The following is a 144,179-nucleotide window of genomic DNA, read 5'->3' as shown; positions in this document are numbered from 1 at the left end:
GACCCTTTCTATGGCCCTTGCAGTCAAATAGTGGAATGGTTAAAACAACATTACGAAACCCAGATATCCATCCCCATCATATTTGCTGCATTACTACCACATACCTACCCTTCCAGTTAAGCTTAGAAATTTGGTTACAGAATAAACCTAATTTAAACCTAACTAAAACTTTTTCTTGTTGTTGTCAATGTAATACAGTATCTGAAAGGATACTCTCTGACTTACGAAAATCCATTATCTGTAACGTGTGCAGCAGAAATTTCACATTTGTGCTCATGGTAGCATTAAGGGCCTGAGAAAAATCTATTCAATTCAGTGACCTATTATCCATGCTATTTGATTAGATGCAGCCAACGCTTTTTTATTTGGATAAAACTCAGCTTTAAACATTTCTAAGATTTCTTTATCCCTATAAGGAAAATACAGAAGATATATTGTACCAGACTTGTTTATCATCCTAAAATGGTGTTGTGTGAACCATTCAAGATGCATTGCAAAACAGAAAAAAAGTCTGTTCACCAAACATCAAGGGAATCAGTACTTAAGAATTAGAGTTGTGAAGTAATGGAACTTGCAAAGTACTTTAAAACCTGAAAAGGAAAGATTAAGGTCCACAGTTTTGAAACGCAGCAGCACCCACAGATACAGAAAGACACCTTTTGGAATTTCAAAAGTCCCCACAGGCACTTGCAACCCACATTTCTGTCTAGTATGAACGTTATGCTGGACAGACACACCTGTCTGCACCTTTAAGTTTTGGTCCCCCTATTCCTTTGTTTCTGACATAATACATCTACATTGAAGCAGCTCAGATAGAAAACAGGGCCATTTCTCACACCCTCTTACTCCAGCCTTTTTTTCGTTGTGTCAGTGGTGTGCCTGGCTGTGAGCAGCTCAGCTGTGGGCTGCTCTGAAGGAGCAGAGGGCAGCCCTGAAAAGCACTCCCAGTTTGGCAACGTTACTTGCTCAGCTGTGTACAGCAGCAACCTGTCCTGACAGACAGCAGCTCTGTGGGTTTTGTTGACTGTGACTACAGGGAAAAAAAATCCCAAACAGTGACAGTTTTGGCTGCAACCATGTTGGGAAGAATCCAGTTATTCCTCTGCTCTCTCTACTGAGACTGGCAACGTGGAGCTCAGGCAGGTACTGCCCCCATACAATGGGCACAGGTTTAGCAGGAGTTATTTGGCAGAATTTAGAATACAACTTTGTTGGCACTGTGATGTATAGAATATGGATGAACTTCAATGTTATCAGTGAAGTTGCCCTCACTACTGACTGTTTTGCATTGCATAAGACCATTCACAGGTAAGAGCTGTTTCTTTATCTGTCTCGGGGGCCAGATTTATGGAGGTACTTATGCACCCACTAAAATCAAACTGGAATTATGCCTAAAAATTTTTCACAGTCAGGTTGTCCAGTGATCGCAAGAAGTCTATTTCTTTTTTATTTAGTACTTTATGACAGTATATAACAATAAGGTAAGATTTGCACCACTCCATTTAGACTTTCAGCTTTTAAGGCACAGTGTTCAAACCATACAATCCATGGTTGTGTTTGTCAGTGGGTGGGAGCCTGCTCAAGGAGAGATTAAGAGGAGAAGAAAGAAAAACAGATTGCAAAAGGATTTAAGGGTGAAGAATCTCAGCAGGGATACAGAACCATAGAAACTCTCTTAAAATTTCCTTTTAAAATATTAATAAAGCATATTAAGTACAGAAGTGCTCTAAGGGAACAAGGCACATGCAAATATTAAGAACAAAGTAGTAGCTAACCTTCAGGTTTTGGATTAACGTGTGTTACAAATCAAGAAAGTTCAGGAAAGCCCATCAACTCCAGTCTCTACCCCTTTCGTTTCTCTAGATCCACAGTCCAAAAGACAATTTAATACTCAGGCTAAGAGGCTTAATTATTGGCTTTTACACAATTTACTGCTTTTCTGTCACTGGGGCTACAGCCATGACTATTGCTACTACTGGTAAAGAAATAACAGTTCAGCTTTTGCTGAGTGCTTTGAAGTATTTAGGCAGACAATAAAGACAATTAAACCAAAAAAATAATCATTACTTTCTCCCATGGAATGTAACAGAGAAATCTAACACAATTTAAGGGCAAAATTTTATAAACAGATTATATAATATTTGTTGGACATGACAGAAGAATGGAATGATAAAGCAGAAAGTCAGAAATTACTACTATAAGATATCTTTGTTCAGTTAAAAAGCAGTTTCTGATTGGAACATAGGACAGTAATAGAACAGAATTATTCTTAATTTTCCCCAAAGAGAAGGGAAAAAAAAGTAAGTTCAGGCAAGAAAAGCTGCAAAATTATTTCTTTAATGATGGTATTTAATGCTTTTTGTAAATTTCAAAGCAATGTATTGAGAGAAGTTCATCACTATCATCTTCATTTTATAGGCGTGGAAATTGAGATGATCAGAACAAGTAGATTACAAAATGTATCTATCCAAGAAATTGCCAACACTGAAGAACAGATTGTGGAACCAGCAGTCAAATGGATATAAAGAAGAGAGAGAGTGCACAGGTGAGCCATACTAAGCAGCCCATGTGGTTGCTATTCGTCTCTTATCCTCCAAACATATAATGATCTCTCTTAGAGCTAAAAGTTAGCCATACAAATCTCTATCTGTTTCTTATTGCACATAATTCTTTTCCTTTATTTGATAAACAGATTTAAATTACTGCTGCATTGTCAGATTATGTTTCTGCAGCCTATTTTATCAAATGCATTCGCTAAATCTGTGTCAGGCGACAATTTTGCTTGGTTGGATTTAATGTAACTGTCACACATATAGGCCATTTCACCAGAGCATCCAAAAGTATATAGCACCATTTCAAATTCCCAAATAGCTGTCAAGTGCACAAAAGATATATTTTCAGTTCAGCAAACTTGCTATCATCACTTCTGCTTTTTGTTTATTATGCAAACCCAACAGCATTCAGTATTTTTGTACAGTTGATAATTGCTAATTATGGTAGGAAAAGTTATCTGATTGTCAACCGTGGAATCAAATGAATTGAAAATATTCCATCAAGCATTTAACGAAAATGTAGGAAAAAGATCAACTAAAAATAACAATGAACATGGTCTTTGTGTTGAAAGATCATTGGTAGAAGGAAATCACACAAAATTCACATCCTTATTGCTTAATCATCTCACATTTCATTAGCCACATCTGCCAATTGTCTTGTGCAATGTGAATTGCTTTTCATTTAAGAAAAATATATAAAAAAATTCATAGGCTGGGAATCAGTTTCACTAAGATGCAGTGTTGGAATGCAAATATTCATTTCTGAATTAATTCATGACAGAGGGCTTGACCAACCTGAGCTAATCACCCCCCTGGGGTCCTCTAATCCTCTAAAGCTGATTATCTCATGATTGTCACACCCACTGGGAGTTCCCTTTGTCATTAGCAAATTCAAACTGTAGTTTAAAAAAAACCCAAAAACAACAGAAATTGTTTTGATGCTAAGGTTGGGTAGTGAGTAGCAGCTGTAGCTCTAATCCTTTGGCTGGCTGACAGGAGGAAATGTACTCGAGTATGTCTCATTGCTCCCTCAGAATTATTAGGATTGAGAAAGAACCAACAGCTATCAAGTCAGATGGCAAGATTATTATACTGATAAGACAGATTTGTACCTCCTAACTTAAAGTATATACCAGTAATAAATACATGTAATTATGTTTTTTTCTCTTTTCATTATTTACTGTGTCTGTTTTGATGGCAAATAAACATCAAGTCACGCAGAAGTTTGTGCAACAAAAATTGTAAATATATTGTACAACACAAGTTTCATGACGTCCTCTACAAAATCTGTCTTCTACCAAGACTGTACAAGTTGCAGGTGGAGCAGACAAATTCACAGGATGATATAAAACAATAGGAAGTGGACAGGTGGCACCTATCTCCAGCAGGTACTTCTTAATGCTATTTACTAGATTACCTCAGTAGAGAAATAGTCAAAGTTTAAAGCCCACTGCTGGGACTATTACACAAGCAAGCTCTGCAAAACAGTTTCCACATTCAGACACATTGTGCAGTAATTCACCACATGAGATAATTTTACTTTTGTTCTGTGAAGCTTGTGTTGTACAAACAGTATAAAATTTGAATCTGTGTCAAGCCAGAAAATTGTGCAGGAAAGCTTGCACTGAGGGTGTGATTTCAATTATTCATCACAGTTGTTCAATTTGTGGGTTTTTTTGCCTGCATTTCCAAGCTGCTGGAATTTGCCTGATACATTTACTGTCTAACCACTGTATTTTTGTGTAGCATAGTGGCTTTCCACTTCCGAATCCAAACACTACTTGTCTCTCATCTGAACTGTTTACATTTCTCATAATGACTTTGCATTTGTGGGACTTTTTCTCTCTGTTTGTTTTAAATTAAAAAACAATAATTGCAGGTTGGCAGATGTGTGCCTGCACTTGTAGGTATGAGATGGACTAGAATGTAATATCTATTAACTTTTGCAGCTGGTACGTGAGAAAACTGTTGCTACTTGTTTGAAGTTCTTAGAAATACTAGTATGACATAGTCTCATGTAATTTATTTTGAATCCATCCATACATTTAAGGTTTTACTCAGCTGTAGTGTGTCCAGTCTATATTGCAATATGCAGCTACTTTTGCTCAGTGAAATTCATACTGATCTCCTGAAGTTTGCATATGAGATTTAACACTCCTTCTGCATGAAATTTTTGAAGGTACAATAAAATGTGTATTTTGTGAAAATGTGTATTTTTTGAAAATGTGTAAAATGATGTGAAATGAGCACTATGTGGCTCTTGATGTTCCAGCAATGCAAAGAGGTGTGAGGTCTGCTGTAAAAGTTTATCATGTGTGCTTTGCAATTAATTTTGCATGCTACATGAAACTTAGGCTACGTAATTTGTGTTCTTTCTTGAAAGAGCTGAGTAATTTTTATCAGGCAAGTTAAAATCTATTCCATCTCACATATTGAAAATCTGTTCTCTGTCTATTGTGAAGTTGGTACTGCAAGCATGCTGCTATACATGTGAACATTTGTACTTCCCTCAGGTGTGCTGTAGGGACTGTATTAAATGTTCCAAATTATATATGCATGCTGAGAAATCCAAGCTACACAATGAGAAATTTGCACTGAGTTTCCCACGAAGGCACCACTTATCTCTCCCACAAGATACTCACAACTACATAAAACTTATTTCTTTAAATTTTTACAGTGACAGAAAAGCTTCTACAGTGGAAGTGATGAAGAAATATGAAATACTTAAATCACTGAGTTAAAAGGCATATATCTCAGTAAAGTTACTGGTCTATTCAAAACGATGTTAAGAGGCTGCTTTTCCCATGGAATTTATAGGGTAACCTAAAAAAAATATTAAATTTCTAGGATCATGTAAGAAACTGGCATCAGAGTATGTTAATAACCAGAATTTAAAATAATGTGCATTTTTCTTTAAGTAGCAGGTTTGGGTTTTATTTTTTAAGTTACACATCTCAAGCAAACTATTTTAACTGTATCTTTTAATACACTGTGAAATTCCCATGGGGAATGAGGATATCTAAATTAGTGTCATATGACGGTGAAAACAATTCAGTTGTTAGAACTGAATTTACAATTGTATTGGTGAACCCAAGTCTTCCTTTGTACTTGCTAGTGATTTAATTCTTCAGCTTTTATTGTAAAAATTATTATTTTCCTGATTGCTTTAGAGTCTAAATATTCAGACTGTTATGATCATTAAAGCTTGTAAATCTCTTGAGAACTTTTCAAAACATTCTGATGCAAGCTTATTCTAGAGAGTGTAGAGTGCGTGTGTGTGAACGTATCTTCCTCAGTGTGTCACCAACAAAATGAACTGTTTGTCTTTTGAAGTATGACTGAGCTTTTTACAATGTAACTATAGAGTAGAAAAGAGAAATGGGATTTTAAAAAACCCTCTCACTTCTTTTGAAAGCTATGTATAAACCAATAATTTAGCATGGAGGGAGGAAAGAATTTTGATAGATAGGACAGGTTTGGGCAAAACATTTTTTTTACAGATCTCCTGGGAAAACTTTGCTCAGCATCATTGCAGCACTCAGTGTCACCTGTTTTGTATCCAAGACAACTGATCTGAAACATCTCTAACAGTTCATGGGTGAGCATGAAGAGATGGATACGATGTTCAGCTGTGACATGTTGCATTTCCTCACAACATGCCTCATGTAGAGAATAGTCTTGTGATGAAATTGAAACATGTCAAAACTGTAGCAGACTGCATGAGTCAAATGGAAATCAGGTGGTAAAAACATCTTTTAAACCTGTGAATGCACTACTTGTATTTACTTACATTTATTGTGGTAAAACAGAGGCCTTGCCAAAACCCAGGCTTACTCTGTGTAAGAAACACGTTTTCTTGACACGAAAGGAGAGGGAGAACTTGATAGCTTGTATTGCTTATTCTATAGACAGTAACGAGGACCCTATTGGCTTCTATAATATTTTGAAAATACATTTACAATAATATTCTATTTCCATGCTAGTAATGTCAGTGGGAGTCCTGGTAGTATGCTATTTAGGCACACTGAGAAAATAATAGGATTTACAATAGCTGGCAATTTGTTTTCCGCTGCTACAATGCCTGCTTTTGTTACAGTCTTTGTAGCTGTTTGAAACTTCTTTCTGGCTATTCTGTTCATCTTTTCCACAGAAACATTTCTTCGGTGTGAATCACTTCAGTATGAATTGGAGTGGCTTTGCTGCCATAAGTTTTCATTGCTAGGACTAATACAAATAGTGTGAATGCTTTTCCAGAAATAGTCATTCACATTTTTAATGTTTACTAGTTCTGTCTGCGGGCTTGAGGGATGGTCTTAGCAGCAGCAGTAGCACGCTATTTCGGAAGGCAGAGAATATTGCCAAATACTTGTAGCATGCTTATTGGTTGTCTTTTCTTCCTTAATCACTTCCAATTATTGGAGGGAGCCAAGCCTTCCTTTACTGATTGCCAGACCATTTTGGGGAGCTTTGTTTTTCATATATGATAAAATGAGAGGTGCAAAAAGAAATGGTACTTGCTTGTCACATCTTAAATAAAGAACTTTAGTCCTAAATTTCTTTTTCAAAGTCCAATCCAATCTGGAGTGTGGCTCTGGTCACCTACCACAGAAGGATAGTAATTAACTTTTTAATTGCTAACCACTTTTTTCAATTTAATCAGTCAGAGCTGTCTTCCTACATAAGTGCCCAGCAGAATTCTATCCAATGCTTGGGCCCACAGACATAGCTAGTCTCAAACTCAGACCTGTCCAACTTCATCTACTGACCAAAAAGTACTTGCAGCCAGTGCCTGACTGCAAGCTCCTAAAGGGGTGTTTCCTTCTGTGGCATCATTGTCTGACTCAGCAGCCAATTTTTTCAGAGGAACGAGTCCAGAAGAACTCAAACAACTCTGTAAGGCTGGATTCAGGGCCAGTCTAGTTAAGTGAAGTTTAGGAGGCTCCTCACTGAGCTAACACCATGGGACACAGCGCTTGGTCACAAGGCTGAGGTCCAGGCAGTGGTCTCAGTGGCACAGTCACAGAATTACCCTCTGTGGACTAGGGCTAAGGCATTTAAATATTCTCTTTCCATAGTCAAGAAGATACAAACATATTTAGTAAAAGATGATTATTATTGGTTAATTTGCTGTATTTTTTTCTGCCAAATTACCAATTAATGTAGCTGAAAAGAAATATTTTGCAGATGTATAATCAAGCCCAGAAAGGAACTAGAGCTTCAATTGGAGTCTCTAACTATTAATGTATTAAATTATCCTGATGTATTTTCAGCTGATTATATCAAGCACTCTTCTAGAATTTGTGAAAGTAGCAATAAATTAAATTATAAATGACTATTGATTATTTTTAACTTATTATCCTCTAGATTTTGATATGAATATTGCTGAGACAGTGAACATAGGCAGTGGTTTCAAACAGATACCTAACATCTACATAATAACTGTGTATAAGGGTTGTGTTTTTCTGATGATGTATTATGGCTATTCCTTCCAGGCATGTATGTGTGCATCTGAACATAATAGCAGTTCTCTTAAGATGCAGAAAGACAGCTAATGAAAATGTTTTCATTCTTCTGTTAAGGACGTTCTGTGGGAGAATGAGAAGTACAAACACAGTTTTTGACATCTCATTGCCACACCATGCCCCTTTTAAGCACCAGACAATATGTAGCCATTGCCAGAAAAACTCCTTTAATTTTTAATATAATTAATATTTAAATTGAATTGTTTTAAGGGATTATTTCTCACCTTTTCTTCCTTCCTTTTTGCCTTCTGGCACCCACAGAACAAACATGTCTAAGAAGCAGCAAGTATGTTCTTTCCCTTGGGTGAGATGCACTTGCTTCAAAGGGTAATGTAGTTTCTGGGTTTGCCTATTTCATTAAAAAAAAAAAAATCTCCCACATGGAATAAACATACTGTTCAGTCAACATACATTTCAACACAGCACATACACAGATATATATACACCACAAAACAATTCCAAGAGTCAATGTTTAAAGATCTGGAAGTCAGAAATGCCATTGCCAGCACTTTTTGTAAAGTATGTTTACAGAAAAGTTCTGAAAATGCTACTATTGGCACACAAGTCATGGTGGTCGCATCATCCTACACAGAGAAATATCATTCTAATCAGCAATTTTCTAGATACCAAGTTCTTTTGTTTCAAAAGCATTTCATTAATCTATACAAAACTGCTATCAACAGTAGGTTTTGTTTAATGCAGAAAATTACTAGCATAGATGATATCTTCTATGATACCTAAAAAGTAATATTCATATTACTACAGTAATTCTAATAAATATATAATTTCTTATTAATTTTGGCGTAATAAATGCAGTCATTTTAAAGCACATAAGGGCATCTTGTTGGTCATTAAAAAATTCCATATCCTTCCAGATACCTCCCTGACGTTTTGTCTCCCAATTACAGAAATATTCTTGAATGCATTTTTAGAGAGCCAAACTACCTAAAAAGACGACTGTAGGCCAGCTGAAAACTGACTTCGGAAAGTGGCCAGCTACTTGATTCAGTTTTCCTTAGCAAATTTTGCCTGGAAATGCAATCACAAATTAAGGTCTTACAGGTTGGAGAGAAAACATCTTTGCATCCCACTTGTCCCAGGCTGTCCACATAAGCAGCTTTCAATAGGGAAGGAGAAGCAGGTGCAGAAAATTACCCTCCCTTGAGAGAGGGTCCTATATGAGACCAGGTGGCTACGTGGCATCAGAACACTTTTGTGCCACAGTAGACAATAACTCCAGTTGTGACACCAACAGCAAACGAATACAGAGCCCTTCTACACAGGCTTCACACTTTTCCACTGTCCTTGGCATGGTCCAAGCATACAATTTTGGCTGTGTTAGGTCCTTCCATGTAATCAGCTGGAGGACTTAGATATGTGATGACTGGAAATAAAAATGTAGAGGGTTCTGAAATAACACTGAAGGAGTCAATTACATTAAATGATAGGAATTACATCCACTGTAAGTGAAGTACTGGTAGGATATAGATGGATAGAACAGTCATCCAGTTAAAATGGAAACAATTTCTGAAGGTTAAGCTTTAAACTAAAATCCATTTTGCTGTCATTACAGGAAGCTGTAAAGTTAAACCTAACAGGCTAAGCAACATCAGCTGAAATTTGATTTCATGTATATCAGGTCAAATTACACATTGTACACTTTTACTACAAGTTTAGCATTCAGGAATCATTTGTGAACATCTTTTTTGTATTTGCAGGCATACACCAAATTGCTTCTACAAAAGCATGCCACAATCTTCTGCAGTGTTTGCAAATCATTCATATTGACTATTCATAGCATGTTATTGATCATTTTGCTCACAGGCCAAAATTTCCATTCTTGAAGGATGACTTAGAATGTCCAAACAAAACAGAGATGAAAATAACAAAGAAAAATATGCTTTTGATATGTATGTCCTGATGAATACTTGTATCTGCTGAAATTTTAGTAAATATTCAGAAACTGCATATAAGAAGACTAGTCAAAAAAGTGGAAGTAAATACACTATAGTGGTCATTGCTTAAGTCAATAATTAGGGACTGATTTTAAGCTATAATCCTGCAAATTTCTCAGAAAAATCATGTAGAAGTATTAAAATTTCCCAAAAGCAAGGAAAAATAGTGTTGAATATAGTAAGTAGTCTTTGGATTTTTAAAAAACCCTGAAATATTACTTAATTCCATGGAGAAAGAAGCACAATAAAAAAGTTTCATGAAATATAGAAAATATACAAGGCAGCAGATCCCAACTGAAAAACTTAGGTAACTTAAGAAAAAATTAACTTTACTGCAAGCTAAAATAATTTAGGCTCCATAGCCTAAATGATATACTTCATATAAATGAACATATAACCAGCACCTTTTATGAAAAAAGAAAACAGCCTGCTAAAGAGAAACTTTGGAGATTACAGGCAGAGGTTGCACAAAAACAATTGAACAATGATATAAGAAAAATAAAAGCAATTCCCTGAGAATGAGAAACTTTATATGAACCAGAATCTACCAATAATCCAGGAATGCTTAATTTGTAGAAAATGTTTAAGGCAAATCTGAAGAGTAAGTGTCAAAAATCACCAGAAATCCTTCCTTCATCACAAAGATACATCACCTTGATGTTCTTAATCATCAATCAACCTTAATCACCAGCTATAATAATTAACTGGGATTTCAACTTAAAAGCCATGAAAATGAAAACAGTTATTCTACAAACCAGCACTGCTTTTTTTGTAACGTGTGATCACCACCTTCAGAATCATGTGAAAGTGTTCTGGCCATGAGGGAAAAAAATAAAGCTAAATGACAGTTTGTTAAAAAAAGGCTTGAGAAAAGTAGCAGAGTGACTGTACTATAAAATTAAAAATATGGGAAAGTTCAAAAAGTCTGATAAGTCAGAAGGACATTCCTGAAAAGGTGTGCTATTTTACAGAAGACATTTAAATATCTTCTGGCTGAAGTGTAAAATCTTGCGAGGCAAAATTAAACACATTTATCTTATTCGGTACTTATTGACTTTCAAAATAATAAGTAGACTCAATGATTCTATCATCAACACCATAATCTGACACCCTATTTTCAGTATAGAAAGAGCGAAGATTATTTCCCTCTACCAAAGAGCTTTATGAATTTGGGTAAATCAGTGAGTCATGACATAACAGTTCTTTGTCATTTTTTCTTACTTTTTTTTGTGTTTGCTTTGCTCTTTTACAGGTGAAGTGCTGACTGTGAAACAGTGGAAGCAATAAAGATCTTGAAAGAGTAGCCTGGCTCACAAAATATTATATTCTAATGTCCACATCAGTAAAAATCAAGATTGCATTTATTCATAGTTCCTATGAATAAAAGCCTTGTAGATGGTGGAATTAACTCTTTCTAAGGGCTCAGTACAAACTGTTTTTCTGGCCACAGTGGCCTTATTACCTTCCTGAACAACATAACCTAAAAGCAATGGTAAGACAATCACAAGGCTTTTGTGGAGAGCGTGAAAAATGTATTAACTTCTCATGCAGTGTGACATCTTACCTGCTGTTATTCATTAACAGGAATAGGAAATGCTACAATTACACCCCCCACCCCCGCAACAGATCCTTCACCCAAAGTTAGTGGGATGCTGTTGTGTTCTATGGTTTGTTTCAATTCAGCTGCAGGGGGTTATATACCCAGTTGCACCAGCAGGGTAAGAATCAAAAGAAGTAAAAAAGAGCATACCCCCTAGAAGATAATTTTGCAGCTGACATTCAACAGGGGGATGACATAGCCATGCACCATTTAAAGCAACAAAAGCAACTGTTTAGGAAACTGTGCACAGAAAAGGAGCTGGGTATGTATATACAGTTGGTGCATGTAAATAGAAACTGACCATAGAACACCAGGGTTTTCTGTTATCTACAAAACTTAGGTAACAGAGATATCTGATATGGCTGAGATAAAGCAAATCAGATAAAATTAGGATGCTCCATCCTGGCATAAAGCAACCCAAAACAAAGGGGCTAATGCCTTCAAATTCTTTAGCTTGTTACCACACTGACATTAAAAAATTATTACACAAATTTGCACAGATTTTTTTAAGGCATATTTAGGTAGTTTTCTATTAATAAGTCACTATTATAACATTGCTATAGCAACATAAGAGTGATGGTTGAAAAGACATTTTCTAAGCCTTTCTACCCAGGTGCTTCTAACTTTTAAAGCTTTTGAAAATGCTTTAAAATGCTCACTGGTTTAGCCTAAATATTTCAAGTCTCTTGTTAATAGCAAACACTTATGAAAAGTTTTTTTGGAGAGGAACATCACACTTGATGCTACACCTTGCATTAAGAGGTATGTCCAGAAGATGAGGCAGTATTCAATGAAAAGGAAGTGAAATGCAGAAGTTGTTGATGTGATGAGTAAGGCTGTAAGTTTATAAAAAAAAATAAGTCAATAAATTAAAAACTGTGATATCCTCAACACCTGGAACGCCATCCTGAGCAGAGAGATTAACATACTAAGCAGTGCACCATCAAATGACTAAAGTAAGCAGCATACACAGCAATACAAAACACTGTGTAAGCACAAGTCGAGGTTATTTTGGGAAACAATTTCTCCACTTGTGTGTACAAACCCTTATGCTGACATCGGATCCAATTTACTCTGGCAGAAATGCAGCAGAGATGAGAAGAAAGCCCATACTCCTATCATTGGGAAGTTTTCCTTTCAACAGACTGTTTCCACTCAAAAGTAACAACAGTTTTCACCTACAGACCTATGTGCAGGCTCAACAGATCAGCTCTGTGGTGCTTCCTGGCTACCAGGTGAAGCAGATCTGCACCTGGACTGCTCTTGGAGAAAGCTAGATCTATGTGGGTCTTTCTTCTATTCCTCCATGAAAGGACCCATAGGTAAGGTGGAGCACTCTAGGAAGCCCATTATTTTTCTTTTCTGCAAGCGTTGCCTGAAGACTGTGAAACAAATTGGACATTCTCACAGCTGACATGTTTTCATTTCTGGTTAAAAGAAAAAAATCAGATTTTCTCACAGAAGTCAAACGCTTTAATTTTTTCAATTTTTGAGACAGTGCTGAATCATGCTGTTTTGATCAAGAGGAGACAATCATGACTGGAATCACAGGAATATACCTCCCTACTCCAGAACAGGATTAAACTATTTCTAACAGATATTTTCCTCTAGCACCTTCTCAGAAATCCTCCATAATTTCACAATCTCACAAGACCTGATGAATTTTTTGCACTGTACCTAAGACGGTGTGGTAATCTTAGGTCTAGGAAGTTTTTCCTCATGTCAAACATAAATCTCTTTTCCTGAATTATGCTGAATTTACCTCTTGAAGATAAAGTACTATGATCAGCAGGAGATGATGTGTAAATGATGATGTGGTGACTTGAGAAGTTATATCATCACTCCTATTCTTATAGGACAGGTGGTTTATATTTTCACTAGAGATTATTTAGTTGAAAAGAAACATTTAACTGAGGGCAATAATCCAGATTTTAATGAAATCTAACTTGCTATTACTATTTTTATTCAATTTTATCCAGGATACGATATACAATATTCTAGACACTATAATACAGATATACAGTCTTGTGAAGGGTATTTTTTCATGGAATGTTTTCTGTTTGCTTATAATATAAATCTGATCTTGAAGGAAAAATTGCAAATTTTATTTATGCCTTTTTTACATATGTGCTGAACAGTCTACGAAAATAGTCCATTATAAGTAGCAGATACATACTAATCGACAATAAAGACCAGAATGTTTTCAAAGGTCTGAAAAATTTATAGGGCACAAGTTCCTTGATTCCTGTGGAATATCCCTTGAAAAGGGATATCCTGCTTTCATAGCATTTGTTGACAGAAAACGATGATTTCCTATTTTAGGTAAATTAATTTTACATTTCCTAAGGTTAAGGGTTTCTAAACACAGCTGTTTCTGGCATAATGAGAGAATAAATACGTATGAGAAAGACACCAACTGATGTGTTTCTTACTGCTGAGTAATTTATCAGAACATCTGACATTTTTCTTCAAGAAGAGATGACCACATTTCATTCATTAAATGCTTTTTGTACATCTTGTACTTGCCATAATTTATACCTCTTGATACTAATTAAACATCACAAACAATGGAGAAGAAATGTAGATGAGAATATATGGGCAAGTACTGCTCATCTGTGGACCAGAAAAGATTTCAGACTTAGGGGACAGAAGATGACTCGAACCAAATCAAGCTTTTACATCAGAAACGGTGAGCTCAATTTGCACATGAGTCCTCAGAAGAAAGAGTAACAGGGGTTGAGCTGGGATAAACAGGATGTGATCAAAGACATCAATGTAGGATGAATGTAGAATGTAGTTATCACAATCTCATTTTTAATAAGGGTACTGAAGTTGCTGTTGTTGAAGGTCTAAATTCAGTCATTGTCTCAGCAGTCCGAAGGAATGACAACAGCATGCAACACTGTGAATATAGTTAAGAAAAATAAAGAAACTAGTACACGCCAGAATTAGAGCTACATTTCTGCACTGAGACTGTTTGGTGATTTAGTGACACCAAAAGCTGACAAAGGCAGAGGAGACAACTGACACACACTGATGCAAAGAACACCTTGGCAGTATAAGAGCTCCTGGCAGGGAATGTGTATCCAGATCCAGACCTGCTGCACTGTAATTGCAACTCCATGGAAATCAAACAATTAACCTGTGTAAACTGTGTCTGAATTAAATATTTCAGGTTCTATAACAGTTTCAAATGAGCCTGATAACAGTGATAACAACATGATAAAAATATTTGGTCTAAGTACAAGCAACAGCATAGAAAGATGAGAGTAACAGTCACTTTGGGATTCTTAACGGCTCTTCTGTGCTGCTCATGGAGATGCTGATTTATAGAATTATAGAATCTTTTGGGTTGGAAGTGACCTTAAAGATCATCTAGTTCCAACCTGCCTTGGGGGATCCACTGGACCAGATTGCTCAGAGCCCCATCCAACCTAGCCTTGGACACTTCCAGGGATGGGGTATCCACAGCTTCTCTGGACAACCTGTTCCAGTGCCCCACCACTCTCATAGTGAAAAATTTCTTCCTTATATCTTATCTAAATCTACCCTCTTTCAATTTGAAGCCATTACCCCTTGTCCTGTCATTCTATGCCCTTGTAAAAAGTCCCTCTCCAGCTCTCCTCTTGGCTTTTTAGGCACTGGAAGGTGCTCTAAGGTCTTCCTGGAGCTTTCTCTTCTCCAGGCTGAACAATCCCAGCTCTCTCAGCTTGTCTTCATAGGAGAGGTGCTTCAGCCCTTGGATCATCAGCTGGTGACTGTATCATCATTACTTTTGTGTCCTGGCTAAAATGAAAAGCCCTAGGGTTTCAGCTCTCACTGTTGTCTATCAGGAGCTCCATAAAACAGCAATGTGCTGTGGATTAATTTTCCACATGGAACATTTCACACAGCCCCTTACATAGAAAATGAATCTTCAAAAGAAAAGCAAACCAATGACTAAAGATGTGGGCTGACAAGTGGGCAGGTTTGTAAAAATAAACTGGTTATATTTGAAAATGTTTATATGAATCAATTAGTTAACACGACCTCAGAATGCACCATTTCCCTCCTCTTAGGATCTAGTCAAGCCTGTTTGCCCTGCAAACCTTTCCATCAAATTTTATGGTGTTCAAGAATTTTTGCAAAGTAAGAGAATAGTTAGCCATTAAATTTGATAACTAGTCACTCATTATGAAGAAGGTTATACAGAAATATGTTTGCTCTCAAAAGTGTTAATATATGATTTATATGACACCTGGGGAACACAAGTATGCTGAGGTATGAAAACAGTGCACTCGAGTTAACACATTTTTGTTTCTTCTTTTTCTTTACATCATCAACTAAGATATATGATGTTGCTACTGAAAATCTCTTCATTTTTGGAACCAGGTCATGTCTGAAACTTGTTTAACATATTCTAGGTGAGGAAAAAGATAATAAGTAAATAAGAAAAGTAATTTGTTTATCAAACCCCTGCAGCTGCAGTATAACTTAACCCAGTGCAAAATGTTACCAAAAAAGAATTATGACATTCCACACAGGTGTAAACGAGTAATTACACACAGGACACAGAATGTACAGCAGACTGCACAGGATGCAAAAAATGTTTCCATTTTTACTCAGATAATTTTTAACTGTCACTAAATCCACCATTTTTTTCATATCCTTGGTTTTGGTTTATTTTATGTGTGTATATGTTTGAAAATACCTCACATGTATTCATTACTCCTATATAAATCAGACAAAATAGGGTGAGTTACACAGGTGCATCACGAGTCCTCCAGGAATAATTGTGAAAAATTATCTTCACAAAAACCAGATTTTTTTTCTTTAACATTTTTTTTAGTGTTGTCTGAGTACATATCTCTAGCCAGGAGTGATTCCCTGCCATTTTTGTAGGACCTGGGCTCACTCACTGCAAGATTCTACTGTAGATCACAGTCATTTCTCATCATTACACACTGCACTGAACAACAGCTACTTTGCTGTAATTCATGTCTTTTCAAATGATTTAGGTATTTTCTGCTTTGATTTCAACTGGGATATTACTTATCTTTGCTCATTATTTCTTATAACATGTTTCACACTCGTAATTTCTATATTCCCGAGAAATGCCTGTATTAAGAATTTCATAGTATTAAGTTAAGAGTGAAATATTCCAAGCAGGTGTTAAGGAATCTTCAACTTAATACTGTCAAAAGGCAGTGCAACCGGAAGCATGTGTTTCTTTAATCTTCCTAAAATATAAGTAACATATAGAAATGTTTAAAAACTATGGGAACCATTTTTCTAACTATAATCATTGCTTACAATTCCAATACAATATAGTGAACAAAACAAAACAAAACAAAACAAAACACCACAGAGCTGATCCCTTATCCTAAATATTTATGATCTAAACAATACAGTAGACTAAGAGACAAGTGCCAGAAAGTAGTAATTCTGTGGATATCAGAGTTTGTGAAGTCTTCTTTCTGTTGGAGTTGCACATCATGACTGAATGGTTTTGCTACTCCATAATATTAGCAATATACATTGAGTTCACTTGTTATTGGACAGCAAAGAATACACACAGGAATAAAAATAATTTCAAGGCTGCACCTGTGGGAAAACCTAAAATCAGACTGCATCTGAAGAGTTTGCAGAGGAGATAAACCACACTAACAATATAATCCCTAATACTGTAATACCTAATACAGTGAGAATCTCCCAGTCCTCTGCATGGATTTTCTACTGTCTAGTAAAAATGAGACCAAACTGCATTCTTTCTTTTCAGAGAAATATGAAATAAACTCCTTTTCTTCTGTGTGGCCATCTTCTTTGATAAAAGTTAAACACACTTTAAATCCCTCTACTTCTCTTCCAAGTTTTGACAAAGGCTTAAATTGCATTTACACAGTATAATCAGAGATATTTTATTTCCTCAAAAGCACAGGCCTAAAACCAGATGAAGGGAGCACTAACAAGGAGAAGTTGGTTTATTATGGTGAGAAGTGACAGAGCTGGGCAAGCAGGCACTCAAATGGGAAGAGCAGATCTGGAATGAAAGGTGAAATGAGGCAGTGAAGTGGGTGGCCAACCCGACAAATGAAAACTTAAGGGGGTGAAAGCAGACATGTAACGAGAAAGAAAGATGAGAAAAAATCAGAGAAGAAAAAGAGGAATAAATAGAGGAGAAGAGGAGAATAGATCGGAATATGGAGATTAAAAACTGGCTTTTTGGGGAGTAAAGATTGGCATTGCTTAACAACTAGTCCCTCTGGAGGATACCGTCTCAAATTATTTGCAAGAACAAATTTATGCAAATTATAAGAGGAAAAAAAGGATGGTATCTCAGAGGAGATGTTATCCACTCAGTCCTTCCACTTGTCTGAGGAAACAGCATCTGCTCAGCACTTCCAAGGCAAGGAAGTGAAAACTAGCTTTATATAATAGCTGCAGATGTAGACTGCCAGGAAGTCAAAGTAGTTCATTGCTCCTTAAAGAGTCTAAAAATTCACAGCTCCTATGATCCACTGGAAACTTTCGGGGCCTTAACAAACAGTTTGAGGAACTCTCCTGTGGAGAATATCAACTGTGGGACCACAGAGGAGTGATGCAAGCAATGGAACCTACAAAAGGAAAAAATCTATATATTTCAGGTGACATAAGAGATAGCAGTGATCAGAGGCTCTGAATGTCATTGATATTCTTCAAGATGGAGCAGAGAGAAAAAAAAAAAGAATGTTGCATATTGCAGTTGCAGGAATGAGAAGCTGTTCAGCACAGATATTTGAATGATGTTGGAAAATAAACTTCAATAAAAGAAGGCTCATGCTCCTGGATTGCCTTGGGAAAGAGGTCATGATGAGAGAAGTTACAGAGCTCTGTGACAGCTAAAGAGTAACTAATAGTCAATGAATGTATGTAGCCACTGACACTATAACTGGTGTGGAAATGTTACAAAAATGGGAATAATTATAAAGATTAAAATTAACCTGATTTGACAATTAAAAGATCTTTGGTTTTATTTTGTAATTTATTGTGAGTTTAATGTTAATTTAAAATGCAAAAATGCAGCTGAGTGATTTTAATCCTTTCATGACATTGGCTTAATGAGGGTCAGACTGTGATCAGCTCTTGTACTCCCCTTGCTATTAGGAGTGTTGTGATGAGTAGTGCTGAACATGATTTTAAAGGCAATGCCCTCCATAACCGTCCATGCCCACCATGCTTTTCACAACCATGTCACTGGTGCAAAACACATCCTGCATAACTGTGGAAAGGCAGACATCAAGAGAAGAGTACAAGGGCTACAGTACTATTTGCATCACTTACCTCTAGAGAGATGAGACCTCTCTATTTCTCTATTGCACCTTATCCAGAAGAAATGCCAGTTTGAGCTTCCCTATCACAGCAACTGCTGAACAATCCTCTTTTGGTGGCAAGAAAAGTGCATGGCATGGGAGAAGAGGAAGATTGGCATATTATTTTCAGCTCTTATAAGGAAATGAACTCTTTCCTTCAAAAGAAAATGTCAATTTTATTTTCAGAGAACAGCCTCACAAGGAGCCCAAGCAGTCTCTGAGGCTTGACTGTGCTCAACAGAAATGGGGAGGAGGGACAAGCACCACAGCAGAAAGGAGCATGCATTAGCACTGCTCCTCTGCTTTAAAATTAGATGTGTTCCACAACAAGCCTTCCTTCTTTTAATTTTTAAAGCTGATTATTTTCCAAGAAACTCTGAACTGACAGTACCTGTTTTTAAATTAATTTGGTTGAAATATCTAGAAGTGGAAAAGACAGCTCAGAAGGCACAGGTTATTCTGTATTTCCAATTGGTGGCCTCAGTAAGCTTTAACAATATGCACTGATTAATGCTCAAGGATCCTGAAATGTAAATAGGAACAATTCTCCTTTTATAGATGAGGGAACTCAGAGACAGAATGGTTCTGTGACTGCTGGGGTCAGAGTGTAGTAATACTATCTATCTCATCTGTCAATCTCTGCTGCCCTTTCCCACACTACATGATCTTCTCTCACAAATTAATAACCAATATTATGACAGGCCAAAAGTCTAAATTTGCTTTTTCCTTTCCTCAAGCAGGGTTTATCTAACATTTCCTCACTCTCCATTCCGACCTTTTCTGCCTTCGTCTTTTCTTCATTGATGTTTTAAGCTGTGGGGATTGTGGGGCTAAAATAACATGTTATACTTTACCCTGAAGGCTGTGAATGTTGTGATTATTCTTATCTGTTTCAGCAAGGGATTCAAAAGTCTTCTATGTCTTCTATTGTCATGAGACTTACTCTTGAAGTTAGTAGAAACACTCGTCATAGTGTGAAGTAGACAGCAGAAGAGAACATTGTCTGAAAATAAGCTGTTCTAGGTAGTGACTACAAAATAAAGCTTTTAAACTGAATAATGATATTCTGAAACTGACCCAAATTCTGTGGAGGGCCAGCCTACAGAGAGAGAAAACCTCTTTGATTCCAGGCAGTATGGTAACTATTAGTGAACAGGTACACCTGAAGACAGACTAGAAATCTTCCCTTTCTAATACTTGGCAGAAAAAGGCTATTTATTTGTTATTTGGAAGTTCTGTTGCATATGAAAATTGGTCTAACTTGAGCACAGTTCTGAACATAATACAAGTTTGTTTCTTCAGAGATGATCCTGACAATCTTGCAGCTCCTTTGCCAGGTACTGAAGCGTCCTGCAGCAAAGGTGGACAGGCATCATCCCAAATCACAAGACATATTGTACATTTCTAGGGAGTGCCTTTTCCCAGAAGCCTGTCAACTTCTTTGAAGGACTTTAAGTCCTGTGACAGCTGCACCATTACTGCCCACCAAGAAAGGCTGATCAAATCTGGTAAATGTGCTCAGGTCTCCTTACAGTACAGTCCTGTATTTGTAATTGAGTTAGTGATGTGACCAACATATGCTGAAGTGGTTACCTGAATGACAATCATGTGACTGACCAGACAGACAATTTGGGAATGTCTGAGTACAGTCTGTGTGAATACCAAAGTGCCTTTGGAAATGAGCTTCACCAGCATGTAAAACCTACAAGCATCAATTTTGGGAACCCTTTCTCGTGGTGAGATCTGAGCTTGAAGGTAGATATATTTAAATGATACTACTTTCATGTTAGCTCTTGTGGCTGAACAGCATAGTTTACCTTCTCTCCTTGCTGTTTTGAACAGCCCAGTGAACTGACTGGCACCATCTGATCTGCTTTTCTTAATGAAGGTCACAGTGGAGCTGTAGATCAGCTCTGAGATGGAAACTCTACAGTTCTGTATCTTGCACTCACCAGCATGAGTTTTCTGTTGATAAAATACAAAACCAACAGACATAATTAATTCACTTACCCTCTGTAGGGTTTTTTTCTCTCAAAGTATAGTAAAGAACAATGCTAATGGAGATCCAGATATCTGGAAACTGTCAGGTGGTCAACAGCTTTCTCCTACTTGTCTCCCATTTTTATTTTTTTACTGGAGGCAGAACCACAGACTAAGTCTGCTAGCAGTGAGCCGCAGCTCAGAAGGTTTTCCTATTCTTGCATGAACTCTGCTTTTTGACAGTCCCATCAATAGCATAGTAACTGCTAAGAAACAATGCAAAGAAAAGACGTTGATTTGCACTTTTAAAACTCTTTTTCCCTGTACATGTCTACTTGTTGCTTAGAATTCTGTGAAATAAATTTGTGAATGCAAAGACTGACTTGACTGTTTCTTTGGTATAAGAAACCAATGAAAAACAATGTATAATTAAAAAGAATTTTGTTTCCTTCAGGATTTCACACATTTTGAGCCACTATCCATGTCAACAAAGTTTAATAGCTATTAATTTGATAAAATGAATCTTAAGGTCATTGTATTTTTTCATTGAAAGAGGTATCAAACAAGTGCTTTAGCCAGAGTTATATTAGCACCATACCACTTCAATGTTAAGTTTGAGAAAGACAACTAATTAGAAAAAAATATATTTTTTTCTAGAGACTTAAAATGCACATTGCAAAATTTCCATTATTAAAAAGATATGCTAATAATTCTCATTAATGGAGCCATTTTTGTTCTACATCTCCTTTATCCTTGATCTGATGCTGAGACAGTAAAGTCCCACATCAATACATCAGGTATCTACACAGGGTATTAGGAGAGATCATATAAAACATTGATGGGAGTTACTAGATTTTTCAAAACAACCTGGTCATCTGTTTATATGCTGACATTTAAATACCTGTGTCCCAGTTCAACACTAAATTAAATTAACTTGATTCCACTGACCAAGATGTCCCCTATCCTATAATTTCAACTCATAGGATTAATACAGTCTACTAGTAAGAACATTACTATTTAAAATCATGATCAGCCTGACAGCAAAGGCCAGAAGTTCATTCTCACACATAGCTGAAAGAGGGACAAAAACAAGCAGACCTTAGGAATAATGATCTCCATTTACCTAATTAATTAAAGCAACGTAAGGTAACTTAGGAATAAGAATATCCCTGAGAGAATTTTTTGTGGCTTTCAAGATCATGGATACAGTACAAAGTAAAGTCATCTTTTGATGTTAGATGAGTGGAAGCAGCTTCATTGACATATTTTTTCTGCTGTTTTGAAGTTAGCACCATGTTTTTATTTATTCTGTCATAGTACAGTCCCCTCTATTTTTATTTAACCAAAAAGTACTCTTAAGACCACAGTATGTTAATATTCCTATTAAATACTACTGAGAACACAGTAAAATGGTAATAAACGATAACTGTTAGAAATTCAAGTATGAATAGGCCATACTATAGTTAGTCCAATCCAAGCAGAGCTGGCATGAATTAAGCTTGCACTTACTAGATTTTCTCACCAGTGTTGCTCAGAACACAGGAGCATCATTTCAGCTCAACTCTGGTTGGAAATTAAAGTTTTAACTGATACTTTCATTGTGTTAATTATACTTCAAACTTCCACCTCAAGCTCCTGCCCCACTGTGGCATCCCCATGAAAAGCATATTCAGTGATATACAAGTGCAGTCATACAACCACCCTACCTGAAGAGATGGAGTAGGTCAGTTTACATATTTATCAAATATTGTAAGGAAAAGCACGCACTGCAATAGCACACTGGGATTACTACACTGCAAAACACACAACAATCAGTCTGTTGACATATATGTGAATAAAGGTAGGGAAATGACCCAGTGGGTATTTAAAACAAAATATTAGAAAAATAACTTCATTCCGTAGTGCAGCTGTGCTCTGCAGGGGTATGAAGAATATCATTGATCTCTCATTCTCTGCTGGGAGTGCGTAGAGGCAGCACATGTGGCTGGCCAGGAAGGACACTCATCCATCAGCTGCTCCCCAGCCAGCCTAGAAGTAATTAGGGACTCCAGAGAGAGCCTGGTTCAGTTCTCCCTCAGAGAGAGGATGCTGCTCCAAAGTGTAAAACGGAAATTCTCATTATAAAAAGAAACAAAAGCTGAAGGAAGAGTTTGTTGTTGAAACCATGGGACAATACTAAAATCAGGTTGGTCTCACACCTGCTAATCATAACTTCTTTCCTGGGCAAAGATTTCTGGCTAGTGATACTAAAATAGCTGTGTGAAGATAGTCACATCTTGACATCACACAGATGGGGGTAATAAAAATGACTGTAACACTAAAAGCAGCTCATTTCTAAGTCTGCACCACTTCACTACTCAAAATACTTCAGAGAAACAGTTCAGCATGCTGAACGACAAACAAAAACCCTCTGCCTACCCTGATGATCCAATCTTTTCTCGCCCTTGAGTTTTGCCAGTGTATCTCCAGGGCCTGACTTCCCATCTCATGTGGCTTCAGCTGCAGTTATTTCAGACATCACCACCCAGGCTCTCCACTTGGATGTGACTGCTCCAGCACAGGAGGTAACAGATCAAATATATGGAGAGTCTTCAGCTAGGGCTGTCCTCCCATTCCAGCCCTCACCACCACCGTGGGCGGAGATCAGTTCTGACACACATTTGCTCCTGCTGCAACTGCTGTGGGAACAACTCCCATTGACCAGGACACGAAAGACACTGGTAGGAGTTGCAACACCTACTTCCGTTGCAGAAACTGCCCAGCACACTCAGGAGTCTGTGGAAGATCAGCCCTGCTCAGTTATTTCCAGGGGTGATTTATCATGATAGGGCCCTGACTTGTCTTTCCTGTCCCTTTGTGGGAGGTTAGGGCTCCTGAAGCAGGAAGGGAGTGGATAAATGCAGAAATAATGTTCCTAGTCAAAAAGCAAGATGCCACAAAGCTACTCCACAGGAGTCTTTGGTAATCCTGATCTTTATAGCTAAAAAAAGTATTGCTTCTTTACTGTAGAAAAGGCATCAGCCAAGCTGGCCTTTTATCCAGTGCAGACATGATAATGGGAAGTATGTATAGGCCTTTCCCTATAATTAAGGTGCATTCAGAAATGTCACTGGCTTTCCAGGCAGGCAAATGTAAAGCGCCGTGACTCATCACTAAAAGGTGTGACTGCTCTCAGGGAATTTGTAAGATTTGCTTTAAATGCTGATCGGTTCCTTCTTCTTCCATAGGATGTCAGAATTTGAAGAGCCTGATAGGGACTGAAGTGTCAAACTGCTGATAAGCCAGATAAAGCTATTTGTGCCAATTGTCACCAGCCCTAAAGGCAATGAAGGAAATCTCTTACCCACTTAGCCTCAGGGAAATAAATAGGTTAGTCAGACTGAAGCAGTAAGGATCTGTCCAGGATGATCCTTTTTCTTAATAACACACTCAGGATGGGCCAATTTAGTCATGTAAATTTTAATTATTACTTTTTTATAAAAACATCCATCAGCTTATGAATAATGCCTCCCTCATGTGTATGTTTCTTTCTGACCTCATCTCAGTCTGGTGAGTTTGACTTTCTAATCCTTTTGCCTTCCTTCAGCTGGCATAAATGAGGATATTGGCTCTATTACTATCAGCGTATTAACTTTCTGCTTTCACTCAAACCTCGATCTTTTGGAGCCAAAGCATTTACTGAGCCAAAGGTTTCCAATCTAAGCAGTCTGTAGATAGCACTGAGATATATGCTTGTGTATATACTTACAGATAATTCAGCCTGAGATGCTTTAGGGGTGGAATATCTCTGTTTGTAACAGAGAAATGAGAATTTTACTAGGCCTTCAACATTATTCATTACAACAGCTTTCTTAGCAGATTATCACACACATCAAGAATGACAATACTGTTTTACTGCATCCAGTGTGAGAAAAGGGGCAGATTTCATACTGAAAGTTTTGCAGAAATGCTGATCTGCCAGGGCTGTATATGTAGAGCCAAGTTCTTTCTCCCTAACTTATGATTTACACACTGTACCATTGAATATATATGACAAAATCATTTCCCAGAATTTATGAAGTTGCTTACAGACCTATTGTTCTCACACTTTGGTACTGGTAAAGGTCTGCCAGTATTTACATTTTACTCTACTATAGTCAACATTCATGATACTGCACTAAAAATTAAATGTGTTAAAGCAAACTGAAATTACCCATATCTATACATCAAAGATAATTTTTCAATTAAAATGTCAGGGGAAAATTCTGTTTGTGACATTGCTTGCAGATGAACTAACAATTATTTATTGAGAGAAATATCCTTATGACATGTGAATTACTATGGTCCAGTTGATGGACCAATCCCACCTGAATTTTCCGTATTTAATTTTTCTCCTTTTTCCTACAGCTTTTCAAGTAAAATGAAAATTACAGAGGTTAAAAGCTTGTGAATACAAGCTGCCTTCAACAAAAAATAAAGTATGGATTTTTTTAAAGCACTGATACTCATTTGACATGCACAGACACTTGATTTGTATGAATGACTAGGGGAACTCCAAAGAAGCCAGTATGTTTTTTTCTTGCATCAACAATCCACACACAAGGAAGCAATTTACACAATAGAATACAAGAAATCCCTGGGAACACTGAAATACAAACATTTCCACATGACTTTGTGCTTCAAAAACATGCATTTACCTGTCATGCTTTTAAGTGCTTAATACTAATCTGCCCATTAAAAACCAGTACCCAACTGACCATTTAGTCTTTTAGTGTGTAAAATGCAATTGTCAAATACCAGGTATAACAAACAGTAGGACTTACTGTCTACTTCATAGCATTATGATGAAGATTAATTAATATCTGTAGTGCTTTATTGCCCGCTAAATATTTTTCTATGGATTTAGATACAGCAGTTATTCACCATTATAAAGAACCCTGGCTAAACAGCTAACTCCTGTGTTAAAAAACAGTTGGTAAAATTCTCCTCCTGGCTTTATTCAAGAACATAAGGATTCAGAGAAAGTAAAGATATCCTGAAAACTCCTCTAAGCATCCCAAGTTCCAGGCATTGTGACAGGCTGCATTAGAGCAGTCTCAAGACTATTGCTGAGCTACAGCAGCATCCAAAAAGTCGTTCTTCAAAAAAGAACAACTGAAGCACAGCAGTGTTCTGGCTTTTGCCTTCATCTCTTCCCCCCCCAGCCCCCTCCCCGTCCTTTCTCCATCATATTCCCATGCCAGGATTTGTAAGGTGGCAACACAAAACCAACAGATGGGCTAAACATCAGCTGACAAAGGGACTGGGAGGTGGTTTCCTAATGGTTGGTGTCTACTGCCACACTGACTTAATTTCTCAGTTCGAGGACAAAAAACTTACCTCCGCTCTTCTTGTAAATTCTTGACGACACAAATTAATTGAAACATAGTAGAGACATTGTTCTTCAGGGGCTTGTTTTTAATTCATGAATTCAAATGAATCCACAGCATCACAATGTAAGAATGAGCCCATTTATGGTGATGATTTTAAGTTTAAGGCATGATAGGATGAGCTGCAGCTACTGACTACATAGCAGGCTTCCTGTACTCATTTCTCTAAGTCACTACATCTCTTTCTGGCCCAAGGTTTTTTGACTAATCTACTTTCCCAGCACTCTGTTAAAATTTTTAATTATCTTGGGGAAAGACATGCTGGATATTTGTACAAGATCTACTTTACAAGGACCATTAGCTGCTACTGTGACTTGCTACTATAACACTACTTACTAATAAAAACACACTCTAAATTTTAACCAATCTACTTTTAAAAAAAAAAAAGTATTTCCTGGTTCTGCAGCCTGTGCTCATCTGTCTATGGAGCTGCAGTAGAGCTCCAATGGGGGCTTTAACACAACCTGGAATGGGAACACAGATAGAACAGAGAGATGCATTGCTAGGTGGAGATGTATTTACTGTCATAAGACAATGATTTTGTGAAAAAGAAGATGAAGGACACAACTGCAAACATTAATTAGTATTTTCAGTTGAGCTGCTCTTAATCATGAAAAGTGTATGCTGGTCTTATTTTACCATCTGTACACCCTTGAAAGGGTTGGGGCAAGGAGATCAAACAATGACTTTTCCATCCCTTGCAGTTGTCTTCTGAGAAGCAGAAAATTCCTTTCAGCCTAGTTCTAGTCCCAGGCATTGCATTGTTTGCTATCTAAGAACTTCACGTCAGATGGAGGAGACTGAACTGTGAATTCCTAAACCTAGAAAAATATTTTCAGATGTCTGTGCAGCCCAAGGCAGCTGTTAAACTACCAGAAACTGTGCTCTGAGAGAGCGGGGATGGAGACAGACTCAAAAAAAAAGAATTGAGCTTCTGACCACCTTTGCAAGCAGGGCTTGTTAAAAAAAACAAACCCAAAGAACACAACATCAACAAAACAAAAACAAGGAAGGCAAGTGACTGGGGAAAAAAAGCAGACCTCACTCTGAGTGCCCAGGACTTCCTCAGGAAGGCCCTGCAGTTTACAATGCCAGCAGCACTTCCAAACTTGAGCATCCAATAAACTGACAGAGAAAAGCATTCATGATGGGTACATCAGTTAAAATTACACTTAAGACAGATCTTGCAGGATATAAAAAGATAGAGAGAGCAGATTTGTAACTATAGCTATTACAATTGGCATTTCTCCCTCTCCTTCAAACTGTACTGTACCTCTCAGGGCAGCATTTTTTCTGTGGTTGACAACACAACAAACATACCCAAGGAAAGTAAGATGAAAGTGTCATCCTCTAGACCCAATGTCAAATGAATGACTATTCAATCCAAAAAATATCTGTATATCCATGTTGCTGTAGTAAATCTGCTCTAATACAGTACAAAAGGGTGGGGAAAAAAGTAAAGTCTCGACTGGCTTTTCTATTAGTCTTTGTTAAATGGGTTTTCTTAATTTTCCCTTTGTATCCTGAAAGCCACAGAACCACACAACGGGTAGTAGCTGATTTGGTGTGCAACCCTTGACCAACCTACTTACTTTCATTCTGTAGATGCACATTCTTCTAGTACTTTTTTTTGGATGACCGCAAATTTTCACCTGAAATAAAATAAATTGTAAATAATCCTGACTTTCAAAGCTCAGCAAGCCTCATCTTGAGCATCATCAACAGAATAGGGGGTGGTGGTGGGGTGGTGGAATATTGCCATGTTTCCCTTTTACTAATTATGCCCAGATTGCTCATCATGCCAGATACTGTTTATGCTAGGAATTTTCTACAGCATACCTCAGGGGCAAATTGCCTGTAGTGGTGATCTGGGAATTCTCTATAGCCTACTTTAACAAACAAACCTCCAGTATTCCTCCACATCACATCATTCAATTCTCTTGCCAAATCTTCAGCATAGTTTTCAACTGAGCTAACTTCAGCTACCCAGAGAAGGGTATTCCCTGACACACCAGTTGTTTATTCCTCTAGAGCACAATATATGCTCCCTGACCCCTTGATCCTGCACAAGCTAAGAAAACACAGTAGTTTTAAGTCATTAGGCTTTTGCTAATGAAAGCCCTTGAGGTAAAAGCCATCAAGGTGAAAGCCCTTGTACTGGACAGCAATGTTAGCCTTGAGATTTTGTGTAAATTGCACAAATATTTACAGTAATTGTTAACCCTTTCTGGTTATCCACAACCTCATCTACTTTTCACAGACAGAATAATCTTCTTTTACAAAACTAGATTTTCTTGCAGTGTTTGGAATATTTATATTCCCTCAGCTGGTGGGTTGCTCTGGGCACATGGTGTGCCCGGGCATAGGGCATGAGAAGCTGTTCCAGTGCACACCAGCACCACGCATTCGTGACGGGACGGAAAACAAGCAACATCTCTATCCTGCACCACCTTCCTGTGACACCTACTGCAACCGCTATCGATTATCCCCTTTCCTCTTTAAAACATGTATGATTTGGCACACTGGCTGCTCATGGAACAACCAGCTCTGGTTTTGATGCTGAATACTCCTGTTCGGAGTGGTGAGGCACCCCAGCAGGGTGGCTGGTATTTCTTTAGCTCCCACGTGTGATAGTGTGCCCAGGGCAGGGATTTTTTGGTGGTGGGGTGAGAAACCATCAACTGTCCCATTCTTGAGTGTCCCTGCGCTGGCACCGGGCGCAGAGCACGAGGCGAGGTGTGAGGCGTGAGGTGCGAGGTGGGGCGGCCGACAAGGACAAGGGCTGCGGAGACCCCGCGGCCCCCGGGCTTTGCCGTGGCTGGGCACTGGCCAGGGCAAAGCTCGCGGCCATTCCCGCGGGAGGGCGCGGCGGGCTGGAGGCCGGAGTCCGTCGGGCCCGAGGCTGTGCGGGAGGCGCCGGGCTCGGACCGTCGAGGGACGGACACCCCCGGCCGCCGCTTTGTCCTTGCCCGGCCCGGAGCACGCGCGCCCCCGGCCGCGGCGGGAGCGCGCCTGCGCGCACCCCGTGGGCCGCCGGGCGGGAGCGAGCGCCCCCTCTCCTCTGCTCTCCCCTCCCCCGCCCGCCGGGAGCTCCGCCGGCGGCCGCGGGCGGGCGGGGGGGCCGGGCGGGGGCGGGGGGATCCCGGGAGCGGCCGGAGCCCCCTCCCCGCCCCCGCTCCGCCGCGCGCTCCCGTCGCCCCCCGCCCCGGCCCCCCGGCCCGCCGCGGGAGCCCGCGCCGCAGAGCGGGGCCCGCCAGCGCCACCCGCCGGCCGCGGGGCCGCACCGCGCCTCCCCCCGTCCCCCCCTGCTCCGGCTCTCAATGTTCCACACTGCCCGGCCACAGAGCCGCCGCCGCCGCCGTAGAGCCCCCCGGCCGCCTCCGTCCCCTCCTCGGGCGCCGCGGGCCCGGCCCGGCCCCCCGCCATCCCGCCCCTCCGACCCAGCAGCGGGACAGGACGCCGGCGAAGGTAAGGGAGCGGCGGGCGAGGCGGCCGCCGCGGCGGCTGGGCGAGCGCGGTGGGGGGAGGCGGGGAGGAGGCGGGGGGGCTGGTAGAGGAGCTTTGTTCTTGTTTTCGGCGCTCGCTGCCTGGCGGCGGCCGGGGGCGCGGGGCCGGCCCGAGTTCACGCCTCACTTGGTGCACACGCACGGTGCGAAGCGGGGCCGGGCGAGCCGCCGCCGCCGCCCGCCGAGCTGAGCCGAACCCAGCCGGGCTGGCGCTCCCCACAAAGCGCGGCCGGGCGGCCGCCTGGATCCAGCCCTGCCGCAGCTCCCGCCGCTCCTCCTCGGCCCCCCCGGCCGCCGGGGCAGCCCCCTCCTCCCCCCACACACACAACCCCCGCCTTTCCCGATCGGCGGAAAAATGTCGGTCTGCCTGGCGGAGCTGCGCGGGGAGCGGCGGCGGGGAGAGCTGTGCAGAAGGTGCAGTTTGAATTATGCTTCTTCCCCCTCCGGCAGCTCTGTGGTGGCCAAATGCAGTTCTCGCTGCTGGCCATGTAAATAACCGGGGCTGCTGCTGCCCCAGTGGCTTTAAATGCATCGCGGGGTTTGTCCCCTTACTAAAAAAAACACCACCAACAACAAAAAAACAAACCCCGTTCCTCCCCCCCAGCCCCCCCGCGCCAGCCCTTTAAATGCACAGAGCAAGTGTACATTTCCATCTGAAATCAACCGAAGTGTTGCTGGCAATGTATTTTCTCGGAGAGAGGGGGAGAGGGGGGATCTGGCGTTTGGACCCAATAAAATGCTCTGCTCCAGTGTAAATATTTACAGGGTATTAGTGACTTTTTAAAAAACATTTTCAGTGAGGTCTGTTATTTACAATGTGTCATAAGTTATTAATGTTCATTGCCTAAGTACCCTGCTGAATGTGTCTCATGCCTTAGAACAAAGTCGACAATTGGCATATTGTTTAAAGTATGAAAAAAATGCGAGTGGGTTTAAAAATTGGAAATATCTGTATTTTCCGAAGTGTAAATATTGCTTTGTAGCTGTCAAACTGCAGCAGTTGGGGATGAGACAAAGACGTATATTTTGATTAATTTTTCACTGAAACTGATTTGACACCTATTCAAATTGTTCTCTGGAATTTAGGGTATGGCCAAATGACTGTTGTATGAACTCTGGCTCTTTTCTTCCCAGAAGAAGTTCCCTATGATGTGTGGTGATAGGCAGTGGTCAGTGGAACTTGGGGAGTGACGGGAGAGAGTCCTGCCTGTTGTATTAACTATGCCTCTTTTCTTTTCCTTCCCCCAAAAAGTTCCTCACGATGTCCAGTGATAGGCAAAGGTCAGACGATGAAAGTCCAAGTACCAGCAGTGGTAGTTCAGATGCTGATCAGAGGGATCCACCTGCACCTGAACCTGAAGAGCAAGAAGAACGAAAACCCTCTGCCACCCAGCAGAAGAAGAACACCAAACTATCCAGCAAAACTACTGCTAAGCTATCTACAAGTGCAAAGAGGTAAAGGGAGAGTGAAACATTCTGTAGTATTTCTGCACAGTATTTGGAGTCACAGTACTCGCATTGCACTTTTCAGGGCAGAGGGGTTGTTCTTGTAAAGTTACGTGAAGGAGAGTGAAGCCTGCCAAGCAGTGTCTTCGTTAGTCCAAGCTTTGCTGGGGTAACAATTACACAGACTTGTTGTATGTCTTTTGAAGCGTTGTTACAGAACTTGGTAACTTACAGGCTTACTGGGAGGGGGGACACTTAAATACATTTTGTATTTGCCGAAATGAGAGACAGAGCATCAGCTTTGGCTGCCTTTCTCTGAGTTAGGTTTCCATACCTGACTGGTATAGGGAGGAGTCCTCGTAGTTGTATTTTATTATGGTCTGTAGACTGATGACAGGGGTTGCTCTCTAATTAAAGAAGTCGCAAAACCCCAGTGGCTGCTGTGGGCCTCATGACTTGCTTTTCATGTTGATCTGCTGGAGTGTCTTACACACCTTGAAGTAATGGATTCATCCTGCAGTTCTTTCATGAGAAACATAGCTGAGTTTTCTCCCTTAGGATCTGTGGGTTTAAACAATGAGGTTGTACAGGTAGCCTCTGCCTTTAAATATGAGAATCTTCAGAGACCTTGTTTGGTTCCGTTAGTTGCACTTTTATTGGCATATAAGGTTACTGGTAGTCTGGCTCTCATGATGTGTACTCTGGTAATTTTTCCATAAGATCAGCTGTGTGAAATATGCAAACTTTAAATCCCTCAATTCCAGTGATCTTTGGAGATGAAACAACTTTTCAGTGCTTTCCCTGGAGCTGCTCTTCTTTACAAACATTTATAAGAATCCTGTAGCAAGAAAAGTTGTAAAATAGCTGTAGTACCTTCAAATTTTGCTTATTCAGCATGAATGCTATAGTTCAGACTTTTAGGAACACTTTAGCAATTTTGTATTTGACTTAAATTTAGTAAATACTTTTTGAAATGTGTCAAAATTGTGGCAGGGAATGACTAAGTGGCTTTAATGACTTTTGAGCTTGTTGAAGAAACCCTTTGAAATAGGACTGGTTAAAGAAAGAAAAGTTCTGGAACTACTATGTAGGCTTTGTAATTTGTTGTTACTTATCTTTATTGGAAAAGCCTGAGGTGCAGACTTCTGACACTGAGTTTTCCTGTCTTGCCTTTATTTCTCTTAATTGTTGCAAGTCTAATTCCATACATCTCAGATAGTTCAGTAGGGTTATTGAACTTATTGGTACTAGTGCAAGGACATCTGGAGCAGTTTCTGTTAGCTCATATTTTGACACCTGTTATTTGCATGAAACTCACAGCATTGTTCATATGGGTCCTTTTGGGAAGATAAGTCTTACTTGGTATTTTTAGGAGGAGTTTAACATGTGTCTTTTGAAATTGCACCCCTTATGTACCTGACTAAAATGTTAAATTGACAAGATGTTTTCGATGTTCATTTTCTAGATCTTAACTCCTTAGGAATGGTTGTAATAGAGTAAAGCTAAGCACAGATTATTTCAAGTTATTATATCACTTTTTATCATGTAAATACAGCTACTGTATAAGGTTGGGGGAGGAAAGGCAGCAGGAGGTGAGGAGACAAGCAAAGTTGATCCGGAGAGATTATTCCAGTAACAGAGACAGCCTGGCAGATCTGCAAATCCACTTTTTAAACACACTGCAAAGTAGTAGGTAAAATATCGTGAAAAGAGTGTGTCTGCTGCCAGCGCGGTTCACTCGAGCCTCAGTCACAGGTCTGTAGCGCTGGTTTAAAGTCATTGTCAAATCTGCCTGTGCAGGCTCCCCCCCCCACCTCATTTGCATATTAGCTTGAAAAGAAAATCTCTCTGGTAAAAAGTGCTCGGATGTGAAAAAGAGTTACTTTTCTGAATACTTGTGGGACATTTCTACCCAACTCAGTTGTAAGTGTTCTGTTTACATACAGCGTGGAGCAGGAAAAAAGCTGCAAAGTTTCTCAGCTGTGGGATTTGGGTTATGCCTCTGAGAACAAAGAGGAAGCAGCCATGTTAGCATTACTGAAGGCAAAGCCAATCTTGCATTTAACTGCATGGTGGTAGAGGGCAGTGTAATTCCCTGATTTATTCTATAGACTATCTCAAATGCTTTGTGTCTGTTCTCATTTCACCAACAGAATCCAGAAGGAGCTAGCTGAAATAACCCTTGATCCTCCTCCTAACTGCAGGTATGTAATGGCTTCTTAAATTGTGAACGGTGGTAGGAGATTAATGTGCTCAGGTTAAAAAATGGGAAAGTTAATGTTTATGACTGTGACTGTTAGACAAAAAATGTGTACAGCAGATTGAATAAGCATAGGAAACGTTTGAAACTGAAGTTTGCTATTTTGTCTGCATGTTGGAGGTGTAGTCATTAGCGATTGATGTACATAGTAAAGTGTATTCAGTTTGTTGTTCTTACCTGGTCACTGCCTTCGTGAAACAATTATATGAACTTCAAAATATGCTGAAGCTTTCAACTTAGTGTCTCTGTGTACTTTGAACTGGCTTTTTGAGTGCCAAGTTTATAGAGTTACCGTTTCATTCTGAAACACAGAACTGTGTGTGATTTTTATATGCTTTCTCTTAGTATGTTGTGTAACAGTTAGATTGCCTTGAAGTATTGCCTTTAAATTTATCTGTCTGTTGGTCAAAGTTGTAGTCTCTTGATAGAGAATATTTTTAAGGAAGTTCCCAACTTGGGAGACACTTGTGTTAGGTTTTAGAAAATGAAATTGTAAGCATGGAAGACTGAGTGATTTAGTCTTAGATAAAGTGACGGTTGGGAACCAGAGCACTTGATCTGTAGGAAAGTTAAATAGTAGCATAGTTAGCTAATTTTTTTAAATCTTTGTATGTTTTACTTTTGTTTAAAGGCATAAAAATTCTCTTTAGCTGTGAGCATCCAGTGTTCAGATTTGCAGTAAAGCTACATTTAAATAATGTTACTTTCATTTGATGCATCTCAGTAAGATTTTTGACTGCAAGGTATCTTAATAGCTAATGTGTAACAGTGAGCCTTGTATAAGTTTTTAAAAAATACTGGAAATGCTTTCTGATTTTATGTTGGAAATATTTGGCTTTTGGAGTTGGACAGGTTTGGTACACATTTTGCAAATATGATAAAATGAGAGCTGCTGTTCTGTCTCACCAAGCCATGAGCGCAGGGACTAACCAGAGCAGTGTGTTTTACTGAGTTTGTGGTAAAGGTGTCTTATCCTGAGAACTGTGCTGTAGAGTGCCTATGGCAGTCTGATGTATTTGCATGAAGGGTCATTGGCTCTCCTTCTTCAATAAAGGGAGAGAGCAAGTGTCTGTTGCCTTTGGGTTTGGTGTTTTGCTTCTTTGTTTTTGCGGGTTTTTTTGGGAAGTGTTTTTTGTTTGGTTTTAAATAACTGCTTTAGATAACTTAACAAATTACTGGGATCTAGTTCTCTGTTGGTCATGCATTTTGTACTTGGATCTGCACGGTAGGAGAGAAAGTATTTAAATGAAATAGAACACTGACACTTTGCCTTAGAGTTGCCAAAAAGATAATTGTAGCAGTTTCTGGTACAGCAAGTTACAGCTTTTAGAAAGAGAAGCTTCCACCTTCGCATTCTCCAATACCATCTGATACTTAGCTCCTTGGAAAAGCATGTTCCTCTTGTATTAGCACAAGAATATTGCAGAGCATTTTGCTTGTGAGCTGGTACAGCCAGATGCCCAGGAATGCTGTTGAGAATGATGAAAACCCCCCAATGTGTCTAAAATTATTCAAGTTTCTCTCCTACGGAGCGTAGGGGAAAATATTATTTTTTTGCCAGTGAGGAAGTCAATGCTTCTGTTCCCGTAGGTATTTTTAAAGAGAAATTTAGCAGATTTGCACAATAGCAACTTTATGATGAGTGCATTTTTACCTTTTGCAAAATTAAAAATATTATATGAGAAATAGGCTTCTGTAACAGAACATGGGTTTTTCATAATTTGAACAGTATTTCAGTGCCCAGAGGATTAGTGTTACATTGAAATGGATTTGTTAGAAGGAACCTTTCTGGTATCAAGAGGTAAATGCAGCCATGTGTTTTGTGCAGAGCAGTTGACACTTGTAACATAGTTTCTTATAGGGTGTAGTAGTGCAGATTAGGCTACAGACTGACACAGCAGGCATATGACACCTCTTCATTGCTCTCATGCAATAAGCAGCAGAATGCTACTTATTACATTTCTTGTAAAAGAAAAAGAATTTGTAAAAAAAAAAAAAACAACCACAAACATTTTAAAGCCTGGGCATATTCACGTGTGCTGTTAAAATAAAAACCTTGCGTCATAAGCTCTCCCAAAGACTGTTTTTCATGCTCAGTTGTTTGTCCTGTAGTTACAGAGCACACCCTTATCATTTGCAGTCCCCATGTTTCAAACTTCACAAGAATACAACTGCCAGCTGGTGCTCTTGATAGTCCTTCTGGTTACTCAGTGACATAAGTAATAAAAAGTTTAGCAATTTTAAAAATAAAATAATATATTTTAATACATATAAAACATTAAATGTTACTTTAACAGGATACAGTACAAATACTGAAGATTATGTTGAGCTCTCACATATCACGTTAAACATGATGTCTGTTGCCATTTCTTACCTGCCAATGCAACTGCCCATGGAGTCACCCCATCTGAGTGACGTGAGGGTGATTTAGCTACTTAAAAATGACACTGATTGGTTGCACTGTGATTCTCATGCAGAAGAGGTGTAGGTTTCCCCAGAAGTTAAGTTTCCCACAGTCACAGCTATTGCTGTAACATATGTTTTATAAAAATACCAGGGCCCCCAGAAAGCCCCGTTCCTGGGTGTGCTGAGCAGGCCTGGGCTGCACATTAACTTCTGGTTTAGGCACTGGGAGAGCAGAATAACAGGCACAGTAAAAGTGACTAAATAGTAGTTTTTTGCTTGCCTATCTCAACAGGAGAGATTGATTTCTGATTCTGTTAATTGGACAATGAACTGTTGAAAAAATCACGTTGTCATGCATCGTGCTGTCGTGTTTGTGAGCAGTGAATATGAACTGCATCTCGGAGGTACCAAGTATAAAACTTAATATCTTTATGCTGATAGCTTTACTCTTTTAGATGCAGTAATACTAAATTCTTATGTTTTCAGTGGGATTTTCAAGAAAGATAACACATCCAAAACAGTAAAATTTGGTCTTAGGCCACTAACAATGTTGGAGGAAAATTAAGTGCTGCTTTCTACTCATGTTTTCTTCTGTCCAAAAGAAGAGCCTGAAACAAGGCAGTTACTGTCCAACATACACCATAGCACTAGGACACGTAGTTAAACTTAGGGCACAGGTATCTGATTCCATTTTTTCTTGCTTTTACTGGCTTAACTCAAAGCTGTGCTACTTGGTGCAGTGTGCTGTATTTAATTTCTTTTGTGCTTTTAATAGCATAAAGCAAAGCTAAAAAGATCTTGGCCCTATTGCTCCTAGGCAGCTCAGTTTCAAACCATGGCCAAGCACTTATACATACTTCAAGGTGTGGAAGTGTGCCAAACCCCACCGCTACACATTCCCAGGAAAATGCTGCAAAGATCTTGCGCGTAGTGCATGGTAAATCTGGGCTGCGGAGGTGCTCTTAAATAGGTTTGACATATCTGGAATAACTATTTTCAGCTCATAGCATAAAACTGTTTAGATCAGAGGTCACTGCTCTGTAGTTAAGGTTATATCTGAGACTGCTGTTCTCACCTGCCCAACTTGGAGGCTGCAGCTCAGGTTGAGCAGGACACTGCTGGCTCCAACACCCATTACACTTCCTGGATTTTAGGGCTTGCACAAGTGGGGCCATTCCCAGGGGTGCTGTGATTGATTGCAGCTTCTTTTAGCTGTTCCTGGCTGCCCTGCTGATCCACAATAGCAAAAAATGTGTACTCCCAGTCTTCTTTACTCACTCTTCCTCATTTCCATTCCAAAATTATTCATTGTTCATCTTCGTGGAAAAGTTTTTGAAGTTGAACTTATTAACACTCATGTCAGCTTAGTTTATAGTTTACAACCCATTTTACAACAAATCCACTCAAGTGTAAACTTTGTCAGAAATTAATGCAAACACCAAATGCAGTGTATCCACTCAGGGCTTAATTCATGTGGTTTAAAAAGAGTTGAGTTGAAATGCTGCATCTTTCCCAGGCAAGTGGAAGAATTTAAGTATTTTATATCCTGTTCTGTCAGTTGGCTTTAATCTTGTATGCCAATATATACTAATGTGATTTCTTTAGCAATACTACCAACGGTACCAGTTGAGGATTTTGCTGTTTGTAGGCTCTCCTAGACTTGCAAGTAGGTTGATGATTTATGAGTAGTTCATTTTAAAATTACTTATTTTAAAATAACACTCCAAAGTATGTGGACTAAGCACAATTGGCAGCAAGACATGTAGGGGTTTTGTTTTAATACAGGATTCTTCTGCTTCCTAAGGACTGCATTTGTCCCTTTCATTACTGCCACATCTTGGGCTAATTCTACACTGCAGAGCGTTGCCAACCCCACGGTCTGGAGTTTGACACAAAGAAGAATGCCTGCAAAACCCTGGCAGACGAATGCTATTACTGGTTTAGTTATGGACCCATGAATCCAGATGTTTGTAACTGTCTCACTGTGGTTGTTATTCCATCAGTGTGGAAGCACTGCAGTGTGTATTTAAAGCGGTATTGTGAAGGTATTCTTCAGACCAGCAATTTCGTCTCTTTCAGTTGAGCTGTTTGAAACAGGTGGATCAGTGAACTGTCGTGCTGGTGGTGCACTTCTTCCACGTGCAGAGGTAGTGCTGGATTTGAGCAAATGCAGCCTTGTGTTTGCAAGGAAGGTGCCTCAGCTAAGCTGGTAGAAGCCTTCCTTTTGTTAACATATTCTGTCTACAGTAAGGGTATAGGCAAATGTTTACCCTGCAAACAGTTGTGCCTGTTGAAGATGTTACTGCACAGCTGTGGTTTGCTCCAGTTTTGTCATGGAGGTGACTAGTCCAGTCAGAAAGTGAAGCAGATTCATGTGATTACTCTGTAAGGCTCCCCAGGGAGAGGAAATAGGAAAAAAAAATTGTCCAAGTTTGCTTAAACAGTTTAAATAGGTGATTCAAATGAACTCTGCTGGATTTTTCCTCCATCCCCTCAGAGTAGGCATTGTCCACACAAAGCATTTTGCCACACACACCAGGATATGAATAAGTCAATTTATTCCTTTGTCTCTCAAATGTAATAAGTTTCCATCTCTCCTTTCAAAGCCAGGCATTCTGTTGCTTTTGTGAAATCAGGAGAAATATTCTACATGCAGTCAAGTAGCAGGCCCCTACACAGTAGCACAAGTGTGTGCCCAAATCTTCACATGTACTATTTTGTTTTCCTCTCAAGCTGTTGACTGTTCAGATGAATGACAGCCCCCCCAGTTTTGTCTTTATTCAGTTAATTTCTTGTTGGGCAAATGTCTTCATATTGTTAAATACTGAATCTCACAGAGAAAAAAATAATCAGTTTTTCTTGGTTTCACTTCTGCAGTGAAAACCCCAACTTTGAACACTTAATGGTTCCCTATAGAAGAAGTTTATTAAGTTATGTAAGAGAGAGTTATGTTAGTAGTATTTGCAAAAATGCCTGTGCTGAAGCTGAATGAGCAAAATTTAAATAACATCACCCAAACTCTATGTGATAATGTATTTTCTGTCACATGATGTTTTTTATTGTCTCTCTATGCCCAGCACTTTCTCACCACTGAGTGCAATAAATGCATGCTGCAAGAAAAGAAAGCTGAAGGTTGCAGAATGGTTCTGAGAACACAAACCCACACGATTTTTCTAACACTTCCTTGCCTATACAGACGTTTGCAGTTAAAAATACAATGAAGAGTGTTCACAGCTCCCATAAGAACATGTTTGAAGTAACTCTCAAATGAATATTGAAATTCTATTTTATAGTATTGTCCATCTCTGAACATAGTCCTGTGGTTCCTTCTAAAGCAATTCTTTCATTGTTACTTGCTGAATGTAAGTCAGTGGCTCACAGTGATTTAAAGTTATGTTTATCAGGTGATAGCCCTGATTTGTCTAGAATTATCCTCCTAAGAATTTTCTTCCATTCTCACTCTTTCCTCTCTCTTTCTTAGCAGAAGGCTGTAGTTCAGGTCAGAGTGGGAGAGTGGTATAATTTAGCACAGCAATCAGAAGTCTGGTATTTTTGTATTTCTATCCAGTTGTAGTAACAACCTTCTTTATGTGTGCAGAGTGGCTTTTGCTGTATTTGTCCATAGTCAGTGAAACCACTTCAGGAGCAGGGATGATGCAAATTTAGAACAGCGTTTCAGTAAAATGTGTAAGTGTTAAGTAGAGCTAGTGTGTACTGTTATTTAACATGCTTTTATTAAAAAAATGCAAGAGTGGGAGATTGTGTAACTCCTGAACGTTTTAAATTATGAGAATATTTTAAATAATTTCTTTTCAACTGAGGAGCTATGACAGATCAACTAACTCAAAATGCCTCAGATTTGGGTTTTTTTTTCCTCTGTGCTAGTATCGACCTCTTGCAAGCTATAAACCAAGGGTTTTTTACCAGCCCCCACAGAGTGAATTTCTCATGCAAGTATTCTCAGTGGCATAATTAAGACAGGGTTATGCAACACAAATCAACATATCTACTCATGGGAGTAAGTTTTCATGCCTGCAGATTTGCAGGTTTGACACTTGTGTGAGCGGTGTCCACAGCGCAGTCCTACATGCTCCTGAGTGTCTGTGTGTTAGTCAAAAGGTCATACAGATATTTCACTAGTTTTCATTAGCACTTCTGTCAAAATGAAAAAAAAAAAAATCCACAGTTGTCTATTTACTCTAGAGTTGTGGAAATAGTTCAAACAGTTTTCATTTAGCTTCTGTGTTAAAGAAATGATGCTCATTATGTCTCAGTTTTATCTGGAAACAATAGAAAAGCCTGACAGACCAGTTTTTAGACCATTCTTTAAGCATTATTGTGCAAAAATTTGTAAAAAAATGCCAAGTAATGTGTCCTTAGATTTAAAGACAAATCTGCTTTTTGAATATCCATTTTTATAATTGTACAAAGGCTCTTCAGGCTCTGTGATAAAACTGAAATATACTGTGTGTATATATATATATATATATATATATTTAGTTAGTTAGTTTGTGATAAGCAGTATGTGTGGCAAGGTCCTAGCACTGCATTCTTCCCTCGCAGACTGACTTGTCTCTGTGTATCAGTTTCTTTACAATTACAGGCTTGGGACACCTACTTTTAACTGAAATCAACAAAGTGCAAATACGGGAGAATCAGCTAAACTACATTAAAACTTTAATTTAAAATTGCTTGATTACTTCCTGTAAAACTGATATCTGGATATTTCCTGGGTTTGCTTAGATGTGGAACATTTCGAGACAGGTAATGCAGACGTCATGAAAAATACCTTGAGCATGTTTTCTGAGTTCAGGGCTAAGTAGGCAGGAGCAAGGATATCCAGCTGCCATCTCAGACAGAAGCACCTATACCATTAAGGTAGCCAAGAATGATGCTGTTACTTTAAAATGATGCCTTACTTTGAGCCGGTACCTGCTGGTGATAAACGAGTCCTAGCCTGCTTGCATTAATTTGGGTTAATTTTCCCTGTGCAGAGAGTGCACTATGCTGTTAGCTAGTTCAGAACTGTGGCTGAAGCGGTTGTTAGTTTTATAGTGCTTACTGCAAAAACAGATTGGCCAGATCTTGTAGAAACTCAGATACAGATTTAGTTGACAGCGTTGAAACTACCATTGAAAGCATCATTTTCGGAAACAAATCAGGGCAGAGGTTTCATTGATGAAACACCACGATGACCTGTAGTTACCAGTGAGTCACTTTCAGGTTGAAAGAATCTGTAGAGGACAATCCTGCAGTCCTTAGCAATTGGTGTCTTCATTATTGACAAGAATATGGGACTAGAGCGTATAAATACTGCATTAGCAGTTGACAGTGGGGAGGAAGGAGTTGTAGGCATATGGGAGGACAGGACTAGAATGCAAAGTGATGTGGGCAAATATAGGAAGTGACCTCAAAAATACTAGGTAATGTAATAATGAGAACTGGAAGGCACAGCACTTTAGTAGGCATAATCAGCTGCAAAAATCCATGGGGAAAGAAAGGCTAGATGAGGAGCAGCTCTTCAAAAAAAGATGTAGCCACTCTAGGATAATGCACTTTGAAGAAAGGAAGAAAGAAAAAGATCTTTGGATATAGAAGAAAGTTATTGCAAAGGAAATAATGGAACTCTGTTGCTAATTGAAGTTGGTGGATTACAGAGAGCAAGTTACGTTGCCATAACAGAGGCCTAATTTAGATGTGGCAAGTACCTGGCTATAAAGATAGCATGCAAAAGGTGGGGCTGCATCTACATCAGCAGAGGTTTTAAGAACAAAGTTTAGACAGATGACTGACAGAAGCAGTTTACATACAGTTGATTCTACCTTTAAGCAGGAAGTGGACTAAGTGACCTCTTAAAACCTCTTTGATCAAAGTATCGCTGATACGAGATTTAAATGATAATGTTAAAGGAAAGCTCACTGGGAAGTGGTTTTTCCCCTCATTTAAAAAAATGTATTTTAGTCAGTGTTTTGTAGTATAATCATCCTGGAAAATATATATTTTCTTTGATTCTGAGCAGCACAGCAATTATTAAAAAAGTCACTGGAAGCACACAGATTTTGTCATGTTTTCAGTTAAAGGAAATATCTTGTGATTTTTCCGCTGAGTTATTATTCTCTCCCTCTCTCCCCCAGTCTTGACTTTGTTTTAATTTTGGGTCCAGTCCTACTTTCATTGTACAAAGTTGTCACATTCTGCTAACTAGAAATCAACTAGACACATGTCATTGGTTCTCCAGAGGTGTATCACCTTTTGAGAAATAAATAGCACTGGTTGTGCAGTAGGTCTTGATTTTTTGTACTTCGTGTGCTCTGTGCTTGGATTGTCTGCTTCTGTTCCACAGACACATAAGTACCTCAAACACTGAGCTAAACAAGAGCAAGGGACATTTTTTCCCCTCCCTAGAGGCAGTTTGCAGTACATATATAAGCCCTAATGTGTCTGTGCACAGCACCCCAAATGGATCCAAGCACATCAGGAAAACTGTCATATGGCTTACTGCCTCTGACCATGGATCCTGTCTCAAAGCACCCTCTGGAATCAGGGCTCAGACGATTGTAGTGAAAACGTAAGCAGCCTGGCAGGTTTCCAGCTAATGAGTTAATGCTGCTATAAACTTCAGTAGTTCCTCTTTGAGGCATGCAGAAGGGTGCAGGCGCTGGGAAGGTGGCCAGCAAAGTCAAAGAACAGACGGCAAAGCTAAAGGCCAGCCTCAGGGATTCACAACACAATTGTCTTGGAGGTGAGTTCCTCCCTTGCCAGAAACCCTTCAGTGGCAGGGCTGGAAATCGGTAATCAAATCAAGTGCACATTCAGTGCAAGGCCAGCCTGCCTTTGGGAAGCTCGATTAACACAGCTGGAGCAAAGGTAGCTCAGCACTGCAGCCACCCTGTGACAGGATTAGCAGTACAGGGTGCTGAAAGCCAGAGGTTCTCAAGTCGTGCCAGGTCAGTTCACTGAGCTTGAGTGAGATGGTTTTGGTTTGAACTCAGGTTATCATTCACTCTGAAGCCTAGACATGGAAGTCACCAAAATGTTGAAGACAGGGTAAATCAGTATAGCAGCATCAGCAGGTCAGATTCCATTGGACAAATGAAAAACGAACAGCAAAGAGAAACATGGCTGTTTTCCTTTCTGTAAGGGAAGGTTAGCAGCAGCAAGCTATTTTTGTTTTAGATTTCAGTAAAGCATTTGTACTGGAAATGCTTTGAGCAGAGTGAGTTTTGGGGGGCGGGAAAAGCGTAAGAACAGATCAGTAGCTGTGAGATAGGAGATACGTTCAGCTGATGGAGATTCTTGCTGTGAAGCCACAGCTGTTGTAGCAGACAAAGGTCAGATTCGTCCCTGATACACCTTTCCTGACAAACAAAGGATTTGTCTACTGTGCAGTCAGTGCCTGGGGTTTGCTCATACTTTAGCTAGTGTTCATCCTTCCTCCTGGTATCTTAACATCAGAGACTTCATCCAGGCTGGAGGATCTGAGGGATAAGTGAAGTGGTGCAGGGATGATCAGTTGACACACAGCTCTCTGTTGTCCTTGTGCATGGGTGCTCATCCCAACTTCTTGATAGATACCCAAGGCTTATCTGTAGCTGCTTCAATAATATCAATGGCAGAAGCTGTTAGTGGGACGTTACAGATTTAGCAACATCTCCCTCTACAGACTCCTTGAGAGCCCATTAAACCAGAACCCTTATGCAAATGCCAGATTTTCTGTTTGAAGTTTTTGACTTAAGAAACTTGGGTGAGGGGGTAGAAATGCATTTTGGTTTAATTTTTATAAAGGTAAAGGAAATGGAGGCCTTCAGAGACTAAGTCAACTTGCATTGAACACTGTAAGGACTGTATTCCCTTGGAAGCAAATCTAAATTTTCTAAGTTATGCAGCACAATCTACTGCAAATTAAGCATAGTTTGAGTGATGTAACAAAATTCTGCAAAAGGTAGAAATACTATAACAAGTACAATTCTAGAAGCGTAATTAAACATTACTCAAATCTGAGAGGGTGATCTTCTTGTGATAAACCTTTTGAAGCACAGCCTGTGGCTGCAAAAGTGTTTGCTTGTCTGGAGAGTGTATTTTGTATGATACCCATACAAGTTTTATACTTAGATTGATAGGGTAGTGTGAAGAGTTGCAGTAGCAACCTGGCTGTCTTGTATTTTCAGTTTGCTTCTCTTCTTCCTTTTTTTTTTTTTTTTTAAAGTTACTGAAAGTCAGAATTCCAGGTTGTGTCCTTATTTATACCAGAACAAACACACCACAACTTAGTTTAAAAAAACCCACAAACCCCTATTTACGGAAGTGAAAGGGACATCATCAAAACAGAGCAGTGATTTGTCTGATAACAGAGCACCAAACTTTAAATAGATCAATAAGTGGAGAAATCAGTTACTTGTATGTTTCTCTGAAAACAAATACAGTGAAAGCATTTTATTCTGAAGTGTTTTGGGTGGCTTATTTATTTTTCATGGTAATACAGCAGACTAGCATTATTTAAAGTCTTTGTTTTTCATTAAACCTGCTTGTTTTGTTTGTTTTAGGAATAGAAGAAGGAAAATAATTTCTTATCAGTTTGAAAGCAAGCAAACAGTAGCAGTTATTGATGCTAAACCAGCTGTTGTAGGCTGAGCACTGTGTGGTTCTCACAGATATAAAGGACATTCTGGGCAAAGTTCCCATACAATGCCCAGTGTGCCTTACTAGAAATTAGTGAAGGTCGGGTCAGGGGTGGAAGAAATAGAGAGAGATGTGAACTGTACTACTTAGATACACTGTTATCTGTTCTGTTATCACTTTGTTTTCTCTCTGTACAGAATTAGACTTCCATAGCTCTGATCTGGGGAGAAGGAACTGGGAACTGTTATTTCCTGTGAACTGTACTTGTTTGTCTTTTGTGTGATTTTTCTATATTTTACATACAATGTCTAAATAAAGCTAGAAATAATTATTGGTTGAAGGTCTAATAAACCATATTTGACCTGGCATAGTGCAGTGGTGATCCTTAGTGTTCTCTGTAGTGTTCTAAGGGAAGTGAAAAGGAGGAACTGTTTCTGCAAGTTGATGCTGTTTTAAAAGTATTACCTGTGAAATATTTTGAGCTCTTTCTGTGAACCATGAGTTTATAAAACTGAAGTTGTAGTTACGAAATACATTACAGGTGTTTTCAATAGTACATTTTTTAAAAATGTATTAAAATACTGAGGAGGAAAATCCCAAAGTTTGTGGCTTTTTCTTTTTTAACAATTAAAAGGGTTGCTATTTTAGGCACTTTCCATTAGGCAATTATTGGCTGGAGAGATCAAAAAGGTTTCTTCTGCTTTAGCTAACCTTCCTCACCTTTAATCTTCTGTCCTTTCAGAAGCAAACAGTGAGAAAGTTCTTTACTATTGGCTTGTTAATAGAGTTATTGTGTGTTTTCGCATTCTCCTCAAAGTTTCTCTCTATCCCTTTCCTAAGGGGAAATGATTGCAACAAGCTGTGTCTTGTTTGGGTTGTGGAGGTTTTCTGGCTCAGGACTTTGTTCTAAGCAGTGGGTGCAGAGAGGCCCTGTGGAGCACGTTGGTGCTGTGCCCTGCACCAGCCATGTCCCAGTCTCTGCAGGTCTGTCACTGCACTCCAGCATAGTTTAAATGCTGGAGAAGCAGATGTAAAATTTTATTTATTTGTTTGTTTGTTTATTTATTTATTTATTTAAATTCTACATGGTGTTGCCTTTTGTTTTGCATGGAATGTGGTTAATTTTGCACTTTTCATGTGCTTGTACCTGGAGGGGCACTTGATGAGCAAAGTTGAAGGAGGTGAAGCTTTGAAGTTAGGCAGAAGGGTTATGGAAGGACCGAATGTGTTTCCTGGCTGCTTCTGTTAGCTGATTACTAATGAAACAGTTATGTGGTGACATTTTAACCCTCAAATTGAGACTTTATTTGAAAATTTTTAATTCCCTGGGTCCCATTTAAGCATTGGGGGGAGTTCTGTGGTCTGAGACAGACAGAGCTTTGCTAGGCTAAAAGTTGTAAGCCAAAATGAATTTGTCCTTGCAAATAGCTAGGCTGTACCTAACACTGGAAGAATAAATCTTTGAACTTGAGACTGAGTTTTCTGGATTTCTTGGCTGCTCAGTTCACATGGCTGTGGGCACATCACATAATTGAGCTCCCTGATATGGTGCTGCCAACTGATACAGTCCAAGTCCCAGCAGGGTGGGAGGACTGTGGCTGGTCATTCCCCTTTAACTAACGAGTACCTGTAACCTCTGCAGGCTGCCTAAGTACAGGATTCTGTCATTCATTCAGTGAATGTGACTTCTCATCCTGCTAGATGCTGTTTAGGCTGTTTGCATTGCCTCTGAATTTCTTTGCAGGCGGTGGTTGATGTTTGTGTTGTAGATGACTACTACCTACTTTTCATTCTGGCAGGACTGTAATAGAGATTTTGATAAATCTGCTTTGTTTTCTGACAAATGCAAGTTACTGTGCTTAATTTTTCTTTATTCCTGTATTCAGATTCTTACCTTGGAATAAACGTCAATAAAATCTCTTATCTGGATTGTCAGACTCAGCTGTGCTTGCACTCTCTTTGTTTTCAAACATGGGAGTAAGGAGACAGGAATGACAGTGAGCACACCTCTTCCTACACCTGAGATAAGCTGGATACCTCTTCTCTAAAATCATCCATTCAGGCTGGGCAGCTTTCCAGTTAAGATGGCACGTGCTCACCAGTGTGATAGCAGCTGGTTTCAGGAGGTGGCATGATAAGAGTGCTGTTTGAAAAAATACCGCTGCACCAACAGAAACATCACTTCTGTTCTCTTCTTCTTGAAAGTGTGTGAAGAAGAGGTAATTATGAGAAACTGTATTGCCCCAGGTTTTAGTCCAAATCCATTTATGCCCAGAAGCATTCTATGTTTGTTAACTTTGAAAGAGCCATTGGCTTTTGAAGCCTGAAGGAAAAAAAAAAAGGCAGCACAGAATTGTGCAGTGAGCAGTCTATGCAGTGCACCGAATGTTATTTCTGAAAGTAGTTCTGTTATCTGTTTCTGAAGTTGCTCGCTGATCACACACAAAGCTGAGGGGTCAGTTCTGTTAGTTTTGCAGTAGGTGCCAAAAGCAGTGACTGCTTGAGGAGCAGCGTCTGGGAGATGCTGTGTTATGTCTGCTCGTGCTTTCCATATGCAACATCTCTGTTCAGTTCAAAGTCACCTGGCAGAGTGCAAGGCACCATGAGTCATCCTGGCACTGCTGGAGTGTGTGACTACTAAGCTGGGGCAAGCCTGGCTTTTATCTGGTCTGTGTGCAGAGCAGGACAGTCCAACAGTGCAGAACAGGACAGAGAAACACACCTTTGTGCTGTTCTGTCTTAGGGTGGGTGGATAAACTGCAATATCTTGAGTGCTGTTTGAAACTGCACCAGCTGCAGTTTGTGGTCTCAAGAGGCTGAAACCTCCATTAGGAGCGAACATGTTTCTGGGGTGCCTGGCTGTGCTCCAGAGCCAACAGCACAGAACTGACCCAGGGCACCTCTTTCTCCGGGCAAGGAGCAGTGTTGGCTCAGTGTGCCAGAGGTGTAGCCGTGCTCTGCCTGTAGCGTGACTCAAAGTGACTGTGCTAATGGGTACTGTACCTCTCAATCTGGCAGGATTCTCTGATTTTTTTTCTAGCCTCTAAAGTTTTATGTTGAAGTCTGGATCACCACGGGGGAAAAAGAATTTTCTTAAGGGAAGATTGAAAGAAGGAAGCTTTGTATAAAACCTTTCTGTTCTCATTTTTGGAATCTGCAATAAGTTGTTCCCAGTACTATTAATTCTTGTGGCAGGTGGAATTAATTTTTGTATTAGTCTTCATGCTGCTGGATGAATTATAGATTTAATTGTGGTCCAGGTGCTCAAAGCTTTGCTGTTCTTCTAAACGTGAAATATAAAGAAAAAATAAGTCTTAGTAATTTTTTGGCTTATTGAATAAACGTAAATACCAGGTAACCGTGCCAGAGTATAAATAAAGAGAGAATTTACTTTGCAGAGAATGTTATTATCTACTCCAGGGTATTCTGCTTTGTGGGGAGGATTAGTGCTCTGTGTTATACTGGGACACACCTTTTTACAGCTACTACCCTATGTAGCAGAAGATTAAAAACTTTTCCAGTAATTCCTTGTATTTCCAAAGTTTCTTTTGCAATTACAGCTTATTACTAGTGGCCAAAGGTTGATTGGAGTTAAAGTAGCCGTAGTGAGAAACACTCCCTGTTCCCCTAGTAGGTGTAAATAACCTGCCTACTTGTAGTATTTCTCTTCATCTGTGTCATCTTTCCTTTTCTGCCTGACACAGTTTTATTCACAGTCCTGGAGTGTTCTCATAATGCAAAGCTACTAATGTTTGTTTGTTTGTTTGTTTTCCTAAAACAGTTTTCCATCATACTTTTGCCTAATCTGTATGAAAATTTACTTTTTGATTGGAATTTAATTCCATGAAACTCTTTTCATAACTGCCTGTTCACAAGCAGGCTTGATACAAGATCTGTGAAAAAAAATTCTGGTTTTACTGAGATTTCATAGGATGTTTGGGCAAGGGGAAAGTGTATGAGCTATGTTAATTAACTGGGACTTATTTATCTTCATTCCTTTTTTGTTTCTACCTTTTTGATTACTGCCTTTCTGCTTTGTGGCCCTGAGTCAGAAAAAGCACACTTTTCTCTCATTTTCTGGGAAACGTGTGTGTGTGTGTTTAAATGCTTTTCTGGAGGGAGAGTGAATTGGCCCTGTTTCAGTGCCACAAAACATCATTTGGCAGAGCCTATGGAATAATATGCCCATGTGTCTGCTGAAGTATTGGGGACAAAAAAAAATAAAGACTATACTTTAATATATATCACTAATATAATATGCCATTTATGCATGCAGTAGTATGAAATTTTCAGATAACGGTCAACTAATTTATTCTTGCAATTGTGCCCTTATGCTTCTTCTAATTTGTGGGTCAGAAAAATGCATGTCATGATTTCATTTTTCTTTTGGGGGCTGCATAACAGCAACCTTCAGGATTCCACTGTTCCTTGGACAGGAATAACATATTTGATGCATCTCCTGAGGAAGCAGCCAGAAGTGCATGTTCTGACCTCATCTTTAGGTTTTTTTCATTTCCTTTACTGACATTTAATGAAGTTACTATCACAGCCATTAAAGATAATTTTGTAGAAGTAGATTATGTAATTATTGCAGTTGTACTGGTTTTAGTATTGATGCTGATTCTTCATTTTGGCCCAGTATGGCTATGCCAGTTTGTTCTGGCAGTTAGATATGAAGCCAGCGTTGGGTGTTTGAGGTGGGTGGGGAGTTTGTTCTGGGGAAATCTGCACTTTGATACTTTGGTTTGTAAGTTACATTGAAGGGACTCTGACTTAATGTCTCTAAATTTCCCCTCCCAATTTCTTTGATGCTTAGTGCAGGGGATCATTTCAAAACCTTTTGCCGGTATCAGTGAAGTCAGTTCTGTTTCACTGATATTGCCATAATGGAGAACTGTGCAATTGTCTCCAGGATATCCCTGGTGCTAGTCGACCTACAAGTGGGTTCTTACAGTTTTTTTAAGCTCTCTTGATGCACTGCAACCTTTGGTTGGGGAAGCTACACATGCAATTTCTTTATTTGAATGCATCTTTAATGTGGTTAAGTTTGGAAGAAGATTAGGAAGTAAACTCTTCATAGGGATTTTCCTATTACAGAACCTAAATTTAGCCTCCTTTTATATAAGCGTCATTTTAGATCATGAAGTACCTACACTTTGTGGTAGGTTAGTGATTGAATGGACTGGGGGCTGACAGTGTATAGACTTTCAAGTCCTTTACTCAAGAAGGAAATGCAATGGATGTCAGCATGTTAATTTGATGGAGCGCATTTATAGAAGGCTGTTGGGTGTTAACTTAAAACCGTGTCTTCATTTGCTACGTTTGTTCATGTGTTGTGTCCTTAGGTTATTTAATAAAACATGCAGTGAAACACTGGAAAAGCTCCTGGACTTCATCTTCCAATCAGTTACTGCTGTCAGTGTTAAGGTTCTTCATGTCTTAAACAGAACAGTCATTTTTCTTTATAGCAAAAGTACGATTCTGAAGAGTTATTTACTCTTCATGCATTACTATACATTTCTATTTTAAAATGGAATGATGTGGCTTTTCCTGATGTTGGAAGTCAGATCGAGTGCACTGTAATTTCTGGAGATAAAAATACTACTGTATAAAATCCTTATTAATATAAAAAATATGCAGAGAAACAGTTTAAGACAGTGCCACACACTCCTCAGATTCCTGTTGTTTCTGATGGCCACTGCGGGCCTCACTCATGTATTTTTGTGCCTGGTTGTACAGAACTGCATACACACTGGTGCTGTGCATGAAACGAGGTTGGCTTTGCACCACTCAGTTGTCATCAGTCCGATCTCGTTATTACTCATAAATCTTGGTTCTCTGTAAGCACACTGTAGATGCTCCCTGTTTAGTGCTCAGGAACTCCTTCCTTGGAAATGGTGTGCCTTTTTAATGTGTCATGGCTCAATTATCACATTCGTTTTTGGCTGCCAAAATAGCCATATATATTGTCTAGCAAGTGACAGCCGGGGCCTTTATCTCTTCCTGGCTGTTTGCCAGCTGTTTAATTGCAGCCCTGTGTTTGCTGTGTGTCTCATCTTATGGTGGTCTATTATACCCAGCTAAAACAATATTTTGAAAATGTTTCAAATGTAAACTAATTCTGTGAGACTTTACGTCCTGTTATTTACATGATCTGCTGAGGATGTAATGTAGGTCATTTTTCCCCCCTACAAATACAAACATTTGTACCTCCAATCATCTTATGAATTTCCAGGGCAGAGAGAAGACAAGATGGGGACACAAAAATGCTATCTTGTCCCCTTGAGAGATGTAATTAAAGCTGTAACTTCTCGTGCAATTTTTCAATTGTAGTTTCCAAGGCATTTTAAAAGCCAAATATTCTCTTTGTTCTGCCCTTTAGAAAAGAACAAGCATACAGAAACCAAGCTGAGATCTCAACGGGAGTAGCAAAGCCTGTGAGCTGTATTTCTGCCCAAATAGATACTTCGGGTGAGGACGATGTTGGGGTTTGAGTGAGTGGTGTCTTACAGAGGCAGAGAACGATGCAGGCGCTGTAAGCAGCATATTCTGTTGGGTGCTTCCCATCAGGATAAGACTTTGGGCACAGCTGGACTGCTGATCTGTGTCCTACCGCCCCACACCACCCGGGGGATGGAGCCACACCGTGTGAAACCAGGGTGTTAGAGGGCTAAGCACTCCACAGCACTTCAGTGCTTGGGCAAGTATGAGCTCAGTTTCCCTGCTCCTCTTTGTACAGATATTAATCTCTTGCGCACTTTCTCTCTGAAGAGCATATGTCTTTGAGAGTTGCAGCTCCTGGATGAGATTCCTATGGGGTACAAACTTGCTTTAGCCTTGAAAGCAGTGAAGGTACATTAGCTAACATTCTTGGCTATGTAGATTTTTTTGGCTGAAACTTTGCTTTTCCACTGCTTAAAGAGGAAACCAGGATTTGTTCTATTGCTTGTTTAATAGGAAGAATAACTGTTTAACAAGAAAGACATGATAAAAGTCTTGGGATACTTTGCAGTTCAGAGGAAGGCAGAACAGAAGACAGCTTAAGGAAAATCCCACTTTTGTGCAAGACACTAAATTTATAATTAGGAGTTAGCTTTAAAAAAAGTGAAAGAGTAAGAAATCCTGTAGGCAGGATTAGATCTACAGAATTTTTTCTTCTTAATAGTTGGAGAGGAGAAGATCCCATCTAGCTAAAGCCATGTAGCATGCTGGAAGAAGTTTGATATTAAAATGGGCTTTTTTAAAAAAGGAAATAAAATTGTTTAGAGTGCTCTTAAACCCACTTTCTGAAAAATCTAATATTGTGTGAGAATAATATACTCAGGTGTGTGCATGTATGTTTTTTTCTCGTTAATCTGCTAGAAAAGCTCTGGTAAATAATCCCCCCACGTACCTTTTAGAGAAGCTGACCTGTTTAAGTAGGGTTACAAAGTGAGTATTAAAAGATATTTAGAAGAGAGCTGTACATATATGGGGCAGCTGGAGTGAGAGTGGTTGTGGCAGTTCTGCTGCGCTGTCGCTGCATGTCAGTTCAGGAGATGCATCAAAACAGTTGCTAGGATCACTTTGTTGTAGCTAGATCTGCATAGTTCTAGTAGTTTACAATGTGACCAGTTTATCTAGTGTCAAAAAAAAGGCCACTTTGCCACGCTGGAGTTTCTGCTTGACTAAACTCTTCCTTGTTCCATTAAGCTTTTGTGTAAGTGCTGTATTTATTATGTTTTGCATGAGAGTTTGTTAGATGTCTCAAATCACATTACTTTCTGCTGAGTCTGAAGACACCATCAGCTAAGGTTTGTACTACACAGATAAAGTGGGTACTGAAAGGCAGCCTGACAGAAATCCTTACTCTTTGTGTGCCAGTTGGTTTGATAAGGCAGGTGTGCATGTGTACTATTGACATGGAGGCTTTTGGGCATCCCTTGATGGAGATGTTTACACGATTTGTTAAGAAGTCGTTATTTCTGAGAGCAGTTACAACACCCGGTAATAGATGCCATCTCATTGAAAAACACTTGTGTGGTCATTGCAAATTAGTGGTGGCCTTGGGGAAGTGAAGTTTCTTTACTGTTTGAGGTCTTCAGGTATCCCTTCGAGTTAGATACAAGAATTTAAATCCCATCAAAGCTTATACAAAGCCTGGCTGGCAAAGCGATGATAACACTTACTCGCCGTGACTGAACATTCACTGCTTGACAAAGGGTATGAAGGAGGACATGACCACGACAAGAACACGCAGCCTGTACACCACTAGAGACTCATCAAGCCCTGAATATGGAAATAATGAAATGTTGATCAAATGCAGAAAACTGATGGAAAGCAGGGTGTGCAGCAGAGCAGGGTGAGAGCAAGTGCCTGTGCTGCATCTGCTGTGGAACTGTTGAAAGGCGCAATATGGTGCAGCCAAAATGCAGAACTGTCATGAGCTGATGGTGTTTGGGGTGAGTGTGGACCAGCTGCAGAACTGGCACTTCAGGGTTTTGCTTGGCATTTTACCATGTTGCTTTTGTTTACCGTTTCTGACTTTTTGTATCTTTTCCCTCTCCCATCTCCGCAGCTGTGAAGTGTAAATAATTGGGGCTGAAAGCTGGCTTTTTTCCAGTGGAATATTTGTTTTATAATCATAGTTACTTTCTCTGGGGATTAAAAAAAAAAAAAAAAAAAGTAAAGCAAAAATGATGCATCCTCTGCAGGAACATGCAGTGAGTTCAGGGTTAAAGCAAGCCAGGAAAAGGGACACTTCCCTTTCTTGTCAAATTGGCTTGGGTTTCTTAGATCCATCACGATGGAATGCGGTCCTGAAATGCCAATTTTCTTGTAGGGAGGAAACAGAGCCAATTGATTTAAACTTCTAGTTGCATCTGCTGGCAATTTCCAGCAGAAGCTAATTACAGCTTACAGCTATCACCAGCAGATGACTGACTGGTTCCACCTCGCAAAGAAGAAAGTCTAAACCTGCACAGGGTTTATTTTTCCTTGAAATTGTAAGGCCGGAGTAAAGTTTTTTTAAGCAGGTATTTTACACACACCAACAGAAATCTTCCGAAATTAGGTAAAATATTTCATCGTACAAATGCTATCTGTAGCTCTTCCCAAATCTGGAAGGTCATTTATTGGGCTTTGCACTGTGTCCCTATAACATTTTAACATTACATGGTGTGCATGTTTAAATTCTCATGTGATTAACCCAGCTCTCTTTCTGAGTTGTCAGTTCCATAAATCACTTCAGGGTAACTTAAATGGTTCAGACCTTTTTGCTAAGTTAATGCTGCAGATTTGAAAATGCTCATAGGTACTGAAAAATTCACATCTCTTCATACTGTAGTTCCACTAACAAGAATTTTGCAAGAGTGAACCTTTTCAACGAAGAATAGAGCATAATTTTTTTCAACTAGCATCACTAGATGGCGTTGGCTGGTAGTCTAAAAGCTGACAGTTAGTTTGAAAATAGATGAAATTAATGTAAATTGAAAGAGTAATTAAAAAATATTTAAATCTTTCAGTATGTATGTCTGAGGTATTTTTTTCCTTATCATTCATACTTCTAATTGCTCAAGAGAGGGTGCCTCATTTAAGTCTTACTTCTGCCTGTTGCAGCTTTAAGCAAGTAATCTGCTGTAGTTTCTCTTGTGGTTCTGCTCTCTTCCTTGGCTTGCTTGAAAACTTCTTGAAGTTATGAGCTGAAGGACCAAGGCTCAGCCAGACCCTGTGCCACTATTTCAGGCATGTGTTTCTCTGTACACAATTAGCCTATCTTAATTGTATGCTGAAATATTAGCGGAAGGACTGCTTGGAGGCTGCCAGAGCAGACAGACAACTAAAAGCCATGCCAGTATTGCTTTACAGAAAGCTCCTGGGGTGGCATATTTTTCTAAAGTATGATGTCCTCTGTTATTATTGGCAACATGAAACTAAAAAAAAATGTTGTTTAGGGTTTTATTCTGTTGTTTATTTTGTGGTGCAGACATCATGCAATTTTTTTCCTGGCTGGTTTCCTTTATTTTGTCAGTGGTCAGTCATGCTCCGGCTGCAGCACTGGCATGACACCACTGTGCCTGCACGTGAGGAATGACCTTGCCTGTGCACTGTCCTCTGGCATGCTTTTTCCTAGGCAAGGCAAAAGGAAGCCTGCCTCTCATGTCAGCAGTGTATTTAGCTGAAAGCAAAAAGACGTCAGGTAGGTGGGTTTATTCAGAGAGGATGGTAAGGAGAAATAATGAACCAAGCAGCTTTTGTTCAGTGCCTTCAGTTCAGCTCCATCATCTGCCTCTTCTAAAATGTAAGAATTTGGCATAACCTACCCCTTTTCTTAGGTCGCCAGCACTTTTAGCTTAAAAGATCTCCTGCTTGACATTATAGTTAGTTTTAAATTCTTTCTTAACCTATAGCAGATGTCTTTATCACTCTGCTAAAAACTAAAGAATTGTTGTTGGCAGAAATTAGTATAACCCAGTTGTTTGGTTTCTTAGTTTAAATAATGGTTCTAGTTAATATCAATCAGTTTGCCTATAATTCTACATTTAGATGTAGAGTGTGCACACCTCTAATTGTTTTAACACTTGTATTTACAAAACAGTATCTTTAAAGTCTTTATAGTAGAATTTTAGTTGTAGGTGATGTAGTTGATGATGTTGAGGGTTTACATTAACAGCTTGGACACCTGTAAAGCAGTATCACATTTCACAGAATAATGAAAAATAAAAAAGCCAAATTAAAGAAACAGCAAACAATAAGCATGTACCAGACTGTATTTTGATGACAGTTGGTTACCAAAGCTTCTGTTTACTTAAAAGATTTGAAATTAGGTGCTAGACTTTATTTGAACTACTTTCTGAAAACCTCTGCAGTGTATTTCTGTAGTTTAATGTAGTTCTTTGTGAGGCCTCACTTCAGAGAAATGGCAAATGAGATTTAGGGGAGAGAGCAAGGTTGTCTGAGAACTGCAGCATGATGCTTAGCAGCCTCCTCACGTGTACAGGGGGGCAATATGAGTATACCAGGACAGGAAAACCCTTAATCTTCTTTTACATGTTCATATGTTTTTAAATCAGAATAATGGGCATAACTATAAAGTAAGCAAATCACTTATGGGCTGATTTTTCCTCACTTTATACGAGGTAACTGATAATAAAGACGTAAAATTTGGTACAAAAGAGCACTGGTGGGAGAGGTCATTAATTTGAACACCCAGCCAGTAAAGTACTGAAGCACGTGGTTACCTCCCGTTGAGGTCGGTGGGTTTTAAGCACATGCGGAAACACTTTGCTGAGCTGGGTTCAAGGCAGGGGAGTCAGTTAAGTGGGGCCAAACACAGAAAGAAGAGGGGAAACAGCATGACCAAAAGTCAGAAATAGCTACTGCGTTCATTGTTTTACAGCTCTGCTTGTAGCTGTGCAATGTGCTGCTGCTATTTGTACCACCTCTCCTTCATATATGTCTGATTCACCAGTGGCTCCACATGGGGTTTAGCACATTGTCAGGCCAGTGCATGTGCACTGCCTTCGGTGCCTGAGCACGGTGAGGAGAGAGAAAGCAGGGGAAATGGGACCTGCCTGTTGTCCTCTTGCCTTTGCCAGCTTTCTTGTAGCAGTTTCAGAAATATACCATTCAAAGGAATAATATTTCTGCCACACTCCCATCCCAGTGTGCTGTCTGCAAGCAGCAAGAGGCGGAAGTGTGGAGCCAGAAGTTGTGAGGAACTGCTCGCTACATTGCTGTTTCATGAGCATAAAATCAAAGTACACATTTGGTGCCAGTTTTTTCACCTAAATTTTACATGAGGGCTGAATGCTCATCTAATCCTGTTTGTTTGGGGGCATTCAGCACATAATACTAAATGTGCTTGATGTTTTTTTATTTGCAGGTCACCTTTTAATGGAGCTGTAAAAGTAAGTGTAAACTGCACCTTCTTTTGTCATCAGTGAGTGCTGAAGCTGTCATGCTCAGGGTAGGAGTGTCTCTGGGCTCCCATGTGGGAGAAGGGTGGGCAAACCTTAGCACTCCCCAGTAAGTAGGAGGGTTGAAAGACACCATGGGCTCTTGCTCACTTGCACTCCCTGTTTGTACAGGCCTCTTCAACACTGCAGATACCTTTTGTTTAATTTTTGGAATGCTTGTCAGGGGACCCTGCGTGCTGATCCTAACTAACACGTGTTCAGGACAGTTTTTGCTCCAAAGAATTTATCTGCAGTAACTAATGGTTCTCCTGTTTGGTTGAAAAAGAGGTCTGGATAGCTTGTCTTGATGACCTCCAGGTCAGACATAATTAGGAAACAGAGCTCAGGCTGTTACCCTGCATATGGAGGTAGCACTTACCCCTTTCAGTGTCTTACAGAGGATCTTTGTCCTTGGTGGAAGTCAGTTAAGTACATTTTCCGCACAATGTGGGCAATTCTTGTGGTTCATATCTAAAGTGAAGAGAATATGATCTGGATGCACTATGCGCATATGCCAGAAATGGAGGTGTAAGCCAGATGAAGCAGTCATAGTTCTCAACCCCCCTGCCTGATTTGCAGCTTTTGAATTCATTAGCAGTGCACATCAATGGGCAATGACCCAAAGCAGGGTCAAATTCACAGTACTCTGTGAATGCTTTGGGCTGTAATCTGGATGGCTGGTGGAATAAAAAGTCAGATCAGGAGTCAGAGTGTCTTTCTGATTGTCCTCCTTTGTCACAGGAACAGGTTATAACCCCCAGGAACTGCTGCTGCAGATCCTCCTCATTCACTCCCTACGTTGGCAGCTCCTGTGTTTGAATAGGCAATGTCCCTGTATCGTGGTGATGGGAGGAGATGAGCCTTAGGGTACGTCACCCTGGAGGATCATCGGTCACTTTCAGGCACCAGGCAGGAACGGGCAGTGTCTGGAGGTGGCTGCCCAGCTGCCAGTGATCTGTGTGTGTGTCTGCCTGGCCTGGGTGCCAAGCGCTGTTCCTCCAGCAGTTGTATGATCACTGAAGTCTGGATTAAGTTCTCATTTCTTAAAGAAACTGTGTGTGTTTATTTTAAATCACAACTTTTTGGGAAAAAAACAAGCTATTTAACTATGGCATTTCCAGGAGGGTGGGGAAAAAATGCCAGGTGGAAGCAAATGTACTTTTTAGTAGTTGTGAGAAGCAGACTTGAGGATCTGTGTTACAAGTGGCTGCTGTCATTGCAGAATTTGTCTTCCTCTGCACAGAGCTGAGCTTCAATGTAATGTCAGCACTGCAGATCATCTAAAATAGATCTGATGTCTTACCTCAGTGCCGGGCATGTGAATTTCTCTGTTTGCTTTGAATCATTTGCAATAAAAAAATTACCACTATGGCTTGCCCTCAGCACCTGAAACACACCTTTATGAGGCTGCAGGTGATTTCATCCCACTTGTGTTTTTTCAGATCAAAACAGCTTGGATGACATTTGTCAGGTCTGTTCTGTGAATATGGAAGAGAGTCACAACATGAAGCTCCAGAAGTTGGGAGCTCAGAAGGGCCTCAGCCCTCGTGTGGGTGGGGCTGTGGTGAGCAGGGCTGTGACCTCAGCAAGCTCTTACGTGGAGTCATGTGCATATTTAAAAAATACAGATGAGGCTTGCAGGCAGTGGGGATCTACCAAGGGGCCTGCCCCAGTTTCCTGTCTCCTCTGGGAGCTATTCTCCATGTGAACTGGAGCGTGTGGCCACCAGCACCAGAAAACACCGAGCAGGACTGAGGTGGTGGTGGCAGTGAACTCCCCTTCCTGTGCTGCTGGGAGGATGGTCAAGAGCGTGAAGCACAAGTGAGCTTCCAGAGCTGATAGGGGCTGGCAAAAGGCAGAGCTGCACAGAGGGAATGAATACTCCAAGGGAACACCAGCTGGCCTAACTTCACCTCAAAGGCTGCCCATTTAGTATAGAGCTGTCTCTGGATCCTGCAAGGAGTTGTATGAATACACCAGAGGCCAACACAGCCAAGGCAAGATGGCCAGTGCCCCTGAGAGAGAGAGAGAGACCCCCTCCTTGCCCTGCACTTGTGTGGAAAAGTGTCCTGGGACAGGAAGACTGGCAGAGTGTTTTTCAGGAGAATCTCTTCCCTTGCTTTAGATCTTGTAGTGCTCCAGAAAAATGGCAATACTCAAGTAAAATGAAAAATGTTTCTCTTTTTTGCATAAGCACAAAGTGTTAGAAAAAACAGAAGGTTCAGCTGGAGATTGCTGGGAGGAAACACTCCAGTCGTGCAGGGCCAGAGAGTTTGGTGCAGGATTTTTGATGGTAGGGCTGCACAACGAAGCTTGCATGAGATGTTCTCCTTTGCCTGTCCCCCAGTTCGGGGCGCACTGTGTTGTAGCTTTATTTGTTTTAAACACTGCTTGAATCAACTCAGGAGCAGGAGGCTGAAGCAGCAAGCTGCTGTCCTCTCCTTGGAGACAGGGAAGTATAAGTATGCCACTAGACCTGACCTGCTTGTATTACATGCACTAAATTTCTTTCTTCTGTCTGTTTTTCATCAAAAGGTTAGTGCACAGGCTGAAAGAAGAAGGACTTTGAAGGGCAAGGCCCTCTGCCTAATTATGCATTATTGCAGTAAACAAATGAGCTAGAGGCTGTTCCCCAATAGTCTAATTCACCAACCCACAAAAGAGTAGTGGTGTTCAGTTCCTGATCTTTCTTGATGTTCACAGGTGCTCCACTCCTGAGCACCTCCTCTGCCTGGAATCCTGCTCTGTGGCCAGGGAGACACACTCTTTCATCCTGTTAGATATGAGACAAGGAGGGGGAGGATTGCTGTTTCCAGGGAAAGTACATTTCCTTGGCAGTGAGTGTTTACCTGGGAGAGCCAGGAACAAGCTTGGGTGGCTGCCAGTCCATTCTGAACCTGTGATTTGGCAAATGTGATGCAGTAGGAGGGAGGGTACCCAGCAGGAGTGTGGAGAAGCACAATCTAAAAGATCAGTTTGTCTGGCTGTGTCCTCTGGGAGTACCATAGGTAGCTGGGGCCCAAGTACTTCTTTTCCTGTGCTGACCCTGCTGTGGGAGCAGCAGTCTGCTGCAGAAGGGAAGAGCAGATTGGCAGCCCTCTCCTTGTTGGGCCCCTGGCAAGATGCGTGCTTTCAGGAGTGAGCTTGGAGAAACACTTCCTTACAGAAGGCTTGATGGCAATTTCAACGGCCAATCGGGACCAAGCAAACTTGCTCTCGCTTCCAGCACTGTGTGGTGAAGGACAGCCCACCTCTCCAACAGTCTAAGCTTTTATGTGCTCTTTCTGGCAGCTTCCACAGTGGTACCTCTTTGCCTTGAAACATGTGTTGTGATTCTTCTTTGCGCAGGGAGTAAAAGCCAGCTGGTGCAGGTGGCATGGCACTGCTCTTTGGTTAGCTGCAACTGCTGGACGTGTTTGAGAATAGCCCATGCTTCAGCTTTTTCCTGACCCATTCTCCAAACAACTTGCTTTTATGCATCATCCCAAGATTTCTGGGATCTCTCTTATAACCCCTGGCTTTTAGTTGGATGCTTCAGGATTATTTTTTCTTTCACAGCTTTTCAAATTGTCCCGAGATCCCTCTGGTATTCTTGGTTGGCTTCAGTCTGGCATGACAATGAGCCGAGATACCCGTCTCTTCTTTCTGTTGCTGGGCAGGCAGGCTGTTACCTGCCTCAGCTCTCGCTTCCCTGTAGAGACCCCAGAGATGAGGGAAAAGGGCTGAGCAAGGACCTCTGTAAGTAGAATAGCGGACAGAAGTGATAACCTAGCAACTAAGAGTGACAAATGTTGTGGGGAGAAGCACTGTCTGTATTTCTTTGAATAAGGACTAGGAGACATTTACAGAGGAAGGAAAGCACAGTTTAAGCATATTTAATATTCATGTGAGTTTAAAAGCCCATAAATGTTTATAATCAAATAGATAATTCAAATATACTGACATGTACCATCAACAAGGAGATGCTGCAAGCCTAAGGGCTTTGAGATTGCTTAGTTGGTGGAGTATGGACTTTGGTGAGGTTATTACAGTATTGACTTGATGGATTTGCTAACAGGGTGGGTAATCCCGTGTGGCCTCAGTCAAGACAAAAAAAAATAAATAAAAAAGGGAAGTTAAGAAACTAGTGCCAGCCTGTGGCATTGGCTGAGTAATCTCAACCAGCCATAAATATATTGTAGCTTTTAAGTTATAGAAATATATAATGAGGAAAAGGAAGATTTCATTCAGTAGACAGGATAGTGGCAGCCAAGAGAATTAGTTTACATTTTTATTAGGCATTCTCATTAAGGGGATGGGAGGGCACGATTTATACGCTTCCTGTCTCATAAGGCTTATATGGAATGTTTAGTACTGAGATGCTTAAGCATCTCAAACTAATGAAAAGATCATTTCAGGGCTCTTGAACTGCTTTATAGCTTGTGATAACGGAAAAGATGTGTTTATTTCAGGAAAGATTGTTTAACTGGTAGAGAAATGTGTTCTTGAGAACTGCTAGCGCAATATGCCAGCAGTTGTCACATGCATATGTAACACAGTAGCTGAATAGTGGATCTAATCTGTTTACTAAGAAAGGAAATAATAAGATTGTGGGGTTTGCCTTTGCTCCGAACAACAGTGAATTAACCTGAAGAGATTTTGTTTCTTATCCTAAGAGATTGTATCTTATTTTGAGAGACTTTGTATCTTACTTGGAGAGATTGTAGAGGTTCTGAGAGACAGATTTTTCTGTAAAACAAATATTAAATCTGAAGAAATTATAAATTGATTTTTATCTAAAGCACTGGAGGTCTGTTTAATTTTCAGTTTTATTGCCTCTTTTTACACTATTTATTAATTCATTAGCTATACTAATTCATTAGTTATACATTATTAATGTTAATTATTGTTAATTGTTAAATGTTAATTATTAATGTTAATTCATTAGCGATACATTAAGGTATACTTTATATGTATGCATTTTTAGATTAAAGCACAAATTGCTGTCTTTTTATGAATTTTGAATTAAGTAAATTAATTCTTATTAGCATTTATTAGTGTCTAAAGTGTAATACAGTGCATTGATTTAAAGCAACTCCACCAACTTCAGTGACATTAGTCAAGCCTCAGATGGGACTGAGAACAGAATTTGGTCAAAGGGAGGCTGAGTTCACTTGCCCATTTTAATAATGCTCTGCACAGCCAATGCCAGCAAAATATTTCCAATATCAACTAAATATACCAACTGTTATATACCCTGCATACATCCTGTGAAAAGTAACAGATTAAAATAGCTTTGCTGAAATCTTTTCAACCTCCTTCATTTAAGGGGCGCATCTATCCAGAAAGCATTTAAACAGAAAAATGTCCTGAGATTTGGGTCTCCATTGTTCTTTATTGCCTTCCTCTCTCCTGCCCTGTTGTATGTTTCTTGGATTTGCAACTAAAAGCCATTAACAGCTCAAGAGCTAAACCTGCTCATCAGACTGACATAGGCAGTGACTAGTCCAGCTTGAAGCTGAGAAATCAGCTCTTCTCCCTACATCCCTGTGGTTCCCTGAGATCCAGTTGAGGTCTCTGGTAAATCTTGAGGAAAGGGGAGAATAGGATATCATCTTGTAGTGTGTTCTGCATAGAATGTTTCTAAAATTGTTCCAGCCAACATAAACTCTATGCCTTTAGGAACAGAAGGTAATACTGTGTGTTGTGATGATCTCATTTATCATTTTAAGGCTCTGTTTAGTTGACCTCTTGCTGCTGACATCTGTAGCATTTCCCAGATAATAAAACTGAGCTTCTTTCTGACTTCCCATAAGCACTGGGAACATGGTCCTCTCTGCCCCCTCCTCTCCACCAGTTCCCACGGACCCACCGCTGACAGCTCCTCAGCAGTCATGTGAATTCTCCCTCCCAGGCTGGACCTGAGCACACAGTCTTTGTTTCGTTTTTGGACATGCTTTTGTACACTGCTCTTCTAAGTAAGAATCAAGATTGCATCCAGCTGCTCCAGACTATTTAAATCTTTTGAAAGCATGTTTGTCCTGGAACAGCCCTGTTGAAACGAACAGAGGAGTGTGGGGCATGCCAAGTGTATCCTTGGCAGCTCTGAACAAATCCCTGCCTGATAACATGTTTTGGTTTGTTGTTCAACAGTGGAGTGAGTTTATTGAAATTTCAATGATCATAATTAGGCTTCAAAAGTTAACGTCGTGTCAGCATGCAGAAAAGAAGTTGAATGTTGTCCTGGAGTCAAATTTCAGACTCGGTGTTGTTTGTTGCTGTATGTGTGGTACTTCTGCCAGAACAATGACATCTGTAACCTCTCCTTAACAGGTATTCCCATCTAAGACCAGTAGTGGGTTTAGTATAAGGCATCTTGTCCATCCTTTTGGTGCAGGACATATGCGGGCTGGCCCTCGAAAGCTGACCCCTTTCCAACCAGGCTTTTCCTTCTTTAAATTCCGTTCTAGTGTCTTCATTTGGTGACAGTTCCTTGGAATGCAGTGAGTCAGCTGATACAGTTGGGTTTATTTCATCAAATAACCAGATTGCTCCCTACCTCAGCAGAGTTTGGTTTTGGTGTTTCTGAGGAACGTGTGAATAAAATAACTACCACATAGAGTTTGAGGGTGTAGATTTTGGGTGTTGGGTCTTTCTGGTTTGTTGGTGTTGAGTTTTTGTTTTTACAACACCCATGGGCCCTGTTGAAGTCTGGAGGTAATGTTTGACCTTGAAAATTCCTCTCAGTTACAGAGTAGGGCACAGCCCAGAGGGCTGGATCAATAAACACTGTATAGATAGCTTTAACTTCTCAGCATTACTTGTCCTGTGCCAGGCAGGGAAATGGATTGATGTGGCATTCAGATACAAGCTGGCTTGTTTCCAGACTTCATTCATGGAGTCACTATGGACAAGGCCTGCTCATGCCTCCCTCAGCCACTGGTGTGTCATATATTCCCAGAGCAGAGCAGTGTGTGCTACTGGGGTGAGTTTTGGAAAAAGCAACTTTAATATTTTTCCACATGATTTTTGTGCATCACACACTGGTGGAGTTTTTCTGCTGCTCTTGGTTCCTTACTAGTTGCTTGTTTTTCCTGCAGAAGCCTGATTGTTCTTGAAGGATTCAGTCATAATTCAGTAGCTGTGCAGAAATCCCTGAGAATGTTTTTGTAGCTTTTAACTGTGTTTTGTGTGCTTTTGCCAATGTGTCTTCCATGAGTGTATCTGTGCTGCAAGACAGGGATATCTAACCTCAGGCTGGTGAAAAACTTTGTCTGTCAGGGAGAGCTGGTTTAGGTTAGATGTGCTGGGATCACTTTTTGTCTTCTTCGGTAATACAGTAATTTAGAATCTAAGTCCTCAGCTAAAATAAAAGTAAGGTGTTTGAGAAAACTAAATCAAGAAAAAAAAAGAAAGCAAATGTTTTTGTTGTTTGTGTATTAAAAAAAAATGCTTTACAGTGTTATTTATTGAGATAAAGGGAAGATGAGATGATATCTTGATATCTTTTCAGATGAAAGCCATTCTCACCTGTGGGGGGATGCAGAATAAATTATTCAGTCCTTTGTCTTTTTTTGTGAATATTTGAGTATTAACATGCATTGTCTCAAGCTCTGATTTTGCTACTTTGCAGAAAAGTAACATCAGTGTCATATAGCTGAAAGAAGGGAGGCAGGGAAACAGCCTCTTGTGCATGACAAGTGTATAAAACATAGTGGTCAGGGGACTGAGAGCAAGCAAGCAAACTCTCAGGGTCTTTGGCTGAGAATTTACCTTGTAGAAATCAGGATTTTTTATGCCATACCATTTTTAGGCTTTCTTACTAAAAATGAGGATTCAGAGTGCTAAGCTCAGAAGGAATGCAGCTGCCATTGCTGCTGCTTGGATAAGTTTACAAATGTCCCAGTATAAAACAATTGTAAATCTGAGTATGTGTTTGTATTTTAATGTTAAGTCTGTTAAGCAGACTTCTTGCAATATCTCTAAGATTATATGTACAACTGTCCTGTACTGTACAGTCTCTTTAAATTTCTGTTTGTTTCTCAGACTGAGGATATTGGGTTTGCCTGTTTTGATGTGCACTTGATACATCCTGTAATATTTTATTTCTTGTATATTTGCCTCATCCTTATGCTATGACATTGGCATTAGTTTCATGTCTTCTCTAGAAAAAACCAGTCTCATTGTTCTCCAAGACTACTTCTTTCTTATCAAAGCTAATAATTGTATAACATGTAATTCCTTTTAGCGGTAGAACTGTCTTCCTCATAATTCTTTCAAGGGATGTTAATGGTGAACTCAACTCAGCATATGAACCATAGATGTTCTTGAGTATTTTGTTACTTTGACTGGCAGGAAGCTGGGTACAGACAGTTTGCTCTACAGGTATCTATATCTATACGCTTATAGATACAAAATATTTTTCTTACTAAAAGGTGATGTCTCTAAAGTTGTTAAAAATTATTTAAGATGAACTGTATATTCAGGTAGTTAAAGGGAACATCAGAAACTTGTAGAAGAGTTTAGAAATAAAGTTGTCGTGTGTAACTTTGAATTTAGCATTACCTAGTTTATGAATATTTAATCATCTCCTCTAATATTTCCTTGTCATTTTCCTTGTCTTTTTCTATTCTTCACTATTGAAATATTTCTGTATTAAAAAGGAAGATTTTTAAGGAGAAATAAATGTTGACAGGAGAAATATAAGCGCTGTTAATAGATCACAGTATTTCATGTAACTACAGAAGATTTGCATCAATGTAGTTTTGAGATTAATATGCAAACATTTAGAGGCAGTGTATCATCCTCTTTAGACTTAGTTTATAGTAAAAACATGAGAGATTATTTTCATATTATTATGCAACAGGCAGAAACCAATGCAGAAGTCTTTTACCATGTATAAAGAGGGTCATTGCATTCATTTGACTAGAAATTCAGGAATACAAATACTCTAGCTATTAGTAGTTGTTATGTGATTATCTCAGGCATGTTCAGCAGTAAAGTTTTGTAAACAAAACTTCTTCAGTTTGAATGAGTTTAAGATGAGTAATTGAAGCAGAGTTGGAATCAGCAATGGCGAATGACACATATTGCTGTTGGTCTATCTGATGAATATTTTCAACAGATATGAAGCAGATAACTTTATCATTGATAATTAACATTTCTTCCTTGACTATCCAGGATTGCCAAGGAAAAGGAATTTTATCTTTACGGGATGAGGATTGTCTTCATTGCAAGAAGAGTAACAGTTTGAAGGAGTAGGGAAGAAGAGAAGGGGAGGAAGATCTCTTTGAAAAGGGATAGGGGACTTTTGGCTGAGCCAGACTGAGGCAGAGAGGTAGAGCAAATGGAGGCACATTCTGGGAGAACTGCAGTCGGTCTCTACTGGCTGAGATTTTAGCAGAAGACATACTTTTCTTATATTTCTGAAAGGAGCTTGAGAATGCTGTGAATAGGAGTGGGAAGGTGTAAAGAGCTTGAAAATTTTAACTGTGAGAAGGCTGGAAAAGTACAGTCTGCAGAAGAGGTACATTAGTTTTGTGGACCAAACTTGTCAAAATTAATGAAACAACAAATGGATAAAGGTGGAGAGGAAGTCAGTGTTTGAAAGCTGTGATTTATTTTTCTGTTGGCTGCTTTCTGATGACAAGTAGACAGCTATGTTTAGTTTATTTGTGCTTGGCATATTGAGTGTACCATGTTGTTTGGATGTGACCCTTATCCATACCTGCTTCACCTTGTTCCTTGGCTCTATGATCCACTGCTTGGAGCTGTGCCCAGAGACCATTCAAAAGCTAAAATCCAGCCCGTGCCAGTTTGTTAGGCTTCACTTTATTGTAAATGCCTACAAAATTGCCTCCTGGTTTTTATATGGGTTTGAGGGTGGAGCTTGACCTTCAGAGCATTAGAGATTTTCAAGGCTGGGGTATTTGCGAGATGGCTCCTCTCTGCTCCATACCTGCTGCCTCAGGAGGGTTTCCAAGGAGTGTCCCAATAGCACCCTCTCCCCAGAGCCTGTTGAGTTCACCCTTTTCTGTGCTCCATAAAGTTCTCCCCTGATGACACTGCAGGTCTGGTCAGGATTTGTATAGTTGTGCTAAGTGGATTAGCTTGTGACTGTGTAGGCAGTTGATTTTTAAGTGACTAATGTAGTTCTTATTCATAGGAAAGTTTGGCATAGCCACTTGGTTGATCCGAGAAGCACAGAAATGACAATCTGCAGAGTGTATATAAAGCTTTCAAAATGGATAAAAAGAAAGAAGCAGCATCGTCAAAAATAGAGCATCATGATATGTTCCACTTCATATTGCTAATCACTGTCTTTATACCTTCAAGTGGTTTAGTGCCTTGTCTCAAAGGTGAACTGCTGCATCTTCCATGGCTCAGATGAGTCAGTGGTTAATGAGGTCATGCCGGGTGCTGGAGGTCTCTCCAGGTCAGATCTTTAAAGGGAGGTGCCTGCTCTGAAGTGTTTGAGAGGCGTGTTGGAAGTGTTGTAGTCTGGCTATTTCAGAGCATATTAGGAGATTATCTTTTCACAAAGCCACACTCATAAAATTGCTGGAATAATGACTGAAATTTCTTAACATTTAAAGAACGGAAGCACTCATAAGTGTTTAAGGAATTCAGGATAGCATGGGGAGCCAAGTGCCCTGGAGGAAAACAGAGTAAATCTTTTCTTTATCATTAATGCACAAAAACTTAGGGTGGGCTTCTTAGAGCTGACAAGAGTGAGTATTCCCATTGCATGCAAGGAAAGCATATGGAAAAAGTCAGAAATTACTGGTTCATCTCTTCAGCGTTGACTGTCAGCAGGAGAATAATACTGGATTTTGCAGTACTTCTCATCATAGAATATATTTTAAACAGATTCTGGCTTTTAGTCTGATTGGGGAAAAAAATATTGTTGCTGCCCTAGAATTACACTTCTGGCTCCCGTGAGGCAAACCCATGTGGGCCTCAAGTTCTTCACAGTTCAGGAGCAGCACTGCTGTTCAGGTACTGCAGCTGCACTTCTGCACATGGGGGCAACTCTTCTACCCTGTTATCCTGAATGCTTTTGAGTGAATGAGCCTTTTGCTTCCTTTCTTCCAAAGGCACGAGGGATGTAATGTAGTAGAAGGGGTCAGCCGTTTCCGAGTTTTGCTGCTTGGGAGCTGTGGCCATATCGGCAAAGGAGGGATCACATCATTCTGTGCCTGCCAAAAGTGCAGCTTCAGGTAACCACAGTCCTCCTGGATAGCCATCCACATGTGAGCACAGTCATTAATTCTATGTTTGCCACTTTTTAGTCACAAAGGTTTTGTAGTTAATACTAGTGTTTGCTTGTAATAGCAGCTCAAATGAAGATTGTGATTTAAGTGTCACTTGGTTTGGGACGTCGCTGTTCCTTCTGTAGTTTCAGTTCCTATAAACTTTATGTTCCTTAATGCTTTTGAGTATCACCTCCTGAGAACAATATTTTAGGTGCTTAAGTTTGTCCTTCGGAGGGGGGATTTTGTAGCAGATAATCTTCAATTGCCAAGAAGTACAATGTATTTTAGGCTTATTAGCTAGAATGCATGCATCTAAATACATTTAAAACTGAGGGCTGAAAATGATTATTTAATCTACAAGATATACAGGGTAGAATTTGTATGAAATAAAAGTGGAGATACTGCTTCCAGTTTTAATCATGACACAGTCTTTCCAGAGCAGGTGGCATCCAGCAGTCTTGGTGGTTTGCCCAAGGTGAAAAGTTCTTTGTTTCTTTTGTCTAAAAAGCTTTAAATAAAACAACTCTGATGTTAAACAGGACATTCCCGCTGTACAACTACCAAAAAGTCTCTAGGCCTTGGGCATGGGACACATTTCCTAGGTAGTTCAGTCATCCTTTCTTCCATAGCACAGTCAGAGCATGGTTAGGCATTTGCTCTGCAATCAGCTGCACCTTTGGAGTTGTTGCCAGCCTTCTTCTGTGTTGGTTCAAACCTCTCCCGGCTCTGCCAGCTGGAGGATTCAAGTGAGTGGGGTCTCTGTTCCTGCTTCAGGCTAAATCCATAGAGTTACTTGGTATGTATCCCACTAAAATAGGTTATATCACACTGAGTCTCCTATGTCAGCAGTACTGCAGGAGCAGAAATACTCAACCAACTCTTCAATCTTCAGCTTATTCAATGTATTCCCCAAGAGGAAGCATTTGAAAATAATTTCCATTTTTGTAAATTGTAGACTTGAATGCTCAGTTCTCTGCAGAGTGTCTCTGCACTGCCACTAACGTTTACTTGGAGTAAAACTTTGCGGACGGAACTGTTGCATCTGAGCAAATGTCTGACTCGGTCCACTTCTCTTTTCAGCTCCCTATAAGATTTTCCTGTAAGTTATCCTCAATAAGCACAACATTTGACTGGCCGTATGTTTGGCAAAACACATAGATAATTTACAACTGTTGTTTGTATTAATTTTTGTAGTTTTGAAGTTATTTTAAAAACACAGCCTAACTGACTTTTTCCAGAATTAATAAAATTTCAGTAAATCTGGAAATGCCTGTACATCTGCTCGTATCTCCAGAAAAGTACATTTAGTTCATTAATTTCATGCTGAAGTGTTAACATTTCAGGTTGTTTTATTAGAAGAGAACAAAGAACTCCTGGCTTGTTGAAAATTTGTTACACAAAAGTAAGGATGAAAAGGTTCCAAAAGAGCTGATGCTAAGCAATGCAAACTGGGTGAAGTTGTGTAGATTGGACAGATTCACAAGACGTGGTAATTAGCTTCCAGCCCCTATGGAATACTGCCCTGTGAAAGCTGCTGCTGCTTGTGCTGGAGGGGGGACAGGAGGGAGATGAAGCATAACCCTGAAAAGCAAGATCTTGGTGTTCACAACTTATCAAAGGGCTATTGAAGAGTCTCCAAGAACCCCTTTGGAAAACTACCTCCTACCAAAAAAAATGTCAGCATTTCTCCCTTTGCACAGTTGTCTTCTCTGCTGGCATTTGCTTGGTGCAGTGGGGAGGAGGAACAAGCTGTCAAAGAGCTTTTTATGGCTTTCCCTGCCTGAGCCAGTCTCTCAGTCTGCCCCACAGCAGCTCGCTGTGCTCCTCAGGGGCTGCACCACAGTTGGGAGTTGCTGGAGTGGGACTGGCTGGTTACATCCCCCCACCTGGCCCAAAAAGCCAGTGATGCTTGGGACTGCTGTTAGAGCTGGGCACCTGCTGAGAACCTTCTCCAGGGAAGTAAGGTAGTGTGTCTGGGTGCAAGGACTCCAGAGCCAGGCCACAGAGTTTGATCCTTTCATTATTATTATCATTATTGTTGTTATTATTGTTACTGTTACTACTACTACTACTGTATTTTCCACTACTATTTTTTAAGTTTCATTAAGGAAGACTTAAGCAAGAGAGAAAACTTGCCATTTCAGTTAGTTTTGTAAGTTGTCTCTGGGGACCACCTATCTACACCCTAGTTATAGGATAAGTTGTGTTTGTGGGGTTTCTGAAGTTCAGGCATTACTTGTCAGAGACTTGGGAGACTACTTCTATACCCTGTTCTGTCCCTTACCTCTGCAGACACTTTTATCAAGTCATTGCCACGTCATGTTTATTATTCTGTCTGTAAACCAGAATTTTGATCCTCTTAAATACCTGCAGTTAGGATCTAAATTATATATTTACTACTACTTTTTTGTTATTGTTAAAAATATTTAAGAATCTAAACATCAGTAATGAATACCACCAGGCTAACTTACTAAGAAAAATGTTTATCCTTTCAACTCTGAATCTGTTAAGTATTATGAGCAGGCAGCCTGTCTTAAGTTAATTTTTCTTGCAGTGCTGCACTTCAAAATTAGGCATTTACAGGAAAGAAAAAGCTTTATTGAGATTAGTTATCAGAAAGAACATTATTTTTTCTAGATTGCAAATGAAAGCCAATGTGTGCTTAATGATGTTCACAAATTATACTGACTGAGAATATGAAGGAAGTGGAGTTATATATCAATATATAATACTAGGATATGTTGGGAGAGATTATACTTAATTTGTATATAACTGATGAACTTTGCAATGGTAGACATTAAGTGTGTTCTTTCCACTGATAAATCATGGTTATATCCTCTAATAAAAACCATACACACTCTGAGCCTTTTCTTCTTAAGATCACAGCCATTCCGTGTCCGTGTTGTAGCATTATCTGATTCCTGAATGCAGTGCAACTGGTGCTGCAACCTGAGCTGTTGGAGAGAAGGATTTAGTGCCCAGGGTCAGTGCCGTCCACGTGCTTTTGATTTGCCCAAGGTCTGAGTTGCTGTATCCTACTGCAGGAAGTAAATGGCCGCTCTCCAAAGAGCTGTCTGGAATCTGGGATGTGGGAGAAAATTACTTTTCTTGGAATGAAGTTGCAGCATATCTTAGTCCAGTGGTACCAGTGGTCCAAGGCCTACAGCAGAGTTCTGTGCAGGTCACAAATTCCTTAGCTTGTCCTGAGCAGTGGCAGCTCCCTTAACAGAGGGGTTCAAAGCCCTGTTCCCAAGGCTAACCCAAACGGCCTCTGAACACTACAGCTGTCTCCACAGAGAATATTTGCTTTGAAGAGTACTCATTAAATTAATAGTGTTAGAGAGAGCAGTAGTTAGGCTGGATCTGGCTTTTCAATAAACAGATTTTACTGAGTGAGACTTGTTTCACTTAGATGTTTATTGACTTTTTTTTCCCCCAAAATGATTATCATTTTCACATTTTTCTTTAGTGTAGTACACCTTTGTGGAGTTAAGTGAACTCATATCAGACATTGATTTCTGTATATTTGTATGCATGATGCTTTCTCCATTCCTTTGAATTGCTATGCTTCTGGAACTAAAGCTGGTATTCACAGGGGTTTTTAATGCTTTTTATCCACAAATTACATTTATATATTCTCCATACCGAGTGTTTCTTCAGCTGTCTCTAGTTCTGCATTACACAAAACAGATTCCTATTCCCCACTGCTTTTGTTTTGAAACTCTCCAAATACTCATATTCAGTAAAATGTACACTGCTAGGCTGATGTTTTAGCACCCCAGTCAGGCATATGCTTGGTACAGGACGGTTACTGCTCACAGTGTTGGGTCACTCTACAACTTACCTACTACAATAACGGAGTAGGTTGGTGAAGAATAAGAGAGAGGATCCTGAGCCTCTACTTCATAAGTAGAACACTGCAGCTTCAGAATTGCACTTGCAGGGTAATTCCAGCATGTTTTAGGCCAATTGAGGTTGAGCTGCTGTGGCTCACCCACTTCTGACCTGCTCTCCGCTGCAGTAGCTCTTGTGCTGATGGCATCCATGCCAGTCTGCAGCCAGCTGCTGTTTCCAGGCGTCCTGGCAGCAGTCATGGGTTACTTCTCAACCCACTCAGCACCACAGAGCAATTTGGAATGGGATTTCACAAGCACCACTACAGGTGTCAAGGGAGGGAACTGGTTTTGCTGGGGTTAATTGGTTGTGGGACAGCACCGGTCACCATGCACTCAGCTCTCCTGGAATGTTTACACCCCAGAGATTCGCTTTAATATATTCAGATTGGCAAAAGTCTACTTGCAGAATTGTTTTGTTGAAAGCACAAAGTTAAAAAAACCACCCTAATATCAAATAATTGATTATATATGTAAAAATTGTCCACAATTGTAAACTCCTGCCCAGCATTGAATGTAAAGCTTGTCATCGTTTTGCTTTAAGCAGAATTTGAAGCTCATAGCCAGAGTTCTGATGCTTCTTCTAGAGCACAAATCTTGTTGGGAAAAAAAAAAAAAAAACAACCAACAGTAAAAATCTCATTTAATCAACCTTCAATGTAGGAAATTTTAACCAGTGTGGAGACCTGACTAAAGACAGGCCTTCTGAACATTTGACTTTTGTGTTGAACATAGTTCTTGTTTTTTGGCTAATCAGATTCATGCCCCTTCAAAATAGGTAACTGCTTTCAATTCCAGTAGTCGACATAGTGACCCCAAGCATGTTTGGAATGGAGCCAGACATGAAGAGGTATCTCTGATGTGGGGAAAACCTTGTTATATGAACTGGGAAAGGGGAATTTTTTTTTTTCTTTTTATTTTTTTAGAAATATAGCCTTTTACTAGTTACAGAGATTTCCATTAGGATTTTATGGTGTCAAGTTAGTCATCTGACACAGGCAGCTATGGCACAGCATTTTCTGGTTTTTTAGGCTGTACAGCCTGATGTGGAAATGGATAAAGGCAAGAGGGAGGAATTATTTAAAAGTAATGATAGAATTACATTTGGGAGAAAGCCTGTGCTAGAAGGTTGGGAAGACTGACTTTGATGATGAAAATACAGACTTCCTTTGAAGGAAAATATTCAGCGATTGCTACAGGTTAACATTCAGGAAGTTAGTATGAAACAAGTAAAAGTACAAAACTAATATGCATATATTAAAGGTTATTAAATCCCTAAGTAGGTGCTTCTTTTTCAGGCTATTAATGTGTGGTAATGCAGGCAGGCTATCTGTCTGTCTGGTTTTGTCTTTCATCTACTTCTTTGTGGGCAAGCTGGAACTTTTTTGCTAAACTTGAAAGCTGATTTTTTAGAGAAGAAGGGAAAAGGCAACTTCTAACTATATTGCTGTGAAGTGAAGGAGAAGCCCAATCCCTGACATCCTGGCGGTGGAGGAGGAGGTTCTGCTGTGGGAGCACCAGGCAGTGGGTGTTCATCTTCTTGACAGGTGGATACACCCGCATTTCCACAAAGGAGACTTCTCAACAATCCTTGGTCCTTCAAGAAGAACCTGAATAAATTGTGTTCTGTAAATTGCACTTTATCCTTTTATGATATCAGAAAAAAGTTTTTCCACGACATTAATGGCGTTCACAAGTTTAATCACAGACTCTGCCTTTAGGTTTGAATTGTCAGATGGTGGTGATTCTCTAATTCAATAATGTTCTTCCTGTCTGGAAAAGCACTGTTCAGGGGTGTTCCTTTCAATTTTTGGATGAAGATGCCTTGCTTAGAAAAACCATAATCCGCAGGGCTGTAGAAGATTTTTTGTATTTGAAATTGGCTAATGGTTAGGTGTTTGGGGTAGATGGATAGCAGGGAATTTCATTTGAGCAGCCTTAGTTAATTTCCAGGCTTAATCTGTTGTTATTGTTCCTAGGCATGAGTATTTACAAGTTTACTACATTTTTAAAGTCAGTTGTATTTTTAGATAAATTAGAGCTTTTAGTAAAATTCTTTTAACTGTTCTTTATTCCTGTATCTGAAGGGTGCACATAAAGGATGTTGGGAGCAATAGGTTTTCTTTGTTGTCATGAAATTGTCATTGAAAATACTGGTGCAAAATCCTAAACTGGATTTCTTAGTGTCATTTGGCTTTTTGATATAAAGATTTTGCAGTGAATGATGGAGGTGACTGGTGTCTAAAACACGTGGATGCCACAGACCCACTGAGTGATCTACTAATAATGTAATCTCAGTCCAGTGGGTAAGGTGGTGGTCTGGCATTTAGGAGATTTATGCTGCAGTCATACTCCACAGCACACGTTTTCTGGACGGCATTAACCAAATGATCTTGTATCTGAGCGCCTCTGTTTTGTGTTTGTGGACAGAAGCCTTAAACTAAGGCAACACAGTTTCTCAGGTACCGTGTGATTCTTTCAGTATGAATTGCAAGAATTGGTATGGAAGCTAAACATATTGAAGAATAAAATATGCCTGTATCCCAAATGAGTTTTGTTTATATTAGGGAGTTGAGAAGGATCTCTCCAATGGAAGAAAAGCCAAATTTTCCATTTTTACTAAATTCAGTTTCATCAGTAATTTTGAATGGAAGGAAAATGTAAACTGTGTACCTGCTAGACAGATTCCTTCAACAGAGTGATTTGGCCTTAGTGCAAATTGAGCTTTATACCAACAGCAAGAAAATAGTATGTTTTGACACTAGTACCATTGGTGTTTCAGCACTGATGACAGGGAGCTGATCTTTCATTTTCTGCTAAATTACAGCTTTGTTATTATAAACACATGGCGGAGTAGCAGGAAATGTTTCCCTTTACTGGCTGTCCTGCTCTGTGTTTTAATAGGTAGTATGGATAATTTCTCCCGTGTAGACATGTGAGAGGGACTTGCATGCAGATTTCAAGTTACTTAAAATATACCAAATGTTCAGCAGGAACTTTCTTTATGTCTGTGAGTGCTGAGATTTCCTGAGTTGTTTTGAAAAACAACTTATGTTTGGTAAACTTTTTTGTGTATTGCCTGGGTACAACTTCTCTATCAAGAGCATAGACAGGAGCAATCTAATAGGTTTTGTTACATGGTTTGAATTCAGTATTTCTGTTTTAATTTAGCAAATTATGTTCTGGGATTAGTTATTTTTCAAAATAAAAATTACAGGAACTCTGCCTCTGTGATTGGCTAGGGTTGTTCTGGAAGATGGAAAGAAGCTGAGCAGACTTGTAAGAGTAGCAAGAAAGGTCCTAGGAACTAGCAGGAATACAAGGAGGAAAGTAATGTTGAGCAATGAACTAATTTAATGGGGCTTTTGGCAGTGGAAAAACTGCCAGCTTTCCAAAATACATTACTTGGATTATCTACATATTACAGCTTTAAATGGAATTAGCAAATGATTTCTTACTCAGCTTTGTTTGGTAACAACAGTGTATATTCTGCTACTAATGGCAAGTTTAGCACTGGAGGTTCTGCTAATCTAAAACACGTTTCTTTCTCTGTAGCGTGACCAGTAGCAGATCTGCACTCGGTCAGATTCCCCTCATGGCACAATCTGACATGAGCCAAAGAGGTCGCATGATTACGTTTCTAAACCAGACCACACAGACTAAAGTTTATGCCCTGTACTGGCTGCATGAGGGCAAATGATACCTGATTAGGCACAAAGCTAATCCATTGATGTTTTTTGAATGTGTACAGTTTGGCCAAGTTAGTTTAGGTTGGATCAGCCCTTTGCTTCTAGTAGCCATGCTGCTTTTGATCTGACAGGAGGAGCTCTCAAGTTGGATTTGCTTTGCACTGAACCATGTCCTCAGGCACAAGTCCTGCACTGCTTTACAACCAGCTGAATTATCAGGGGATCCACGAGTTAAAAATAGGGTTTATTTTTTTTAAACAGTAATTTCTAGATTTCATTCTTAAGGGCATGCTAGACCTTAGGGAAGTGACAGAAGAAAAGGTTTGTACAGTGAACCAGACTCTGTGTATCCTCATTTCCACGGAGCCTCTGTGGATCTGCTAGAAGCAGTAAATAACCTTTTCTGACAAACAGATGTAGCAGGTAGTTCAGTGGCAGGTAAAATAAGAACAGTTGTAGCTATAGAAAGAACACAATCTCTTGAAATCTTTTCTTTGTAAAAAATTGCACATAACCTGTAAACCTTAATAATAGTGAGCACCTTCTCAAACAGCGTTTTCAACACAGTTTTGATACCTTGCTACAGACAGCCTGCATGTCCAACCTTAGAAGAATGCTGTAGTCCTAAAACTGGTGCTATACTTGTAGCTCTTGGCAGTGAAACTGGTATGCTTTCTGTGTCTAGAGGATGTACTACCCAGATTCTGTAAGCAGAGGTGCTTAGGCACTGGTGCTGATAATATGAACATTCAGAATAAGTACTCCAGAGAGCCCTGTAAACAAGGCCTTGAAAAATAAAGAAAATGGAAATTTGTGTCCATGCTTGACACAGGTCACAGAGCTGAAAGCCACCCACAAACTTATGCCTTTTAATTAATGTTCATTTTCTTTTTTTCACTCTGTAACCAAAAATACAAGAATACCTCCACACTTGGGAAAAGAGAATTAAGAAATACAATATTAAGAAATAGTGGACAAATTTTCTAAAAAATATTGAAAATATCAAAGCATGAAAATAATCTGAGCATCCTTCCTTTCTCATGTTTAACATTAAAATACAACTACTGGTAAGTGATTTGTCCTCTCTCCAGGTTTCACTGAGTAACTCTCAGACAGCTTGCATAGACAGAGATCCTTCGGTGAGATTATTTTTTGTTCTTTAATTACCAACAGCATGACAGTGTGTATCTGTAGCTAGATAAAAGGCAAGTGTGCTACAAGATTGTGTGTGAAAACAGAGCTAGACAACCCTTTCTCACTGCATGGAGGGTGAGGAGGATTTTCTCAAGTACTGAGCTTAGCGCCTTGAGTTAGGAACCAGGCTCCCCATGCAGTCAGTGAAAAGTAGATGTCACCAGAGGGAGATGGAGAACCTTGGTTGTAGGGAGTTTTTAGGTGCTCCTTGTGCTGCAGAGTCACTGATCTCTATCCTGATTGTCTGGGAAGTCTGAGATGCAAACATCAGTGTCCACACTAGATATCCCACGTGGTAGATATGAATCTCCTCCTCTGTGATAAGCTGGAGTTGCCTGAGCCTGGGGCATTCTCCTGCCACTGGAAATGAGCTCCTCAAGCTCAGGAGCTTAGATGGTGAGGCAGACAGACTCACTACCCGTGGGATCTGTGTATTTGCCTGAATTGTACATGCTGATAGGATCTGTTGCAGCCCCATTAGTCTCAAGTGGTGTAGAACATCATCCAATAGCTTTAGCTGAGACATTGATGTCCAAAACAAAGTTTTTTGTGCTGGTAACATGCTGAGTGCTTTTTTACAGTAGGATTTGTAAAAGTCAGTTTCTGAAGCTGTGTTGTGTATTTTGCAGAACTTCACTATGTAGCATTATGGAGCACATGTTTGTGGATCATACTTGAGGGCATTCCTTCTCCTTTCCTTAGTATCTTCAGTTGAAATAAAAAAAATAATAAAAAAAACTCTTTCCACTCTTAAACACTGTCTTCACTAAGATTGCTGTAAAAATTATAATTATGCTATTGTGACAGAGTTGTTGTAATTGAGCAGACTGTGAAGGGCTTCGGGAATTTTGCTGAATCTCATTTTGGGATAAACGTTTGGGAAGGATGGAGGTAGCTCCTTTCCTACCTAACTCTCACTCCAGGTGCCCCATTTGGTTTGTTAGCTGCTGTCTTTGTGATGGTTAAAGGTCTTTTCCAGCCTGTATGGTTCTGTTATTCTGTCTGCCTGAGTATCAGACCTAAGGGCAAAGCCTTCGAGAGGAGAATGTGGGGAAATACTCCACCACTTTAATCTGTGCTATGTGGGCACCCCTGATGATTTTCTTGAGATGTAGACTAGTACTTTAGTTTTGTGGTACCAATGGCATATGAATGTTTTAGGGTCTGACAGACTTCACTGTCAGAAGCTTCCAAAAAAACAAACACACCCACTCCCAACTGAATCCTATTACAGATCCATATTCTGTATCATAATAAAGCATAACACAGAGTTAATATCAAATCTAGCTAAATTACATTTTCTTTCACTCTTTTTCTTCTTAATTATCACAGTCTCAGTATTATGAAATTTCATTCTGTTGCCAAATTTAGAGCCTCGTGTTTCAGAGGAGTGCTGTTGACAGAAGCACATTTAGCAAGTGCAGAAAGCAACATGCTACTAGCATCATGTAGATTAGAAATTTCTTGTCCTAGTTTCTCATCCTGCAGCTAGTTCCATATGGGCAGCTTCAATGCATTTTGATTTAATGAATTGTAACAAAAGCTGAATTTGGATTTCTGTAACCACTGCGTCAGGAGTCTTAACAGGCTGGTGTGAATGCCACTGCATCCATGTGAATGCTCATTACACTGTACTGGAAAAGCTGTTCTTCATCTTCATGAAACTTGAGAGCCAGGGTTCAGCAGAGTTAGATTTGAAGGACCTGGTGTGAACCCGTGGTTTAACCTCACATCTTTTCAAATTCACAATCTGAAGTCACACTTGTAAATTAAATCTCTTCGGTGGACTAGCTTGGCTAGGGCATGGTTATAAATCCTTTGTCTTATCTGGATCAGGTATACATCCCTCAATAAAGTGGCGTAATGAATATTTACTTAGGAAGCAGATGCAGCCAGTTAACTTCATCTATTTTTAAAAATCAATCCAGCCTTAATGTGTGAAGTAAAATCTCATAATTTTGCAAATAATATTTTGTCATTAAATTGCTTTGTTATTTTGTCCGAGATGTTTTTAACCCACATTGTAAAAAATTAAGCAAATGGGTTTTTCATTGAGAATATACTGCTGGTGCCTTTACCGGATTTGTGATGTCCTGTAAGCTAATTTAGGAAGGCAGCAGGCTGTCAGCAATGTGCTGCACAGATGTGCTGTGTGGCTGAAACACTGAAGTTGTCATCAGACAGTGATCTTGCTCCATTAAGATTTTGTGTTTAGGAGAGAGTTTTGTGTTCATATGGAGTCCGTGGGGGAAGTCATAAAGAGCTGGATCTTTCTGTGGTAAAAGGAGAAGAGGAGAAAACCCACGTAAGCTCCCCATTGTAGTGCTCTGCCTGGGGTGTTCTGTCCAGTGTGGCAGACAGTGAGAAAGAGTCCTAGGCTGTCACTCATCACAGTTCTCAGGGTTTAAGGTGAGATGCTTGAACCTATGCTTGCAATAGGACAGTGAGTGTCTTGAACACCAGGAGAGCTTCTGGGAATGAAGAGCTCAAGGACAGCCCCTACAAGTGTCTGCTGTACCAGCCTCTTCAGTGCCCAACAGGAGGACAGTATTTCTACTGGGTGTATCAAAGAAATAGAAAATTGAGGACAGGTAAAGCTTCCTTATTCACAGTCTTCAGCCTGAGTTTTTTTTGCTGTTCTCTGTGGGAAACCAGGGAGTGGCAGTTCCCTCCTTGTGTCTTTCTGCAGCCCTGGGGCAATGCTCTTGGGTGATGGGAGAGTCTGGAGAGTCAAGGCAGTGACACTGTCTTGCAGCTCGGTGCTCAACCGAGGTGTGGCCTGAGGCAGGACTGCACTTTTCCACTCTGCCTGCAGTCATCCAAGTGGGAGTAACCCCACTGTCCTGTCCTTGTGGAAATCACTGTAGAGGCTGAGAGTGCCATGAATAGGTCTGGTATCTTCTGCTGAGTTGCAGAGAGTGTGGGTTTGTTTACATCCAAAAGAGATTACCTTGGTATCTCTTTTGAGATATGAGTTGAACAAAGTTGAGTATGGCTGGCTGAGGGTGATCCCTAGTGGAACTACACAGGTTGTAGAAGCCTACTGTGATGTCGTGTGTGTGTCTTCTTACACCAATAATGTAGCAATTGCAGTGATTTTCAGGCTGCTAATGAAGCAGGGGTACTTTTTACACCACTGAAAGTGAGACACCAGCTGTTAAGTAGAAATTTCTCAAACCTCATTCAGATGTAATGATTTACCACTTAAAATTTTCTCCTGTGTCTCAATGTGGTTATTGTTACAGTTTTAAGTTTCTGTTGACATTGCAGAAATTCTTCCTCAGCAGTTAGGATGGGTTTCAAACACAGCGTTTTCTTCCTCTTACAAGGCTGGGACCTTGTTACCTCTCTCATTTTATGGCCCGATCCTTTTATGTATTGCTCGTGGGAGTGGAGGAGGGCAGCAGGCAGAGCAGGCAGAGCAGGCAGAGAGCCACTGCACTTACCTTGTGGCTACCAGCTGATAGATGCCGCTGCTCTGACTGGGCAAGTGACTTCCAGATAGTTTGGCACCGTACTGGTACCACACTTAATTGTGAGTGATTCACTGGGCTGAGATATATCACTGATTTAATTCATCTATTTCATTATTCTGACTGAATTGCATCCAGCTGTTAGAGGTGTATGAAAGCAAGGTACCTGACACACAGGGCAAGAGCATTAACCTCTGCATTAAACTGTTGAGACACATAATGCTGAAACTGAATTGCTCCATAGAAATTTGGTTTTCAAGGACAATACTAATTAGCTGTATGTTTGATGAGTGTCAAGAATTAATCTAAACATTTCAGTGGCCTGTATGGGTTTAAATGTTGTCATTATTGCCCCAATATTTTCAGTTCTTACATTAATTGCTTTTTAGGGAGCGTGAATAAAATTATCTTTTGGAGTGACTGACGGTACAAATGGTTCATTATATCACAAAAAAATTATCTAATATTTTTCTTCCACTTGTATGCATGCATTGCAAATAGAAAGGTGAGTGATTTTAGACCCGAACTTTATTTTGACATCACTTGAAGTTATTCTTTCTGAACTGTCCTCTGGAGGCCAGCACTCCATTGTTACCCACTTTCATTTTGGCAACAGGAAAATAGCTACTGCTTCATCAAATAATATTTTGTTTTTAATTAAATAGGATGTCAGCCAAATTCTATGATTTTTTTGTCCTGTTTATGAAAGGCTTGCAACATTTGATACGTGAAATGTCTACAAAATAAAAAGCATCTTGGAAAATTAGGAATTGAAAGGGAATTTGTAATCAAAATTCAGCTTTTGGGTTTTTTCTCAAATATGATTTTAAAGTGAAAATAGCTAAATTTTTGGTGTGGGGATTGCAGATGCATAATGCAGACTGCTCATATTCCTTGTCTCTGATGATTGTCTCCACATTTGACTACACAGTAAGGATGAATGTCCAACATGCCGTGTTACAGACTGCAAACGTATGTATGACAAATATGTGAGGTGACATTACATAGGAAGAGCCTTAACACTTGGAGGTCTTGCAGGGAGGCTCCTCTGAGTATTGAGCAATTCCAGAATCCACAAACTCCCAGGCTACAGTGTGGTGCCGTGCCCTGTCGCTTGCTTCATGTGCAATCACATATGACAGTCCTCTGTGCCTGTTCCCTGGGAGCACAGGGAGGGAAGGATGAGGACACTTCACCATTTGTCTGTGAGATGTAGGTGGGGCCTGGGAAGCTGCTGAGGAGGGGAGAATTGAAAAGATCTTTTACAGTGCTATGTTACTGACTTACTGACATAGATGTGATGAATTTACCATGTCTGTGTGAGCTCAGCAGTGTTGTTTCCCATAGCAGTCAGTTTGGATCTCAGGATGTTGGATTTAGGCCCTTTTGTGGAAGGTTCGGTTAGTTTCTATCCAGATTTACTTGCATATTTGATTTTTTTTTTTTTGCAAGAAGGTTAGATGGTTACTGTATGATAATAGCATTAATGATAGCTCAGAAGTCAAGAAAATGCTGGTTCATTATCCCTTCTTTCAAAACTTTACTTTAAAAATTAATTATGCAATAACCTTTTCCCTAGTGAGAAGTGCATTCAGTATTGTACTTCTTAAAATAAACTATTTTTGGCTCTTTGTCTCATTGCCGATTGCCCAGAGGCATAACACAAATATATCCTGAAGAAAACAGTTATTTGGAATGACAGTGCTGTAAGAAGCTCAATTCCATGTTACTTGATTCTCTCTCCCTTCCCTAGTGTTGCTGCCCAAGGGTGTAACATTTCACTCTGGCCTATGAAACAAGTGACAATAAATGTGTATCAATGTACTTGAAAGTCCCATTTTTTATGAAGGTGTGATCTGTTAAATGCTTGGAGAAGATGAATGTGGTCAAGATGTACATCTCCTTTGTGTATGAGTATTATGTCACTGGAAGGGTGTGATGTAGAACCTCAGAGCAACCACATACTCAAAGAAGCAGATCTGGGCATCTGTTTCAGACAGTGAAGTTCAGTAGTTCACAATCACTCTGTTTCATTACTATATCTCCAAAGGGATTGCAGAGCACCCAGCTTTGGTGCCAGTGTAAAACATTGAGCCCGCTGAAACCAGCTGGAAGTTAGGCAGATGTGAAAGATAGGCAAGTGTTTTTTATAGAACAAAATGGAATGGAGAAGGAAATCCATAAAATGCCTCTCTCTAAGGTACATCTGACTTTCTTTTTCTCTCCTCTTTGTTCTTTATGCAGTGCCGGTCCTAAAGGAGATAACATTTATGAATGGAGATCTACTATTCTTGGACCTCCAGGTTCTGTATATGAAGGAGGTGTTTTTTTCCTGGATATCACATTTTCATCTGACTATCCATTCAAGCCACCAAAGGTAAGGGTAAGGTTTTTACTGTGTTTACCATTTTTTCACAGATGAGGAGAATGTAACTTGCAGCCAAGTGAGTGCACATCGCTTTCTGAATATCAGATTTGTTTATGGTCTCTTGAAAACTACAAGGTCCAAAATCTTGGCTTGCAGTCTCAGAAAAATCTTGTCTAATTTATTTCCTCATTACCACAGTCCATTTCCAAACTTCACCAAGTGGTAAATGAGATGATAATTCTGATCAAGAGGTAAGAGTCAAGAAATTTTAATTCTAGTAGTAAACAACACAAGATCTCCTTATGCTTGCTTCTTCTCATTCCAACTACAAAAATATATGTATAGTAAAATCTTTCTGTTATAAGCCAGATTCTATATTAAATATTATCATGTAATTTTTAGCAAAATATTAGAAAGCTAAAATAAGTTTACATAGACAACTAGAGTGTTATATTGTGACTCCAAATTGGGTAAATCGCTGTGATGATTTCCATTATTATAAAATATCTGTTTACTACTGCTAAGATGTCTATTTACTACTGCTAAGATATCAAACAAAACTTGTTTGATAATATTTTTAAACAAAAGCTCTTTTTATTAAATTAAACTAATCTTAACTTAAAATGTCAATTCCTGGATCAGAAATAGTATGAACACTTAACAAATTGTAATTTAGTAATGATATCAAAGAAATTAAAGCTTTTCCCTTCTCCCCTTCCTTACTGATGAATTACAACTCTTGACCAAGTCACCAGAAAAAACACTAGTGATACTCACAAAACTAAATACATTCTACCACACAACATTGTACAACTTAATGGCTTTTGTGGCTCTAACATTGTTATAAATCAAATACCTTTTTTCATTCCCAGAGTGACTGCAGCATGAAGAATAATATACACTCTCTATATTTCACAATTCTCTGAAACCCACACCATTTAATATGTTCTGAGTTAAGAATGTTATCATGAAATGATGATGCAGAGTTTTAGACAAATTCCTCATTCAAATCTTGAAGGTTTTGGGGGTTTTTTTTAGAGCATGATAATTTTTGAATTTTCAGGAAACATTGTAGTTTTCGCCCACTGCATCATTTTGAAAAAGAAAAATTTCCTTATCTTCTCGTGCTTTGTGTAATTAAAGCACTCAAATAGTTATTTGTGCAGAATAATGCTCACATGCTCTATTGATATTACTCTGAAATAATTTAAAACCAGGATGGATTTAGTTAGTGTAACAGCATTGTTTTGGCTGTACATTATATCCTGCCTAATGAAGGGTAAGACAAATATTTCATTGCTAATTTAACAAGAACAATACAATACTCGACTTTTAAATGCTATTATTTTAATATTTTCGTGGTCTGTATTTAGGATTTTGAAAGAAAGAAAAAGATCAACTTAGACTGCACATGCAGACAAATTCTGTCAGCTTCTTCACCTTCAGAAACCACAGTAAAGTTACATTTGTGATCAGAACATTCCTGACATGCAATGTGTTTGTTAAATACCTACAGTACTATAAAGTAGATCCTAAATTTTTTGTGGGTACCAGAGAGAGGACCTGTGTGAAAGCAGTTTGTGCACCTAATCTCTTCATGGTAGGTTTCTTTGGGGCAGCCATGGCTGCAGTCAGTGCTCGCTCCTCTTTCAAACAGTTGTGGTTGAGAAGATGAGCAGAGTGGAGCTGCCTCCACAGAAGCTCTGCAGAACTGGGAGCACCATGGGTGCTGTGGCTGCTCAGAGCCAAGGGGCACCATCCTGTGCAGCCCTGAATGACTCTCTCCCTGTCTCTCATGTCGTGATTCCAGGTTACTTTCCGTACCAGGATTTATCACTGCAACATCAACAGTCAGGGAGTCATCTGTCTGGACATCCTGAAAGACAACTGGAGCCCTGCTTTGACTATTTCAAAGGTTCTTCTGTCTATTTGTTCTCTTCTGACAGACTGCAACCCAGGTAAGGAGCTGATAGTTCACTGGGTGTCTGCTCTTGGTCGTTTGACTCAGTTGCTATGGAGTGTAATTTGTCTATTTGATTGCATGTGGATTAAATAAAATTTAGTATTTTTAAAATTTAGGATGAAACACTCCTGATTGGATGTGGTGTCCCACATTTAATGGTGCCTCTCACTCCTGTATCCCAACAGAATGTGAATAGCATTAAGTCTTTTTTTTTCCCAAGGTATAATGGAGAAAATGAGCTGATGTCATTGAAGGTCTGTATTGCAGGAGCTCCAGCAAGTGAGTGGTTGATCCAGGAAAGCAACAACATTCTCTTGAGTTATAAACTCATAAATCCTGCATGTCAGAAGGGGCCACAGGAAGTCTCTTCTCTTAAAACAGCAATTTAAAGGTTTAATCTTGCAAATATGAGGGAGGTGATGTTCTGGGAGATTTCTCCCTTTTTCAAAGAGAGTTCCTTGTTCCTGTTGGGAGGGAAGGAACTCCTCTGGAAGCTGTACGGCTTCTCAGCAACAACTGTGCCACCAGTGTCATTATGCAATGAATGCCAATTGCCTGCAGGAACTGAGGGCAGGAACTGAGCAGTAGTGCTGAGGTGACAATACAGAAAGTGCTCATGGTCAGGGAGAAATGCATGAACCTCTTTGGTACAAAGGTCTGATGACTTTTGAAGCAAACTGTGTCCCCTCGGTGTGGTGCTGCAGCCCTGATGCCCTCACACACACAGGTCCTGTGCAGGTGTGTGACAGGAGTGCACCAGGCAGCACTCACTGAATGGCCCCTCCACCCAGTGGCCCTTCCACAGGAGAGAAAGCAGAGCACCTGAGTGGGGCAAGATTCATTCCTCTATAACTCTATTTTGGAAAGGATGCTGTATTTTAAATCATTTTAAATCATTTTAAATCATATGTTCATTTTGGTTTGTTTTTTTTATTATTTTAGTTGTTTAATGGTTTCTGATGCATTTTCTCCTGCCTTTTGCAGCTGACCCTCTGGTTGGAAGCATAGCCACTCAGTACCTGACCAACAGAGCAGAACATGACAGGATAGCCAGACAGTGGACCAAGAGATATGCAACATAAATGACAAACTACTTGTGCAGTGTGAAGGTGCAGAAGGCAACTTTGCAGTGTGCAACAAATCTTTATAGCCTTTACAATACGGACTTCTGTGTATATGTTATACTGATTCTACTCTGCTTTTATCCTTTTGAAGACTGGGATACTGCCCCCCAAAAAAGGTAAATGCTATCAAGAGTAGAAGTTTGTAGCTGTAGATTAGTTATGTTTAAAATGCCTACTTGCAAGTCTTGCTTCTTTGGGATATCAAAATGTATTTTGTGATGTACTAAGGATACTGTTCCTGAAGTCAACCAAATATTATAGTGCATTTTAGCCTAATTCATTATCTGTATGAAGTTATTAAAGGTAGCTGTAGATTACTAGGAATTATGTCATTTGTATTAAACCCAGATCTATTTCCAATATGTGGTACATGCTGTTGTGAAAACTGTTTTAACTTTTACCTTTGTCAGTTTGTAATGAAAGGATTTCCTTTTTCCCTTTGTAGCTCAGAGAGCACCCAGTGTATCATCTCAAACACAATAAACATGTTCCCCATGGAGTAGTTTCTTTGTTTTCCTATTTTAAATTAATATTTTAATAAATTTAATTATAGTAACAAGGCAGGGCCAATGTATCACAGATCCCTGTGGATTATCTTTAAATTAATATACATAAGCAAGGGTTTGCTGTAAAACGTTTAATGCACACCTGTGGATTGTTTAAGTTTTCCCTGTTTTGTTTTTAACAGAACAAGTGAAATTTCTACAATTTTCTTAAATTTAGTACTTTTTTCTTAAGTTAAAATTGCATTTTAAGCAAAAGAGAGCATTGCATATGCATGCTCCAGAAGTTAATGTAGCTGGTTGCTTCAGGGACAGTCCTGCTCTCAGGACAGCCTGTCTCAGTCTTGCTACAATCTTCTTTTTCAGGACCAGGGCCAAGTTTAGGGATAGTTTGGTGCTTTTGTTTCTGAGTAAAGCAAGTTGGACTTGCTGATCTAGAGAACTACAGTTACCCATTGAAAAAGGTCGTCCAAAGCATGATTGAACACTGTATCGTCTGCCCAGAAAAGAGATGAATATAATAAATTTAATCAGATTTTTCTGACATAAAAACAGTTTCGGGGAAATGAATCTTTGTAAGTAAAAACAGAATCTGTAAAACTATTTTAGACTCCTTTCTCCCCCTTCACTTTCTGACTTGGAAATTTTGTAACATCTGTAAGTAACAAAAATACAGCTTTATAGTACATACAGTTTAAAAAGTAGAGTCACTAATAGTTTTATAATTTAAGCTTTTATAGGTTGCCAGTCACAATATTGATTATTAAAAAAAAAAAAAGAGACTTGATTTCTTTAAATGATTTTTTAAATTACACTTAATTTTAAACTTCACAGTCTCCCTTACTATCTGGTGTTTTTGGAGGTAATGTAGCACTTCCATCAATAAGATGCTCTGCTCAATTAATATATGAAATCTGAATGTTAAGTTTAAATACTAAAGCAACAGAAAAAATGCTAAAGATTTAGATATAAAGTTAACCATCACTATACAAGTCCCTGTTTTTTGTATCACATAACCTTAGACCATGAATTGTCCACCCTTCTTTAAGTATTTCTACAGATTCCTAAAGGTGGCTTGAAGAACTGTGTATCCCAAATATCTTGACCTAGAAGCCAGTCTCTCTTGGTAGCTACAAGATAGCTTTAGAGTTCAGGTTATAAAGTGCAAAAGGGAATGAGAAATGGGATCTGGCAGGTGAATATGCCTAAGTCAGGTAACACACTGATGCCAGGAGATGAAGTGCTGGAAATCACTGCTGAAGGTGACCAGAGTTTCTCATCACATCATTGGATGTGTGAGAAATAGCACAGATTGGCAAAGAAACAAGGGGCTATCACAGCTGGGCTGGACGTCAGAGTCTGCTCCCTGCTGACCATTAGTGCACTCGTGGGTGACACGGTGCTCCTGCAGCACTCCAGTGACCTTCCAGTGGAGAGCAAACTGTGTATTTCACACATTAACTGTGTTGCCTACAGAATTTACAGATATTTATATCATAATATAATATGGTATAAAAATGCAGGTTTTAATTCTAATTTTAATATATTTTGGTTTTGTATTGTACCTACAACTTCAGATACCTAGGTGTACAAATGGGATGCCTTGTTAGTGTTGCCCCATCTTGCCTTCCTTGCAATTGGATCCTTTACACTGAATTCCCATCCTTCTTTTTTTTTTTTTTTTTTTTTTGTTGGTTTTTTTTTTTTTTTTTTTTTTTTTTTTTTTTTTTTTTTTTTTTTTTTTTTTTTTTTTTTTTTTTTTTTTTTTTTTTTTTTTTTTTTGGTTGGTTGGTTTGTCATGATTATGTTCTTTTTTAATGTAGTTTTTTGTGTGTAAATTTTATATTTACTGAAGTAAAGGTTGTTTTTGTGTAAACATTTAAACTTTAAAAAAAAAAAAGAGAAGAAGCTAATTTTGTTTCTCAAGTTCTCTCTGCTAAACCATGCAGTAGAAAGAAATTTGTATTGTTAAATAAATCAATTAGTTGTTAAATGAGAATGTGTGTCTGTTTTCATGGGGAGGGAAGAAATCCCTGCTGGAAATATATTCAAAATATCAGTTGCAAAGAGCATCTGGAGTTTCAAACCATTTCCTTCCTGGCTCTGCTGGGGGGAATACTGGAGACTACCAAATCACAGAACTGATCCTCTTTTACAGTTTTAATTTTCTGTTTCATCTTCTTATCACTGGGCTCTGTATTTGGGGAAAAGGGAACTGAAGTGACATCAGCTGAAAATACTGCACATCCCCTTTTCCTCTCCATTTTGGATGGGCTTTTCTATTGTCTTTGGGATTTGTGGGGGAACACATGCACCTGTCTGGGAAGCTGCCCGAGCTGGTTTCTGTAATGATCTGACAGAAGGAGATCTCATGTGGGAACCGGCTGTCCCAGCCTTTGAGCTGTGACACTGCTGAGGAACAGAGAGGGGCAAACACCTTTTCAACTGAAGTGGTGGCTACATTCAGAGCAAATCGTATCAAATGAGACGGGATGAGTAAATATAAGTGTATTAAAAAGAAATATATTTCATACTATGAAAAGGCAATTATATATTAGCCTTGTTATTTCTGTGCTAACATGTTCTTGGTGAGCTGCTTCATATTCTGTGTTGTCTTAGTGATGTGTGGTGCACCTTACTTGGAGACAGTCTCACTGATCAATCACTTCTAAAATAGTGATTGTTCCAAGTCTACAGCCAGGAAGGGAAGGGAGTCATAGAAAGCAAGACTGCAGGGTACCCCAAGCCAAGGGCCAGGCTTGCACAGCCTCATAAGGAAAGCAGCAACTGAACCGTGTGTGGTTGGTGCTCTGCTCCCTCCCTGTCTCTTGGGGGGAAGAGGAAAGTCTTCCACGCTTTGTGGCACACCAGTTCCTGCTCTGTACCAGCCTGTTTGTGGCCATGGTATTGCAGAAAGTGAGACCAAGCTTCTCCCTTTCTTCACCTGTGGGACCCAGGTTTGTGTCCTCTCAGCAGTGTTCTCACTTGCCTGCACCGTGACAGGAGAGCTGCAGGGCTCTGGCTGAGGGGCTTGGTGCTGGCTGGGTGCAGCTCTGAGCCACAGGGCAGCCTTGGCTGCGCGGCTTCCCCATGGCCCTGCCCAGGTCACCACAGCACTGTGGGGAGGAAGCTGAGCCCGCAGCAGCTTCTACATTGATCTTGTGGTCTTCTACCCCTGTGGTTTCGTCTGCATGGGCACGAGCAGCAAAGGACTCCTGACTTCAGACTGAACAGTGAATTCCGTCTTGCCTGCGTTTTCTTCAGCAAAAATTAGCACTGGATATTTATGTGAAAGAAGGAAGGCTTATGCAGGCATCCTGAACTAAAACAGTTTCAAAGGCCAGTGACAGTAGCGTGACTAAAAGGAGATTTGATTCAGCTGTAAGCCAGTGTTGTGTTTCTGCAGTCCATGCTATAGCCAGGGAAACAGATGCATTTGAGAACTTGGTGCTGCTTTGTGTAGTGTCCCTTCGACTCCTTGGTGGCACCACTTGCATTTGTATTGCACTGTAACTTCCAAGGCTGAACCATGGCTCCCTTTCCTTCACTAACCAACCCTGATTGAAAGTGGCTGCAGAGGGTCCCACGACAGCAGGACACATCATGGAATAGGGCACCTGTTCTAAGGGAAGAATTGAAACAACAGCATGGGTGCTTGTACTGCTGCCTGACTTTGCTGATGTTGATGAGAACTGGACATGTTTAACTCTTCAATGCATTGAGCTTAGGTGCCAGGGCAGATAGTGCACTTGGAAGATAATGCTGGAACATTTGCTTTTGCTTTTTTATCCTTAAAGAGGGAAACCAGCTTCAGCTTGTCTCTGCATACATGCCTCTGGAGTGCAGTTATGACTGCCTTTGTTGCTGGGTAGAATAGATGGCATCCAATGTAGTAGTAACAATTTGGGAGATCCTGAGAAATAACTGCCAGGAACAGATAGAATAAGAGGTGCAATATGAAAAATATACTTATCTTCTCACCTCTGGGTGACCACAGGCTCTGCATCTAGAGAGGTGTAAGATGTGATAGGACCACAGGCATGAATATAAATACATAGAGTTGTCTCTCTTTCACTGTTGTTGCTACTGCTCTTCCACAGCTAAGGTGTGGACAGCCCTATTTGTTTATGTAGTGTTTTTAAGTATTGGAGAAGCATTTCGTAATTTTTTTGTCCAAGGTAAATATATCTTTAACCATTCTAAATTATTACCATTCATAACATCCCTTGACAGTAAATGCTACAGGTGAAGTATTGGCAGTGTGGAAAAAATACTTTGTTAGGTGATTATTTCATGCAACCTGCTATGTAAGCGCTTCATTTTATGTGTTCCGGTTTTGTATTGTGAGAAATAATGAGTAATTGCATCTGTTCTCCTTAATCCCATTTAGGATTTTATGTACCAACATTATTATCAGTTCCCTGTAACCTCTTTTTTCCAGGCTGAAAAGTCTTCATTTATTTAATCTCTGCCTGTATGGAAGATGCTCTGATTATCCTGGTCACCCTTGTCTGTACATTTCATGATTCTGCTCTAGCTAATTTAAAGGAACGAGAGCTCCACACTGTATGCAAAAGGTGAACTCACAATTCATCTGGAATAATGTTTTCTGGTTTGGTGTGCTTGCCTATTAGTTTGGAATCATCTGCCTTTTTGACCATCATTGCTTAGCAATGTCTTCATTAAGCTGTGTTCAGGGAGGCTGGAATTTTCTGAGCAATAGGTAATTTAAACTTTTCTGTGGGTCTAACAAATTTGTCTTTCCCAATATTGACTTTTTTGTATTTATCAGCACCACATTCATCTGTGATCTTACCTCCCAGTTCTCAGTATCATTAAATCCTTCATGACTCCTGGCAATCAGCTTTAGTTTAGTCTGCCTTGAATATTGACTCTCTGTGTGCTGCATGCACTGGGGGTGGGAGGTAACAGCAAAAGTAATAGCAAAGTGCAGTGGACATGTCCTGTCTGCCAAGAAGTGAGGGGTCCCCGAGGACAAATTATCATCTGGCTTCTGAATGGCACAAATGAAAGCAGCTGCCAACTGTTTTCATCAGTCTGGGCTTTGTCTCCCTCTACAGAACAAATGTCAGGCCATTATTTAAAGAGGAGCTCAGCGTGGGTAAATTTCCAGAGTGCTGAATGAGCTGTCATCCTGCAGATTAGTTTTCTGGGATATCATACAGGTAGACAGGGATGAATTGCAAATCTTGTGGGAGATCATTCCTCGGAACATAGCAATTGGATGTACTCTGAAGGATACAGTTGGATTGGAAATCCGCAATCTAGCGTGCGTTCACTGAGCCAGGCAGCAACAGTGGGGCTGGAAATGCAGAAGTGACAAATGGGAGTGAAATGAAGCTACTGTTGAAGTACAGCGGTGTGTAATAGCAATTCTTACACTGAGGAAGGCAGCTTCTTGCAAGCACAGAAATCTAGGCTTGTGTTTATGTATTCCAGCATTTTAAATACATGTACATTTGAGAAAATTGGAGCCAAGCTGGGACTCTCTTGATTAGCTCAGTTGGTTGGAGCTGATAATGCCAAGGTTGCAGTTCAATCCCCATACATTCAATTCACTTAGGAGCCAAACTTGATCCCTTTGGATCCCTTCCAACTCAGGATATTCTGTGATTCTGTGACTGTATACTCAAAAAAAAGGTCCCCAGTAGTTAGGGTTCCTAATCTATAGGCAGTGGAATTAGAGTGACAGATTATTTTGAACTTGCAGTTTGTTTCTGAGAGGGAATACTAACACACTCTATGCTCTTCTGCTGTTGCCTGGGTTTCCCTGTTAGCTGGGAAGCCGATGTGCTGCCACTTCACTGGAATGGTCAGTTATTCCATATAAGTGAAACTTTTATTCTATTCACTGTTACATGTGGCTGTTCCCAAATGACTTTTTTTTTTTTTTCAACAGTACAGATTTAACCAAGAATTAAAATCATTAAGGTATCATTTAAGCCTCATTCAGCGATAGAGATGATATTTTTACTGTAAAATTACCTGAATCACGTTTCTTAGAAACATTGGTGTCTGAAATTTGCCGTGAAGAAAAACTAAAGCCAGGACAAATCAAGCCAATCGCTGACCTTTCTGGTCCAGCTAACCTCCTACCTTTCCACGGGGACAAACAGGCAGACGAACGCCGTGCAGGTTCCTTGCCGGGCTGGCGCTCCCGGGCGCGGCTGGCGGGGCGGCGCGGTGGCCGCGAGGTGTCGCTGCCGCACCGGGCACGGCCGAGCGCGGCGCTGACGGGGCCGCGCTGTGCGGGCGGGGCCGCCGCGACCCGGGCACAGCCCCGGGCACGGCCGGGCGGGAGGGCACGGGCACCCGAGCGGGACCGCTACCGGCTCACACAGCCCCCGTCTGTCCTCCCACGCCGGCCCCGGGCTCCCCTACGCCGTCACCCGGGGTACAGGAGGCAGAAACCCCGCGGCCCGCGGGGGGGGGGATGAATGCCAGCGGGAGGGCTTTCTGCCTTTCTGCTCGACAGCCGCTGCGTCGCACTCTAAGGACGGGCAACTCGCTTGAAAATGTGTTTTGTACCCCCAAATTGTTAAAAATAAGAAACTGCAAGAGAAACTGAAATAGCTGCTCCCAGCCCCACACTCCATCTCTCCCGAGTTCATTAAGCTCTACAAAGTTAAATAGCACTTACGTAAGTCCAACAGCGCTAGAGGGACAGGAGGCGTTGGTGCAGCGGTCAGTGTCTCTCAACTTGCTCATCGTCTCCGAGCGTCTCTTTTTTTCTCAGAAAGAGAGACCGTATATTTAGAATAGTGGTGCTGCTCTTAGATGCCACTGATTCCCAAGAACAGGCTGTTAAGGAAAACAAATACGCAAGTTAAGAAGAGATATTTTCAACTATCTTTCAAAGTTAAATGTTTACAGATGGGGAGATTTAGTCCAGATGGAGTAAAATATCATGTTCAGTTTCTGGTTTCTTTATGAGATTAAATATTAGGCTCCTGGCACCAATGAGTTGTTTTTCCTTTTCTTATAGACTCCATTCATAAGTCCCACTCAGAAAGCTGGCTTTGCAGTCCACTGATTTTCTCTCAGTAACAAAGGACTCTGATGGCTCTGCTTCCTCTCCCCCTTTGCATGGTCCATTCTGCTGCTCAGGTCTCAGAGTTCATCCAAACCTGGGGCAACTGTGGGGGACTACTGCTCTGTAAACCAGCAAGGCTTTTCCTGTCTTTTGACTTGCATTTGGTCGCTTGAAGGGTGAGCGCAGCTTTGCAAATCAGGTAAAGCTCACAGAGGTGACTTGTGTCTTTCTCAGCCTTTCAGCCCCGGTGATACACTTGCCTACTCAGCCATAGAGCACTAATGCTGTTCCTGTTTACCCCTCCGGCAGCAGTTCCCCGGTGTAACAAATGGAGTTGTGCTGGTCTGGCACTTTTTGTTTAAAACTGATGTATGGTTAAGTATTTTAAATTTACCAAATTGCTAATGATTTTCAAAGGTTTTAATTGAGTGATTATAGCAGCCATTGATTTTTCAGGCCTCAGCCTACACTGTAATTCAGATGCTCCGCAATGGAAGTCACGCATAATCGGATTTAGCCATCACTCACGGTGAGGCCTGTGCAATTATCATTGCAAACGTCAGGTATTGTGTTTGCCTTATTAACTTACATTAGGAACCTGTAGCGAAGCTGTGAAATAGCAGTTGTCTTAAGACGTTTCCTGTGGTAGGGTTTTTATTAAAGACATTTACAGAGCCATAAACTGCAAAAGGGAATGGTTGATGCAAATTGATGAGATTTATGCTTTGAATGTGTTGTGGGTCTGCAAATGTGCTGGAAATCCTACAGAAGTACTGCCACATCCCACAGGCCACATTGGGAGGAACCAGTACTTCCTGGCTGTGGACTTTTTAAATATTCAACAATTTAAACAGTCAGTGGCAGTGCTTGGAAAGCTGGTTAAAAATGACCAGGCTTTTTCCAATCAGGCCAGGATTCAGGTTGGAAGTTTGGCACAGGGCAGCATTGTGGGGAGGTCCCCACAATGGCACTGTGCCCCCAACCCAGGCACTTCATGACCCATCTGCCCCATCCATCACAGTGATGCTCCCTATTGGCAGTTGCTACTACACAAGGGACCTTCTTGCTCATCCCTCGAGGTGGTGGACCTTCTACCTACTATTCTTCTATCTGGGCTTTAGAGACCTCCAAATTTCCATTTAGATGGAGAACTAAAGAGAGAGGAGGTACATTTCATGACCCAACCCAATTATTTGTCTAACAGCAGTTATGCTGAGCTAAGCAACACAGTAGTATAAAAATGCTCACAAAACAAGAATCAACTGAGAATATTATTTGAGAGCAATTTGAAAGTGAAATGACAAGCTAGTTATTCCTTGGTATTCAACCCCCAGCTCTTCAGAAGGGAGTGGATAAGGTCTTTGCAATGTCCTGGAACTCAAACGTTTGTGAAACATGAAGCTCTGGAGATGGAAAGGTTTAAAATTCTCTATGATACAACCAGCTCTGACCTGCTAACTGTTACTGTCAGGATCTGACTGTCTCTTGGAATCTAAGATTAAAGATTTTTTTCTCATTGCAGACAACTGAGGGAGCTGACTTAGCTCTTTCCAGGTCTCGTCTCCATGTTATTTTCTGCCCTAAGTTTGTAGTAGTACTTGCTTTCCTGTTTTTGTTACCATAAACTGACTCTGACATTCCCAGCCATTTTTAGTAACACATTGGGAAAGAGGCTTTGAGAGCTGCTTTTACTGTTTTAAGAACAACCAATTTACTGTAGAAAGTGCCAAGCAGGCTGCAAGCACCAGATGAGTACACCTTCCTCGTGGTGTTTATACTGTGCACCAGTGCAAAAGATTTTTCTCCCAAGGCCATCCTTCCAAGCCTTGCTAATGCTTTCTTTTCCTTCCACTTCAAGCATTTTGAAAGAAGAGCTAATTTCCCTCAACTTGTTATTATGAAAAACTAACTAATGTGAAGCTAGGAGTTCAGTCTTGAATTAATATAAGGTTAACACTCATGGCAGCTGAGTGATGGGGAAGCAGAAGTGGCTCTGGCTTACGCTGGCTTGCAGGAAGTCCCTGGAGGCCATCACACTGGCAAGAATTATTGCCTGAAGGGCAATTACATTGGCAAGCATCAGCTGGAGCACCGTGCACCCTACTTTCTCACCTCATCATGCCAATTCATGCCGCCAGCTTTGTTCTGACACCCATCCTCTATCACAGGAGCAGGTGGCAAGGAGCCAGCTCTGCTCAGCGTGGGGGTCTCTGCTCCTCGGAGAGCCAGTAACCAAGGGCCAGCTCAGCCTCCACTGTGGCTGCAAAAACCCAACACAATGCAAAGGGCAGAAATAAAGCCTCACTGAATAAAATCCAAAAGCTTGGGCTAGTCTAAAGAACTTCCCTGGTAAACAGGAGGAGCAAGACAGTGGGAGCAAAGAAAATAAAGCTGACATGCTGGAGCTAGGCCTGACTGGTGGGAAATGAACAGATGGACAGCTCTACTCATCCTCTTCCTAGGGAGAGGGATGGTAATTCAACCGTGAGACAAAAGAAAGACGTGGACAGGAAGGTGCAGATTTCCCCATCCTGGCTGCCGTGCCTGCCACCTTCTGAGATGGCTGTGAGCCCACTGGGCCTTCACTGCTCTTATCCCCTTGGAGTTAGGGATGGGCTTGGGAGACAGACAAAGCCTGGCCCTGGGCTGGAGTGCTGCAGGGTGGAGGTTACCAAGGGAGAGGCCGTTCTGCCTGAAGACTTGTCCCTGTATGAGCTTATCCTCCAGTCCCTGTCTGAGGGACAGACCAGCCTGAACCCCAGACAAGGACTAGGGTTGGTGATAAAGCTGGGTCTGGAACTGTAGGGCTATTGCACTTTTTTAAAAAGAAATTACTAAACTACGGGAAGACTGGAAGTCCAAGATTGAGCAGCCACAGAAAGTGTCTGTAAATGAAAAAGAGAAGCACCACAGCTCTACTTGTTGCAGATGAAATGCTACTTTTGCAGAGCTACCCTGTAACAGTGCCCAAAATATACTTTCATTCAGCTTCAGAAACCAAGATATATTTGCAAAAAATAAAATAAATAAAAATCAATGCCACAGATTAGTCTGCATCCCTAGTTGTTTACATACCATTTACTGCCAATTTGCTTGTTCTATACATCTTTTCTAAATAAATTCAGGATTAAGAAATGAATGCTCTTTTTTTGGAGAAACTCCATCTTTGCTGGAATTATGGAGAAAAAAAATTGGCAAGAACAGAAAAAGAGACTTCTTTATTTTACACATATGTGAATGCTCCAGGTGTCTTCCATAAACAGTTCAAACGTCATCATCCTAATTTTTCTGTTGGCCCTACACCAGCTGCACCAAAACCAACAGATACTGCACTAGTGCAGATGTGGGGGCTCTGAGCCTACACTAAGGAGGAAAACAAAGATTAAGTGTGTCAGAAATCACATTGTTAGATCACTATAAGAAGCTCTACCATCCCTCTCTTCCCCATACATTCAGTGGCGACTACTGTGCACTGAGGACTAAGAACTTACCTACCAAGAGCTGCGATTTCCAGCCCTCTAACAGCTGAGAAATGAACTAGTGGACAACCCAGCTCATTAAGCCAACCAGCAAGGAATATAGAGGAAAAAAAGAACTAGTTTTGTGCAGCTGCCTTACACTACATCAGCTCCGTTTGGGGTCAGACAGGTGCTAGACCTCATGCACTGCCATGGCTGAGACTGCATAGCTGTGAGCAGGGGCAGAGATGCAGAGACAGGGAGGATGGGAAGATGTCTGCCCTTCTCAGTGTCAGGAAAATGAGCTGCCTTCTCCCTGAGAAGTGTTTAGCTATTTGCTTAAATCTAAATCAGTCCTAAATTGGGACCTGTAAGCTCTTCAGGATGGAGACTTTATCTTCAGACTTGAAAGTACTCTGCACCTGACAAAGAATTGCAGGACTTCCTTTCCTTTGACCTTGCTTCGTAATGATGTTCAGTTACATTCGATTACAAATAGCCTTGGAAATCTGGCACAGGTAGATAGATATACCTGACTAGTTATTGGGAATGTCATATTAAATATTACATCATCTCCACTCCTTTAACAGATAAGTCCATTATTTCCTGCCAGTGTCTGGTCAACTTTTCTCTCTGATGAATGATTCTGTTTCATGATAGAAATGCACAGGTCAGAGCAGGCATTTCTAGGGCTTTATTTATTACCTGTCTGTGGTGCTTAAACTCTCTCATCATTTAGACTACATGACTTATAAATGCAGTCAATATACATAGTGAAATAAGTTGTCTTTCTCTTTAAATAAAAACCCTTTTGTATTTCATTATTTCTATATTCATAATGTTTAGTGTTTGCTCTTATTCAGACACAGAGTGATGTCTGTAGTGCTTTCTACTGGTTACAGAAATCAATCACATGTATTCTTCTTTCCAGTCTGTAGTAGACTTACATGAAAACACAGCTACATTTTTTCTTTAGGCTGTGAATTAAATATTTTTTGACAGCATCAAACGTCACCCTGTGTTGTACTTATAGCCTAGACAATGACCAGCAGCATGGTATCCCTATGTATTTTAACTGCACTTATGTCTCTGTTACTTAAAAGTGGATTTGAATGTGTACCTGAAGTATGTGTAGTGGTAGATGGAAAGTATATTTAATGTCCATTCCCCTCACTCAGCACTCCTGGGTATTGGGTAGTGAGTTCCAGTGGACAGCGATCAGTACTACACACTACAGCTACCTTTGGTTCACGTGTTCATTGCGGTTTTTCTTATTTGTCTGGGGACCACAGTACCAGGCACTCCAGCCTCCAGTACATCCTGCCAGGTACTGCAGCAGCAGGCATAGAGATGCTCAGCACCAAGGTATGAGGGAGAAGGTTACCTCTGAACACATGGTTAACATTTAGGTAGGCTTTTCACCAAAAATGCTTACTCGGAACCTGTGTGTTTAGTTTGGGAAGGAAAGTGCTGTAGGAGCTGAGGAGATGAGAAGGGAAGCACACAGAAATCACCAGTCATTAAGGGCTGTGCAAATAGGTGTCAGTGCAGTTTCACATTCTGGAGGACTTGAAAATTGAATCATTTGGATAAGAAATGTCAAATAATAAAATAGCACCTGGACCCTTGCCTAGAATTCTGAGTCCAGTCTTTTCTAAAATATTAACATGTATTTTTTGTCCAGTTCTGCATAATCAAGCTACAAATGATCAATCTTATGTGAGGTCCTGTTTCAGCCCATTTTGTTAGATGCATTCACTTAAGCTGATTTGGGGAATGGTCTGGTCGGTTTTGGCTTTTGAAATCAAACCTCCAAAAATCCTCCTGTGTCTTCTACTCCAGAGTCAATTCATTGCTAATTAGCACAAATCACAGGGACATAACCTTTGGAAAATACTGCTGATGTACAGTGCATTTCAACACAGTATTCAGTATTACAATGTGATTTGTTGAGAACATTGTTATAAATATTCTTTTGCACAAGAGAAGCATGGCTAAGCAGAAAACCTTATCTAATCCTGTTTTATGCCACATGCCAGATTAAATGTATCAGCTGCTATCATACAAGATCCAGATGTAAACATGCTGTCAGCTTTAACAGTATTCTAATTTTATATATAAATATAAACCCTATGGCTGAAATGTCTTTTCAGCTTTCTCTTCTCTGTGTTGGATTAGCACATCAACAGCTGTGAAAGAATGTTTTCAACCATGCCACAGAATCTTATTATTAAAATAATGTCCATACACAATGTCCAACCAAAGAAAATTTTAAGCTTTGATTACTCTTTGCTGCACACACACGAACAAATATCAGGCTTAACATTTCAGATTTTCCTTTCATCCCAAAACAGAATAAGCAGTTGACATTTTGAAAGTCATTCAGTAGAAAACACCCATGAACTTTGGGAATACCAAATAGAATTTAGTTGGGCACTGGGTTGAGAGAAGATCAGAGCACTTTGTTTTATGTTGCTATTTGCATGTGTGCCTTCCAGAGCACCACCATCAGCATCCAAATGAGCAGCCAGAACAAAGTGGCTTCACTTCACCTGACTAAAAGTGAGGAGAGGATTTTCAATAATTTTCCATAAGAGATAATATTGATGAACATCTTGTTCTCTTGCAAAACTTTTGGTAACATCAAACCTATATTTCTACAATGAGAAACAAGAATTAAGCTTTCTTCAGAAAGAAAAGGCAGTGATCAGTTCATTGTGTAGGAATGGTTAGAGGCAAAAAGTTTTGTAAATTTTGTGAACAATGCAAAATTAGACCCATAAACCCCATAGCCCTACTAAGTTTCCCAGTAAATGTGTATGTCACCTTGTAGGGCGTTTCCTTTCACCACTGTTTTGTTCTCATCCACACCTATGTGAAACTAGAATCACTTCCCTCAGGCTGTTCTGCTTTAGACATTTTCATTTTTTTGTTCATGAACTTCTGATTTCCTTTCTTTATATTTTGCATTTATCTACTTCTCTAATCCCATTTACAGAGTCCTCTATTCAGTCCTGCTTCAATTACACTACAGATTTACATATCCTGCTTCTTCAATGAGGATAAAAATGTCCTTCTCAAAAAAAAAAACAAAACAAAACAAAAAACACCCAAAAAAACACAGCATTAAATTTTGCTGAGGGAAGAAGACCCTCCTCATCTCTAACAAATTAGCATGCAAGCATTTTCTTCCCTTTGTAGGCTGTTCATGTCCAACCCATGTCCTCACTCATCAGACGATGACTTGGGCATCAGTGACCTCTCAGTCACAGTCTCTGATCTGCTGTTCCCTACTTGGACAAGCAAAGCCCCAGCAAACACCTTTAGGCCATCTGAGCTCTCCCTGTCCATGAAGCTCACTGGAGAGATCTACCAGCACACATCATCCTTCCATGGAGCATTTATCAACTCACTGCTGCCTACAAGGCAGTAAATAGCAGTCCTTTACCTAATTTGTGATCTTTTGTTGGATCCTCTTTTATGGTGCAGCTCCTATTTTCAATACAAGCTGTTTCAGCTTTTGGGTACAGATATTTGTTAAGGTTGAATTTTTTAAAAACTATATGTATGAATAAAATCTGGGACAGCTGCATTCTGGGCTTCAGATAAGACAAATCCTCTAGATATGAGTTCCTTATCTTTGCTGACTCTGGCTGTCTGAACTAATGTGACTATGAAGCAGTGAAAAGGTTCTCACATCTCCCTTCAGATTTAAGTTTTCAGTATCACTGGCTGTGCCATTGATGGCAAATCTCAAAGTTCCCACTGGAACAACCCTCTGCAGGGAAGGCCTTGTGCCATTCAGTAACCTACTTCCTTGACTTCTCTCATTCCATGATGGCAGCCTTGTGGCTGTCACGGCTGTTTGTACCTACTAAAAAGTCTTGTCCTAATCTAGAGTAAAAAGGATGCAGTATGCAAAGACAAACTATTGACAGCAACATCTTTGAAAATAAAGCTGTACTTGGCTCTGTGTATGGACATATATGGCACCATTCCTCTTCATTTTACTAGGCAGGGATATTTCTTACCTACTAAATATTGGGGGCTGAGGCACACTGGCAATTATGGCAGTCATCAGTGTATCGTCAAGAGAAACTGTGTGCCCACTTGCCCAGTGTGCATACACCCATCTTAAAGTCAGAAATAGCTGTCTCTGGATTTGCTGTATGGACTAGTGTGAAAAATAAACATGGAAATGCCCCTCCTGAAGACTTATCTAGTGATTTGCTTCTGGCCAACATAATCCAGATTTCTCTGTAGTCCTCCAAGCACTTCTCCCTTGTCATCCTTAGTTTTACAATTCATCTCCCAGAAGATGTAGTGTAGTGTAGTGTTTGATTCTGCCTCCCCACAGGCAGTGGGCAGCACCACAGAGTACCCAGGCCAGGGGCACGATGAAGGTGCCAAATCCAGGCTGGCTGTTTGCAGGAAAATCTCTCTGGATACCAGCAGAGTGCTCAGCGTCCCCCCCAGAGGCTGCGTGCAGCCAAAGTGGTGCAGCTCCTCTGGAGCTCCCCACTCCCTGTCAGCAACACCCTCCCCTCCAAGTTTGTGTGCTGGTGGGGCTGCTCGAGCAGTTTTGTTTGAGTTAGAAATCAGGGAATTAAAAAATAATCGTGCTGTTTCATGGTTTAATATTGCTTGTCCACATGTACATATTTTCCTGTGTGTTATAAATATATCGTTATAACAAGACAGCCTGAGTTTCTTTTTAAAATTGGTTTGTTGTAGATAATAATTTTTAGCAGATGATGATTTGATAGATTTATAGAAATTCAGAACAGTTGGGGCTGGAAGGGGCCTCCAGAGCTGCTCCAATCCCACCATTGTCTTGATTTGAGTCAGCCGGATCCAGCTGCTGACTGCCCACTCAGTTGGGCTTCAGGTACCTCCAGGGACCACAGGGTTACCTGTGCCCATGTTTGACCATCCTCACTAGACAAGATTTTCTCTTATGCTTAAGGAGAATTTCATGTGTTAAATTACTTCAAATAGTGTTCCTGAAACATGTTGCTTTCAAACATCAGAAGAGTGTCAGATGCAAGATGACACTCAGACCCTGAAAAGCACAGCTGTGATTCCCTTAACAATAGCGAGTGTAATATAAAAGCTATACTGCTGAAAGCTTTTAAAATTGAATGTGGTACCTTCATTCAACAGGTCAAGTGGAGGATATTTTCTTGACAGTATCTTCTATCTTTCAGACAGTTCCTGATGCTTCCCAGCAGATCAGAATGATCTTTAGGTGAGATGCTGTTTCTGCTTGTTACCAGGCCATTACTTCCTCATTCTGTCACTGTGTCTGCTAAATAGCTTCAACATGCCTGGTACAGTGCTACAAATATGAAGATATTTCATAAAATTAGTGTCAAATCCCCACCACTTGCATGATATTGTTTCTTTTTTCTGCTAAATATTTCGTAAAAATTTGAGAAAAAACACATTATTTCCCTCAACCAAGCTGGCAGAAGTTACCTGGTCTACTATGAAATGAAAGTGCAGCTCTCAGTTCATTCAAAGGTCCTTAATTTTCCTTGTAGTTCCATCTTACACCATTTTATCTCAGGGGCATCTTTCCTGATCTGCACCAACAGCCCAGCAGACGGATCAGACCCACTAATTCCACCAAAGAGGCTGTGCCATCTCTCTGTCCAGCCACAGCTGCCCTAACACAGAGTCAAGAGCATCTGATTTCTTTGTTTCCCTGGGCAGGATAATAAAGCTTTCCTGAACAGCAGTGTTTACAGCAAACGAACTATGCGAAATCTCTCCCCTCAACTGCTATTACACAGCTTGCAACCTTTCGTTCAGGAGATTAAGTTTGCATCGCTTCGAATAATCTCTTTGTAATTGGAAAACTTTCGTTTTGACAGAGACAATGTGGCAGCCTCCCTGCGAGCCTCGCTACAAGCCAGTGCTGAGTGCCATCTGGAGAACCGATGCCGAAATCAAGCAACAACATCCTGTCATATTTTATCTGGAATTTTGCAGCAGAACAACTAATAACATCTTAAGCTTCATTTGTCTGGCTCTCTCATGCTCTTGGCAGAGGTCATAACCAATGGTGGCTTTGCTGATTTGCTGCATCAAAACTAATTAGGTTACAGTGCTCACTGACAGAGCCTCTCATAATGGCATAAAAGCCTCCGGCTTTAACTTTACTCATTATGTCAAAGTAAAGTTTCAAACTCATAAAACTTGCACCTGTATCAGCTCCTCAGTCATAACATTTAACATCCATTAATGGTGCTTATTCAGCTTGATGGAGCTATCGACTCTTATACTTCATTTTTCCGTTCCTTCTTTAAAATTGCTGCTGGTGAGAAGCTTGAAGACGCGTGCCTGAGGTTGCAGATGAAGAATTCCGAGCACAGACTCTTTGCTTTTTGCGTTTTTTTACAGCAGCAAGAATGCCCTGAAGTGACTCAATGGGGTTTGTATGTCAATGCACTGAGGCTGCCTCCTGTCTCCCCCCAAAGAAAACCTGGCGAAGATGACCTTTTTACCGAGCTTATAGGAAATCTATTCATTTACCAGACACTTTCAGTTTGTCTTACTGAATGAGTCAGTTTTGAAAGTCTGAGTAAAATTAAGATAACCGTTGCACAAGGTTAAAATTAGGGCAATGCTCAGGGTAAAAGTCAGGGCACATCTTAACGGCTCTTAATTCAAGTGAGAAGCCAGCAGGAAAGAAGATTTCTGTCTGCATGGAGGGAAAAGAGAGAAGTAAGGTTTAACAGTTTCCTGCTTAAATGTTGTAAAACATGTCAGCAGGGGGCTGTGGCAGTAAGAAGGATTGTGCTTTCTCACAGCAGGAAAGTGGCACTTCACTAGGCTGGCTACATTGATTATCAAGATGAGGCCGTCTTAAAGAGCAAGCACAGCACTTAAATGTATTATAATGTGCGGAAGAACCATTATTAAAAAAGGCAGCACTGTGTATTTGCTCTAAGATTTTCCACCTGCTACTGTTTGCAGGGGCTACGGTAGTGGTGAGAGCTCATGCAACTTTCTTTTTTACTTGTCTGATGAAAATATGATCTGAATCCTAGGAATTGCTGTCAATCTCACACAGCCTGGATTTTGCTGGACATTAGTGCCAGATCATCTCTGTTTGAGAAGGACATTAGGAGTGCGTGACAATTAGGGTTAAATAAGGTTTTATTTATTTATTTATATGTTAAAAATGATTATCATTCTATTACTTAATGTTCTTGCACTTCCTATTTGTTTATTTATTCTTTATGCTTTTTGCATAAGGAAAACAACCATAAAATTCTGGAACTTCTAGTGCTCTTATATGAGATAAAGGTTTTGAATTACATTAAATTATTAATTCCAGTTTAGAGCATTGTAAATGACTCGGTACCATTAGATGTGCCTGATTCTTCTTGATAGATAATGCTCTGCTTTATCAAATCTTCTTACTCTTTCTGTCCTATTTAATGCTATTTTGTGCATTATAAAAAAAGTATGGAAAATTTTTTAGCAATGCACACCCATTTCAGTGTCATAAAATGGAACATATGCTGTTCACCCCCAGGAGCATTTCCAGTCGGGAGCTGTATCTTTCTGTACATGAATGTACATCAATGGTTGCGACCAACCGTGTGAATGAGTCTTATATGATAATGGACAGATGTAAAGAAATCAGGCCTGGAATATTGTGTTCATATTAGGATACGTAATCAAGTGAAGAGACTGGATATTTAACAGGGAAAAAATCACTACATGGTTAATGATCTGGATGGATTGCTTTCAGAAAGGAGACTAACCTAGGCAAAATATGTAGGTTCACAATGCAGTGTTTAAGGAGAATGTAGCTGTCTGAGTCAAGAGATATTTGAGGAGGTTCAGATCCCCAACACACTATACACACATACACATTTATTGCTTTACCAGCTTTCGTATTCCTTGTGATAACAAAGTTAACTGTGTGCATAAATATGTGCAGAACTACACTCTCACAATGGAGAGAAAGTAGTTAGTATGTCATACACTTCTTCAATTAAGAAGTAGAAATGAAGGGAATGAAAATTAAGACTGCAAATCAAGAGAGCCCTTGTCAAAGAAGATGTCAGGCTATGAACTCTTTTCCATGTTTGATGAGTGAAGTTTCATTGTTTGGATTTTAATACCAAAACAGAACAACCAAATTCGTAATAAAAACAGAACAGCTACCAATACACCCTAAATGGGTTAGGCATTCACTGACTGTTACCTCTACATCTACATGTGTGTCTCCAGACTGATATTTTGCACCAACCAGAACAAAGCAATATCTTATTATATGTGCTTGGTAGGAGCTACAGGTAAAGATTGTTTAGTCCTTCAGGAATATACAGTGTTATGTAGCAGTACAGGAGTGAGCATTTCTGATTTGGGAACTTCGCATGAATTGGTAATCCTCGCTGTCCCTAGCATGAAGTATTTTATTATTATTTGATTTAGAAAACTTAAAATTTCAAGACTGCTCTCTTGGGACAGAAAAAATGTGCTGAGAGAGTGCACTGTGGACAAATAAATATACTCTTATTTGCATACATGAAGTAGTATCTCAGAGGCACTGAGGAGCCAGGAAAAAAAAAAAAAAACACCACCAAAAACCTTGGCTGTTGTATACTTATTTTGTGGACTTTTCAAAACGGAGTCTTAGACCAGAATGATGTAACATAAACCAAAATACAGCATGCTGCTCAAATTTTGAAAATATGCTTTCAGAAGATAGGCGTATTTCATTTCCTATTTTTCTTAACCGGCTCGGCTGAAATATGAGCTTTAAAACTGCTCACCTTAGAGAAAAGGGTGTTGTCTAAATTTTCTTACCACATTAGAAGGGTTTGTTGTGACAAAACATGACTGAGGCTAGGTGAGACTACCCATTACTCATGCCTGCTTCCAGTGCAGGAGCGCTGCAAGGACTATGTGTTACAGCTGTTTTGTCCTATGTGGTAGCTTAAAGAGGGGCGTAATCCAGCCATAAATTCACAACATGAATTCCCTACTGTAGAGGAGCGCTGCTGGATATAAATGTGCCACAGTCAATCTGTGCAGAGGCATAAAAGCATGCTGGAAAAGAGGGAGCAGGACTGAGACGGAGTGAGGTTGTGCTGTGCATTGTTTCTGCTGCTGTGTGGGCACCAGGGTATTCCCACTGCCCATTTGTGTGGGACAATGCCACAACACATCCCACCTCGAGCCACCCTCTGCTCTCCAGTGGGCACAGAAATGACCATGTGAGGGAATGGCCTCCTGAAAGAATAAAGGTCTGGAAACTGAGAGGCTCCTACTCCATCTGCCTTTTCCCCCGAGTTCTCATGTTACACAGGAACAACTATTCCCATCATTTGCATAGTACATGCTAATGATGTGTGCCAAAACTTGCCTCTTTCTGTAATGTCTTTGTAACTCCCAGGTCCTGCAAATTTCTAGCAAAGCTGAGTGCTTCAGATCATTGTCCTTCCTGATGGCAGGATTCAGTTCTAGCATATATATTTAGATTAAAATACACCCCCCCCCCCCCCAATATGAAAAAGCTGACTGGTCAATTTGGAAACTACAAAGCAAATCGTGAGTAGTAGCTGTCACTGACAGAATAGCACAGACTAATAAAAATGGAGCTGAGAAATCAAAATGTGATTTAGATTTCAGCCTTTGGGGATGGAGATCATCAGGTTCTCTGCAGGACAGCTGCAGTCACCCCAGTGTTTCTCGTTTTGATAAGTTGCTTCTGTAGAGTTGGAGGTAGCTGCTGAAGAGACATCACCAGTAACCAGCCTCTCTGTCAAAAGTGGAACTGTCACCAGCTTTGTGCAAACTTGATATGGCCCTTGAGCACGCTAAATCATGTTTGTTCTACATTGATAATTTTCAGTGTATTTATCTGCCTTTGAAAGTCTGTGTAGATTGCATTTTGTTGAGAGATATCTCTGGGTATGTGCAAGACAGGGACTTACTGGACAGTTTAGGGGTAGGTGCTGGAGCAAGAGAGGCCAAGCACCTTGTAAGCAGTGTTCAGAGTTTGGTATTTTCCCATGCTCAGCAAGAATGAGTTTTTTCTTTAGCTAGTGCATTTCAGACATATGTTCTGTTAAAAAAAGGACAATGCTCCCACAGCCTATGTAAGGAGAGGCAGTTCAGATTGCTACCAGTGCTAGAAATATAGAGATATATCTGCTGCATATCTTCTATACAATTTTAAAGACATCTGAAATAACCGTCAGCTAAGCCAGCCTATCTCTATTGCTTGGAGGGAATGTGATATCTCCGTCTGTTTTTATGTTCCAAACACAATGCTGCAGCCCATAAGACTTATGTGACTAAGTAAGGTCCTGTGACTTTAATAGGAGAGCCAGTCCCTTGGGGTAGGGAGGTTCCTGGCATTTCTAATAAGGACCCAATTGTTTCAAACCTCTGTTTCTGGATAGATTTTTTTCTTTTTTCTTTACTTCTGCTGTAGATCAACTGCCAGCAAACTTCTAGGCCTGTGAGGAGGCAGAGTTCAGTCACTCTGCTCACAATATAGAAAGTCACTGGCAAGGTAGTGGCACTGGGGATTGCGCTGGGAGCTGGAGCAGAGCACCCTCTCTGCCCATATAACCAACGGTCACTCTTATCAGGTGCAAGCATTAGTTCCTATATTGTGAAGTGTAATGTGCAGCATCTGCAAAGGCCTTCCTCTGAGCAACTGGAGGGCAAAGGAAAGGACTTTTTCCCTTTGTGTCTGCCTTCTGATTTAAAAAGTAACTTACATCCTTTCTGAACCATTAACTCTTTTCAGCTGCTCTCTCTCTCTATAGATGGCTGACAAGTCCTAAAAGTAAAGGCCATTGTGAATGTTGCTGCTCTTCTTTCTACCTACATGAGAGGAGGCAGGAGATAGAGGCAGATTTGAAGTTTTCACTGTTCCTCTTTCAATTTTCTGTTGCACCGAAGAAGATTCAGAAGACTAAACCGTATAAATCAGTCTTGGGGGAACACAGGAATTAGATCATAGGTAAATCAATGCTAGACCCACTTAAATGCCTGTTCTGTTGAGAAATAAAGTTGCAGTCTGTTGCTTAAAGCTCTATCTGCAATTGCCTTCCTTCCCCTGTGTGTCCCTTTAACACAAGAGCTGACAAAATTATGGAAGTAAGCCAAATACTTTGCCTTCAAAAGGCAAGTGTAAATGTTGTCATAGCAACAAAGGAAAGCAGAATGCTACTTTTTAAAGGTGGTGTTGGGAAAATGAGGAAGGGATAAAGGGAAGGAGAATTAGGGGTTTACAGAACACACAAAAAGTTACAGTTCTAGGATGAGTAAGTGGACAGAAATTTGCCTTGGGACACCTACTGCTACTTGCAAGAAAGTTTGTGTCTGAAACACAAGCAGCTCCAGTGTACTAGGTAACATATCTAAAGAAGTCAGAATCTTTACACTCCCAACGTTTTATGTGACAAAAAAACAGATATTGAGGGGTCAGACAGACCTTACCCAGGTCTATTATTGGAAAAAGAGACTACTGACTAACAGGATTTTTCATTTTCATAAGCAGCTTGTGACATCCTAGGCCCTCTTCGAGATTTGAAAGTTTCCACTGAAACTATCAAATATTAGATATTATAAATAGATCCAGGAGGGCAGATGTTAGCACATCTATCTCACACAAGACCCTTTGATGGAGAAGCCTTTTTTTTCGCTTGTGTCTTCTCTGGTAAAGTAAAAGGTGTCACATTATGGTGTCCCAAAAGGCAAGGTTTTTTAGTTGCTTCATCAGTGAACTGAACAAAGATTGATTGAGTAAGAAAAAGGAAAGCTAAGAGGGAATCATTAAAGAAATATCCTTGTAATAACATTAAAAATACTCCTCAAAATTTTTGGTCTCAACCCATAGGAAAAAGCTGTGTTTATTACCAAAACACAGTTTAGGTATTTTACTTTAAATGTTTTGTGTACGTCTGTTTATGTAGGTGCTTCATCAGGGGCTGAGGACTTGAGAAGCTGCTGTCAACAAACCCAAGGAGACAAGAAAGAGCCCAGGGCTCTTTGATGATTGACAGATTCAGTCACTTAAATGCTGAGCCCAAAGCTGAAGCCTGAGCAGAGTCTGCTTCACAGAACTATGTGAATTCCATCGGAAACTTTTTTCATTTTAGCTTGTTGTTTAAAAATATCAGCCATCTGAGGACAATTCATTTCCAGGAGTTTATATAACATCTAAAGTACTGTGAAGGGGATATTTTTAGTGTATCTGCGGTTTGCTTTAGTATTACAGAACAAGAAGAATGTCTTAATTAGCTTGCTTTAACCATTACTGTAGCCTATATTATAGATTTAGATAATACTATTCAAGAGAGAACAGAAGGCTGCATTTTCATTTGGAGCTGACAAGTGGCACATCATTTCCAGATTTATGAAGGTGAAATAATCATAGAATCATAGAATCATAGAATAGATTGGGTTGGAAAAGACCTCCAAGATCATCAAGTCCAACCCCTGATCCAACTCTACGCTGTGTAAAAATAGAAAAAATTCTGTCTGCCATATTTAAAAACTGAAATGATATTGCTGAATGCCTTGAAAACAAACTGAAGGAAACAACTATGTAAAGAAATCTTTCAGGCAGCTTTTGTGTCTGCTTGTGTTTCTGTCTTCCTGATGGATTTCTGCTGCTCATAGATCCTTTTAAAACCACAGTTGTAAAAGGATCTGAATGACCCACAGGAATCACTGTAGACCTTCCTCTTCTTGTCCTCTACAAAGGCTGGTCTCATCCTAAGTAGCAGACAATGATAGACGTGGGGAAAGGAAGTTGCTAGCAGCCAGAGTATTGCAGGTGCTTTGAGTAGAACAGCGCACCATTTCCTGTCTCACTCTGCAACTATTGGCTTACAGTGGTGATGGCTAAAAATCACAAAACTAAGGTAGAAGCAAAACTAGCACAATGAATGTCGAGCACAAAAACTAAAATTGCTAAGAAAACTAACCTTAGACCCAAAATTGTGAAGCTGAAGCAGAGAAAGAAAAGTAAGATTGTTCTATCCATCTTGCTACGGAGGGGGAAATTCCTAGGCAATGTGAAGCAAACACGTTTTAATGCTGCTTTGCTTGTGGCAAGTGAGTGCTCTGGCCACTCCAGCAGACTGTGCTGTCTGTACTCCTGTACTTCTCACTGCCACGTGGTCCCACAGTCCATCTGGAGTACCAGCACAGCACAGAGCAGCACAAAACCATCGTGAGCCTTGTATGAAGCAGAGGGACAGAGCACTGGAAGAACTACAGCAGTGTCTGCAGCTCCTGCAGCCCCCAGACAGCCTTTCTGGGCGGAACAAGTGAGAGAAAATCCATTCCTGCCCCATTAGCTACATGAGTCTTAATTGCTTTCTCTTGTAGAGATACCAAATATCTTTGTAAACAGCATGTTCAGATTGTTACATGCAAACGTACATGTGACACCTTTATGAAATATGCAAAATATGATGTGCTGGGCTATGATCTGATCTGCGTGTGTATTTGAAAGCCTTTTCCATGCTTTGGTTCGGGTACTGAGTATTTCTGACAGTTTGTTTGAGGTAAACAGAGCCAATCTGTCAGCATGATTCATTACCAGCACATCTGATAAGTATGACTTAACTTGCAGCAGGCTTGTATGTTTTTAAAGCACTTGCCTGCTTTGCAGTTAGCAAATTACTGCGAGGCAAAGCAAACACAAAGGGGGATAACAAAAGGAATGATGGATTCAATTGCATTACAGAGGAAGTGGGCTGATGAAGAGATTGCTTTACCTAGCTCAGACACCTGGAAAGCAGAGTGTGTCTCTCAGTTGTTCAGAAGAGGTGTGATCCAGAAGCCCCATGCTGTGCACAGGCATTGTAACAAGAGGCTGTCATCACATACTGTCCCACATTCCCTTTTACATGTATTTCCCTGATTAAGTTTCTGTTTTGACAGCTTTTGAACAGTAACACCTTTCTCTTTTTGCCTCTGAATTTTCTTCCTTGAAAGGTGCAAATTATGGTTTTACTATGGCCTGTTAGAGGTGCAAATAAGCGCAGCATAGCCAAACTGGGACAGTCTTGAAGAAGTAAAATAGCAGGGCTGAATCCTGGTGAAAGGTAATATATATATATTGATGAGCTGGGGCTAAAATGGGAAAATATACTTGTGAATTTTTTCAGGTAGTGTAAAGTTCTGTATTTGCACAGCTTGGGAACTTGGTAATACCAAGGATGGGGAAGGCACAGGAAATCTAATGATGGTTAAATTCTGGGAACAAAACAGCTTTGGTGGCAATTACTACAAGCAAATAATGTTTGCGTCCTTGTTTCATTTGGCTCCTTGCAGAGCAAAAGGTGTAACTCTCATTATTTTCTTCTGAACTTACTTTGACTTCTCATTCTTAGTATTACAGAAATTCTGTGCCTGACTCAAGCAGCACCACTTGTACCTCCAGGGAACAGAAAACCACTTCCTTGACCACAGCTTGTCACTAGCTGTTTATCACAAGGGCACATAAACCTATCATAACTGTATGGCAACTTCTTGGTGCTAAAGGCAGAAAATGAGGAGAAGAAGAAGAAACACATTTTCTTCTGTATTTTCTTTCTATTCATGGAAATAGGTTAAAAGAAATTTGTGAGTTTGTGTGGCTTTGTTTCCATATCTTCACGTTTTCAAAACTAAATCAATACTGGTTAGAATTCAATAAAAATGCATATTTTCTGTTCTCCATTTATCTAGACACAAAGAGTCCAACACAATGTATTCAGTTACATGTTATGCATGCTATTTTCCCTTACAAAATGACAGAAAAAAACACCCTTCATGGTAAAACTCTTGATGTTTAGCTGCAAGTGAAAGGGAACATTTATTTTGGACTGAAAGGAACACCTTCTTTTTCATTTCCACACCAAGAACAGCAATAGTTTATTTTGCTACAGAATTAAATAGGTCTATTTCACCCACACGCTGAAAAAATAGAGCCTTTTTGTCATGTACCTGTTGCCAGAGCTAAAGGAAGACTGGTTGAAAGGGAAGCTTAATCAACACATTTTTTTGTTTTTCAAATCACTGGAGTATATATTTTACTCTATTTTTTTTTGAAAGTTTAACATCTTATTCGAACACCTGAAAGAATTGTAAAAACTGTATGAAAATAGACAAAATTGCAGGCACATGAACCCTTCTTTTGATTCAGTTTAACCTCATTCTTGTATGCTTGAACACAGATCCGTTTTCACTTTCTAATTTTGGTTGGTCTAACAAAAGATACTGTCTCTGCCTGCAAACAATCCCTCCTTCTCCTGAATTAGCAACTGTCATGGTCGATACCATTACTATACAGGACTTTTATTACAGGGCTATAAAGTCCTTTCTGTGGCACCAGGGTGTCCTTTATTCCTTCACAGAGTGGGAAGCCCAGAGGGCTTTGGCTGCGCTAATTGTGTGCAGGAGACTGCGAAGCTTTTAGCTTTTAGTGCAACCACAGAGAGCCTTCGCAAGCCAAAGCTGCTGCTTGAATCCACATGGTGTATTTTAAGAGTTCCTTCTCATTTCTAGGATATACATGATATAGAAGATATATTAGACTTTCTTTTAAAAGCAGGATATGTTTTGACTATTGACAGTCACACATATAACCCAGCCGTAATATAGTACTATTTTCTTCTGTCATTTAATTCAGTCATTTGCAACAGTTCTGCATATTCTCACATCCAGTTATTTCAGTGAGAGATGAGCTTCACTGGTTAACTGGATCTTTTAGATATTTTTAAGATTCACACTTTCTTTTCTTTTAGAAATTCCTGAATAGGAAAACAAGCACCAGTTTAAATTCAAGTTTTAAAACACAAGTAACGTAAAGTAAATTAAATTAAAAGTTAGAATTTTAACATTATATATTTGATTTTACATTTATTTAGCATTATTGTAGTAGAAGTGAAGTATGAAAGAATGACTCCCTCTGCAGAAATATGAGTTCGTGCATGTGTGAGGCAGCCAACTGAACAGTTTGCAGTTGAAAGCCTCAAATACCCCAAATCTTTTGAATTAACAAAGGATTACTTTTGATTGTTTTTCTTTTCCCTCCCTTGCTTAATAAACTTCAGCTTATCACTTCATAGAGATTAGATACAAAATAGGGGGCAAAATAGTTGGTGGTTTTGCTAAGGATGCATTTCTGTGAGAAGTCCCAGCTGGCACATTTTCATAGGCAAGAGAGCAAATTCCACTGGGTCCCTTGTCTTGGAAACTGTTACTGAATTTTTCTCTTGTGTTCATTTTAAGTCTGTCTTGAGTAAGCTACTTCTGTAGCCTGATACACACTTTCAGTGACACCAGCTTACAGAGCATCACGTGACATAATGCATTTTGACACATCCAGATGTAACGTGGTGCACATGCCACAAGAAATAAAGCAAAGCAGAGGCATTTAATATTTCCTCTCCTCAATGGACTTGTAATATCCACAGGTGGCTGAGTTTTTCCTCACGTATATTCTTGCTAAAGGAATTGAGTAGCTGAGGACAGCCCTGAGCAGCAGCAGGCTATAGGACATCCTGGGTGGCTGCTGTGTTTTTACAGTAATAACATTTGTACAGCCCAGCAGGCCCTGTCATGCGTATTTAAGTGGGTGCTACACAGCTCTGTGTTAGACCGAGGTGGCGTCAGATGAGTTTTGCTCCTTTGTGTACCTGACAGAGAAGGCACACAAGCCACGTCCACGTTGATTTTAAGCTCCCCTCTATAGACAGCCGTGACTGCAGTAAGGCAAAGTGGGTGCTGCTACAGCCAACACCTGGCAGAGAAGTTGCTGCTGCCCTTGCTGGGTGCAGTGTCCCCTTTGGGCATGCCTGTGGCTCTGTTGCAGGTGTCCTGAGGGTTGCTGGAATCGAGGGAGGGAGACACAGGGCAGGCACAATTCAGCTGCTCTCCTGTCTGTGCTGCTTGAAGCAATAAAGATGTAATCTCAGCACTGTGTGTCACTTCCTGGCATGTAGCAAAAGCAACAGGAGTGTGTTAAGATGAAAAGGCCTCTAAACATTTTTTTTTCCTTCAGGTACCAAGTATTACTTAAAGCTGAGAGCCAGAGGTGAGAACTGTCAGATAGGTACACCATGATATTTTTCTCTTTAGTAAAAAATGGGAGGCAAAATAAACCTTTGTCAGCATTTGAAACTGGTTACTACCCTTACAAGTACTGGCAATGTAAAATAAATCATTCTGTAACAGATGAATTTGCTATACTTGTTTCTTATTGAACACACCAGTATTTTTTTTGAGGGGTGGGGGGAAGGAACTTTAGCTTTGCAAGTGGATAGCACAATTAACAACATGACCATCAGCCAAATGATTTACACCACTCTCCTTTCCCCATTTGGATACTGAGGTGTAAAGTTGAATTTATCAGCAACTGAGGCTGACAATTTTTGTTCCTAGTCAGACAGCTGCACTGAGGCAGAACACAAGGGCAAGGTAATCCACAGCCTCCTCCTGTCCTCTCCAGTAATGTCAGCAGTCCCCTTCCATGCAAGCCAACAAGTGTCACAGTTTGAATTGAAATATGTATAGATGCAATAGCAGACTGTTGCTTTTTTCAGACTGAAGGTGTGCCTGTTAACGTTGCCTGAGCAATGCCATCCTCCAGCTTCCTGCTGCCAATGCAAGCAGGCAGTGCTGCGTGGACAGACTCCAAGACAGTTTCATTCATGAGATTGACACCATGCCTGAATCATGTGGAAATTACTTTTTTAGGTGTTGGTGTTTGTTTTGTTTTAAAGGCAGAAAAATGCAAACATATTAATTGCTACACAATGAATGACATTGGCTCAACTGTGCAAATGTCACGAGGATTTTTTTCATTGCAATAAGTGATACTTCAGCATTGTACCTCAGGTCTATTTTTCATTAAATTTTAGTTTATCCTTCAGCAATAATTCAGTCAATCTGGAGAGAAAGGGTATAGTTTTTGCTGGGATTGAGGTGCTGAGATGCTGTGATTCCAGGCTAAGAGCTGATGGTTGTACATTACTTCATACCAAATAGCTAAGGGATTTCAGAAGTTTTCTTGAAGTCTATTCTTCCCTCCCCTATTCTATAAACAGAATTATGTTACTTGTTTGAATTATTTTTTTAAAGCTCTGTTTTTCTGGGAGCTGCCTGGATGGCTGCCTTTCAGCTAAATTTGATTTTAACATGTGCTTTTAAACAAGTATGGTAGAGCTGCTAAACCACAATGATTCAGAACAGAAAATAGCTAGTTATTCTAACCACTTCCCTCAAACAGGTTTTGATATTTTTATCAGAAACATAAATCATTTGATCTTGTTGGCCTTTGTACATTTGGTAAAAAAAAGGAGTTGATGTGCATATTTCCATGTGTACGTGCATCGGGTAAGTAAACACTGTGCCATGTGTGTTTGCCTGTTCCTGAACAAAGGACACTGCCATGAGGTTAATGGACTCTCCATCCTTTCCTCAGATGTTATCAGCTCCACTGTGGGTATCTGATTTACAGGAGAGAGATGTGATGCTGCTCTTGAGAGCTCAGATAACTGAGTCGCTTGCTCACCACTCCTGCTGGTCTGTGGTGCCGAGATTACCCATACACATAAACTCATCTGTCTGGGCACGGTGAGGATATGAAACAGCCACTTCTGAATGTCCCAGTGTTGGCAGGTTTGCATACACACACTCGTGTGTATTTGCAAAATAAGCCCTAATGTTCTTGGGATAAATTTTAGCGAGAGGCATAGGGAGTCTGCGTCAGTTATTTCCATACTCTCCCCTCTCTATCTGCTGTTGGTTTGAGCCAGGTAAACAGTTTTGTTCTACATGATTAAACATTTCAAAGACACTGCATGGGAAGGAAGAAAAATTCATAGAATCATTAAAGTTGGAAAAGACCTCTAAGATTAAGTCCAGACATTTTATTCCATGCTTTGAGGACAGTATTTGTAATAAATCCAAACAAGCCCAATTAACTCCACTGAATAAAGATAGTCAATAGGAATGCTATAATCAGTATGGAAGCCTAACAAATGACCAGTAGGCACAGGAAACTTACCCAGCTATATATAAAACTTTGGAAACAATTTTTGGAAAAACTTGGGATAAGAATAATTCCTGTAGACAAAAATTTCTTTTTATACAGGAAGTAACATCAGCCTGTAAATCCCTTCTCTGCTCTCAGAGATGTTTCCCATATGGATCTGAAGACATTTTAATTTCCATATGTCCTGAGATAATTCCTCAGCCTCTGATCCTATAGCAATCCAGGATATCAGATAAAACACAGCCAAATATTAGATGGGATGTTTATACATTTCTGCCTTGTGAAATGCTTCAAGCTAACTTTTATCTAAAAATTTAAATGTATTCCTTTGCTCTCAATTTAATTTCGCATACCAACCTCTTTCTGGACTAAAATCTTTCCTACATTACTCAAGAAACCATTTCAAAGTAATAAATAAAATTTTATGAAATGTGTGCTTTCAAAAGTATGTCAACCTCTGGGACTTTGGCAGAAAATTTATTAGCTTAAATAATCTCAGAACATTTTTGTATACAGCTATGTTTTGAATGAGAAAAAATGAACACCAATGCTACAATCTTCTACAAAGGAAGATGATCTTCATAAGATTTTAAAAGAAATCAATGCCTGTCAAATTTTAAATTAAATTTCTGATTCACTGGGCTTGATTCATAGATCTAATATAGATTATTAGATCTATATGGCTAATTATTTTCAACAATTTATGACAAATTATTTTGAACAAACCTGCAGAAATGCTAATGAAAAAAATGTAAACATGAAAAGATGTGCAGTTGCTGTTCCTAAAATGAAAAGGACATTCTCTTCTTTCTAAAAGAGGTTCTAATTTGGTACCAGATGTAAGCTATTCCTGGGACTCTGCTTTAGGAAAAGAGTTTAATATTTTGATGGAAAGTGTCATAACTGTTGAGATAAAAAAATAAAAATCTTTCAGACTCAGCTTTGGGACTTTGTCCAATGGGAACCAGACAGATGGGATGGAGGTCAAACATTGTTAGGATATGTGCCATCATCTTAATCTGAGATGTCTTTATAGTCATATGAGAGAATGAGTTAGCAGAGGAAACTGGGGAAAAGGTGACATTTAAACAAATGGAGATGAATGATTGTTGTGATCACAATTTCCCATTAGACAGCTCTGGAAGCCTAGTGGCCAGGACACAGAGTAAAAGGATGAATTTGAATTTTGAACATCTAAAATTAAAGCAAACTCCAAGAGAAGAATTAACATTATACAGCTACACAGTATAGGAATTTTTCAATGCTGAAATCTGGAGCAATCTCTTACTTTCACCAAGGCTCTTTTCAAGAATCTAAGAGTCATCCACACGTAGTAAGACATTCACAGCCATAAAGAAATCACCACAAAACCTAATAATGAAATAGACATTGAAATCAAACCATGATAAAATTCTCCACTAAACAAGGAGTGACCTTTTCACCAATTCGTGCTCTTTTAGAAGGAATCAGAGCACATGCAAAGGTTTCCTGGAACCTTTGCCTGCATTATGCTCTTTTGTAGTTTGAGGGGAGCCTGTCATATCCAATGCCTTTGTATTTAGCTAGTCATTGAGAAAATGAGCGCAGCAAGTCCAAAACCATTTTCATTTTTCAGTCACTGATCTATTTATTCATTTACTTTTTACTTTTGAACTTGAAATGTCTTTTAATAATGTGTATTTTTTTAAAAAGAGTTGTTAGAAGTGTACTGGCCCTGGTGCAGGTTGCCCTCCAAGCACAGAGAAACCTCAGAGTCATAAATGGCAAAGATTTGTCTTGTATACAGAAGTATCTTGTTTCTTCACAGATTCCTGAGGCAGTTCTGTTGGTGGCCCTGGAGCTGCCGTTGGGCCCGTTGTCTGATTGAACTGCAGATGGTTCTCTGGACTCCTTTAGCTTCCCAGTTAAAATTTCTGTTAGTTTATCTCAGATTCTGAAAAATTTAAACACTTCAGGAAAGAAGACATGGTCCAATTTGCCTTCATGAAATCTATTTTGTTAAAATAAATGCAGAAACTAAAGGCTATGGTTGCATTCCTCTCAACGGGAATTCAGGAGCTGGCCCACTGAGGCTAAATAGGCACATTTTGCACATGAAAGAGAAGACATCAACAGGGAAAGTTAAGCCACGTTTATGTTCAAATTCTATGTGATTCCCTTTGTTCAGATATATGATACGCCCTGTCCAAGCTGTTCTGTGTAGAAGAATTAGGATACTTAGGGCTCAACCATAGTAGCCAGTGATACCTTTGCAATTCCAGAGCCTCAGTCTTCATCAAGAATGTGGTAAAAGATAAAGCAAAGGAGCAGCTCAACTTTAGAGAAGACAGCTGGACTTCTTCAAAACTTCAGGAAATGTTTGTCTGAGGTTTTTTTATGAGGCTTTGAGTTGCAACACTGGGGTTGCTGTTCAAAAAGAAGCTCAACACATTCATTATGCCATTGTGCACTCTGCTGATAAATATGCAGAGAAATGCTGTCTGTTTAATCTGTGTGGGCATTCAAACCTTCTGTAATACTTGGTAGAAGTTCTGGGCTGAATAATTATTTGTACTGCAGGAAAATAAAGCAATTCTCACAGCAGCTGTTGTAATCTTGGTAGTAAAAGCATTTGTGCAGATGCTCCAGTCTTGGGAGCCATAGAAGCAGATGTATCAAAGGAAATACCAGTACATGGTTCTGCATATTTTCTTCTCACTATTCACAGCTACAGTAGCACCAATTTTCTCTCCATCGTCCTTTTCTTTCACCACTGTTTCCTGTAGTGCATCAACACCTCTCAGCTTTTCCTTTCCATTAGCTGATATTGTACAGTAAAGTAGCACTGTTTAAATACATACATATCTTTCCAAAAAGTGAATTTTACTTTATTCTCACGAATAGGACGCCAGCAGTTCCCCTATCTTCTGTACTAGGTTCATATCTCAGCTAAATAAATAAGTTGGATGTGTTTGTTGTGGTTTGCCAGAGCAAGTAGGACAGAAGCAACTTGCCAAAATGGAAAGGAAAAAAAATCTCCTCAGATTTACATAGATGACATTTCTTTCACAGGTCTGGCAGAGTTATCAAATATGAAGAACCTCCAAATGATGGTATGTTCTGGAATGTGCATATGAATGACTATGATTTCTTTAATAAGAAGTTAATAGGTGCATTTTTATCTTACTGTAAGGAGACAGAGGGCAACTAAATAATCGGCAAAATGTAATTCCCTAATGAATCAACACTCAGTTAAATATTTTCTTATCTACAGTAACTAATAACTCAAGAATTTAACTATTGTCAAACATATTCTGCTGTCTTATGCTGATACAGCCTCTAATAATTTTCAATTAGAAAGCATCTCAGAAAATGTGTATTTTGAGAGAAGATATTTGAAGATGAGGATCTAAGTTAACTCCAGTCTCCCGGAGAAGGAGGAATTGTAAAAACAAGAAGCATATGGAGGAATTCACAACAAGAGAACAGTAGGACAGTAGGAAGTGGAGTAGGAAGAGCAGGAGGAAGGTCAGGAGGAGGACAATCGATCCTTGCCAGTAGATAGAAATGATTGCCACACTCTCCTCTTGGTCTAAGTTCGCGTTTCAGTCCTGTGATAATTTCTCACACGCTCCATGTCTGACTCACACATTTTGTAAACAGAAACTGTGTTTAACACATTTATGAGAAAAAGTTAAAGAAAAAATTCCAGTGCACATTTTCTTTTATGAGCTGACTTTGCAAAACAGATGATGCAAGTTTTAACACCAATGCCTGCCACCACCATATAGAAAAGTCAGAGTAAGTAGTGTACTAGGTAACACATCTACCACATGCTGGTCATTTTTTTTTAATTCTCTCCCTAATGTAAAAAATTAGGACTTGTGAGGTTTGGGTTCTTTTTTTCAATTTTAAATAATGCAGGTCTGTCCTACTGCATTTGTATGAGAGAAGACAAGTGACAGAGCAGGGATGTCTGTAATGGCTGTTCTGTTTGGTACAGATTTGTTCTCTAATCTGGGATTACACAGCTCTGTCTTCTACTCAGGTGAACTTTTGCCCTATGGTAAGAATTTCTGCTGCCAGCCTTAAACTTTTTCCTGAGTTTTGCAAAGTGGAAGAGAAGGCGAAGAGACAGGGAAGGGCTTACGGGGAGATGAGTGGTTAGGGGGCCACACTCCTTTGCTATTTATGAATGTTTTTTAAAGACTCGGTTTTGTGGCCAGATATGTTGTTATTTTCCATGCAGCTTAAGAAGACACATGGATAAGATGAGACCACCATCTGTCAGCATGGGACACATTTGCCCTACCTGTCAGAGACAGCAGAATGTCTTACCTGAATGAATTCTACAATGATGGATTTAACCACTTAGTCCTACAAGTGTATCACTAAAAGGATTGCTCCATGTTTGCAAAAAGATCTTTGAGAATTTCCTTCATAGTTCAGCATCACCTCTCTTTCTGAGGCTCATTTTCAAGAACCCATTATTTTCTTCATTATCTGATCTTGTCCCAACACTGAGACTGACTGTAAATATTGGCATGTGAGTATATGGTATCTTTTGGGTTCCTGTAAACTCAAATTGTGTTTACAGGAATCTTGCCAGTGCTTGCTGTCATGGCACCTCTGAACTGTCTTGGGGCTGCTTGAAGATGTTGATTTGAACTGGAAAGCACACTGTTCATAGTAAAACTTTGTAAAAATACTCATGCCACTACAAGGTCGTGGTAGTTGAGCAGTATACTGAACAAAACAACACTTAAGTCACCTGCAATCACCTGAAATTGGTTTGCTTATTGACTAGATTTAGTTAAAGGATTATTGAAAATGGAAAGGAGTATAGAAAATAGCCTTGGAAAACTCTTAACTCTGAAACATTCACAGGGAAAATAACTTTATTATTCTTGTTCCCACTCCTGGCTCGTTCCCATTTCACTTAGGAGATCCCCAGATCTCTCTGCAGACAGGGAACCAGTAATACAACAGAGGAGGATGGGTTGAAAAACACTCTTTCCATGTGTGTCTCTACTGGATAAACTTTCCCAATACCATTTCCTCATAAGAATGTGTAAACCTCTTCTATTTACCATGTTGAAATTAGCTCTCAAATAAAATTGCTCATAATAAGTAATTCTTGTATTTTTTCCTGTCTATTGTTGTACTGTTTAGCACTGAATCTAGAGGAGAGAGCACATCTGAACTGCTACACCATTACATGAAATGTCTTGCAGAAATCAGTGCTTCAGTAAAGAGATTAAGTAGTGTGCCAGTTTTTCAACTGTTTGGATCCATGCACGTTGTCTGCGATGTGTTGGCAAGTCAAGGATTGAAGGCTAGTTCTACAAAAATTAGATGCCTTTGAAAGATAGCCCACTGAAAAGGCATTTTAGTTAATCAGAAGAAGAGTGTGCTTTTTACTCTACTCTTTTCAAATACTTTCTTAAATAAGAATCCCATAATTAGGTAAGTTAATGTAATGCAATGTAGTGGAATAAAAAGCCTTAAAGGATGGTGTCAGGCTCATACCCAAAGTCCAAGTCATAGACTATATCTATTTTTATTTCAGAAGAGACTAACAGCTCAGCTCATGTCTTTTCCAGCTGTAACTGTGCAGCTGAATGGGGAAAAAAACAGATGTTCACAATATGAAAACTTCCTCTGATAGTTCATGAACTCACAAATGTGTACGGTAGGAAAGCAGCCTGTTTCTATCAAAAATGGGAAGCACGGCCATCAAATACAGCTTGAGACCCAGGCCTGAAACTGTTTTACAGCAGAACAGTTCTTCAGAGCACTTCCCAGGGCACAGGCAAATCCCAAGATATAGGATCATATATTTTCATTGACATGGAACTGGTACAATTTCCGTTTACAAAAATGTAGATGTAAATGCCAGTTTCTCATAAACACATCACTAAAATGTCTGTGACAGGGTTTTTTAAAAATTTAGTTGGATTATACAACTATATCATCATTGGGATTCAAGTATAGAAAAGGAAGTTGGAATCAAAATAACTGCCCTTCCAAATGTGGGAATACTTTTTGAATACTGTGATCACTTGAGTGTAATAATCAGTGACCTGAGAATTCACAAAAGCAGTCCTTCAGTTTCCCTGGCTCCCCTACTATTACCAATTGAATATTTCCCCCAAATATGATAGTTATGATGCTTTACTCACACTATGAGAGTCTGTTTCCAGCTTGCAAATTTGTAACTTTCCTCTCTGAAAACTTTACTGCAGGTTACAATCATATGATTGGAATGATTGCATGTCCAACAAATCTTTGACTGAAGACAGGCTGAAACATATCAGCACAGTTAAGCTCCTTGGACCCAAAAGGTGACTCAAGTTCTTACTGCACTTCCCATGAGTTTAGTTTTTCAGGAAAGTGGAGTGAAACTTTTTTTTCTTGACTGTAATAATTTTCTTATTTAGAGCAGGTTTTTTCTAAGTGGATTTGTAATCTCTTAATTTTTCAGAAATTACTTCAAGTTATGCCAGTCTCAAAACTTTGTATATCATAGAAGAGGCTCATGAGTTTAACACAAGAAGCCAAGGTCTATCCAACTCTCCAGTCTTCCCCACCTCTCCCCACCTCCTTGTCATGGGAAAGGCAGAGCAGAATCACTCACTGTCCAACCTACTGGATGTTTTTCAAGCGAGCATATGAAACTTCCTACTCATTTGTGCCCAATTATTATTCTTCACATCTGCCATCCTCACCAACTTCAGTATTAGCACTTTAATGATCTCTCTCTAACAGGGAGTGTTCTTGCTATAGTGAAACTGTATTTTTATGGGTTTAGATTGCATGAATGGGAGCATGCATAACATGAAAAAAAGGATCAACAGGTTAATAACATTCTTGCACTCAGTTTAAAAAAACTACCTTTTGGGGAAATTACTCCAATCTCATGCTGCAATAAGTCATCTACAAAGTCTGGATACATTTCCATCCCTCCCAGTGAACTGAATTAAAAGTAGCCTTTCACAATGGTATGACAGATTTATATTACTGTAAAACTAGAATGAGCTTAAAAATTAATAGACCAAGTAAGAAGACAATTTTTGCCCAAACTAACATCTGCTACTGTTTAATATTATTAAAGGAAACTGAGACAGCCAGGTTTTAAACTCATGTTTTGCACATGCACAAAACACTGCTTTTAGATACATTTTGGTTAGGTACTGCATGAGTTCTGGCTCCACAATTGCCCAGCTGACCAGACTTGTGGTCTACTGTATACTTATTATTTGTCTCCAAAATTTTTCTTATGAGGCAATTGTTAATTTATCACATAGGCAATGCAGCCTTAAAAGGATTGTAATTACATCATTATCATCCACAGTGGGCTATAAAAGAGCTATTATGAAGTGAATAGTCAGTGTTTCAACCAAAGTATCTGTGGAAGCTCCTTTATTTACAGAGAATAAATTTAAAAAAAAAAAAAAACCAACAGAAGTTTTAATGTTTATTTGCTCTCTGGCCGCCTAAAGAAAATTTAAGTGGGTGTCAGTTTAAAAGAACCCCAGGAGACAGGACATTGTTTTCCCTACACAGATGTCTTTTAATCCCTGTAGTTTTTCTGTGGGAATTGAGAAACAGGATCTTGTTCTCCACCCACATGATATTACTAATTGTCAGAATAAGAAATTTTGCAAATTAAAGCAACAAATGCCTAAATCAAAATGAAAACTCCAACAAAAGCCTAGTAAAGCACACCATGAAACCTTCCAGTTTTTGAGGTATGGACTTTATGTCCAGTTATAAAATCATCCTGTGTCTAATCTCACTGTGAATGCCCCTTCATTTCCTTCTTAAATTGAATGTCCAAAGGCTAGAATTTTAATACAAAGGAGAAAAACCTTAGGAAATTTCTGGTAAAGAGAGTAGTACTGATTGATTTGGTATACAGTTACTTGGGCTTACCTTGTTTGTACACTGCAAACATGGTTTCCAGCACAGACTAAAAACCCTATAGTGACTGGTTTAGTTATTGTGCATTATAAAGCGGGTGATACTACTTGACTTATGTTAAGCAAATGTTGTCTTTAAAAGGTTTTATTATTTAACCAGCTTAGGAATTTATTATATTGTCATTCAAATGTGAATGTTTATGAGGTCTGCCTATTTATTTCAAAAGATTTTTTTAATGTCAGTCTTTTACTATTTGTGGCTAGAACTGAAATTTTCCAAGAATATCTGAGCAAATGATCCTTCATATCCTGAGCTGAGGGACACTCAGGTCTACATGCACATGTATATTTACTGATTTTTATCTGAGGGAAACAAGAAAGGAGAAATATTTATTCCGAGAAAAAGAAAAGAGAACATTTGCTTTATTATGAGAATTAAAAATATATTTTAAAAAGGCAATTTAAAAAAAAATGTATGGATTATGAAAACATAAGAAGCGAGAAAGCTGGCAAGCTGGAAAACGTTAGAAGTGGTAGAAACAAAAATAGCATCTCACAATGTTACTGGAAGTAGCAGAAAAACCTAGCAACAATGATCCAGGAAAGGCAGAGCCTGACAAATCATTCTGGTGTGTATCAGGAAACAGGCAGATACAGCTCTCCTTTAGCTAAGGGCAATATTAGACACAAACATTTTGAAAACAGCTAGTCTAAAGAATAATTGGGAAAGAGTTTTTTCCAAGCAAGTGTTTAGCTGCCCACATCTCCAAGGTGGCTGATTGGCAGGAGCTGCTAATTTCAGCTCAGGAGGACTTAGAAGTGCTGCCTGAAAGCATAGGGTACCTCTGAGACCTGGTGGCCTTTGAGGGAGGTCCCACTCCTGCTCTTCTTGTCCTGGTGCTCTCCTTCTCTGACTCTGCTCCTGTCTCTCAGCTCTGCACATCCCCCAACTCTCACAACATCCTTCTCCAAGCCCCTTCACCAGTACAGCAGAAAACCACCCAGTTTGTGTTTTTGCAACTTTCAGTTTTTTGCTGGACTAGAGAGCTGCAGCATCTCGTGAAAGATCCAAAGAATATCAGAGCTGGCACCATGTTAGCAGAATGAATGTAAACAGATGGGATTTTGCAGACTGACACTACCATCTTTCAGCAGGGTTGGCCAGTTTGAATCCAGTGGCCTTCCCTGTCCTCCTCCTCCTGCAGCTTCATGCTTGCTGAGAAATACCCCAGGCATATGTTGGGCTGCCCAAGAGACCCTGCTGCAGGAAACAGACTGCAGTATGTGGGTTGTGTGCATCTCACATGGCTTGCACGCACTGATTTCCAAAAATTGCTCAGTCAGCAACCCTAGAGGAATAAACTGACGATACAATTAAGATGAAGCTCCACAGAAAAGGATCCTGGATACAGTGCTCATATAGGTCTGCAGCTGGACATAAACTGTGCCCTTGAGGCCTTGATTTCACTGAAAGGGAGTCAGACACTGTAGCTAGGAAGAGAGGGGACTTGTGTGAGTGAAACAGTTTTCAGACTTCTATTGGGCTTCCCATTGTTTTTCTTTTTTGCTCATATTTAACCAAGGCTTATTGTTTAAGTGCACTCAAAGAGACATTTACTGATGCAGGTTAAACTCAGTAGGTGTAGCAAACATGCAAGTCAGTTCTGCTATCGCCTACTGAAGCATGTTCAACTCTTCCTCTGATCTCACAGCTGACCTTTGCAGATGACTTCTTCTCATCACTTAAACAGGGAATGTTTTCAGTCACAGGAACCCACTTATTTCATTGTAGTTTTAAAAGTGAAATGTTGGAAATCACATAGCCTGAAGCAGCAATGAGCATTAGAATACTCATGAGCAAAAAAAGCAGCCCTCCACAGACTTCTGGAAATTTTCCATACTGTCCCATTACTTCAAGAGGCTGATTTCAGTCCCTAAAAAAATTTAAAATGTGGTTGGTAAAAGTAACTACATAAATGTAACAAGATTCAGCCAGATATTTGACATACTGTTCTTATTGACAGTTATTTGTCTAATAAAAGCATCTAACGTGATTTATTGACACAGTGCAGCATTAACTTTTCATTTGGGGCTTAAGCAGGAGGTTTCACGCAGATTTTGCAGGGAGTTGTAACCATTCCTCCCAGTGCTGAATATTCACATCAATGAACTGGAACTAACACATAAAATCATGGCGAATGAAATTTGCAGATGACCCAAAGATGGGCAGAGGGGTGAATTTCAACAAAGACAGGTTGGACAAGTTGAAGCAAAGTGTATTCAGATATGGTTAAAGGCAAAATATATCTAGGGACAATGAATGCAAACCCAGCATAATGTACTAAATCTTGGAAAGCAGTGACTTTCAAGAAGAATTAGGGGCAAAGAGAAGAACTAAAGAAATCCTTATGCTCTGACCAATCAAACACTTATGCTGTGACTAAATACATACATGAATGGCAGCAATAAGAGATAAAAAAATTTAACTGCAAGTCTCTCATTGACATGACTGATACAGAATAATTCATTCCAGTCAAGCAGCCCCATTTTAAATGGATATTGAAAGTGTAAAAAATAAGCCACAAGAATGCATTAAAATTTTTTTCAATGAGAGAGAGCAAATTCAGTTTCTTCACTGAAAAGAGGTGATTTGAATACCATGCATAAATGTCTGCGATGAAAGGAAAATAAATGCATATGAAGATCCTTTAACCTTGTGGAAAAAGCCATAGGAAGAAGTGCCTAGAAGCTGAAGCCAGGCAAATTTAAATAAGGCATGCTAGAGTTACCTTAGATGAACAGTAAAAGTATTAGATGAACTACTGGAAAGAGTTGCTTTTGAAAACCACGTACTTATAGTCACACATTTCCTTCAAATAAAGAAATTATGATCTTCAGCGGGATTGACTCTAATCAAATGTAAATCAGACACTTGTAATTCGCAAAACAATGGGTTAACAGGTCTGATGGTCGTTTCTACTTTAATCTCCATGAATATATGCACAAAGCTGAACACAGTGGCTTGCTTTTTTTAAGTCTAATGTCTAATAATTTTTAAGTGCTTCATTTTAAAGTATTTTCCATGGAGTGTCTTACCAGGCCAAATATCTTTGAAAGTGACCCAGTAGTATGCAAATACCTGAATATGTCATTAATGTGTAGGCGCCAAAAGAATTCTTGCATGTTTCAAGACTCAGACATCAGTACAAGATCTTTACAGAAGGAGTCATACAGAAACTGGGACTTTGTAGTCATTAATTCTGAATTTTTCTAGCTTTTCACAGATACAGAAACACCTCTGAAAGGCAAGGAACTTTCATGGATTCATTCTAGACTCTTCCTCAAATTGCAGCCTTTATCTACATTCATATATTACTTATGGAAGGAAAATAAAATATGGATTTGTGAATTTGAATAAAATATTGAACCTTTCAGGTGCTGCAAAACATGTTCTTACAAAATGGCATGATTTATGTGTGAACTTCCTTGTGACTAATAGAAGTGGGATGGGGGAATGCTGCAGCCTCTCCCCAGCACCTGAAAATTTGTTGTTTCCTTCCCTCTGGATAGCACTACTATTGGACCTCCCAGTGGCAACTTCACCTGTTCTCACTTTGTCTGGAATATCCACAAGGATTCACAGGCTCCCCTCTTACATGAGTTTTGAATTCCTGATCGTAGGGTCATTGTTATTTCCTAATCTATTCTGTCTGCTTTTCGATACAGGTTGACTCACACTTCCCTATTTGAAATCAGTGTTCCGCCATGACCATCTGCTTCAATATTACTTTCTTTTGCTTCATAAATATGAAAGAGAAAAAATAACTCTAAAAATAACTCTTAATGTGAAAAGAGAGATTGTTCTAAGATTATTCTGTAAGATTGATCATGACATATTAAAGTAGAAATTTAAGGCCATCCCGATTTACTGTATCCAGCTAACCATTTTCAGGACAGCACTTTAACATCAGCTGGCAATAGAATATGAGCTCACATATTATTTGATAGCAATTGATTCAAATATATTTTAAAATGTATTAAAATGTACTGAAATTATATAGTACTGCCTTGCTGTACTATACTGGCTATGCTTTGTCTACGCTGTCTTGATAAGTAAAGGTTTTCTGTTCCCCAGATGCACATTAGTGTTAACACGGGTAGCAGCATATTTGTGTTATAAGCACATCTCAGAGGGGTGTCCCTGTTTGGGGTCATTGGTTTCCTCAGGGCCAGGATGTCACTCTATTAATGAGAGCTTCACATCTGGCATTACTGGTTGCTGATGTGGAGGTTTCCCTGTCCTCTAATTTCTTGAAAGACTGGGGGAGGCTCTGGTGCCAGCAGCTAGGACTGGAAAGCTGTCACTAGTGGGGCTCCACAGGGCTCCCTTTTATGCCGTGTGCTCTTCAGCATCTTGATAAATGACTTGGATGCGGGACTGGAAGGGACATTAAGCAAGTTTGCAGGTGACAAAACTATGAGGAGCTGTTGACTCCCTCCAAGTCTGGGAGGCCCTGCAGAGAGATCTTGACAAATTAGAGGACTGGGCAATCACCAACCATATGAAGTTCAACAAGGATTCTGCACCAAGCTTGGGGCAACCCCAAATATATGTACAGGCTGAAGAATGAGATGCTGGAAAGCAATGCCATGGAAAGGGACCTGGGGGTCTTGGTCGATGGCAGATGGAATCTGAGTCAGCAGTGCCCTGGCAGCCAGGAGGGCCAACCGTGTCCTGGGGGACATCAGGCACAACATTGCCAGCCAAGCGAGGGAGGGGATTGTCCCCCTTGGCTCTGCACTGGGGCAGCCTCACCTTGAATGTTGTGGCAGTTTTGGGCACCATGATATAAGAAAGATATTAAAGTATTGGAGAGTGTCCAAAGGAGGGCAACGAAGATGGGGAAGGGCCTTGAAGGGAAGCCAATGAGGAGCAGCTGAGGTCACTTGGTCTGTTTAGCCTGGAGGAGACTGAGGGGAGACCTCATTGCAGTTACAGCTTCCTTGTGAAGGGAAAAGGAGGGACAGGCACTGATCTCTTCTCTGTGGTGACCAGTGACAGGACCCCAGGGAATGGCCTGAAGTTGTGTCAGGGAAGGTTTAGGTTGGATATTAGAGAAAGGTTCTTCACCCAGAGGGTGGTTGGGCACTGGAACAGGCTCCCCAGGGCAGTGGTCACAGCACAAAGGCTGACACTTCAAGAAGCGTTTGGACAGTACTCTCAGGCACATAGTGTGACTCTTGGGGATGGCCCTGTGCAGGACCAGGGATTGGACTCAACGATCCTTGTGGGACCCTTCCAACTTGGCATATTCTGTGATTCTGTGAGTTTTCAAGGCAGTGTTAGACATTGCCTGACTGAAGAACAAATCTGTGGCTATGTGCAGTTTGTGAACCAAGAACTGAATTTCATGAATTGCCTTTACTTGTCACTTCAAAATTAGAACAGCAAGGTAACAAACAAAACAGGTAGCTAATAAATGAGGTGACATAAGTCAAATGCATACACATGTAAGAATTTACATGCAAGGTTGTCAGGGAACTTGAATTCCATTCTATTACTCCCAAACTTGCTTGCAAAACTACATTGTTGTTGATAGTGGGAAACAGAAGATCTTTTGCTTCATTTTTATTTATTCCTTACATGTGATGCTGTTTTTCAGTGAGGTATCTGGCATACTATTCTTAGCACTATTAGTGAAATTCTGTATTTATTGGAAATTTCCCTCTCATTTCAGTGAACTCTACTTTATGTTGTGCAAGGAAATATAGTGTAATGGATTATTCAGCAAGAAAGCTTCAGTATATGCAGAACAGCACAACAAATTCATTTTTACTGAATGCATAAATTTAGAAAACACAAAACAAACAAAACATGCATTTAAATATGCTGACATGAAAAAAACTATGGAGAATACGACAGTTCTGGTTCCCAGTGGAGAAAACAACCTCTCTTAGCAGAATCTGTCTTTATCCCTTTCCTTTGAAGAAAGGATTTTGGACTGTTCTTCACCAGAAAGAACGACAGACTTCTTGGGCTGGTCCGCATACCATGTGTGTGACTCTAATGGTGGATGGGTTATCTCTCTGCTCATGTTCTCATTTATTGATATATAATTATATGCATTGTATATACAAACATACAGGTACTGAGTTATTAAAAAAAGAGGTGATCAGCCTCACATTTGTGCCAGAAATTCCTGCTACACAATCTCAGTCTCAATCATCAGCTTTTTTCCTGAGACCTTCTCTGTTTTCTGAGAATTGTTGAGATATGTGTTTGCTGTGCTTTTCTGCTGTTTTCTGTAACTGTGTAAATTTAACATTGCATGCAAAATAGAACAGTCAGGGTTCTGTGTGCGGGAGTTGAAGTCTATTGGTTTCACACATCATTCACACACAATCTTCTTCCTACAATTGGCATTTGTTTCACTTATCCTACACACCCTCTAAAAAAAAGATTTCTTCTCTTCATGAGCACTGGGAAAATTGGTACTAGGGGATTCCTAATTGTGTAGGAGAATCAGATATTCAAATTATAAAAAAAGGAAAGCATTTGAGGATGATTGTATTACTGATTTCCAGGAGGCCCTACAATTATTTCTGTTTGGGATGGGAAAAGATTAAAATGCCATTTGCATGACTGATGTTAAACCTTCTATCTTGCAGTCTTGTAAATGAATTACTGCCTCACAGGCACTTCATGTTATGAAAACATTTTACATTCAACTGGAATAATTGAGCATTTAACTTCAAAGTTACAACCTGCCCGGGGTATTAATTTGTCAGGTCCACACTGGAACTGTAGAAATGTCGAAAGAATTGGCTCAGGATGGAGCTGTCATGCACCATAAACTATTCCATCTTGTCTGCAGTCTCTACTACAGATCTTGAATCAAAATTTCTCATAGTTCAGGGGAACTCAGATACCTGACAACTATTGAAGAATGTTTATCCTGCTTGAGCAAGACTTCTGGGTAGTATCACAAAATGAGGAGCTATTATATTGTACCACTGCCAGCTTGCTCTATTGCTTTTAAATTGGTTTTCTATGCACAAATAGCTATGGAGCTGGGGTATGTTCCTCATACAGATAGTTTTTTAATCTCTTTTAAATTAAAAGTGGGCTGTGAAGTGGGTTTTATTTTGGAATCACTGTGGTAATGAAAGCTTGCAAACAGATAACAGCCCTGGTAATGCAAGTATGAGTAATGCACAAGCGATTTCATTCACTGACTTTACAATGTTCCTGCTGGTTACAGAACCATTTGGCATTAAGATCATCATTGGTTTTAGGATCTGCTGAGAAATGTGACAAACCACCTTAAATTTTATGTTTCAGATGTTTGTGATTCAAAATCAGTGAAAAAGATTTCACCATTTGGGTTTTGTTTTTTTCTTTTTCATACCAACGATCAGATGATGTGTGGGGCAATTTAAACAAAGCAAACTGAGATAAACCTAATGGATACATGGCATTTGGGGACAGCCTGCTTGTAGCTGCTGAAGGATTCACCCTTCATGAGCTTACGGTAGCTTTGTCTTCATTTGGCAAGGATGATTTCATGAAGACAAAGTCTTTAGAAATAAAACCCATCAACTCAAGTAATGCATTAGTGATCTTTTGATCACAACAGAAACTTGATTTTGCATATTATATTTGGCTACTAAAATAATTTGCCTTATTAAAATACATGCAGAGAACATATGCAAAAAAAAGTTGTGAAGTAGTGATTTATTCTCAATATTTACTGAAAACCTTTCTTAGAATCTGGTAACTTATCACTTTAACTATATCTTTACCTTAAAAATTGTGATGGCATTTATAACACCATTGCCTCAAAATTATTTAATTTGTTTGGTATTTTATATTTAATAAAATGAAGCCTTTTTTTTTAACTTTGCCAACATGGACTTAGAAGGGAAAAATACGTATTTGTAATTAAGATCTGAAATTTCTTGTTATTTCTGTGCAGCTTCTCCATAAAATCTTGATATCATGCTTGAGATAGTTCTGAAATATTTGTGGGCTAAATATCTCTGAAAACATGCATTAAACAGGAAACTGGTTCTATTACCATTACTGGAATAAAATATTCTTGTTAAATCGTTCAAATAAATCATTCAATGAGGCGGTTATTTAATTTCTATGACCTAATGTCTTCTGCTACTTTTAATTAAAAATGTATCTAATCAAGTAAACATTATTATGAGCAAAACATTTTCTACTTATGAGTTTTTAAGTGTCAGCAAACACATCTGGAACTTTGCTTAATAGATTATAAAAGTGTCCAAATTTGCCAAGAACAAAAATATAGACAGGAAATTTTTGAAGAAGGATGAGGTCTTGTGTTTATTGAAAGAAGTCTACAGAGGTGATAGATAACATAATGAGGGCTTCATTTACCCACCAGCAGCAGACCATTAATTTTGCTAGGTAAGTGCTTTAAAAGAAGCAAAGACATGCTGAAATTTCAATTGACCTGATTCCTATGTTTTTGGTACTTTCTATAAAAAAGTGCATAACAAAACCTGCAAATTTGTAGAGAATTGAGCAGCTATTACTAAGTCCACTGAGTGACACAGTCAGAAGACAACGCTGACTTACCACAAGTCTAACCACACAAGACTAAGAACTGTAGCTTTTGTTCAGGGAAAAAATGAAATGTGTTAGTCTGGGAGTGTGCTCCAGTGGGGCATTAAAAATTCAAACTAAGGTAAAGAAATGCTTTTTGATGCAATTGGGTGTGCATCAGAGCCCCAGCTCCCTGTTGTTTCCTAGAGGCGTGGCAGCAGCTGAGATAAGTGCTCAGGGCTGGTTCAAGGTGAGGGTCTGAAGCAAGGTGTTATATCTACAGCAAGCAATTCATGGTAATACAGAGACACCTCAAGTAGCAGGAAAACCAGGTTGTAGATGTGCATGAAATGGTGACTTGGAGAAGCCCACAGCCAGTACTCATTTACACACAACTGCATTTATTTTTTTATGTTGTAGTCTTTGAGCTATTTCGGAAGTTGTATTTTCTGCTGAAAGGAAAACTGGATCTTGTTGGTTGCCATTAAGCTGCCTGCTGGTCCCACTGGGGTCAGCGAGGACCTTGACAAGGTTTTTTTCTCTTTGCTGTAGGTGTGAGCACTGGGAAATTGAGAGGAAAGGCAGAGGTTGCCTGTTGTCAAGAATCAGCAGCAGTTATATCAAAATGATCCTTCATCTGGCTGGGCTTCGCCTGGAAGGACCATCCCACCATGAACAGAGGCACAAATCAATCACACAGCAGCTGGATTTGCTTAAGCTCCAGGAAGTGCTTAAATTAGGATTTGCATTTCTCTAGGCCCTCTGTACAACTAATAGGTGATGGGGGCATGTCCAGAGTGTGATTTAGCTATTCCAGCAAATTAGCTAATCCAAATCCAAGCAACTCCCATTTTCAGCAAAATTGCATTCATGTAGGTCACAAAGAAACTGAGACTAAAAATATGTAAAATGAGGTTCCTAAATATCTTTTCAACATTTTTTCCTGTTCTTTTTACAAATTCTAATTGAAGTCAGTGGTTTACATGTGATGTCTTTTATCAGCTAAGGATAACAGAATTGACATCATTGAAAGTTTGCCATGAGAAGACTCAGTTAACGTCTATTAATAATTTGATAACTAGTTTAAATGGACTATTCAACAGATAATTATTCCATTATTATATTCCCTGTCAGTCTTTCTTTCACTCTCCTGAATACAAAACCTTATGTTATTAGCTAATGTTCATTATGTAAAGTTGCTGAACTCTTGGTTCTCAAATTGAAGGGGATTAGTAAGAATAACAATGGGATGCACCTAACAGAAATAATAGAATTTTCATTTAGATATCATTTAGATTGCATCATGACTGACTGCGGAAGTGTCACTGTACAAATGATGTTTAATACTTAACTAGAAACTGTTATGAACTCTCAGTTTTGGTTTGTAAAATTCAGTATTTGGGAACAACTTCTAAAATACGATTTGATAACCTGTAATTTTTACTCCTAATTAATAATGCATCAGCACTCTTTTCTAGTGAAAAAAAGATCTTTGCTCAAAGTGCTGATAGGCAGCAAGGTATCGTGAATGCTGTCAGACTTAAAGCACGCAACTCTATCAAACAGAGAGTAAACCCATGTTGTTACTGCTCTGTACAGGAATGTCACAATGCCAACCTCTGTTTAGAGAAAGGCATCTCAAGGGCACCAAAAGAGCTTTATTCACCAGCTTCAAAGTGAAGCTGCTTTTAATTTAAAGGCTTGTTTGGTTTTCTAGAACAGCTGCTAATCTGTTTCTATGGGATACTCTGCTGATACACTGCAGAGCGCTTTCTGCCTACTCTAACTTCTTAGTTACCTTTGTGTTCACTATAAGGATATCAGGGAAAAGATTAGGAAGTCTTGGGTTCTGCAGGCAAACAGTGAAATGAATTCTTGTGTTCCTAGGCAGAGTTGGACACTAACATCCATTTTTGAGGAGAGTTCTTTTGACTGAGTGATGATGGTCCTGGTCCTTGTGCCAGGTCTGTAACAGGAGCCACCAAGGCATTCTGGCCAAAAAATCCCTATTGAGTGATGCAGGAAACCAACAGCTCAGCTCCCACATGGCACTGATTTGTGATTTAGATGGTGATTTGTGCTTGTGGGTCCATGCCTGAGCTGTGGACTTCCCTGCTGGCATCTTCTTTGTCTTTCACATTTCCCTAGTTCAAATGCACTGGCTTCAAAATTAGCATAATTTTCCCTAGACACTCAAGTGTGTTCCTGTGAGTCACATCAACAATATGTAAATATTTTGAATATTTTTTACAGGTGGTTGTTTGTTTGTTTGTTTGTTTGTTTTCTGGGGCACAGTGCTTCCTGTCATAAACAAGAATGCAGCCTAATATCTAGTGCAATAAATTTTCAGTGGAAGCGCTTGGAAATCGTGGATGTGCTGTTTGTTGAAATGAAGTTTCATTTCATCAGGGAGTTGAAGGCTCTGAACTATACACTCCAAAATTATCCTGTAGGGTGGCAGTTGTGTACACAACAAAACACTTACACTAAAGAATCATAAACGTTATGCAGCATCTACAAAGTATCACGTTTTTCAGTGCACATCAGAGTTACTGAGGGAACAGGGGATCTCAGGAAAGAAAAATCTCATTAAGTTACTGCTATTGTTCTCCTATTGCAAAATTAAAAAATTATGGTAAATCTAATCTGCATGACATCTGAAATACAGACAGGACTGTGTTCCTTATGACTTTAATTAAAAGTATTACAATATTTATAAGTTTATACTTGTGTAAATGTATTCACAACTGCCAGTTACTAATTATATATGCAACTATATTTAGCTGTTGGCTTCAGGAAAATAAAAGGAAACTGTGTATGAACAGGAGAAAGAACTATTCCAGTTTTTATTTTTGTGTCATTCTACAAGTGCTCTCTTGGAAGTTAGCTTATAAGCATCTGACTATATGTAATCTTAATTACTAATTGTGCCTTCAGTGCTTTCAGCTGATAATATATGAATTTCCTAGGAACTTTACTCAAGTAAATTGCCATATTTAGCAGTCTTATCTTCTTAGATTCTTTTTCAAGCCATGGGAATTATTTCTTGCTGTGCTAAGACAGCAGGGCTTTCTCTCTTAATTCTTATCATTCCATTAAGTAAACCTGCTGAGCAAATAGCTGTTATTATAATAGTGCAGATTTTCTACTGCTTCACTGGAGTGAAAATAAGGTTGATAATTGACCAATATGTTATAGTATTTATCCAGTGTCTTAATGTTATGCACCCCCGATCCAGGTGTTCTGTTTGTTCAATATGAATGCCAAAAAGAAAAGGCCATATCAACAAGCAATTCTGATTAAAGAGGAATGAACCACATAGGCTGTGACTTACTAGTCAAGATAGAACTGTCCTCCGAAGGAGAGTTTCATTCTTACTCTCAGAGTTTCAGTTCCTTGGTTACTTCTCTACTTTTTAAAATTTCTTTTGTACATTCTTACAATGCTGATCACGCCATTAGTTTTAGGCAAAGTTTTCAAAGGAGTCAGATAAATGTATGCAGGCAAATTGAACTGATTTTGCATTATTTGAGTGAGGGTTTTTTCTTATACTTGAATTTTCCTTGCTTTTCCTTAAGTCATCAAGAAATGCTGACTTCTTGGAGTAAGGGCTAGTTAGAATGAACCTCATCCAGAAACTCCAAAAGAAAGAGGAGGAAACCCAAGTTACTCTGAATACAGTGGAATAGACACTGTGGTCTTCCACTGCAGAGTCACTGAAGTGCACAATGAAATTCCCTGTCATCATTCCTCACTAAAGATTAAGCTCTGTAAGAGATCCTGCTACCACAGGGGTTGTTTCCCTAAATAAATGCAGCTGCTAGAAAGGATTAACATTTTTAATGGCAGCATTTGCACCATCTTTTCAATATGAGACCACAGATATCAATCTCTTTTTCTGTCTCCATTCAGATAGTGGCCTATAAAAAGGAGAGGCCTTCTGTCCTTAGACTCAGAACTTCCTTTGTGAGGGGTCCTTTAGGAATTCAAAGGTTATCAGTATGGTGCACTTAAGAGGACAAGAGAAAATTAAAACAAAAAGCAAACCCATAGCATTATTTAAATCCTCATGACACTTATTAAAGGCTTTGGGTTTAGATGCCTGAAGTATAACATTTTGGGTTTATATCTTAAGGGATGAGAGGGGAACAAAAAAAGCAGAACTGTAAGAATTCAACATTAAGAAATCAACAACAATTCAAAATAAGGTGAACAAGAAAAGCTAATTTCAGGAAAAAAACCCTGCAGATAATCGATCCCCAGAAATGCAGGAGGTATTGCTTTCACATTGTATAGACATGGAAAATTTTTTTCAGAGTCCAAGTTAATGGCCATTTCCTGAAAGTATCCAACATCTCAGTTTTCACATCATGGAGAGAACAGATTGAGCTCACCTAGTTGCTGTGTTTAAGACAGAAATAGAGGCTGAAAATACAGTTTATGTTTTCACCTCCCAGGAGTTGTTTGGGATGGTTTCACTCTTGCTGCAGCTATGTTTTCATCAGAGGACAATTTCCTGTTAAGTCCAGCATAAAGGACCCATGGAGACTCTGTGAGCTGAAAACCTCAGATTACTGATGAAAAACTTATATTAGTTTTTTCATAAATTATTGTTAAAGTAATGGATTTATGTTCAACAAGTAAGTAAAAGTAACTCTGAGAAAAAGAAGAATGTGTTATGGTAATCATGAGAGCAATTTAGCCATCTGTATATGTTGTCTCTGATCTTTGCTCTGTGATCAAGCTACCTCCCCTTGACAGGGCCGAGTGTGTCGAGATGTAAAGTCCCTTTTCATTCTTTGATCGTGTGCAGCTCTTGCATACCTTTTCTTTTCTTTTTTTTTTTAAGTGTTTCAGTTTAGTTGCTATTTATAGTTCCCACATTCAGATATGGGAAGAAACTGCAACCACATCGTTTTGCTACTTTACAAGGACTTCAAGGTCTTTGCCAAAACAGAGTGTAGCTTATATTTTTCCAGTTAACATTTTTCTTGTCTAATGTGAGACTTCCTGTTACGAAAAAGGACTTGTACAAGGAACCAAAGTAAATGTTCAGCTCATTAAGAGTGCAGTTTGTAGAACTGAGTTGATTTTGCTGAAGTTTACCATCCCTTGGGAGATTATTGACTAATCCATAAGAAATGAAAAATAACAATAGTTGTATCTGCATAAGGTAAACATTGAGCTGCATATAGAAATAAAGATAACAACTTTTACATTCCTCTCCACTTCCCAGCCTTACCATGTTATTCTAACACAACAAATAGCTAGGATTTATGTTGTGTTTTCAACCTCTTTACGTCTATCCCCTCTGTTCAAGCACAGGGCTTCACACAGTGCTGTAATAGTGGACGTGTGTTACCAGTCGATGATGTCAATAGCATGAATACAGATAACATGTAAACCTAAGTGTTTGGTGGGTCACCATCAATTTCTAAAATTTGTAAAATCCTGATCTAGTGCAGTCGTGCCTGGTTCTCCCAGAAACCTTGTCAAGTGCTTTTCTATCTGTAATCTAGTTGACATTTCCATTTGGGAATATTTGCATTAGGCAAGAAATCTGAGATTGACCATTGTTTTTTAACATGGCAAACTCAGAGATGGACTGCAGAGATTCGTGAACTCTTTGTTAGATATCAGAACCAAAAGCAGAAAAAAGTTTCTTGCAAATTATCTGTTGAAATACCAATGTTTAAAAAATTTAAAACCCATTTCTTTTAAATATAAAAAGTTTACGCAGCTTGTAGGACATCCATTTTGGGGACATTAATTGTGTCTTTCTATAGTCCTTTTATCTCATTTCTTCCTCTTCCTGAGCAACCAATAAAACACAAAAATGCCTATAAAAATAGCTGTTGGAACCAGTAAAATAATTTATTTACATATATAAATTGTTTCATCCAATACTATGTGGCATGCACTATCACATCTTCTTCCCCTCAATGGCAGGAAGATGTCTGATCTAATTCAGAAGGATCATCAGTTAACTATTTTCAAGAGTGGCATTGTTTTCACAGACAGCATTGAAACCATATGCTCTTTTCTTTTTCTTGTCTTGTGCTTTCATCTAACAGATATTTATGTTTGAAAGTACTGGAAAGCATTTAGCTTTCAGATCTATCCCTACCTTCTGGCAATCTGCTTAATTTCCAAGTTTTTACATCAATGAAAGCAGTGTTTCAGCATGGAAGTATTTTTCTTTCTCTTATCTACCTTCCAAGTCAGTGTTCAGTGCTATTGAGGAAACAGAGCAATCTGAGGACTTGCTGAAAAGGAGTAGCTTTGTCTCAAAGTTTTTAAGCCCTATTAGGTGAACCAGTACATTGGAAAAAACTTCCAAGAGCACATATGAGTTTTTAGTAATTATGCAGTAAAAAGCAGGTAAAAATGTGTGTTAGATGGTAAAATTAATTTTTTTCTGTCTATCTAATTTAGAAGGATGCTTCAGTATGTGCCTGCATGTAAGTACAGCTCATCTGAAGAATGAGGGTTACACTAGTCTTGTTTAGTTGCAAATCTGGTGTGTAATCAGTGTTTTCTGAGGCTGGAACGTGACTGATGTCACAGCTTGTCTTCTCTGAGCCAGCAGCTCCTTGTGTGATACATCCCAGGGGACATGATGATTTGCACTTCATGTCACATGTGGATGAAGTAGATCCCTGTGCCCTAAGGAGAAGTTCATCTGAGCTCCACCCGCCTGTTTGCCAGTGAGAAGGTTAAAAGAAGTTCAAGCTGTGGGCAGTGAACGAGCACATTTAGGGAACTAGGAGTTGAACCGTGATTCTCTTTGTGCAGATGAATGTTGGTCTGTATGTTCTTCCATCTGCCTCTGACAAGCATGGTCATGCATCGTTAGGGAGGTAGGAGGGACAATCATGCATGAATAAGTTAGTCTTCTTAGATCATTGATTACATTTGCCTTATTGTAATGTACACAGTAATCCTCACTGGTGCCCTGCAGGATCAAGCTCCTTCCCTACCATTTACTGCCTTGTCTTCAGAAGCTTGTAATTCTTTTAAGTTTCTGCACATGGGTCACAGACAGTTGTTTGAACATTGGTTGCTAAATTTTGGTGTTAAATCCAGGGAACTCAATATGCAGTGATGCATCCCAGATCTCAGTAGGCTGTGGGGCCACCCAGCAGCAAGGACTAGAATTTTCAGGGGAGGAAGGTGAGACACATGAGACAAACAACCCCAAAAGAACTGGCAAGGCAATTATTCAGTGACCGAGCTGGCTGCTGCATGCAGAGAGCAACTGGCTAACTGGAAAGTCATACTGAAGGAATAGTATGTGTGGAGACACTTATTTATGATTATTTCCAGTTTTAAAGGAGTTCAGAAAGTTATATTTGAGGGTCTTTTCCAACCTAAACGATTCTCTGATTCCATGATAAGCCCTGCCAGCTCTCAGGGAATTTTGAATAGCTCTCTGGGGCTGGAGCTGTGAAACAGGACCACTGTACTGGAGCTGCCACTTCTTTGGGAAGATGCTCCTGAGTTAGCCTGTCTGGTGTTGAAACTGTTCATTTAAATGCAAAATGAAAGTATTTAAATAAAGAGCTTAAAAAAATAATTAACATATTTGGAAGCATTATGTGTTGATCCCTAGAGAAAGAGATGAATGTCAAAGAATCAAGCCCTAGAGAAACATTTTTTACAAAGACTCAACTTTAAAGGAACTATAATAAACATATTGATCTTAGAATAGAAAAGTTAATTAGACCAGATATGCACAGATATAGATAATGCTAAGAAAAAAGAAAAGTGGCCATTTCTGAGCCATGCCTAAGAAGTTAAACACAAAGGCCAAGAATGTCTTTACATCTGCAAGCAGAAATCTCAGCATAGGTGTGGGGTCAATGTCAGAAAATACCAGCCCATTAACCACCTGTCTTGACAGAGATCAGATCTGAAATACAGCCTACTGATTTAGTTCTGAGGTTACCTGAGTCACTGAGGCCTTGGTCCCTGGGGTCAGTTTTAACTCTATGGGTAAAAATTAATGATGCATATGCCCATTTTTTTGACTTCTTCTTCATTATGTCTCTTTCGAGCAACTGAGGATAAAACCTCTCACATTGTGGCATAAAGATCTAGAAAATGCTACTACTTCCCCTTGGGATGTCACTGTATATGGTACCTTGCTATCTTGGTTAGAAGCAGCGTTTTGTTTGCACAGCAACTTGGTTTGCTTCTTGTTTTGTCACAAGAAATAAAACAGTAAGTGTTCCTTCCCACCCCAGCCTGGCTACAGGGCAGGACCTGTGCATCCATCAGCTGCAAGGCTGTCACGTTAAGCAACTCATAATGGGGAACTCTGCCACCCAAATGCTCCTCCCCTCCACAGCTCTCACCCTTGCTCAGGGCCAGTGCTTTGTTCAGGTGCCATGGGAACAAATCCAATGGAAAACAGTGGGAAAAAAAGGCTACATTGCAGGCAGAGAAGGAAGGGGCTCTGGTTCACCAAGAGCACGTGAAATGACTGGGTTTTGATTACACAGTATGGGTATAGATAGCATAAATATTTCCCTACTGTATATTTCTTTCATGTCTGACTTCTATCAGGTGATTAGAGGTGTCTAAATCTTAATTCTACTGAGAAAATACCAGAGGCTCTATGAAGATATGAATGTGAATTCATATGTGTGTTCAAGGGGCCCCTTTCTGGAGCTTGCTCAGGGGGCTGCTGTAGCTTCCCTGTAGAACCACATGGCTTGAAATTGGCTGAGTGATGCCAGTTAAAGATGCTACCTTGCAATATAGAGCCAAAACATTTCCACAGTAAGAAGAAAAATAAATAAATTGCTAACAGTTTGTGAGGCTTTTTGAAACTCTTTCCATATAAAGCTGTTTTTCAATCTGTCATCAATCTGCAGTAACCCAGTGAAGAAAAACAGAGCTGTGGTATCAGTTTGGATGTCAGATCCAGTTGTAAAAAGCTGCTAAAAACACGCAAAGCCAAATTTGGAAGATCTCAGTTTCATATTCCTGGAAAAGGATGCATTGGCAGAGACATGAGCAGAATTTTTAATTTATACAAAGAGACTTGTCTAAAATATGTTTATACTCCTTATTTGACCAGTCTTTGGAACTTGAACTATTATATTTTTTGCCTGAGCAGGAAGGTTTGCTTTCATAGTATGAGAAATTTTAATCTGCCACTGGCATGGCTAAATTCAGGAGCATTTCTGACCAATTCTCCCCTACAACTATAAAGGAGAATTTCACAAAGTAAATATTGGGAATCTCTTATGACTAGTGATTAAAAAAACACTCCAAAATGTTTAAAAGCCATCTTGGAGCCTGCTGTTATGGCCACTTTCCAAAGATTACCATAAAAACTTTAATAGACTCTTTCTACAGTCATTTCATGTTGCTGTTGCCTGTCTACAGTTTTGTCTTCTCAAATTGAATTGATTTATCTTTTTTTTATGAAATTACTTTCTGCTTCAGGATCCCCAATTAGACTCCTCTTTTTCTTGCTACAGGACATTCTTCCTCCCTTGCTTTTTTCTTTTTAATTTTTTTCCCCCTGGTGTTTATAAAAAGAGGCCTTTTTGTCACATGGAATAAATTATGAGAAATAAAATTAATTTTCCAGCTGGCTCCAGGGATTTCAGTGGCAGAAGAGGACTAGGATTTCTCTACCTTTTCTCTCCTGCTACTTTTTTCCCAGAGATTCCTTGGTTTACTGGATAGCGCCTCTATAGAGGACATTTAAACTTAAACAATAACATCTGGAGAACCACAAGGACAACCAAAGATGAGCTAGTGAACAATTCAGCCCAGTCACAACTGCCCATATCAAGAGGGGAGCACAGGAGAACGAACACCTCTGCCCTGTTACACAGGATCCTGCTGAACCCTTGACTACTGTCTGAAATCCATCTCATGGTATTTTGATCTGTGCAGGAAGCTACCTGTTATCTTCTCAGCTAGGGATCTTATGCTAGACTTCTGTAAGCGTGAGTGTAAATTCCTGGACTTTGCTTATGTTGTAAAGACACAGCATTAAAAAACTTGCCCTTCTACAAACTGCTGTGTTTAGTTGCTCCTAATGAATGCAGGAAATACATCAAGACTATGTTCCCTTATTTAAGGCTATGTTCCCTTATTTGTAAAGCATTTCACAGTATTTCCAGATAAGTTAAAAGTTGAACAATGATCTAGTATGTTCCTATATATGCTAGAGATTGCTATCTTCCAAAATACTGGCGCAATAGCAGTTTAACAAAGAGACAGATAATTTTTGGCTAAATGCTAGAGATTTGTGTGCATTGGCTAGATGGTTTTTTTTTTCTGAAGGTATGAGGGATGCTAGGGAAATCCTAGAATAAATTCTAGGAAAACTTTCAGACAATGATGACAATTCTTTTATAACAGTTACTTGTTATTAGAAAAACATACAAGTCCTGGATGTTTTGGTGACGTGTTTTAATTTATTTAATGTAAACAAAGAAACTAAAAAGAGGAGAGCACAGTGGAATTCTGCCATCAGGCAAATTTCAGAGGAAAGGCTGACAATAGTTATGTGCAGATATTACACCTGCAATACCGCACTGCTGATATTTCACTGCACTTGGAGTACAAGCCCCATGGATTCTATTTCACCACCAGATCTTGGAAAAATTATTCTTCATAGAATCTGTAGGTAGTTACAAAAACTGTAACACCAGTCATGCATTTCACATTATGATCTTTGAGACAAGGGATTCCTTCATTTTTCTGAGGTTTGTCTCAACAAAGCATCAGCATAAGAAGTAAAAATACTCATAAAAGGGAGGAGACTCATTAAAATATTTGGCATTTGTACAAGAACCAAGTCAGTTACTAAGAAAACATATGAAAGATTATTTTTATTCTGGGTTCAGATTAAAATGAGCCATATCATAGGAAATTTGCATAGAGTCAGATTCGGTGACAAGAGGCCATGTAGAAGACTTTCTCTGATGTTCCCATCAACACATTGAGCTTCACACCAAAATATGAGCCTTGGGGTGTCACAGATGCTGGTGGACATTTAAATTTAAACATTAACATCTGGAGAACCATAAGGACAACCAAAAGATTAATAACTAGATTCTGGATGCTTTGCTTTGCCAGACAGTATGTGTGTTTTCTTTCATTTAGTTGTTACACTATACCATCTATTTAAAATATCATCATGATGTCAGAATACTGTTTCTAAAAAGAATGAGATAAAACAGAGTTCTTGGGTAAAAGCAGTTGCTAGACATTTACACATGTATTTCAGATTCAAAATGGGTAACCATATCTCCTGCTCAATTTGTAATTAAGGGATTAAGTTAATCCCTTAAGAAGTTTCAAAAGGCTTTTCATACATTTGAACAATTTACTTAGTCATATCGTTTTGAAAGTACAAAGTTCTCTGGCAGACTACAAACTACTTAATATTTGAGGAATGTTCTCACAAGACAGCATTAGTCAGTGGTTCTGATATGATATGACATATGATATCATGAAGATGAGGAGCTGGACAAGTTTTGGGTTATTTCTATGGGTATCTAAAATTGCAACGTAAAGAATCATAATATCAAAAAATTTGGCAGGGATATAAATCCTAATGCTTGCATTTAAAGGCACAAAAGAGCTGCTGAACAACAGTAAGAGGGAAAATGTTTTGAATGAGGATGTCAAGTTTTGTTGTACAATTTCCTAAAGTAATTATTACTGTAATATTGAATTTAACATTATTTTCTTTAATTATTCGTATTGCATTATTATTGTGAATTTTTTAAGAACTAGCAGTAATAATTATATGGAGATAGAGTATAAAATACTTCCACTGGAGTGCTAGACTCTTTAATCTTCAGAATGGCATTATCAGCTCTGGCTCTTTGTAAATGGAAACCAGCGGAAGTGAAGAAGCATAATTCATATACATTGGATTCCTTCCCAGTTCCTAATTTTCCATTTTTATCAAGTCTGTGGGAACTGGTCTCGATCCAATTCTCATGGCATTTAAAGAACTGGCTTAAATACAGATATATTTGTGGCTGTGTATTAAGAGGAACAAGCACACACAGAAAAAAAGGTGGCCCACGGGAGATCAAAACCCAATCTGTGCCTTCTTGAGATCAGAATATAAATCTTGGAGGTTTTTTTCAAACTTGTTCTTCTGCAGCTGCTCTCCAGATGCAGGATCTGTGGAAAGACAATGCTGGACACTACT

General features: G+C 39.6%; 1 protein-coding gene across 1 annotated transcript; it reads left to right on the top strand.

Moving 5' to 3' along the window:
• Positions 1 to 29,685: 29,685 nt before the first annotated feature.
• On the top strand, positions 29,686 to 86,902 carry UBE2E3 (ubiquitin conjugating enzyme E2 E3). The gene is made up of 6 exons (XM_027880244.1): positions 29,686 to 29,813; positions 31,104 to 31,306; positions 33,451 to 33,501; positions 82,246 to 82,378; positions 84,180 to 84,327; positions 85,317 to 86,902. The coding sequence occupies exons 2-6, from the start codon at positions 31,113 to 31,115 to the stop codon at positions 85,412 to 85,414; spliced, it is 624 nt and encodes a 207-aa protein (XP_027736045.1). The 5' UTR covers positions 29,686 to 29,813; positions 31,104 to 31,112; the 3' UTR covers positions 85,415 to 86,902.
• Positions 86,903 to 144,179: the final 57,277 nt, after the last annotated feature.

The sequence above is a fragment of the Empidonax traillii genome, unplaced genomic scaffold, assembly GCF_003031625.1.
Source record: "Empidonax traillii isolate 1590-97213 ecotype Southwest subspecies unplaced genomic scaffold, ASM303162v1 scaffold65:size4453928, whole genome shotgun sequence".
Taxonomy (NCBI): Eukaryota; Metazoa; Chordata; class Aves; order Passeriformes; family Tyrannidae; genus Empidonax; species Empidonax traillii.
The sequence above is the reverse complement of the archived record's forward strand: the minus strand, read 5'-3'. Positions and strand labels throughout refer to the sequence as shown.

Coding starts and splice junctions, on each gene's coding strand:
- UBE2E3 (XM_027880244.1), top strand. CDS start 31,113: ATGTCCAGTGATAGGCAAAGGTCAGACGATGAAAGTCCAAGTACCAGC. Junction 31,307..33,450: donor CTATCTACAAGTGCAAAGAG/GTAAAGGGAGAG, acceptor TTTCACCAACAG/AATCCAGAAGGAGCTAGCTG. Junction 84,328..85,316: donor TCTGACAGACTGCAACCCAG/GTAAGGAGCTGA, acceptor TGCCTTTTGCAG/CTGACCCTCTGGTTGGAAGC.